Raw genomic sequence first — 120,277 nt, 5'->3', positions numbered from 1 at the left:
CGAGCTCCTGGGCTCTCGCAGGTGGGTTGCTGGCTGCAGCACTGGGATGGCTCCCGGCAGTGGGGTGTCTCTGAAACCAGCGGGGCTGGGCACCGTGGGGAGGCCACACCTGAGCTCCCTGAAGCCAGGCTGGGCGGTGTCGGGAGTGCTCCCCGCTCGTCCTCCCTTTCCGCACCCATCAGACCCAGGCGACCCCTGGGGAGAAGGCCCTGAGTCCCCCTGCAGTCAGCACGGGCAGCACGGGGCAATGGGCAGCTTGCTGTGCCAGGCTGTGGGGCAGCTGGCCCGGGGCGTGACTGCCCAGGGCAGGGGCTGGGGAGGTGCAGTAGGGCTCCAGTGTGGGCCCTGACCCTCCTGGCGCCGTGCTGGGCACAGAGAACAGGCCGCAGAGCACCGGGTGCCCCTCAGTTACGGACGGCAGCGGAGTCAGGGTGGCAGGCCGTGGGAAGCCGACTCCTGCCACAATGGTCCGGTCTGTGCCAACAAAGCCTGGCCACGGCGAGCCCCCCAGGGTCCTCGGCTCCCCCTGGCAAGAAGGGCATGGCCTGGGCCACTCCCACCTTGGCCCTGGGGCTGCAGCTCTTCCCACGTGAAGCTCTCGTCTCCTTGGCATGAGAACCCAGCAGATTCCTTACCCACGGCACAAACCAGCCTGCTCCTGGCCTGAGGGACCTTTGAGTTTCCTCAGAAAAGGGAGCAAAGCCAGGCTCAGAGCAGTCTTAGAGCCACCGCCCCCTAACCACACCTCCCCTGCCCCGCAGCCTGTGCCCTGTCCCCCTCCACATTGTGCCCTCACAGGGGTCTCCACCAAGGGGCTGGGATGGATAGTGAGGGGCTGAGATGCTCGTCAGGCACTGGTAGGATCCGGCTGAGGGTGCAGCATGCAAAGGGGATACCCAGCTCTGTGTACGCAGGGGCTGGCAACCCTGCCACAGGATATGTTCTCGGGCCACCTCGCTCGTTGCCTGGGGACACTTCCCCTCAGCTCCCAGGTTTCAGGGGGATCGCTCAGTCTGTGATGCTGGGGACCCCGGATCCGAGCCCAGGTCTGGGTACCTCACACCCCTCGGCCCCGGATCCAAGCCCAGCTCTGGGCAGCTCACGCCCCTCAGCCCCGGAGCCGAGCCCAGCTCTGGGTACCTCACGCCCCTCGGCCCCGGATCCGAGCCCAGCTCTGGGTACCTCACGCCCCTCGACCCTGGATCCGAGCCCAGCTCTGGGCAGCTCACGCCCCTCGACCCCGGAGCCGAGCCCAGCTCTGGGCAGCTCACGCCCCTCGACCCCGGAGCCGAGCCCAGCTCTGGGCAGCTCACGCCCCTCGACCCTGGATCCGAGCCCAGCTCTGGGCAGCTCACACCCCTCGGCCCCGGAGCCGAGCCCAGCTCTGGGCAGCTCACACCCCTCAGCCCCGGAGCCGAGCCCAGCCTTGGGCACATCACGCACCACGACCCCAGATCTGAGCCCTGCACTGGGCCCTCATCCCTGTGGCTGGTGGCTGCTGTGAAGAAGCCGTCAGTGCTGGGCACTTGACACCTCATGGCTGTAAATGAGACGAGTGCCAAACGGGGCCTGTCAGTGCTAAGGACGTGTCTGGGGGATGTTTGCTCTGGGGTGATTGGCTGGGTCACTGGTGCTGCCCCTGGGCAAACAGCCGGAGCTGCCAGGGACAGGGTGCGGCAACCCCGTCTGAGCGCTCCAGGCCACAGGCCCACGGAAGGTGCAGCAGATGAATGTTACCAGGCCACGAGCTAGGCCAAGGGAGCCGGGTCCCTGCCTGACACCCCGGGAGCCGTTCTCCTCAGACCAGCTCTGACCCCAGGGTTACGACCTGTGGCCTTCAGCTCCGCTCACCCATCCATGGCGTGATCGTCCCTGCACGTGCACGCTCGGTAACCTGCTCACATGCACACCCGTTCACCAACACGCACCCGCAGACACGGGCGTAGGAGTGCACTGCTGGTCGTGAGTCCCATTGCAACGCTGTGCGTGCCGCGGGCCCACGCAATCCCCAGCTGCTGCACAGACTTAGCCCAGCACCAGCGATTGCCGACTCCACCACGAGGAGCCAGTGCCTGGGGACCCCTTGTCTCTCAGGCCGTCAAAGGGCAGAGGGGCACAGTTCCCGCCGGAGCTGCACCGAGTCCTGGGACTCCATCTCCTGGCTCGGGCAGCTGCCTGAGGAGCTCTGAGGCGCATGAACAGGGCTGGGGCTGACTCTCCCTGCAGCCAGGGCTGGGGGCAAGGAGGAGCCCCGAGGGTGCAGCAGGGGGTGAAGCGGTGGGGAGCAGGCCCCACTTTGCACAGCCCCCGGCCAGCCTGGGACCAGCGGGGGAGCAGCGCCCCCTGGTGTGGAGTAGAGGGCTCAGCAACCTGGCACTGGCTCCTGGTCAACACTTCCAGGCTCGGCAGCGTGACTCCGGCAGCCGGGGCACCTAGGTACCAGTAGCCAGATCTCCAGAGGAGCTGGCCCTCTGGGCATCAGGTCTCAGAGCGAGTGCCCAACTTCATGTGTGGGCATTCGGCCCTTCCCCGGCAGGACTCTGGGGAGTCCAGGTGCAGCTGGATCGAAGCTGCAGACCAATGGGGAAAGCCAGGCCAGGCCAGTGGGCTCCTCCCTCGTTGGGGCACGTGGATCCATCCCGACAGCTCCCCTCGGGCTCTGAGCTGCACCGGTCCTAGGCCGGGCGCCTGGACTGGCTGCAGCCGGCTCCCCTGTACGTGCCTGGAAAGGCAGCACCCGCGTGTCGGTCTCGTTCCCTGCGGGAGGGCACGAGAAGCCAGAGCCCAGAGGGAATGGGCTAGAACTGCCCCATGCCGGGGACGTGGCCAGCCCAGGCCTGTGCACTCCATAGTGCCATTCCCCAGAGCCCTAACCCCAGGGAGGGGCAGCAGCAGGATCCCCTGCCCCAGAGTCACAAAGGGGGTGGGGGACAGGGGGATTGGGGGAGGGGCAATGGGAGCTGGGGGTACCTGGGGCATGGGGAAACCAGGTTGCCTCCCACAGCTCCCTCCCCTCCCAGGGGGCTCTGGGCAGGCAGGGGCCCAGCAGGGATCAGGGAGGCACACAGGCCACCTGGTTGCTGCCTGAATCAGGCACTAAAGCATCCCTACAGCCAAGCAGCCTCCTCTCAGGGCGTGGGTACCAGGCTGCACCATGTGAGCATCGATCCAGACCTGAGTCCCAGGAAATACCCCTCCTGCCCCCTCTCCTCATGGTGCCAGGAGAGTGCCAGGCCCCAGCTGCAAAATGGGGAGGCTCAGCTGGACTCCAATGCACGCACTCAGCTCCAGCAGCCTGGGACCCAGGGGACCAGCACCCAGAGCCTGCCGCAAAGTCACAGCCGTGGCAACCAGCCTCTGCCCGGGGTGCTCCGGCCTCCGCCCCACCTCTGCACAATGGCCTGCACGGGTGACGCAGGGCGGGGCAGGACCAGAGCACCCATGCCCCACGGGGCTCAGGTCCCAGAGTGAGCTGGACCCCAGCAGGGGCATTACGCCGAGAGCTCCCACAGAAACCAGCCTCTGCCCCAGAGGGCAAGGCTCTTCTAACTCGCTGGCCTCGCGTTTTGCTACCGCAGAGAGCTGGGACCGTAGGTCAGAGACCAGATTGTCCGAGAGCTGGATCTAGGCAGCAGTTAGAGTGAAGCGAACGCGCACGATGTATTCTGTAGCTTTGGGGCCTTCTGCGTGAGGCCGCGCAGTGCTCGCCTGGCTGGTGAACCACGGCTGGCAGAGCAGCTCCTACCCCAGCCTAGATGCTGGCAGCCCAGCTGCTCCCGCTGGCCAGCCCTCCCTCAGGCAAAGCAAGCCATGGGAGCCTGTTCCTCCCGCCGGCAGCAAGCACGGCCAGGGCGTGGGCTTTTGGAGACTGGCTGCATGTTGACCAGCATGACCTGCAGGACTGAGTTCCTGCCCCACCACGGGGCAGGCGGGTCTGCGGGGCAGGCTGGAGGTCTGTCAGCAAAGCCCAATGCGGGGCCTGCAGGGCAGGGGGAAGAGCAGTCAACAAAGCCCAGTGTGGGGCTGGCGGGCCTGTGGGGCAGGAGGGGATCTGCAGGGCAGGCCCCAGGGCTGTCAGCAAAGCCCAGTGTGGGGCTGGCGGGCCTGTGGGGCAGGAGGGGGTCTGCAGGGCAGGCCCCAGGGCTGTCAGCAAAGCCCAGTGTGGGGCTGGCGGGCCTGTGGGGCAGGAGGGGGTCTGCAGGGCAGGCCCCAGGGCTGTCAGCAAAGCCCAGCGCCAGCTCTGGCTTGGGCCCCTGGAATTCGTCGGCAGCTGCAAGCCAAGGCAGAGCCAGACCAGCAGTCAGCAATTCCCTTTCTCAGTAAGGCCACTGCTAAAATTAGAGCCGCTGCCGGGCAGAGCAGAGAGGAGCCTGCGGGGCTGAGACAGGCACCCAGGCCTCTGGCCTAGCAGCGAAGGAAGCTCTCCCCCTCCCTTGGAGGGGGCACCAGCCAGGGGATACTGAGCATTCAAGCTCTTTCATTCACCTTATTTTCTGCCCTCCCCAACACGGATGCCTCAGCAGAACAAGCTGGGGACAAGCAGGCAGCTGGTGCACCCCAAAGCTACAGCCCTCCTGGAGCGCCCTCCAGCCACAGCTTTGGCACCTGCCTCAATTTCCCTCCTTCAGGGTCCCCAGGAGCTCTACACAGGCTCTCTTGCCTCACTAACACCCTCCGCAGGGCTAATTTATTACAAAACCTGTGTGCAAAATAGCCTGCAACAAGAGTCTCCAACATGGGCCATTTCTCACACCCTGATATATAGTCCCTCGAGGCCTCCCACTCCTGCATCTTCACCAGTCCCTAGGCTCGTCATCTCCTGTCCTACTGCCAGGCCAGCCACCTCACCCTTCCAGCCAGAGTGCAGCCCTGCTCTTCCCAGCAGGACCCCCTAGCCCCTCTGCTGCGATCCCTCGCTCCCTTGGCCATGTCACTGCTCCCAGCCTCCAGCTCCCTGGCTTAGGGACAGCAGCCAGCAACCCCTCCCACAGCTCTCCCGCCTTCCCCCAGGAACCAACTGCAGCTCCCTGCAGTCCCTAGCAGCTCTCACCTGCTGCTCACCCATCCCCAGACAGCCCTGCTCACCTCACTCCCAACTGCCCCTTTTCGAGTCCAACTGGGAGTCATGGGTGGAGGGAGCCTCCAGGCCACACAGGGCTCAGTGCTTGGGGCAGATTCCTGGGAGTGGGAGACAGGTGCATGGGGCTCTCAGCAAACAGGCTGGAGTTTGGCTCGGTCCGAAGGGCCAATAATTGTTTTAAGGGCCATGATCCCCTTGCCCCCTAAAGAGAGACTCATGTTGGAGGGACGGGACTGCCAGCTCTTCCTAGCCCTGGGACTCACACACTATGGGTCCCCAAAGACACCACGCTCCCAGGCAGGGCCGGTGCAAGGATATTTTGCGCCCTAGGTGAAACTTCCACCTTGCGCCCCTCCCCTATATATCAAAATCTACTACATTTCATTCTACCTTTAGAATATCTAATTATTGTTATGAATAAAATGCATGAAATTAGAATGGCGGATACTCCACCATACAACTGACCATATCAACATGACAAATGTCAACAACCTACACAGGCATATTCGTACGATAAACAGATACACTCAGATGCCGAGCAGCCATGCACCATTGGCCCAGAGTGTTCGCGAAATGGTGCAGCAGCGAGCGCCAGAGTCTGAGATCTGAAACAACGCCACAAATATAACTAGCCTCAGTCGACAGCCTCCGAACCCGAGTGAACTCGGCTCGGCGCACGGCCTGTCAGAACGGGGGACGGCCGCGCGACGAGGACAACGACGTCCTGGCCACTTTGTACCCTCGTGAAGCAGTAGGCGTGTGCCCGCCACGCAGAGCTGGCATGGGCTATAGCTGGAACCTACGAGAGAACGACAAGTTAAAATGCAAGTTCAACGATGTTTCTCTTCTCTTTATTCATTCGTTTTCCAGCAATAGTGTAAAAAAAAATTGGGGGGCACCACTTTTTGGTGCCCCCAAATCTTGGCGCCCTAGGCGGCCACCTAGTTGGCCTAGTGGTTACACCGGCCCTGCTCCCAGGAACATTCTGCCCTCCTCCTGCCTTTAACTGTGGCCTGGTTTGTGGCCGCTCGCTCTGGAGAGCTGTCAGAGCCAGGACCGACGCCGGCCCAGCCCCCCATGCGGGCAGGTTGGAACCTTGTGTCACGGAGTGTGGGGGAGTCCAGGCCCTGCACCCCTCTTCCTGGGATTCACTGAGCCTCTCAGCCAGCCAGTAAAACGGAAGGTTTATTGGACAACAGGAACAAAGTCTAAAACAGAGCTTGTGGGTACAACCAGGACCCCTCAGTCAAGTCCTTCTGGGGAGCAGGGAGCTTAGACCCCAGCCCTGGGGTTCCCTGTGTTCCTCCACCCAGCACCAAACTGAAACTAACCCCCCCAGCAGGCTCCCTGCTGCAGCCTCTGTTCACATTCCCAGGTAGAGGTGTTACCTCCCCCGCCCCCTCCCGGCTCGGGTTACAGGCTCTCAGGTCTCCCATCCCCAGTGAAACTCCCCTGCCACATTCCCAGGTCAACACTCCCCCCGCCCCGCTGCGTCACACTTTGGGCTCCAGGACTCTGGGAAGCTGTTGCAGCCGCGTGAGCGAAGCGAGGCTGCCGAGAATGAGCCATTGCTGGGGTGGGCCTCACCCCAGCCATTAGCTGAGGTCTGGGGGCCTAGCAGGAGCCATGTGCAGGGTGCAGAACATGTTGCTGGCACCATGTTACACCTGGGAGCCCCCAGGGTCCGTGACAGGGAACGGTGAAGTCACGGCCCCCACTCATGCCCGCAGAACACGCTGCACAGAGACCGGGTGAGCCAGATCGCTGCACCGACCCGCGGCTGGGAAGGGTCCAGGCGTAGCTCCGGCCTTCAGCAGGCCGGGGTCCTGGCAAGCAGCCGTGTCGCTCACCGGCACCACGCTCCCTTTGGAGGGCTGAGCTCATGTTCCCTCCATAGGGCACCGCTGCTGAGCCCCCCTCACGTCCCAGTGGACGGAAGAGGTAGCTCCAGGCCCACGGCTTGGAGCCTGAAGGGTACCCGGATGCCAGCTCCGCACCAGCCACCGGCTCCGTTCTTAGCTCGACAGGGCTCCAGGCAGCACAGTGCTGGGGAGGGACCGACCCCAAGGACTTTCCAGAGCAACCCCAGCCATGCCGCCACGTGGAACCACTCGGCCCTGGGCAGGTCACCGGGGACTACGAGATAAGCCAGCGAGCGGCTCCCCTTAGAGCTGCTAAGCTGGAGGGGAGCCAAGGGAAGCGCAGGAGGGCGATTTCGGTTCACCCTCGAACAGGACCCAGGCAGGCTGCGGCCTTCAGCTTTTATTCCTTTCTTATTGCTTGAGAAAGCGAAGGCCGGACGCACCCCCTGCTAGAGCCTGGCTCAGGGCGGGCAGGTGTGTGCAAGCTCCCTCTGCACTGCTCTACCGTGCCCCGTCTAGCCCTGCAGCCCCCGCGACGCCAGCCCCAGGCCCGCCCCACTCCCGGCTGAGGCGCAGTTCTGCAGCCCTCATGCAGCGCGAGGATTTAGACTCAAGGGACAGTTTCAATATTAGCAGCAGCGACGACGTTTCCTTTTTCCCTGGGGTCGCTTCCCCCTCACCCTGCCCAGCTGCCTGCCCTGGGTGCAGAGACTAGCCACCTTGACACCCACTTACCCACCATGGCGTGAGAGCAGCTTCCGGGAAGGGAGAAGATGCCCCCCGGAGCCCCTCCTGCCTGCCCTTGCCACTCTGCCCCTGCCCGTTCCCTGGCAGCAAGCAGCACCAACAGCCACAACCCAGCACGTGAGGGCCTGAGTCTGTCCCTGCAGCGGCCTCCCGCCGCCCCCAAGTCCCTGGGTGGGGAGTACGTAGCCAAGCCAGTAGCCACTGCTGGAAGCACCTCGCTGCCTGCCCTTTGTCCCCTGCCTTGATGCTGTTTATTGCTGGCTGCCTGTGTCCTTGGGACGCTCTGTCTGGCAGCAGCTGCTCCCGGACACACTGGCTCTGCACCAGCTCCTCCTGCAGCCAGCTCTGAGGCACCGGAGCCCCATTTTGCAGGGGCAGCTCCCCCGGCTGCCCTGCCCAGCCACGGGGCTGAGGAGCTCTGGGCCGGCCACTGGGGTAACTTCTGGGGAAGCAGGACCCGATGGTCAAGCCTAGAGGGGGAGGGGCTGCCTCCTGGAGACTGGGCCTTAGCTGCCAGTCCCAGCCCCAAACCAGACTGTGTCTGCCCCCATTCGGCCCAAGAACCCTTTTCCTCTCAATGTGCAGAGCCCCCACTCAGGCACCCCTGAGCCTGGACATGCCAGCACGGAGCCCAGCCGGGCTCCCCGAACCCCCCCCAGCACCGCCGGCACAGGGGCCCCAAGCACGTAGCTGTCGGTAGGAAAGCAGCAGCCCTTGGGGAACGGGCTCCTTGGGGGAGGAGACCCCGCTGGGGAAATGAGCGACTTGCTCCCTGAAGATTAGTGACAAAAGGACAGGCCGTGCACCTGGGGTACTGAGCCCAGCTGCAGACCCCTCAATCCCGGGGCTCTGGACCCGGGTGGGGAGAGTCGCTCTCTTTAGGGCTCTGGGCCATGTCCGGATCCTGCACTCAGCTCTGGGCCCCTCCATCCTCGAGATGCTGCAGCCTGGAGAGCGGTCAGGCGAGCTGGGGTGGCCCGAGGTTTGGGGCCCTGTTCCAGCAGACGTGTGAGGCCCTCAGCAGGGGTGGGGGCACAGAGGCAAGGGCAGGGGGCTGAGAGGTAGGACGCCCATTGCCCCTACCCAGGGCTCCTTGCCAGGAAGAGAACCAGAGACAGGAGATGGAAAGAGCTGAGCGGGGCCAGTCTGGGTCGCTATCAGTGGGGCAGGAGCATGGGGCTGGGGAGAGATACAGGCAGGGTGGGCCTGGAGAAGAGACCGGGGGGTGGGGGCTCAGAAGCAGTGGTGGAGGTGTAATGGCGAGGGGGCAGAGGCCCGCCCCATGGTACTGGGGAAGGGTTATGAACAGACTGAAATCACCGGGCAGAGATGGGGTCCTGGTCCCTGTCTCACGGAGATGGGTCTGGGTCTAACTTGGGGAGGGGGATCAGGGTGTGACTGGGGGCTCAGGGTCTACGTCTCCCAGCGGGGCTGGGCCACTCAGCGTCCTGATCTGGGGGAAGTTTCGGGTCTCCCGGCAGGGCAAAGGTAGGTGGGTGGGTGGGTGGGGGCTTGGGGTCCAGGTCTCCGGCGGGGCGGGGAGGGGGGACAGAGAGGGGCTTGGCATCTGGATCTCCCGGAGGGGGGGGCAGAGGGGGGCTCAGGGCTCCCGGCGGGGGGGGGGGCAGAGGTGGACTCGGGGTTCATGTCTCCCGGTGGGGGAAGGCAGAGGGGGTTCGGGTCTCCTGGCGGGGGAAGGAAGAGGGAAGGTCTCGGGACTCCCGGTGGTGGGGGAGGGGCAAAAGGGGGCTCGGGGCTCCCGCGGGAGGCAGAGGGAGGGGCTCGGGGTCCGGGTCTCCCGGCGGGGGGGAAACAGACGGGGGCTTGGGGCTCCCGGCGGGGGGGGAACAGACGGGGGCTCGGGGCTCCCAGGGGGACGGCAGAGGGAGGGGTTCTCGGGGCTCCGAGGGGGGGCGGCAGAGGGAGGGGCTCGGGGCTCCCGGCGGGGAGGAGGCAGAGGGAGGGGTCCGGGGCTCCCGGCGGGGAGGAGGCAGAGGGGGGCTCGGGGCTCCCGGGGGGGGCAGCACAGGGAGGGGTTTTCGGGGCTCCCGGCGGGGGGGCGGCAGAGGGAGGGGCTCTGGGCTCCCGGGGGGGGGGGCAGACGGAGGGCGGCTCTGGGCTCCCGGGGGGGGGGGCGGCAGAGGGAGGGGCTCGGGGCTCCGGCGGGGAGGGGACAGAGGGGGGCTCGGGGCTCCCGGGGGGGGGGCGGCAGACGGAGGGGCGCTTGGGGCTCCCGGGGGGGGGCAGCAGAGGGAGGGGTCCGGGGCTCCCGGCGGGGAGGGGGCAGAGGGGGGCTCGGGGCTCCCGGCGGGGAGGGGACAGAGGGGGGCTCGGGGCTCCCGGGGGGGGGTGGCAGACGGGGGGGGGCTCGGGGCTCCCGGTGGGGAGGGGACAGAGGGGGGCTCGGGGCTCCCGGCGGGGGGGGCGGCAGAGGGAGGGGTCCGGGGCTCCCGGCGGGGGGGCGGCAGAGGGAGGGGTCCGGGGCTCCCGGGGGGAGGGGGGCGCAGCCAGGCCGCAGGGACGCGAGGACCGAGCGGCCGGCCGGGAACAAAGGCAGCACGTGGCGCACGGAGCAGCCGCGCCGGGGTCCCGGGGCCGGGCGGGGGCCGCGCTCCGCCCCGGGGAGGCGCCGGGCCGCGCTGCCCAATGCGCGGAGGCGCCGGGCCGGGCGGGGCCCGCTCACGTGTCCCGGCCGCCCCGAGTCCGCGGCCGGCGCTGCCCGGCTCCGTGTCCCGCGATGGCCCGGTACCTCGGCGCAGCCCCGGCGCTTTGCCGCGCCGCCGCCCCCGGTCTGAGCCTTCGCCCCGCCGCCGCCCTGGCCCCGGCGCTGGGCGCGCACCAGCCGCGCCGCCACTGTGAGTCCGGGGGCCGGGGGGGCCCGGGGCGGGGGGGCCCCCAAAGGGCGGAGGCAGCTGCCGGGCGGGTGCGGGAAGCCGGGCCCCCGCGCGAGCGACTCCCCGCCCCACGGGCCCCCCGGCGCCGCCCGGGCCCCCCGGCTGCTCCCGCCCCGCGGCCGGTGACCTTGGGCCGCCTGGGCCTGGTGCTCTGCCGGGCGCCTGGCCCGTCTGCCCGGCTCTGCCCCGCCGAGCGGCGTCGGGTCCCGGGGGCTGCCCGCCCCGTCCGCCCGGCCTCCCCGGCCGGCCTCGTGGCGCGGGGGAGCTGGGTCTCCGCAGCCCTGCCCTGGGAGCGGCCCCTCTGCTCCGAGCCCCCCAGCCCGGCCCCCAGGCGGGCCCGGGTGGGGGGTCGGGGGCTGCCTGGCGTGCGGGTCGACCCAGGGCCTGCGGGAACGCGGGCCGGGGGGCGGCTCCTGCCCAGGGCCCGGCCAGCCCCGGGGCCCTCCGGCCACGCCGCGTGTCCTGGCGGGGGCAGCGGGCAGCCCGAGCGCGGCTCCCCCGGAGCGTAGCCTGCGGGTGCCGGGGTCCCATCGGCCGTGGCGGCCGGGCCGTGGACATGGGGCGGCAGCAGGTGGGATTCCTGCGGCGTAGCGGGTCTCCGGGCGCGCTGGCTGCGACCTGCTCCCTCCCCGGGAGAGGGCTGGGCGCGGCTCTCGCCCAGGGGCTGCCAGCAGCTGCTTTCCGAGGACGGCTGCAGCTAGCGTGGGAGCTCAGTGGGTCAGGCCGGTGCTGGTGCAGACCTGGGGGAGGGGGCCTGCTCTCCTCGGCCTGAGTCTTGCGGTGCAGCCGGGGAAGGGGAGGCCTCGCTCCAGAGCCAAATGGGTCTAATCCGTCCTGGGAGGTCCCTGGGAGCAGTGCTCTAGGCAGCCCGGCTAGGTCTAGGCTGCAGCGCCGAATGCCTGGGTCCTAGCAGTGTGAGGGGACGCCCATAACCTGCCTTCAGAGCAGGAGACTGTTCTCCGGCCGAGCCCCGGCCTGGGTTCTCGGAGTCCTGGTGTGACTCAGGGCACCGTGCCTGGCTCTCAGGGCTGCTGTCAGGCCTGCAAATCTAGGTTACTGCTGGCACCCAGCCGGCAGCTCTTTGGGAAGTGTTTGCTTTTGTGAAGCCAGTTCTGGGCTGTTCAGCTTGTGGCCGGTCTGAAAGAACCTGCTCCTCTAAGGTCGTTCAAGGGCGTCGGACCCTTCAGCCTGGCCTAGAGCTCTGGATTTCAAGGCGCAGGAGGGGGAAGAAAGGGGCTTCTGAAAGCCCCTTGTCTGGGCGGCTCCTGCTGTGAATCCTGTTTGTCCCCTCTCCCTCCCCTCCAGTCACCGCTCTGGGCTGTGAAATGGAACAGGCCCCTTTGTGCCAGGCTGGCCGTGGGCCCGGAGCTGCCTGGGAAAGTGTTCACCATGCTAATGCCCTTTCAGAGCTGGAAAGGCCAGCCCTGGATCTCTCTCCCTGGCGCCATGTGGGTGCCCGGGCCTGTGTGCATTCCCCTGCTCTGCCCAGCGCGCTGCGTGCTGGAGGCTGGGGATCAGCTGGCGTCTGCTGGGAGTGGAAGGGCTGGTTTCTCGTCCCTGATTCCTGTGAGGAGGCAGGCCAGCCGCTGCTCGAGAGGGGAGAGCAGGGAGCTGGCAGCAGGCCCTGGCCTGGAGTCAGGATGAGAGTCACAGCATGCGTTTAATTCACTTTCCCTTTAGACGGCTCAGCTGCCGCCCTGGATCCCAGCTGCACTTAGAGGGCGTTCGTGTGTCCCTAGGCCACCGCCTAGGCCTGCGGAGCAGCGCTTTGCCCTTGGCCTTTGGTGCCAGCTGGTGGTGGGGAGCAGGCGTGATTCTCCCTGCGAGGGTGTGCCCCACGTGTTCCAGGCGGAGTTTGGGCTGGCTGGGCTCCAGGGGCCTCTGTCCCTGGGTGATACATGCTGCTGGAGGAGCCTGGCAATGGCTTGATGGGATGCCGGGTTCCCTTGGGGCAATTAGAGCTGGATCTGGCCCCTGAGCATGGGGGCTTCTCAGTTCAAGGAGCTTTGGCTACAAGCCAGCGTGTTTGAATCGGGGCGGGGAATTGCTGAGATAAACCCGGACAGGGCTCCCTTGGCTGGAGGCTGGCGCTGCCCACCTCCCACACGGCCACCGCTCAGTCTCCGTGGCTGGGGGCGGCTTGGGCTGGGCAGATGGCTAGGGTCAGTGGCAGCCTCTGCTCCCAGGTGGCAGGTGCTCTGACAAGTCATGATGTTTCTGCCTAGATGCTGACAAACGGATCAAGGTGGCCAAGCCGGTGGTGGAGATGGATGGGGACGAGATGACGCGGATCATCTGGGAGTTCATCAAGGAGAAGGTAGTGTTTGGGGGCAGCAGATGGTCTGCGGGGTGGGAGAGCCCTCCTGCCCCCCGTGGGGCGTAGGACCCAAGTTCTGGGGAGGGGGATAAGACTTGTTTGCCCCCTGATGCTGGGTCCTCTGCAGGCGTGGTGACTGGCCAGGTTTCACACGGGCCAGCAGCTCAGATCCATGCCCCCATCCCTGCCGCCTGTGGGCGAGCTGTCCGCGCCCCTCGCCGCTTCAGCAGCACAAACGTGGCCAGAACGCAGGCTGTGTCTAACCGGCTGGGCCGGTGGGAGCGCCGGGGTTTCTGAAGCTGCCTGGAGAGGATGCAGTCTTGCCTCACGGTCCTGCTGCTGTCCCAGCCAGGAAGCAGGTGTCTGAGAACCACCCCCCTGTGGGCTTTGCAGCTTCCTGCGAGTGCGAGAGCCCGGAAGTGGCCCCAGTCGTGGGGCTGGTTCCAACTGTGCTGCAAGGCTGCGGAGGGGAGCGGCAGCTCCAAGGCGACATCCGTTCTTCCTGCGCTCAGCCCCAGCGCGCCTGCACTGGGTGGGTGTGGCTCCAGGAGCAGCGTTCCCAGCCCCGGGGCAGCTCGGACACAGCCAGCTCTGCTGCCCCACTCCCTGCGCGCCAGTGTGGTCTGGGCGCAGTGCCCCATGGCGGCCCCATGGCGCAGTGCCCCTCACTCTGAGCATGCCCTTTCCCCACCTTGCCCTCCAGCTGATCCTGCCCAACGTCGATGTGCAGCTGAAGTACTTCGACCTGGGCCTGCCGAACCGGGACCAGACAGACGACCAGGTCACCATTGACTCGGCGCTGGCTACCCAGAAGTACAGCGTGGCCGTGAAGTGTGCCACCATCACGCCCGATGAAGCCCGAGTGGAAGGTGCAGAGGGCAGGCTGCCAGGGAGGGGGGTGAGGTTACTCCTGGGACAGGCGCTGCAGTGGCAGGGGACCCTGGGCAGCGAGCCCAGACCTCACTGAGCACAGGAGGAGATGGAGTAAGGCTCAGACTCCATGTGAGCTGGGCTTGGGGGGCTGGGCTGCTCTCTGTGGGGCACTTACCCCCCTCCCCCTTGTCTGCATTCCCTGCTCCTGGCAGCCCCTTGGGTGTGTGAATCTTGCTGTACTCGCTCCTGGGGCCTGTGCAGGGGCAGCTCCAGCCTCTGGGTTCTGGTGCCACCCAGCGCCCCTGGCTGGGGCAGGCATCAGCATCTCTGCTCTGCCTCCTGGCTGGGTCCCAGCACTGACCTCGGCGCAGAGAGATGCCGCGGTTCTAGCAGCCCCTGGGCGTCACGACACCTTCTCCCTGTGCTGCCCTGTGCTGCCCGGCTCCTTGCCACTCAGTGACACGGGGAGGTCAGGGCTCGCTGGCTGGAGCTGGCCCTCCGAGCCGCAGGCGCTCAGGTGTGAAGGGCTGGCCTGCAGGAGCTGAGCTGTGACCCTGGACCGCAAGACCCCCCCCCAGTGTGAGGCGTAGCTCCTGGCTGGCACTGCAGGGGCTGGCATGGGGTTGGGCTGCCAGGGTGCCTAGTGGGGAGGATGCTGTGGAGGGGGTCGTGTGTGGGAGGGGGCTGGGCCCATGGCACGTCTCCCCCCCCGCCCCTTGTTTGTAGAGTTCAAGCTGAAGAAGATGTGGAAGAGCCCTAACGGCACAATCCGAAACATCTTGGGCGGGACCGTCTTCAGGGAGCCCATCGTCTGCAAGAACATTCCCCGCCTGGTCCCGGGCTGGACCAAGCCCATCACCATCGGCAGACACGCCCACGGCGACCAGGTGAGCCTGCCACTGCGGGGCCCTGTGTGGGCCGGGGCGGCTGGACGGCAGCAGGCACCGTGTGCCCATGGCTCAGCAGGGGGCTGGCGTGGGGCCTCTGGGGGTGCTGAAGTGGGGGCTGTTGGCAGCGAGTGCAGGGGCGGACTCGGGGTGGGTGGTTGCCATGGCTGCTGAGCGTAACTTTTTGGCCTGTTTTCAGTACAAGGCCACAGACTTCGTTGTGGACAGGTCCGGCACATTCAAGATGGTGTTCACCCCGAAGGATGGCAGTGCCGTGAAGGAGTGGGAGGTTTACAACTTCCCTGGCGGGGGTGTCGGCATGGGCATGTACAACACGGACGAGGTGAGAGGCAGGCGGGCACAGCCGGGGTGTTCTCCAGTCCTGACGCTGCAGGGCTGGGGGACGGGAGCAAGTGATGCTGGCAGCCCCTCTCGGCATGGGGGTGAGGGTTCCCTGTGGGGCTATGCCCTTCCTGGCTAGCAGGATCTCAGCCCGACTCCCCTTATGGCCTAGCACAGCCCTCCACATGCTGCCCGGGGAGCCAGCCCGTGGCTGCAATGAAGGGTCCCCTGCCCAGCTGCCTCCTGGGCTGGGGAACGGGCAGAGGCTGTAGGCCGAGTGTGGGAGCCAAGCCCTGGCTGGGGGACGGGCTCCTTCTCTCCCTTGGGCGTTGGCAGTTGGACAAGGCCTGAGCCCATCTGGGGCTGCCTGGAACCGGCCAAAGGCAGCTGCCAAGAGACTCAGCTGCCCCCTCCCTGCCCCGCGGCGCCTGCAGCTGGCGCTGAGGGAGTCACCGGCCGGCCCACGCTCCCTTGCAGTCGATCTCCGGCTTCGCGCACAGCTGCTTCCAGTACGCCATCCAGAAGAAGTTGCCCCTGTACATGAGCACCAAGAACACCATCCTCAAGGCCTACGATGGGCGCTTCAAAGACATCTTCCAGGAGATCTTCGACAAGTACGGCCTGACCTGTCCTGAGCCCTCCCTGGGGAGTCCCTGAGCCGCCCCGCTCCCTACAGCGCCCCTGCTGGGGGTCCCCTGGCGCCGCCCCGCTCCCTACAGCGCCCCTGCTGGGGTCCCCTGGCGCCGCCCCGCTCCCTACAGCGCCCCTGCTGGGGAGGGCAGGACCAGCGTACTGTATGGTAGCAGCCCTGCAGGAGGGGCTCTATGCAGGTGGGTCCAGGCTGGAGGCCTGGCCCTGGTGCTATTATGTCCAAGGCCCATGAAGCTGATTATAGCCTGTGTCTAGAAGCAGCCGCCCTTGGGGAGATGCAGAGGGGTTTACTGGGTACCCAGCTCTTCCCATCCTGCCTGAGCCGTGGAGGCTCTCTGGGTGCGCTCCGGGGTGGGGGCAGGGGCTCCCGGTGACCGCGCTCTCGGCTCCCCAGGCACTACAAGACGGAGTTTGACAAGCTGAAGATCTGGTATGAGCACCGGCTCATCGATGACATGGTGGCCCAGGTGCTGAAATCCTCCGGTGGCTTCGTCTGGGCCTGTAAGAACTACGACGGTGATGTCCAGTCGGACATCCTGGCCCAAGGTAACGCTGGGTGGGGGGGCCACCACAGGGCTCAGCCCCGGGGTTGTGGGGGCCGAGGCCCTCCTGCTCGGCCTGGCTGGGGAGGGCAGCCTTGTGCCCGGGGCACCTCCATGCAGGATCTGCCAGTGCTGCCTTGCCCTGCAGGCCAGGGGCTCCCAGGCTGCTCCTCACTGGACTCTGCTTCGCGCTCTAGGGTTCGGTTCCCTGGGCCTGATGACCTCCGTCTTGGTGTGCCCGGATGGAAAGACCATAGAAGCTGAGGCAGCCCATGGCACTGTCACCCGCCACTACCGGGAGCACCAGAAGGTGGGTGTGTATACCCCCCCACCCCTCCCAAGCACTGCACCTGCTCTGTGAGTGCAGCTGGGCCCCTCCCTGCCCGTGCCCAGTCCAGGGGAGGGGCTTGGCAGTGAGCAGAGAGTCTGTGTTCACACTCTGGATGAGGGAGGGGCTGGGGACTGGCCAGCGTGCCCCTCTGGAGCTCTTTCCCTGCCCTGAGCCTGCCAGGTGTGGGGTGGGATCCAGGGTCTCTCCCGGCAGCTCTGGGTGGGCAGGAGAGTGCACCGCTTGCTGCGGGCTGCCCAGAGCCTCGGGGTGCAGGGCTGGGTCAGTGTCTTCCCCATCACTAGGTGTTCTGATGCTCTGCCCTCCTGCAGGGACGACCCACCAGCACTAACCCCATTGCCAGCATCTTTGCCTGGACGCGTGGCCTGGAGCACAGAGGCAAGCTGGACAGTAACCCGGATCTCATGAAGTAAGCATTGCACCGGAGCAGCAGCCAGCACCAGCCCAGGGCCAGTGCTGCAACTCAGTCTCCTGGAGCCCGGAGCCTTCCCTCAGCTGGCAGGGGGCTGACCCCCTCTTTGGGGCTAATGTCGCCGGTGACTGTACCAGGCCATGGGTCGCTTCTGTGGAAGGAGCCTGGCTGGCCACCGTGTCAGGGTAACGCGGCCCCTTGGCCAGCCCCGAGACCAGAGCCAGGCTTCCAGCAACAGCCTGATCGGTGGGCTGTGGGGAGGGAAGTGGGGTGCAGGCTGTGACCTTGCTGTCTCCCCCCAGGTTTGCTCAGACTCTGGAGAAGGTCTGCGTGGAGACGGTGGAGAGTGGAGCTATGACAAAGGACCTCGCAGGCTGCATCCACGGGCTCAGCAAGTGAGTGACTCACGGGGGGGAGCAGGGGGCTGAGCGCTCTGGGGCCTGGCTCCCTGCTCAGGGGGGTGGGGGTGGGGCTCTGCAGAGCTGCCCCCGCTGCCTGGCTCAGACAGGGCCGCGCCCCTTTGCGCTGTTGTCCTCCCACCCGCTCCTCAGGCACCCCTTAGCCGTCCAGCACCCTGGAAAGGCCAGTGCTGCCAGGGGGTGGGTGATACCTTTGTCCCACCTGGCTCTGCAGCATCTGTACCCTGAGCTGTCGGGCTCGTGAGGGTGCTCTTGTGCTGGGAATTGGAACAGGATGGGGTCCCCGTGCCTGGTGTCTCTGGGAGGAGCTGGAGGCTTGACTGTCACACAGCAGATACAGTGGGGTCCCTGCTCGTGCTGCTATGCAGGACAGGTGGCTGCAGGGGCCTGTCCCCACGCCCCCCGTCAGCCAGGCCAGACTCCCCCAGTCCTGCTGCTGGACTCCACAGGGCCCTGCTGCAGCTGGCTCAGGGGCTGCACTTGCTCCCCGCATTGCTGCGAGGCAGGTCCGGCTGCCCGTGCGGGCCAGAGAAGCCAATGAAGGGGCAGCGGGAGAGGCTGCCAGCGCAGTCCCCCCAACCCTCCTCCCTTGTCTTTCAGCGTGAAGCTGAACGAGCACTATGTGAACACCGCGGACTTCCTGGACGCAATCAAGAACAACTTGGACAAAGCCCTGGGCAAGCAGTAGAGGCGAGGGGCTGCTCAGGGGTGGGGTGGGGTGGGGTGGGGGGCGTCCATCCGTCCGTGTGCAGCGGCACCAGGGCCGGGCAGTTTACCTCACTAACAGGCTAGGAGCGAACGCTGCTCTGAGCTCATGGACTGGGCCCAGGAACACTCGGATTCGTTTTTATAACGTGTTTTTTAAAGTATTTCTAGGAGCGTGAGTGCCAGGGGCTTGTGGCCAGGCCTGGCCAGTGCTGCCAGGCGTGTGCTTAATTTATGTAACCTCTGACCTCATGGTGCCAAGTGTAGCTAATAAATCTCTTCACCCTCCTGCTGTCTGCTGCCCAGAAAGGGTTAACAGGTCGCTGGCCAGTTGCAGCTGCTGTGCTCCACCCCCCCCCCCCCCGGTGGCAAACTCCCCTCTCGGTCCCCCTGGACTGTTACCCCATACTGCAGTCACCTCCAGGAAGAGCCCAGCCAAAGCTGCTCTTTGGACAGGTGCAGGGCCAGGCCAGCAGCCAGGGTGGGGCCTGCCCCCCTGGGAAGTCCCACGGCTAAAGGCTGCTGCGTGGAATGACCGGAAACGGCTGTCCCAGCGAGGGAGCTCCAGTGCAGCCCAGAGCTTTGCATGCATGAGCCCAGTGCCTGCGCTGTGCGCCCAACGCAGTGATGGCAGGAGCTGCACCCTGCTGCTGTCCTCCACTCGGGACAGGCATGGGCCAGTCACCCAGTCCTCTCTGGCCTCGGCAATCCCCATCTCTGCCCCCGGGCCCGGCCTGCCTGCGAGGGCTCCGGCGCTGACCTAGAAGAGGCCGGGTAGAGAACGCGGCAGGGAGCAAGTGGCTGCCTCCTGGGCAGTCAGAGATCCTGCTCCACCTTCCCTCTTCCTGGGCTCAGCCGTGCTTCAGCATGCTTGCTGCAGGCACTGTCTGGGAAGGGGGGGTTAAAGGCGGCTTGCAGCCGGAGGGCCTGCACCCTGGTCCCTGCGAGGGATGTGGGCCAGCAATGGCACCTAGGGCTCAACTGCCACCTAGTTTTTGGGCAGCTTTATATGAGAGTCCCTCAGCATTGCTGGGGCAGGGGAAAAGTGACCTCAAAGCTGGAGCTGGCACTGGCTGAGCTCCACCAGTAAGGACTGGCCTGGGCATTCCTCAGCAGCCCAGCTAGCCTGGCTGTGGGCTAGCGCCTGCCCTCCCACCCTTCCCAGGGAGGGGGCGTTGGCACTGAAGGGGAATGGGGTGAGCTGCATGCTCACCTCCCTGCTGAGGCCTGGTCTTTCTGTGCTTGCACAGAGCCAGGGTCACGCTGTCCTGAGCTGGCAGTAGATGGGAAAGTGGCAAAGCCTCTTCCCCTGTGTAAAGCCCTGGAGCCCTTAAAGGAGCAGCTTCCCTGCCTGCAGCCAGCTAGCATAGGGCCTGCCTTGCTTGGGCCGTAAGTCCAGCCTTTGCTGGCTGCCCCAAGCACATGCGGGAGGGCAGCATGGAGGCATGGTCTCTGGGTACCCCCCTGCCCCCCAGGCTTCCCTCTCCAGCCCAGCAGCCACTAGCACACTGGGGTTGTTTATAGACAGGAGGCTGGGGGAGGTTACTGGAACCCTTGGGGCAGACGCTTCACTGCATCCTCTCCCTGCTGTGCTTTGCTTCCCTAAGCTGCTGTTTCCACACAGTTCCAGCCTCTGCCCTCACTCTGGGACTCACTGGATCTTGTGCTTAGGCCAGGGCTGGCTCCCTGGCGGGCTGCTGGGGGATACCCCCCTGGGGCAGGTTCCTGCAGTGATGTTATTCCGGCTGGGCGAGAGAATAAGGGGGTTGTGCTGCAGCCTGGAGTTCCCTATGCTTGTCCGGTAAGAGCCCCTGCCCCAGTGCCTGTCTCACCTGCTGCCCCCTCTGCCTCCTGGCGTGCATGGCCAGGGGGCTGGGCCTCTGCTGTTACACCAGCCCCAGGGCAGAAATCCTCTCCCTAAGCAGCAGACTGGGGAAGTAACAGTGCCTACCCCATCCTCCCTTGGGTTCCCTAGGCCAGTCTTCACGGGCAGCAGGCACACACGGTCACTTTCCTTCAGGGAGTGATGGCAGCTCTGGGCCGCAGCGTGTCCCCGTGCAGGATGCGCTCCCTCCCCCCAGGAACCCAGCAGCTCCAGCTCACACACAAGTTACACAGCGTTACAAAGGAAGGTGTTTTGATTTATCCTTTAACCACTCAGCACATCTGAAAAAAATAAATTACTTTCAAAATACCACCATTTCTCAGGTTTGTACAGGTCTGTTGTCTTTTAAACAATGCCCAGCCCTGAGCCTCCCCCGGGGTCAATAAGAAAATACTCTGTGTACAGGGCTAGCTCCAGCTCAGCTTGGCAGCAGCATCTCTCCCTCCCCCTCCAGGCTGATGCTAGAGCAAGTGGTCCTGGCCCCTGCGTGGGCAAAGGGAGGAGAGCAGGAGAGGCCCCCCCCATGGCTATTTCCTGTGGTGGAGGGTAGCTGCACAGCCAAGAGGGGAGATAAAGTGGGACTAGCTGCAGTCCCCACCACAGCAGACTAGGGAGGAGGTAGAATATAATTAGTGCTCATCAGGTTCTGGACCATGCCTTTCCCTACCTGGGGAAAATATGGTGGCCAGAGAGCATCTCTTCTAGTGCCCCCCAGGGGCTGAGCCCAGGAGCCAGCGCTCCCTCCCAGTGCCGCAGCCTGAGCGCTATGCTCACCCTTAGACCGCAGGCAGGAATGAACACAGATCTCTGCTCTTCCCCCAGGCAAGGGGCAGGGGTGGTGAAAAAGGGGCCCTGAGAGGGGATGACCTAGGTGAGGGGCCTGCGGGCCTGCAGCAGGCCCAGTCTCACTCCACCCTGGATGGCCTGAGGAGTGAGTGGCACAGCACATCACCTCTGCAGGCCTATGGCTGAGGGCTACTACTTCCTGCAGCCCAGCTCCAGCCTGGCAGTGCCAGGGCTCAGAGCCATCCCCGTTTCCTCCTTCACCATGGAGCGCCATGGGGCAGGCCCCGCTGAGCCTGGCTTTTGGTTCTGGATGCTGCAGCAGGGGACAGGAGCTTGTTTTCCCCATGTCACTCCCTGTCTTGACCCCACACGTGGCTGGGCCTAGGCCCCCATCTGTCAGCTACAACATGTTGTAATAGGCCATTTCCTTCATGGCCTGCTCGGTCAGGGCATTCTCGTCCGGGGGGTTGCCTACCCCTGCGTAGTCATAGGCATTCTCCTCATCGTACTCCTCCATTTCCTGCTGGGGGTCTTGCTCCGCCCCGGTCAGTTCCATCATGGGATCTAGGAACAACACGACACGCCGGGTCGGAGGACAGGGCGGCTGGGCAGTCGCATGCATTGCGGCATGCGATGCGGAGTACGGCCCAGCAGCACAGCCGGGGCAGGGCATTTCTGACACCCACCTACCTTGGAGAGCTGGCCCCGAACCCCCAGGGCTGAGTAACGTGTGGCCAGCTGGGGAGCTAGACACCTGTCTCTGATGTTCCCGATAGTGGGGCTTTCTATTAGTAGACAGCCAGGGATGGGGAGGCTATCATAACCTGCCAGGAAAGGGGAATGCAAAGGAGGCAGCCCCTCCCCCAATGCTCTGACCCATTCTGCAAGGCCCCTTCAAGGCCCTGGAGCAGTGGCAATGTAGGGCTGCGCCTGACAGTGCGAGGTGGTTTTCATCAGAACGGCCAGACGGGGTCAGACCAAAGGTCCATCCAGCCCATTATCCTGTCTACTGCCAGTGACCAATGCCAGGTGCCCCAGAGGGAGTGAACCTAACAGGTAAGGACCTAGTGATCTCTCTCCTGCCATCCATCTCCACCCTCTGACAAACAGAGGCTAGGGACACCATTCCTTACCCATCCTGGCTAGTAGCCATTAATGGACTTAACCTCCATGAATTTATCCAGTTCTCTTTTAAACCCCGTTACAGTCCTAGCCTTCACAACCTCCTCAGGCAAGGAGTTCCACAGGTTGACTGTGCGCTGAGTGAAGAACAACTTCCTTTTGTTTGTTTTAAACCTGCTGCCCATGAATTTCATTTGGTGGCCCCTAGTTCTTATATTATGGGAACAAGTAAATAACTTTTCCTTATTCACTTTCTCCACACCACTCATGGTTTTATAGACCTCTATCACATCCCCCCCACTTAGTCTCCTCTTTTCCCAAGCTGAGAAGTCCTAGCCTCTTTAATCTCTCCTCATATGGACCCGTTCCAAACCCTTAATCATTTTAGTTGCCCTTTTCTGAACCTTTTCTAATGCCAGTATATCTTTTTTGAGATGAGGGGACCACATCTGTACACAGTATTCAAAATGTGGGTGTACCATGGATTTATATAAGGGCAAGAAGATATTCTCCGTCTTACTCGCTATCCCTTTTTTAATGATTCCTAACATCCCGTTTGCTTTTTTGACTGCCGCTGCACATTGAGTGGACATCTTCAGAGAACGATCCACGATGACGCCAAGATCTTTCTCCTGATTAGTTGTAGCTAAATTACCCCCCATCATATCATATGTATAGGTGGGGTTATTTTTCCAATGTGCATTACTTTACGTTTATCCACATTAAATTTCATTTGCCATTTTGTTGCCCAGTCACTTAGACTGTGAAGAACTTCAGAAAGAGCTCACAAAACTGCTTTGGTCTTGACTATCTTGAGCAGTTTAGTATCATCTGCAAACTTCGCCACCTCACTGTTTACCCCTTTCTCCAGATCATTTATGAATAAGTTGAATAGGATTGGTCCTAGGACTGACCTTGGGGAACACCACTAGTTACCCCTCTCCATTCTGAAAATTTACCATTTATTCCTACCCTTTGTTCCCTGTTTTTTAACTAATTCTCAATCCATGAAAGGATCTTCCCTCTTATCCCATGACAACTTAAATTATGTAAGAGCCTTTAGTGAGGGACCTTGTCAAAGGCTTTTTGGAAATCTAAGTACACTATGTCCACTGGATCCCCCTTGTCCACATGGTTGTTGACCCCTCAAAGAACTCAAATCGATTAGTAAGACATGATCTCCCGTTACAGAAACCATTGACTTTTGTGTAACAATTGATGTTCTTCTATGTGTCTGACAATTCTATTCTTTACCCTCATTCCCCTGGCCCACGGTGCACTCTGGGGCCCAGGCGTCAGGCTTTGTAACACTGTGCCTGAGTGCCAGGCAGTGCAGGTGTCCAGCTGGCTTGCTTGCCCACCACCACCCTCCCCGTGTGATGGGCTGCCCCATGGCATGCTGCCATCTCTGGCGCTGAGTGATTACAGCATAGACCCAGGCCAGCACCCCTGGTACAATGCACTTATGAGGGCCATGCAGGTGGTTTTTCAATTGCAGTGGCATGGCAGAATCTTAGCCTTCATTAATGGGCGTACAGTGCTAGCTGAGAACCCGTGACCCAGGCAGCGCCATTGGAGGTAGGCTGCAGTCACCTTGAAACAACAGCTCAGAGCTGCAGCCCCTCGTTCCTGCTGGAGGCTAGAGTCTGAACCCTAATGCTGACAATTAAATGTCAACATCGTTAGCTAATTCACTGTGGGGTGCTTGAGCAGAACCAGCCAGCTAAAGCATCTTGTCATCCCTATGGGAGGGAGAGCCAGAGACTGGGAATACAGAATTCCATCCCCTAACAACGTCACCTCAGCCCTGGCCAAAGGGAGAGGAAGGCAGAGATGCACCCTTGATGCTACCAGAAGCTTCAACTGCCCCCAAGCAGCTGCTCGAACCTCCAGCTTCCAATTGACAGCCTCTGTGCTGCAGTGACTTGCAACACACTGAATGTCTGACGTGTGGGGAAGCCCACACATGCATGCTGTGAGGGGGAAGGGGAAGCCTGGGGGCAATGCCGCACAACCCAATGGAGGGCTACCAGGAGCCTGGGTTAGTACAGGACCGGCATGCTCCAAAAGGCCCCTGCAGAGGAGCCGTGGTACAGCCCTCTCCTCAAGCTAGCAGGTCACCAGACAACAGCAGGGTTTGGCCAGATCTCTTTGTGCGTGCCCTGTCAATGCTGGCTTCCCCTCCCCAGGAGACCCAGCGGGCCACCACACCCACCTTGGCTGTCCAGGCTGATGTCCATGACCCCGTGTTTGACCTTCATGTGCCGGCTCAGGTTGCCTTTCAGGTTAAACTTGCTGGAGCAGTAGGGGCATTTGAAGGGTTTGCTCCCGGCATGCAGGTGCATGTGCCCCAGCAGGTTGTACATGCGGTTGAAGGACTTCCCACAAACCTGGGAACAACAGGCCCCCAATTAGGCAAGCCCCACCCCTGTCACTGCACATGGTATCCCCCCTTCCCGCCCCCACTGCCAGCGGGCGGCTGCCTTCGACAGCCAGGCCTGCCTTAAGGGTCTGGGGTTTTCAAACAAGCCCCACAGATCGACTATCCCTGTCCTTTCCACACGGTCTCATCAGTCCACCCCCCAACTCCCCTTCTGGCAGTGGGCTGGTGAGACTGGGGGTGCATTTTAGTGCTCGTGAAAGCGAGGGGCTCAACACAGGTACATGCAGCTCAAACTCCGCGCCCAGCTTTGCCGACAGGCCCCAGTACTGAGCTGCGGCCCCTGCTGTTTCAGCCTTGGCTCTCCAGAGCGGAGAGTGCAAGCCAGGCTGAACTGTTTGGCGCTGCGGATGTGGGGGCACTGGTGACCTTAGTCCAGGCTGGCTGGTGCCCTGCAGAGGTGAAGCATGGGCGTGTCAGCCCCAATGAAGGGGCTGCCCCCAGAAGGGTTTTGGAGGCTGCTAGCAGGGTACCTTGCATTTGAATGGCTTCACTGGCGAGTGCACGATCATATGGGTCTTGAGGGTCTGTTTCTGCACAAAGGTCTTGAAGCAGATGTGACACTGGTACGGACGGACGCTGGTGTGTATGAGCATGTGCCGCTTCATGTTGGCCTGCAGGGTGAACTCACGCCCGCACACCTCACACTTGAATTCCTTCACACCCTGCAAGGGTCACAGAAAAGAATGCCACACAACTTGGCTCTGAATTGGAGCGTGCATATTTAGTGGGGACCAGCTCAAAGGACTGCAGGGGGGGCCTCACCTCCTTGTCCACTGAACGGGAGGCTCCCTGCATGGAGCACACCACCACCTCCTCGGGCCAACACAGACATGTTCAGCGGCATGTCTGTCTCCCCCAGTAACGGGGGGCCCGTGGGGGAAATCTAAGGACTTGCCTCTGCTCCGGAGATAAACTGCTGTACAGGACACCGAGCATATGGAACAAAGCCTCAGTGCAACCAACTTGTCTGCACCACCCTCAAAATCTGTCCTGCTTCCTTCCCTGCCTTCTGCATAAACAGACACAGGGATCCCCCCAAAGCCTACCCACCTTCCCTGCGAGCTGAGCCCAAGGGCTGGAGAGCCTACGTGGGGAATCCTTCTGCCCACGCCCCCCTTTACTCCTGGCTCCCCCCGCAGCGGAGCAAGAAGTGCCTCTGGGCACATTCGGCACCTCCTTTGGCAGGAGAGTAAGAACCATTCCCTTCGGGCCTGGGCTGCAGGTGCCCCAGCTGGCTGGAAGCTCCTGGTCCATTGCAGTGGACATGCATGGCCGGGGGAGAAAGCAGACTGCTCAGCCCTGCCTGAGCCCCATGGGCAGACCCAGCGCCCTCTGGGGAAGGAGCATGGTGAATGAGGGGGCAGACTGGTCTCTAAGACGAACACCAGGAGTGTTGCATTCTGCTTTGCACACTGTCTGAGCTGGGAGAATTGCTCCCCCTAAGAGGCAGAAAACACTCCAGTCTCAGCCTCTGGGCCAAGTTCAGAGTGACAGAGTGGCTGGCCAGCCCCACAGCACCCATATCAGACTGTTCCTGCCCCACAAGCAGGGAAGGCCGACCCAAGAGCCCCCCCAGGAGGGAAGGGCGGTCACACGGGCCCCTGGGAACTCAGACTGGGCATGATGATGTCCTTTTGTCCTACCAACAAATGAGTAATCAGTGCAAACCAACAGCCAGCTCTAATGGCTAGATCCCCGCCTAGGCCCGACCCCCAGTGGGGACAGCGAATGCTCTAAGGAACGGAAATCGTTCCCTCCCCCGGCCCCCGCGCGCTGCTCTCCGGGGCAGGGAACGCCCTTGGGCTCAGCGGCTGCTTGCACCTTGTGCGTGAGCGAGTGCTGCTTGAGGTGGTGGATCTGGCTGAACTCCATGCCGCACTCGGTGCAGACGAAGGGCCGGACGTTCTGGTGCTTCAGCATGTGGTTCTGCAGCTGGCTGCGGTAGGGGAAGGACTTGCTGCACTCCAGGCACTGGTAGAGCGTGGGCCCCTGGTGCGTGGAGAGGTGGCGCTTGAGCTGCGTCAGCGTGGAGAAGTCCAGCCCACACTCCACGCACACGTGGCAGCGCCCGTTCTCGTGCTTCCCCTCGTGGGCCCTCAGCTCGCTGGGGTAGGCGAAGCCCCGGCCACAGAAGTGGCAGCTGTACGGCTTGGTGTCGCTGTGCAGCAGCATGTGCCTCTTCAGGTGGCTGGTCTGCGTGAAGGCTTTGCCGCACACCCCGCACTTGTGCGGCCGCGTGCCCTGGTGCGTCAGGAGGTGCGTCTGCAGGTGGCTCGGCTGCTTGAAGAGCTTGCTGCAGTGCGGGCAGGAGTGGGGCTTGATGCCGTTGTGGCCCAGGATGTGCGTCACCAGGTTGTACTTGGAGGTGTAGGATTTCTCGCACATGCGGCATTGCCAGCGCTTCTGGCGGTCCCCCGCCTCCACCAGGTAGGAGTCGTCGATCTGCACGTTGATGTCCAGCCGGTCCAGCTGGGCCTTTTTGTTGCGTTCTGTGTTGACTCCAGCTGCGTCTGCGTCAAAATCTGCTGGCTCCTGCCACGTAAAGCCCTGCTCGCTCTTCCCCGGCTCTGGCGATTCCGGCACGGGGGCCTCCAGAGATGCAGCGTTCGCCTCGAAGCTGCACTCGCTCCCGAGGGCCTCCGGCCCCGTGCTTGCTGGAGCCCCGCCCATGCTGGCCCCCGCGTAACCGACCTGGATGGGGTCCGGACAGCTGTGCTCGTAACTCCCCAGGCCCTCGTCCTGCTGCACGTGTCTGCGCAGATGCCGCAGGCGCCGGGGCTTCCTGCTGAAAGCACTGAGGTCAATCATCTTCATGGCACTGCTCTGCACGGTCTTCTCACAGCCGGACTCCTCGAGGCTGGGCGGGTGGCTGCTCGGCATCTCCTCCTTGCTGTCGCCAGGGACAGACACTTCGTACACCACCTCCTCGTCCGCACTCGCAGGGTTTTCATATTTGACCTTGGGCACCAGCCTCACCGGGGGCCGCTTCCTCCTCCGGGTATGTTTTTCAAATGGAGTCTCTGCCTCCAGCCCCTCCTCCTCTGGTGCCTCAGCTTCCTTCTCCAGCCTGTAAGCGCTTTCCGGATCCTCTGGTTCCACCGTGGCAGTGTCTGCAAGCTCATTTCCTAGCCCTGGAAAGAAGCCTCCGGGGCTGATGGTTGCGCCAAAGAGCTCGTTCTCGGACACCAAGCCCAAGACAGCGGCCTGTGCCAGGGACAGCACCACCACCGCATCTGTTTGAGTTCCAGAGTCGGTGAAGCGTTCCATCTCACCCCACGGCTAGGCTGTCATCGCTGCAGGAATGAGAGAGAAGGGCTCGTTAGCCTTTGTCAGAGCTGCATCCCACCCCGCAAGCCCAGGCAGGGACCCAGTCTGCTGTCATTGTGAGTGGCAGCACAGAGGTGCTGGCTAGCAGCCACGCCCTGATCACTGCTCCGGGACAACGGCTTCGCTAACAAGCGGAGACCAACATTATCAAGAGTGACCACCGATTCTGGGTGCCCAACTTGGAACACCTGGGCCTGATGTTCAGAGGTGCTGAGCGCTCCACTCCAGATGAAACCCCTGGGAACTGTGGCGCTGAGCCCCTCGGAAAAATCAAACCCCGCATTAAGATGCAGACCCAAGAGGGAGCAGTCCCTGGGACAAGCTGAGTCCTTTGGGTCTCTCTCGCACTCCAGTGCCACCTTTCATTCATGTTCTGTGCCAGCTCAGCCAGATGTAGCTGTCTGAGTGCTGGGTTTCCAGTGGTGGGGTGGGAGAGGAATTCTGAACCAAGCCATCATCTGAGATGCTGTAAAACCTCAGCTTCCCCAAATCCCTGTAAAACCTCCAGGGCAGGTTTCAAGGAAGGGTCAAGAAAGCTAAACGTGTGAACAGTTTGTGAGCTGCCTGAAGTTCCTTTCTCCCACAAGGCAGGGCGAGGGGAACACAACACTGCAAGGGCCGGGGAGCCAAAGGGACTCGGCCCAAACCCTCTTTGGAGGAAGCACTGGGAAGTGCCCCAGTGTACGTGGTGTTCTAGACTGACCAGGCCCAAGCAGAACGTACTAGGGGGATTTTCTGTTTAGGTTCCCCTGCATGTTCCTCCCCTGGGGGCCCGAGGGGCTGGTGAAAAAGGGCAGGCTCAGCCAAGCACTGCGCCGCATTCTCAGGCGGGACACTCCGTACAGGAGCCAAGCCAGCCCAGGATGCTGCTGCCTCTCTTGCTCAGTGGCAGATGAAGTCTCTGCTCTCTAGCTTTTCAGCCTCTCTTTCCTTGCAGCCCACTCCACCTCCAGGCTGGGGGCCTCCCCTTTCCCTTTGGCCTTCATTAACTGCCCCTCTCCCTTGGTCTAGAGTTTCCCCAGCAATGAGTGTGCCTTGTTCTAAGGGAAGTTCACATGTTTATATTTTCTCTGGTTTCCTTCCCCTCGGCTGCACATCCAGGGCCTGTGCTGTCTGCAGATTGATAAACTACTGAACAGAAGACAAAGAGAGGGTCATAGAGCTAATTACAATAACCAGAAGTTCTTCTGAAATTAGTAAAATAAAGACAGGGTACTTCTAAGGGTACGAGTGGCTGAGATACAGCAAGGCAGCACCCAGTGGGTCACAAAGTCACCACGCTTGAAAGGATCCAAACTCACATGGCCCCTGTACTGAAGTGTCTGATCTCTCCCCAAGTAGGTATGCTCCCAGCGCCCCTGCAGGCAGGGCAGGGCTGTGAGCCGCATCATACAGAGGGGACCTCTGAGGCCCAGAGACACTAAGCTCACACAGGGTATCTGTGGCAAGGCCTGGCACTGAACCCAGATCTTCTGAGCCCTTATCCATGCCCTGACCTCCTGACTTCCTGGGAAAAGAACTGGCCCAGGGGCTCTCTGAATCGCCCGGGGAGATTTGTAATGAATCTGGGAACACTGGGCAAGGTCAAATGGCTGCCATGGCTAATGGCAGGCCAGCTGGCCAGCGTCCATTCTGAGCACACTCACGGAAAGGCGGATACGGAGGGCAGTCAAACAATTACATCATGGCAGGATAATTCATGCCAGTCCCCAGGGTTTTACTGGAAAACAGGGTCTCAAACTACCATTTTTGAGGAGGTTACAGTTTGGATGATAAAAGGGGCATTGCTGACATAACGTACATCAGCTTGGTCCCACCCAATAAAAAATTATCTCTAAAAATTTAAATATTGGAGGTTTCTAGTGGGGCCCTGTGAGGATCCGCTCCCAGATCAGCGCCAGTCTGTGTCTTTATCCGAGAGATGGAAGAAATTCTACAGTTACTGCAAGTCAGACCTGCAGAGGACATAAAAATGAGTGAGTGGTAAACGATGACAGGGGCAGGCCAGTTATCCAAGCTGACCTGGACTGCTTGGTAAACGGGGCTCATTTGAGCAAACTGCATTTTAACACAGTCACTCAAATTCATACGTCTCGGCCCAAAGACGAGAGGTCATGCTTACAAGGTGGGAGGCCGTAGCCCGGAATGCAGGGACACCGAGAAGGAGAGAGGAGTAACGGGAGATAACCAAGTGAACACGAGCACTCAAGGCAATGCTGCAGCTAAGAGGGCAAACCCGGTACTTGGATGCTTGAATATGCAGAGGAATATTAAGGAAGAGAAGGAAGATGGTGTTACCTCTGCCTGCAAGTTAGTGAGCCCATCACTAGATACAGGCTCCAGTTCTGGCATTCACACTTGGGGAGGGCTCAGAAGAGAGTGACGAGAACAGTCTGAGGTCTGGAAACCTTCCGTACAGTGAAAAGAAAAGGAGGACTTGTGGCACCTTAGAGACTAACCAATTTATTTGAGCATAAGCTTTCGTGAGCTACAGCTCACTTCATCGGATGCTGTAGCTCACGAAAGCTTATGCTCAAATAAATTGGTTAGTCTCTAAGGTGCCACAAGTCCTCCTTTTCTTTTTGCGAATACAGACTAACACGGCTGCTTCTCTGAAACCTTCCATACAGTGAGAGTGAAGAAACTCAGCCTCGTGTATCCCAGAGAAGGCTAAGAGGTGCCTTGCTCAGGATCTTTAACGCCTATGTAGGGAGGAGATTTCTGATAGCAGAGGGCTCTTTAATCAAGCAGGAAAAGGCAGAACAAAATCCCATGGCTGGGAGCTGAAACTGGACAAACTCAGACTAGAAATAAGGTGCTGCTTTTTAAGCAGTGAGAGGAATTAGCCACTGGAGCCACTTCCCTAAGGACCTGGTGGATTCTCCAGCACAAAGGCTTTAAATCCAGACTGATGCCTTTCTAAAACAGTGCTCTCGCTCAGCCAGGAGCGATGGGCTCAGTGCAGAAGCTATGGCATGAAATTCTGGGTGCGGTGCTATGCAGAAGTCACGAGAGGAGTCTCTTTCCAAAGAGCCCCAGGGAACACAGCAGCATTCTACAAGTACAGTCCTAAGTCTGCCAGAGATACAGCCCAGTCTCAAGTTCACCTTGCTAGAGGCCACAGCCCCGAATGGGACACTGCTTAGGACCCGATCCTGTTCCCACTGCAGCCTAGGAGCAGAAGCAGGTGCATCTCTTTTCCTGCTGGACACTGCTGTTGCTTGTGCTGTTCTGTGACCACTAGAGAGAAGCGTAGAACCCAGCTCCACAGCCAGGGAGGAGGAGGAAGTGTTCGGAGCAGGAGAGAGGCTCACAACTGGACCAACCCACTCAGGATGGGATTTACGCTTTTTAGCTTCAAGTGCATCCATCTTCTTTCATTGCCCCCCCCCCCCCCGACATATTTGTTCCTCTTTTCTTCCCAACGTTTAACTAAAAACCACCACTCAGGAATTCAGCTGCCTTCAAACTAATACAGAAGGTTCAACAGACTGTTTAAAAAGTACATTTTGACTATCCAGGGGACCGCCTGTGTGCTTAGAGGGCCATGGTCCCAGAGCTCTCTCTAAACTAGCTTCCGAGTCGAACATGAAGCACCTCTCCTCCCTGCGTCGGGTCCAGGGCCTGTGCACGTATGGTCAGAACCCACCGAGGACTGAAGCTCCTCAGAGAGCTTTCACGAACCCAGGACCCAAGGTCTGCCATCGGAGACGTACGTGCTCTGCTAGTCTCTGGAGCAGCTGTGAGGCTGGGAAATTTGGACCAAGGCAAGTAAGCTGCAGATGAATGTCACCAGAGACAGCAAAGAGTTTTATGGAAGTTTGACAGCATATGGCACTAGTTATCCAGCACCCTTGCTTTGCTTACATACACTTCATCATCAAAACAGGGACAGGAACCTTCTTCAAGCAGTCAGCCATACACAGCACTTACCAGCTGAAAACACCAAAGGAAGCCGCTAGCTAATACTTTCATGACTGCCATATGCAAGCCCAGGAACCTGGGATAGTGAAATACAGGGACTCTGCTGCAGGGGAAAGATGTGCGGCAGATGAGACACCTTTGGGGGTGTTTGGCTTTGAATTCAGATTCGTTACCATTCTGTAGCAGCATTCCTTAGGGATTCAGGCTGCAAGTGACGGTGACTGAGAAGTAGTTAAAGAGGGAGAATGCCAAACAAAGCAAGGGAGAAAGCGTCAGATCCCAGGGAGAGGAGGAGACAGCTAGAGACAGAAAAGAGCCAGCCAGCAAGGGAGGCCAACCCCGTCAGGTAGGCTGGGAAACAGACATGTCAGACACTCAATCAACCCCCTCTTCCGCTCAGAGCGGTTGTAACCCCCAACCGGCCTGATATATAAAACAGCACGAACACAAGCACCTGCACAGCTCCCCTAAACCTTCCTCATCCGAGTCTTGAGAAACCGGTCCCCTGCCCTACGGCATGCCTGGTTCTTCGAGACGTGTCACCCACATGTGCCCCAGGTTTCCGAGACCAGCATCTTCTTGTGTAGCAGTGTCCCTTGGGCCTCTGCCTGCACCCCAGGTGCCCTCCAGCACCCCATAACTGAAGGTTAAGGGGCCAGGTGGCTGCAACTGCTCCTCAGTAGGATCCAGATTGGCAAGGCCTCTGCAGCAGGGGAAGGAACCCAAGTGGACACATCTCAGCCAACCCATTACCACAGGGCAAGTAACTGGTCTTTGAGTGATTGTCCATACATATCCCACCTCTGGCGACTCACATGCAGGGACCCATTTCCTGCAGGGGGTGCTCGGCATCTGCTGGACTAATGACTGTGGAGGCAGTGCAGCCAAAGCGGCTGTCAGATTTGGAGCCCCCTCCCAAGGAAGATGGGGCCTGGCATGCGGGAAGCCACAAATAAGCCTCTTGAGGCTCCTGGCTATGGTTAGGTGGCAGGAGACTGCAGCCTTCCACCCGAGGTGGGTGAGCGGAGTCTGGTGCGCTCTGAGAGGCAAGCGGGTAGCTGAGGATTGCAGTGAGTGGGGCTTCAGAAAGGGGAGAAGCCATTTCTCCACAGCTCAGCTACAGAACCTCTTCCACTGCGTGGCAAAGGTGAGCTTACTGGAGTCCTTCCTGCTCTGAGCTGGAAACAGGGTCTGGGTGTAGGGCCAGGCCTTTTGCCTCAGGCTGCAAGAGTCTGCCTGGCAGGAGGCCCTGTGGACTGGTTCACGAGGTTGAAGTACCAAAACTGCCTGGGCCATGCTGTGGCTGCCAGAATCACCAGGGACGGGTCTGGTTTGATCTTCCCATGGAGTCTCGGTACCGGGGGAACAGCGGGGCGGGCGTATATGCACCTCAGGCCCCATGGAATGAGAAAGGGGTCTGATGGAGAGCAGGACCGACTGCCCTGACAGAGCAGAACCTGCGCCACTCCTCAGTCAGGTGGGATGTGCCGCAGGGTTACAGCGGGGTGTCCTGGAGAACGGATCCTAGCGTGACGTGGTGGTGCTGGCTAAGGTGGTCTGCTAGGGAGTTCTGCAGACTGAGGACGTGAAGAGCTACTCCCGAGCCTTGGTGATTGCTGCACCAGTGGTGAGTCGCCTCCTGACAATGGTGGAACGGGAGCCCCCCGTGCAGGTTGCTATAGCACATCATAGTGTTGGCAGTGAGTTCTTGTCCTGTGGCACACTGAAGAACTGGCAGAATGCCTACACATGCCAGCCGAAGGGCCCTCAGTCCTGGAACACTCCTGTGGGGTTTGCTTCCTGGAGAGGCCTGAGCTCCTTGCCTTCCAATGTGTGCAGCCATGCCCGCCTGGCACTTGGCAAACACCCCGGGGTCATGGAGAGGCCGAGGGGAAGCACTCTGTATTGGCAGAGAGACTTTCCCACGAAAAATCTGAGGGGTGCATCACAATATGGAAGTATGCACCCTGTAAGTCGAGAGCTTGGATCCAGTCCTGAGGATCCAGCCTAGGAATTACAGATGTCAGTTGCACCTTCCTGAAGCCGAATTGACAAACTTGTTGTGTTGAAGATGCAGGATGGGGCACCCCCCACTCTTCTTTTGAGCCAAGAAGCTGTGAGAGTAGAACCCCCAGCCCAGGAACTCTATGGGCACTTCTTCCACTGCTGCAAGTTGCAGTAGGGAGTCCACTGCCTTCCTGAACAGGATCTCATGAGATGGTTCCCAAGGGGGAAGGGAGGCACTGGAACTCGGAAAAGCAACGCTTCTCTGTGCTCTCCAGAACCCATCAAGTTGTCACCTACCACCCCACAGTGTATCAAAGAATTACCACCCATACTCAATGGGGACCCCACTCAAAGAAATCTTTCTTGAATCCCCTCTTCTGGCCTTCAAACAACTCCCCCAAAACTCTCCAAGCTCATCATCAGAAGCCAGCTCCCCACAGACCAGGACTCACCAACTCAAAGCAGTACCAGACCCTGCCAGAACAGATGCAAAACCTGCAGACACAGCTCCACTGCTGATGATCAGCACCACCGCTGATGATCAGCACCACCCACGACACACCTTTCGAGATCCCTGGTCCTACACATGCCCATCACAACACAGGGTGTATCCCATCTAGGGCACTAAATGCCACAGGAACAAATGTGTGGGTGAAATCAGACAACACAATGCTCTTCAATGAGCTCTCACTGAAAAAATGACAAAAGAAACCCTCTCACCTGTGGGTGAACACTTTTCACAAAGCAGTCACTGTCTCACTTGTCTGTCCTCACTCTCAAAGGAAACCTGCACCAACACCTGGCAAAATATGAGCCAGGGAGCTTAAATTCATAACTTTGCTAGACACTAAAAATCATGGACTGAACTGAACCACTGGATTTATGGCTTATGTTATAACAATCTATAACCCAACTAATTGTCTCCCCCTGCCACCCTGCAGCTTTCTCCCCCTCCCCCCCATGACTGGAGGGGTGTTAACAGGCCATTTCACCTAGAATGGCTCCTTGAAATGTGTTAACTACTTATGCTAAAAGAAAAGGAGTACTTGTGGCACCTTAGAGACTAACCAATTTATTTGAGCATAAGCTTTCGTGAGCTACAGCTCACTTTATCGGAGTGAAGTAGCTCACGAAAGCTTATGCTCAAATAAATTGGTTAGTCTGTAAGGTGCCACAAGTACTCCTTTTCTTTTTGCGAATACAGACTAACACGGCTGTTACTCTGAAACCTGTACTTATGCTAAACAATCTGTTCCTCCTTTTATTTAGCTGGGACATTGAGTACCTTTCTCAGACCTGAGGAAGAGTGCTGTGTAGCCTGAAAGCTTGTCTCTCTCACTAACAGGAGTTGGTCCAATAACAGATATTACCTCCTCCCTAGTCTCTCTAGTTTCATGCAGCTGCGGACTAGGAGACGCTGCTGCAGGTGTGTGGAGGGGCGTCTTCCGAGGTGGGACAGCACAACAGCACCCCGGCATTCGCTGCACCTGTTAGAATTGGCACGTGCTTCTAAGCATGTAGCCAACCTGTCCGAAGTATTAGGTATTTTCTAAGCAAGGAAACCGTGCCCAACAGAAGGGGGTGCTGTTCCACCAAGCTAGACCCGGACACAAGAATACAAGCAAATCCTCAGTGTAGTGCCATCCCAAAGCCGTGCAGAAGGAAGGATGTGATCGTCCCCCACAAGCAATAGTTAGTCACAGGATCCATTCTGGAGCCATACCAGCATTGGCAGGGAAGATCAAGGAAACAAACTCCTGAGGGAGAGGTGCAGGGAATGGGATGCATGGGGGGGTGGGGGGCTCCCACTGGGGTACAAATCAGGAGAGGGACTTTAAACAACCAAACCATTTTGTTTAAGCTGGGGAGAGGTTCTAGCCAAACTGAGCCAGACTCGAGAGTGGCTGGGAGCTACAGAGGCAGGTCCAAGGTCTGTCCCAGCCCAGGGCAGGAAGCCCAAAAAGCAGCACCGCCAGTAGGGCCAGCACGGCTCTGGCGTGCAGCAGCAATGCAAAACCCACTTCCTTCCAACACATTCAGCTCACGCAGTGTGAGCCCACCCACTTGTTTCTAAGAACCAGGGAGGCCGAGCTGAACCTCACTCCAGCGCGGAGACAGCTTGGTTAACATTTGGGGAAATGCCTGACCCCTTACCAAGTTCTGCCGCTCCGACTCAGACAGCCTCGTCGGCCTGTGCCCTGATTTACAGACAGGATCTTCTCTCCTCACAGTGCACCACAGCAACAGGGCCACATCTGGAGGGAGCAGCCTTTGGATGCACCCTAGCACGTGCACATCTGCAGCTCAGGGTCCCTGCAAAAGGTTAAACAGAGCTTCAAACATACCTGGTCAGTCTCTAGACTAAGGCTGGCTACTGCGCTCTCCAGAGGACAGCTGGGCACTTCTACACATCAGTCAGAATTCCTCCAGAGCTCCTGTTCCTCTAGGATGTGTGAGAGGAAAGAATGAAATGCAGAGCTGGCGAGCTAGAGGACACAAAGCAAGCCCAGAGCAAGGATTCACCAAGCCTCCTTTACTCTACTAGTGCTTCTACCAAAGGCAATATGTGACCAGAGCTAGGTCAGCCTTTCCTCATGTTCAGTGTTTGGTGAGGAGGGAACGTCTTACACAGATGTAGCTGCCTGGGAAGAATTTAAAGTCTTACCCTGGGGTGGGGGAGGGTGGCCAGTGCAGAGAAAAGAAAGCCAGACAAAAACAGAGAGAAAGAAAGAAAGAAGAGACAGAGAAGGAGGGGCAGGGAGAGAGTGGAGACAGAGAAACAAAGAGAGGAGAGGGAGGATGGGAGAGAGGAGAGAGAAAGAGAGAAAAGGGGGATGGGGAGCGATGGAAGGAGGAAGGAGAGAGATGGGGGAGGGGGAAGGCAGACAGTGAGGAGAGAAGGAATGAGAAGCAAGCAGCTGGAAAGCAGGGACTGTGGTGTATGCAGTACGTTACTGTCCCCCAAGGCTTCTTGGCCAGGGTCTGCTCTGACTGGCCCTGGGTTAAATCCAGAGTAATGCCTCTAAAAAGTGAAGGAAGTTCCTGCAGACCCACAAGGCAAAATCCGGCCTCTAGGCCCCAGGGAGTGAAGGATGCCCATTCTCTGACCCACCAGTGCCCACTCCCGCCCCCAGCACTAGCTGTTCATAGGACTCCAGACTAGGTCACATCAGCAAGATCCCTCCAGCTGGACAGAGCAAAGCTTAACGTCTATTTTAACCATCCCCAATGTCTCCTAGCAGACGGCTTGGACACTGCAGCTACCATGGGGTCACAGCCCTTGGGCCTGGCACAACGGTGATGCTACCAGCTCCAGATCTCAGGGCATCGAAGTGCTGGTGGCTCCCAGAGACAGCATGGCCTGGGCCCTACAGCACCTGGGCCAGTTCAGCTGCTGCTCCAGAGCACAGAGAATCAGGGCACCGAGCGATGCCGACACAGGGAAAGTCAACTGGAGATTGCCAGAAATCCACCTTTCCTTCCCCACTCCCACGCTTTCTTCACCAGCTCTGCAAGCCCCACCCATCTGACCACTTAGGCAGCTGAACTTCATGGTTCATGTTACTCGTGGACCCCCAAGGAAACCTTCTCGCTCCCCACATCACAGCCAATTGCCCTGCCGTTCAAGGAGGGCCAAACACACTTGGAAGCCACCAGTCCTTCTTTCTCTCTATTCAGCCAAAGGAATCAAAGGCAGCAAGACACCTGCTTCCCATGAGAGTGCGTGACCCCCTCAGCACCGACTGACACTTGCCAGGCAAGGGAGAGAAAGACCAGGAACTGAACACAGGTCCCCAGCACAATGGCGTCACCTTTTAGGCCACCCAGCTACTTCAGGACTGATCTCTGTATTGTAGATACTCCATCTTCTCCTGTCCGGGTGGCGTTTCCAAAGCCATGATCCTTAAAGTTTGGAAACGACTGCATATCAAACATCAGATCATCATTGTCACATGTGCCATTTCCTTGGTTCTAGCTCAGCTTGATGCTTCACGCAGCAGATTACACCCTTATGCCCCACAGACACATCGGCCATCAAGTAAAAACCACCACCCCAACCCATGCCTCCTGCCATTCTTGCTAAGAGGCGACAGAATCCAGCTCCCCTCCTCCCACCCATTAATCTATTTGTCAATCATCACAGAACTCCCTCCCAGCATGCACCACGGGAGGCAGGGTCTCCAGACATCTTTGCCAGAAGTTGAGAGCAGAGACTGGGATTGCAGTGACAAGAAGTCCAAAACCGAGGCATTTCCTGGGAGGAAAAGAATCTAGATAACTGGCCTTAAAAAGCTAGTCTATATAATTCTCAATGAAAGTGATGGGGCTAAAAGCAGGCACTAGGTTCCCCTTTGCAGGGCCTGAGACCAGCAGCGGTGGGGAGCCAGAGTTCTCTTCCCTGGACTTTGCAAGAAGGAATTTGAAATGATTTTGAGAGGGGAAAACCAATTCCCTGTGATAATCTGGTCTTATTGTCTGGAGTACAATTGAAATCCTGATCCGAGGTGTAGTAGACCAACCCACCTCCTCACTACACGAGCGTCTCCAGCCTTGGCCGGGATCAACACGAACGGAGGAATCAGGCCCTTTCCAATGCACACAAGGGAGAGATTCCTGCCAACCTGGTGATGATCATGGACACGCTTTTCCCAGCAGCACCTTTAAACTGACTCCAGCCATTACACTCTATTCAGCGTCCCATTGCTCCTGGTGCCACTGAGAGAATGCTAGCGTGCATAGGAAGGGTTATGCAAAGCGACACATTCAGAACTGGGACTGCCCTAGAGAATAGAGGGCAGGGAACAATCCTGCACCATTCTCCAGGGCTGGGGGAAGAAGGAGGGAGTATGAACTAGAGGGGACCCAGCAGGTTCTCTCTCTCTCCAGTCCTATGGGAGCGATCCTTTCCCTCTGTGGCTGTAGGGGCTCAGAGGCACTGAGACAGCTCAAAGACAGGAGGAGGAGAGCGAATGACATACGCACCCGTGCTTCTGATAACAGGACAAATGACTAACAAAACCCTTCAGCACAGAACAATTTGGGATTCCTACCTCCTGACACTGTCAGGACATGGCTCCCCAGGACGTGCAGAACTGACTCAAAACCCTTGCTTGTGTATGCATAAATCAGTCCTTTGGACTTTTCTATGACACCCATCTAAGCCCCCACCCGCAAGGTGACAGGTGAAGGAGCAGAGCAAGACAACTCCAGTGTTAGCCACTCGGACAAGGGAAGCAACCTGCAGAGAGGTTTTCTACGCACACTTCCGAAGGAGAAATGGAGAATCAGACAAACGGCGTGGTTTCACTTCCTCACTTTTAGTTTCCTTTTTGTGCAACCTTCTCGACTGTGCCCCAGACGGAAGCCTGGGAATGGCTCTTTTCAGCAAACTGACCGTTCATCTTATGTGGTGGCAGAGTGCTGGGTCAGTACAGCAGCCTTTCAGCTGCAGAGACTGGACTTCAAACCTTCCTTAGCACCAAGTACAAATGTGGTTAGTGCTACAGTCACAGCACAAAGCTGCTAAAACAAGCCTACTCAGAAATGGCCCCCAATTGAAGCAGTAGAGATTTCAGGCCAGGCTCTGAGAGGACCACTGACAGAGCCAGGTGGGAGCTCAGCTCTGAACTGCACGAATGCTGGTCAGAACAGGGGAGTATCAGCTGGGATTCTGCACCGCACTGTGTCTTGCCTAGCGCTTCCATGGATTAAGCCGAGCTCTAGCCAGTGAGGTCAGTCTGTTTAAAAAGGAAACTAATGAGTCCTAAAAGGGATCTCTACTTAGAAAGCCCCAAACTGAGCTCTTTATGTTGTTCTCCCCCCGGCACCTTTCCTCAACCCCCTTCTATTCAGGGCTTGAATCTCAGCTTCATCAATTCCTGGTCTCTCCAGCCCACACATCCAGGCTGTGCCTGAGCCATGCTGCTCTCTCCAAGACCTGGCCTTTCCTTGCGATCCACACAAATGAAACTCTGGTCTAGGCCCTCATCAGCTTGCATCCTATGCCAACCTTCTCCTCTGGCCTGGACACAGGGGTCGAGCTCCCCCTTGCACCCATTCAGAATGCTGCTGCAAAAAATCATCTTCCTGCCTTGTTGCTGCAGGCATGTTGCACCCCCATCCCCACCACTCGCTGGTAACCCCCTCCTCTCCACCCCTCCCCCTGCCTTCAGCTGACCTTCCTTCTCCCCATCACTGGTACAGCACAGGGATGAAATTTGCTCCAATACGAACCTTTGTGGCAGTGCAGCTCCCAGTCTGCTCTTCCATCAGTTCAGATACAGTAGTTCTTCCGCTATGCCACACATACGGATCCTCGTATGGATCTTTTATGGTGCTACACCAAAAACTTTAAACATTCACATGCTTCCCCGGTCTTCCTGGTCATCAGCCACTTACTTATCGAGAGACTTCCCCATTCCACTCTGGGTAACGTTTCTTGTATCAGAGGAGCAGCCGCGTTAGTCTGTATCCGCAAAAAGAAAAGGAGGACTTGTGGCACCTTAGAGTGGCATGCATCCCATGAAGTGAGCTGTAGCTCGCAAAAGCTTATGCTCAAATAAATTTGTTAGAGTACTTGTTGCACCTTAGAGAGTGTTTCTTGTATCGTATTCCCTACAGCTGAAGCTACACTTACATGTCTGGAAGGTGCCTGCATCTTCTCTAGAATCCAGGAGTGTGCGTTTCACTGTCCTCTCATCAGGATCTCCTTGGTTTCCAAAGAGTTTCTGAATGTACTGGCTGAAGGCACTCTCTTTCTTTGTCTGCTCCTTCGCAATCCTGGGGCAGACGCTATTGGGGCCTGCAGAGGTTCTCATTTCCGGTTCTTGTGTGGCTATTTACTTGGGTCTTTCTTCTCCCTCTTCTGGGAAATAGCCTGTGCCCGGAGTTGTGACATCTCTTCCCTGCTCTTCTTTGTAAAGACTGATTGCTAAAAATTAAATGTTTCCTCAATGTGCCTCTTGTGTTTAAAATGCCCCTTCTCAGCCATCTCCTTAAATATCTCCTTTCTGATCTCCTGTTCACTACACCTTTGCATGGTTTCTTATGTAGATTTTTTTTGGTTCCCATTTTATTTTTAATCACTCCGTTTACCAGTTCTCACCTGTTCCTGGAATCTGATGTCTCCATTTCTTTCCTGTACTTTTTTTATTATTACACACACACACAAACACACACGTACACGCCTCTTTATAACCTCAGGTGTATGCCTTGCTAGAAGCCAGCACACACATTCTGTGCTGGAGAGAGATTCGTTTATCTCTGGACACTTCCCATTTCCCCTCCCCCTCCATTGTTCTGACAGTTTCACCTAGCCCTTCCTCTCAACTGAAATCCTGTCCCACCCAGCTTGCAGTCCCAGGCAACTGCTCTGCCAGCCCCAGGTTGGCAGTTAAATCACTTGTGTTCCAGAGCAGCCTTAGTCAACCCAGTGAAAGTTTGGAGCTGATGGTCCTACAAAAGTCCACCACTGGCTTTGGATCCCCGAGTTTCAGAAGCGTCGAGCTCCCACCATTACAGCTGAAGTCAATGGCAGCACCTATGGGAAAAAGCCCTTGAGGATCTCAAGGTGAGCACCCCAAAAATGAAGGCATTAAAGGGAGTGGCTACTTTTTGAAAAATTTGACCCAACTCTGTCTGTGGTATAGAGAGGTTTGGCCTGAACCTTACTGCATTTGATCAGTGGGATTGGGTAAAGGAAGGATATGTGTAAGAAATTCTTCCTTATCAAGTTTATAAATCAAGGCTCATCTGCCTGATTGCATCATCTAATGCGCCTACTCTTCGTTGGTCTCTCAGTGTTACTCAACAGGTCATTGTTTCCCTTTTCCTTAAACGGATTCCGCCTGGATATAGCAGCCTGTGAGAAGAAAAGGAGTACTTGTGGCACCTTAGAGACTAACCAATTTATTTGAGCATAAGCTTTCGTAAGCTACAACTCACTTCATCGGATGCATCCAATGAAGTGAGCTGTAGCTCACGAAAGCTTATACTCAAATAAATTGGTTAGTCTCTAAGGTGCCACAAGTCCTCCTTTTCTTTTTGCGAATACAGACTAACACGGCTGCTACTCTGAAACCAGCCTGTGAGAGTCCACACGGTTGAGCTGCTCTCTCCTTTACGCTCTGCATTGGCCAGGACACCCTTTGGGGGATGGTTAATCTAAATATTGCAATACCATTAAGTTACACATGTGCATCTGATTAAGTGGGTTCTAGCCCACGAAAGCTTATGCCTAAATAAATTGCTTAGTCTCTAAGGTGCCACAAGGACTCCACATGTGCTTAAGTACTTAGGTAAATTGGGGCCAGAATGAATGCTTTGCCTAGGATGTCTATCTTGTTTCAGAATCTTCCTATAAATCAGCCCAAATAAAACTCTAGCAGGGATACGGAGACTGTTGGAATGTAGATGGAATACGAAGATGGAGCGAGTGTGGCTACTTAAAACAGAGCAATGAAGCCGCATGGACTAGCTGTTCCCGACATTATACAGGCCTACCAAGCCAACCAATTCAAAGCAATGGGGTGCTCTCGAACGTGGGGGCTTGTCCTCACCAGACGCACTACCGTGGCGCTGCTGCATTGATGCCACTGCGCCGACGCGCGACGTTGAGGGAAGAGCACTCTCCCGTCGACGCAATGACTCCACCACCACCAGAGGCGCAAGCGACGTTGGCGGGAGAGTGTCTCCCACCCACAGCGCAACGCAGACACCGCTCTAAGTCGACGCAACTTCCGTCGCTCAGGAGGGGTGGGTTTTTTCACACCCCAAGTGACAGAGTTACATCGACTTTAGCAACAGGGGAGACAAGCCCTGGATCTTCACTGAGCAAGAAGGTGGTGATAATGCGAGGACAGCAGTTTTTACTGCAAGATGCCTTCCAGAAACGGGTACCCACCCTCTGGCAAAAGCTCTTCTCTGCCTTAGGGACAGAACAAGAGAGAATCCTTTTCCCTGACCAGTGATCCCTACCCATTGTAAATAAATCAGACTGTGACCTACACTAGGAGCTGGTGTTTTAAAGAATGGAGAAGGAAGGGAATTTGTATAGTTGGCTAGCTGCTTATCAAATAATTTGTGTTTTTTTTTAAAAGAAATCAGAACCAAAATTTAATTGGCCCAGCGTCTCCAAATTAGGCATTATGTATTAACTTTTTCGGTAACTGTTTTGTAGAGAAAGTTAACATTAATAAAATCAGTTGCTTCTGGATAAGGAAACAACAAAACTAACTTCAGCCTTTGGCAAAATTTCCTGACAAGGGAATAGCTGGACGACATTATGATAAAAAGAAAAGGAGTACTTGTGGCACCTTAGAGACTAACCAATTTATTTGAGCATGAGCTTTCATGAGCTACATGCATCGGATGAAGTGAGCTGTAGCTCACGAAAGCTTATGCTCAAATAAATTGGTTAGTTTCTAAGGTGCCACAAGTCCTCCTTTTCTTTTTGCGAATACAGACTAATGCGGCTGCTCCTCTGAAACCTGTCATTATGATAAAAGGATCTGGAAGGTGAGTTACCAACCACAACTGCAGTATGAAGGGGACACCAGATACTGCTCCAGTGGCACCTTACACAGCAAGATTAAAAATATACACAGGTTGGGTAGGGATAGATGTTGGGGAAAGAGGTGATTCTATGTCCGCATGGTGGTCACGCTCAGCTGGTAAATACTGCGATGTAAACCAGACCATGAATGATCTTTTGGCAATTCTGGCGGGGATCCCTAGCAGAAATGGTTACACGCCAAAGAGCGAATAGCTGGTCTTTTCATAGTCACTAGACTATTCATAACCTCACCCTGCAAAAGAAAACGCTTATCCAAAACTAGAGGAATGGTTCCAAGAAATACGGAAGGCAGAAAATGGACAAATAGATACTTGGTTAGCTTCCCCTGCCCCCTCCCCCGACAATGCACTTACGTGCAAAAAAGGGTGCATTTGACAGGTTTTTTAATGTTAATAAGTTTACTCATTAACAGACCAAAGCAAGCCCACTGAAGACCTAATTGTCTAGGCTTTTTTGTTTTGTTTTGTTTTTAAATGTGCAGAAACAATTCCTGGTGATTTCAGGAGGTTCATCCTCTAATACCCTGCCCACAGAACAACGTAACGATCAGCAAAGCACAATGTTTCTCTAAACAAAACAAAAAAAGTGAAAAGCTCAGTTTTGAAACCATAACTATTGCATTTCAAATGTGTGTATGGGAATGATTTGTAAGCCTGCTTTTGCATCCTACACAGATAGTTTTTAAAAAAAATTGTTCTTGTTCACTTTCCTATTTATCTAAGGGCACAAGTTCACACCAGGTCCTCAAACTCAAGGATAGATGGTTCCTTCTGCCCTGTGTTTTGATAATTCGGATTTTCCTTTACTGCTTGTATGTGTTTTTCATAAATCTTCTTAGATAGCAGACCTGATTAGGCAATGAGTTCTGATAAATCTGTATTCTTTATTTATTTATGGCAGGCATCACCACAGTATTCCAACTTCTTTTTCTTAGTGTGTGAGCAAGTGCTCAGTGTTGGGAAGATGTGCTGTATCTGTAGTTTTTGAGCTATGCCGGATTCTGTCCGGAGGCAGTAATTCTAGCGAGTGGGAGAGGTGAGACAGCAGGGGAGCAGCTTGCTTTCTGCCTTCGTCTCCAATTCTTAAAGCAGAGTTGTTCTCAGGGACCTGGGCATTGGTACTAGATGAAGATTCCTGAAAGAAGAAATTATCCTGCGTGCTGCTTAGCAATCTCTGTCCCAGAACTGGTGTATGTCTACAATTAAAACATGCCCAGACTCTGCCCAACCACTGATTTTCAACTGGGAATCTGACCTGCAAACCCCAGACACACACTACTGCTCAGCGGCAGGGCAATGTTGGTGTCAAAACAGGATTCTGGTGTGGGAATAAGGAGCAACAGAACGAGCAATTTCAAGCCAAAACGACTTCATTGCTCCAGATCAGGGCAAAGCCCATCAGTGAGGCACAAGGGAGGGACGGGGAGGGAGAAAGCTTTTATTGCCCCTCCAGTCTCATGGCTTGCGCACACACTCAGTGGAAAGTTGCATTCCAACCTAGGGGCTGCAGCAGTGTCTCTGGGCATGCTGACACTGCCAAGAGAAACCTACAGTGCTGACTCGCAGACTGATTTGGGCTTGCGGGGCTAGGGCGGAGGGCTAAAACATGCAGGCATCCTACTTGGGCATAACCTGGGGAGGGTCTCAGAGCCTGGGCTCCAGCCCAAGTGGAAATATCTACATGGCTATTTTTATCCCTGCAGCCCAAGCCCTGTGAGCCCATGTCAATTGATCTAGGCTCTAAGACTTGGTGCCACGGGTTTCTCCCTGCAGTGTAGACATACCCCAGGAAGCTAGATCATTTGCTTTAGCTTGCCCGTTACCATAAAATAAAATTGCACATGTGGCAGTCTGGCTAGCTCACAGATTCCTACAGTGGAGAGACCACAGCTTAGACAGATAGCAAAGACGCAAAATTCCCTTGCCACAGCTGTACTGTAACCAGTCGTCTGGTTCCATCTCTACTAGATTCTTCATCTTCCCCTGCCCCAGTAACAAAACCTTCACTTCTAAGGAAAAGATTCACGTTCAGCTCAATTTTATTGTTTATAAGCTGAAACGTGCCTGCAGACAATCATCTGGAAAAGACACACACGGCACCTCCCTATCACCCCGAATTCTGAGCTCTCTTCCTTTCACGCTCCTGTGCTTTACCGAATCTGGCCCCAATGTAGCATCCAGTTTCCAAAGAAAGCCTTCTTGGACCGGATGTTTCAGCCGATGGAAATTCAGCTTGTGAGGGGTCAGTGTATGAGGGGTAGCAGAAGCCAAAGTAATTTCCCTCCAAGGGAATGGAGTAGTGATCCAAAATACTTTTGTGGCATCCCAGGGAAAAATATTCAAGTTTCTTTTTGCTAGTTGACCCAGAACTTCCCCCTCATTTCCCTTTACTGTTCAGAATTCACTCACCCTCCTTTACCAAACATTCATTGTCTTTAAATCTTTTGTTCCCCCACCCCCAGTATCTTCCATCCTTGTCTCCTCTCTATTTCTCTCTTGCTCTCTCATTCTTTCTGTTTCCCTAGCAACACCTATCTCAGCTCTGTGGATCTGTTCCGTCTCACTCTCTTATCTTTCTTTTTTCTCTTTCATCTATCTCCTAATCTCCTCCTCTATTCCAAACCTTTCTGTCCTTTGCTTGCTTTCTCTCTCGCTTTTCATCTCTTCCAATGTCCCCTCTCTGTCTCTGGGTTACAATTATCTGAACCTCACTTAAAAACCCCCTCCAGAAAACACAGAAACCAACTTCATTAGCCACTGTGCTACCAATTCAGCTCCAACCTTTCTTGCAGGCCATCTGCACTGTCCAGACCCCCTACAGACGTCAGGATCTGATTGGTCTTAACCCCAAACATGCACCCTGCCTGCCTAAAGTACAGACATCCATCCTCAGGTTCGCAGGCATGCCCTCTATTCCCACACCCTCAAGGAAGCAAAGGGGAAAAGAGAATTTCCAGTTCACTTATTGCTACTACGAGAAGTCCAGGATCCAATAAACGGGTATAAATATCTAAACGAGTCATTTATTGCTCCATATCCTTCTAGTCTAGATACATGGTAAAGCGCCTTCACTTTGCCTTACTTTCACCACATAAAGCAGGCTTGCAAACACACCCCTACTTTACCAGACCCTCCCTCACAGAAAAAAAAAAAAAACAAACTCTTCCTCCCCTGGCCCCCCTTGTTAATCTCAACCTCATGCACATGCAGTACAGGCAGCTAATCAGCAAGCCCCCGCCCTGGACCACGCTGCCAGGTGGGGGTTCTATTCCAAAGCGTGCGTGGGTCCCAAGCCATTCCTGAATTTCCATTTGCATCTAAAGCAATCCAAACCCAGGAAAAACAAAGTTGGGGCAGGGGGGAGAAACGGGACGGACACAAATGCCGTATGAAAACAAATACAGAACTCAGAGTAACAGCCGTGTTAGTCTGTATCCGCAAAAAGAAAAGGAGTCATTGTGGCACCTTAGAGACTAACACATTTATTTGAGCATAAGCTTTTGTGAGCTACAGGCCATTTCATCGGATGCATGATGAAAGCTTATGCTCAAATAAATTTGTTAGTCTCTACGTCCTCCTTTTCTTTCTTCATGAAGCGGAGAAGCTGTGAGAGGGGCTGGGTCTGACTCAGCACTGCATAATCACTCTCAGTTGGCCAACATTGTCTAAGCCAGGGGTGGGCAAACTTTTTGGCCTGAGGGCCACATCTGGATATGGAAATTGTATGGTGGGCCACGAACGCTCACAAAATTAACAATTCAGAGATATTCAAATAAAGATACATTTTAGTGGAAATAAACATTAAACCTTACTTACGATTATAAAATATACCATCATAACAAAGTATTACAATAATTAAACCAAACTTACCTCCTTTCCACGCCCTCTTTGATTAATGTGAGCAGTGTAGCTGGCACTCCCTGGCCAGCTACTCAAAAATGGAAAATTAACCCTACTGAAACAGCAGAGTCACCGAAGCCAACAAGTTGCAGGCTCGAGGCTCTTATGGCATGTTCGGGCTGTGCAGCTGCAGGAACACGGGTGCCCTCACACAGGTCCCACCTGAACGTGCGGGAGCGTCAGGCAGGCAGAGCGGGGCAAGCCCCTGACCCCGCTCCCGGGGGGGCCGGATTAAGAAGTCTGAGGGGTCGGATGCGGCCCGTAGTTTGCCCACCCTAAGCTGCGCAGCAGCCACGCCATTAGAACAGTTCATTACCACATGCGTCATCCGCAGCAGGTGAAACGGCTCCACCCCGTGCTGTTGTGCAAAGATGGCGCCAACTCAAACCCTGCCCCAGCCAATGCTCTGCCTCCGCCCAGGGCTGCCCCAGCCTCCTCTCATCCGCACGTGGGGGACAGCCCACCCAAATACTACAAGATTTCTTCAAAGGCTTCCCTACTTATCAACCACATGGACGGGACCGGTATGCTGGGAACTGGCACGTTACTATGGGGCACCACGCTGATCCTCCCGGCTCAACCCAACAGATTCCTCCCTCAGTTCAGCTTTTCCTCTTTTCTCCCACCCACAGGAACTTGGGATCCCAAAAGCAATCACCACGGAAACACCAACCTTTGCTCATGGTTATTGTTCTGAAGAACACCCTCGCTTGGCAACCCCTGGCAGAGCGTTTGGGAACCGTCACGTGCCTCGTTGCGGGCTTGCTTGACGACTCTGGGTAGTTCTGCTGCTTGGTGGAAACAAATCCGCTCCTTAACCTTCTCCAGCCTGAATCGGCCACTGTCAGCCTTCCTCCCACCCCAGTTCTGCTGCAAGTGAAAACTGCAACTACCAGGAGCTTTCACCTAATCTGGACAACGGCAGGTAAGATACAGGATGAGGTTTGTGCCTAGCTCATGCACAGACTAGGTCGTGCACTGTCCTGTTGGCTAAACAGAACCCGTACTCTGGACCTACTGTTACTTCAAGCCCTGCTTACAGCAAAAGCATCAACAGCTGGGAAGTGAGCTCTCTCCACCCGGGAGCGTGTGATGAGCACTGTACCGCACCACTGACCACTGCTCAGGAACTGCACTGCAGGGATGAAAGTCAAGAGATGGCAATGGAGATGGTCTTGAGATTTAAAAAACTTAGTCAATATTGATGGTGTTCTGCCAGAACGCATCTAATGAAGTGTTACTAAATGGTGACCGACTTGTCCCAGGTACTCAAGTCTCTTACTTTTAAATCTAGAGGGACAAGGTGGGTGAGGTTGTATCTTTTATGGGACCAACGTCTATTGGGGAGAGGGAGAGAGAGAGAGAGAGACACACACAAGCTTCTGAGCCACACAGAGCTCTCCTTCAGGTGTCTCTAACATCCTGGGACCACCACGGCTACAGCAACGCTGTCTATTTAAATCTAGGGCGTTCCGCTGCTGCCCTTCCGACGTGCATGATGCCCCTTGCTCCGTGTTACCCGCTAGACCATGGTCACCCAACCAAGCTGTGGCAATCCCCTCATTCTAAAGCCTAGTGTCTGTCAGACCAAACAGTCTGTGCCTTTCCAGATCAGATGGACTGTGTTAGAGGGGGAAGAGCTAGTAAGCGGAGGTGGGTGGGGATGGGGAGTCAGTTGCTCCTCTTTTGAGCCCAGTCTTAACACCAAACACCACATTTCAAATGGAGCAGGGAGCAAGGCAGAGCCCCTATAAATCTATAGGCCAAAGCATTTCCATGGAGTTCTCAACATTTGTAAACAATTTGGGGACAGACTTTGTTTATTTTTATTTTGAGAGAGGGAGGGAGGATAAAACTATCCCAGGACTGACCAAGCCAGCACTACTGTCTTAGTACGTTCACTTTAAAAGACCCCTAATACAAATCTCTCCCTTGAAAAACAATTTTTGCTTTTAAGTGAAATAAGCAGGGAAAGAAAGACTTTCAAGTTCCTCTTTACTGAAACGACTTCTCTTCTACTCACTCCCTTTCCTCTCTGAAAATAGAAGAGCTATTCAAAAAAGCTGCAAAAAGAAAAAAGGAACTGAATAGAGGAAGGAGGAGAGAAAGAATGGAGCCCCAAGGGGGTGGAGAAAAACAGAATGAAAAGACAGCAAAAGTAAAGAAAAGAGATGAAAAATAAAGGAAGGGGAAAGACAGACAGAGAAGCTTTGAAAAGAAAGAATGCTTCAAGCCTGAATACAGTGTGCATGAAAAAGGAACGCTTGAAAAGAAACAGCCACATGAAATGACCTCTCATTCACAGCCTGTGCCAATCACAACTACAATGCAAATCCTTTCTTCTTTTTTACATTCTCTCTTTTTCCAGTGGGGGCAGAGGAAAAGGGAAGAAAGGAGAGTTAATTCTCAACATACCAGAAAATAAATCTGGTTGTTTCTATTGCAGCAAAAGAAACACTGAGCCACTTTTAAAAATACCCCTGAGTAAAATTACACAAGCAGATATGTAAGGAAACAAATGCAATGCTGTACACATATGAGAGGATTTCTTTAATAAGGATTCTCTCTCAGTTATGCAAAGCTTCCCTCAAATTAAAAGCACGGTGCTTTTCCTAGTAAAATACTGGAACAAATATTCAAAGAAAAAAAATCTGTAAACAACTTGAGAGTAACACAGCCATGAGAAATGCTCAGCCCTGGGAGTGGAGGAAGAGCAAGCTTGGCCAGAAAATATGATGGATGCTTTTGACAGAGCTACGAAGTCAGAGATCTGATCCTGAGACATGGTCTGTCAGGATCAGTTCCCATGTATGAAGGGAACGTCGTAGAGGGAATAGAGCTGGACTTTGGTACAGCACTGATACAATAGCTGGACTTTTCTTTGCAAAAATTTCTTCCAAAGGGCTTGTGGATAAGCACTACCACAGCAGCTCCTGGCTGGTGGCCTGGAGACAGAAAGCAATGCGAAATGGGAACCAAATGAACTGAAGGAAGGTGTCCACTGTGGCCCTGCATCAGCCAGTGTTATGTCCCACTTTACTCCCAGGCCATCATTGAAGACATTAAATAAACAAAACATTCCATCTCCAGTGCCCAAGAGTGAGGGGTGCACGAACTCTAGCGAGGAGAGAGAAGTAATTAAAAAAAAGGACACAGAGGTTGTCTACACTAGGAACTTATGTCACCAGAACTACATGGCTCAGAGGTATGGAAAATCCACACCCCTGAGCGACGACCTAGCTGCTGGTGTACACGGGAGGGCTTCTCCCATCCACACGGCCACAACCTCTTGGGAGAAGCTCTCCCATCAGTGTAGCTAGCTCCTCACTAAGTGCTACGGGGTGCCGCGGCAGCACTGTCACTGTAAGTCAGAGGTGTGGAAAGGAAAGAGTCAAACAAGATTCAACTTGGAAAAATATAGTTAATATGCCTAGAGAAAAATCATCCAAAACACAGATCCCAACCAGAGGGACGGATCTGGAAAGAAGCAACAGGCAAAGATCTACACAGGTGCGACAACAGACAGCAAATTAGATATGAATTCACAATGTAATATGGCAGCTTTGGTCAGCATATGAAGAAACAGCCTCATGGAGTACAGAGGGGATAAGTCCATTCTACAGGGTACTGATGTGACCAAGCCTACAGTGGTGCAGTCACTTCTGGACACCTCAGTCCCAGAAGGAGACGAATCAATTGGAGGACTCAGAACAACAAGAATGACTGGGGGCTAAAGGCATCAATTTACAAATAGAGATCTAAGCAACTACCTCTGTATACCATGGCTAAGCAATAACGAAGGGGAAACGGAAGAGTCTCCAGCCATCGGTAGCGTGCACAGATCAAGCAAGGAGAGGAACGATTTGCAGTGGTTGGAGAGAGTCTCATTAAGAGTGATGGGATGAAATGGTGGAGTGAAGTGCTACTTCTTCACTCAGACTGCTGCATCCATGATCTCTGCTGCTGCTTCTGCCTCTGCTGTCTCGTGGTGATGGGCTCACCTCCAAATGCACAGCTTCACAACTGGACAGCTTAGTTCCCCTTGCCCGCCAGTTCTGTCTCTCGCCCTGAACGGAGTGCATTCAGCAGGGAAAGCCAGCATGCTGATCAGTTAATGGCAGTATGTAATGTGGTTTGCCACCAGCCAGCTAAAGGCCAGGAGGAAGGTGATAGCCAAGGACTGCACCTGGGTTAGCGGATCGAGTTCCGTCTTCCATGTGCTGAACAATGGCTGGCCAGGAAGCGCTCCCCCCACACCTCGCAGTATTAACACTTCTGCTGCTGTGAAGGAAACAGAAAAGCCCACGGTGACCCTGGGACTGACCTCAGTTAGCAGCTGAGGCAGAGCCTCAGACACAGCTGTTCTCAGCGCCACGCAAAATCGGTTTGTGCCTTGTGAATAGCTGGTCCTAGAGAGTTTCAAATATTGCATCACAAGAACCTAAAAGGGCAGAAAGTGATATGCTGGTATAGAGCGCACACACCAGCCTTTGGGCCGCAGCTTGGCAAGAGATTACCGATGAGCTGTTCTGAATTTGGTATTCTCTGTCCTTTGCGTTACACCTTTGGAAGTAACCTTAACCGTAGTTACCCTGTCCTTTGGGAAGGAGCCAGATCACGGCTCCTCGGAGCTGCCTCGTGAAGCCACCACACCAGGAGGGTCATCGTTTTTTCTCTCCCCTCACTCGACTCCACAGATAAAGTACTCTTCAACGGGATTCACAAGTCAGACAACACAGGGAGACAGATGGCTATCGAGGGACCTGCTCTGGCGCAGTGCAACAGGGGAGAGGCAGTGCCATCTAGTGAACAGGGCACTACAAGAGGGGGTTTCTCTCTGGCTCTGCCACCAGCCTATGAAGCGGCCTTGAGCTAGTCATGTCCCCGTCTGTTCTCCCTTTGGGAGTTTGGCCTAGTGAGACTGTAAACTCTCTGGGGCGGGGACTGTTTTTTTTACTACGCTTGTACAGCACCTAGCGCATTGAGGCCGCTCGGTGCTACCCTACGAGTGGAGTGCTTTTCATTTTAACAAGTTAATTAATAGTCCACTGGAGAATCTGTTCCATCCCAAACTTCTAAGAGCTTCAGAAATCAACCACTCTTCATACTCAGGAGCAACAAACCCATTTGCTGACGTTGCTAACTCTGTGGGAGACTCCAGTAGAGGCCCCGCAGAGATGAATCACAGCCCGCAGAGCTGGAGTGGGTGGGGTTGGACCAAACGGGATTGTGGCTGCAACCTCGCATGCCATGTCGCAACACCGCCCAGATTTGGAGCGGGTGGGTGTAGGAACTCCTGAGTCCGGAGCTCAGGCTACTAGTGGGGGGGACGGCCTGAGGGGGAAGAACAGGGTTAGCCCCTGTGAATGGAGATCACCAAGGAGAGAGAGGGGCTCATGTTCTGGTTCACCAATTCATTTCCAGTTCAAAAGCTGTAATACTTAGGAGACAGCAACCACCAGTCCCTTGTACTGGTAACTTCCAATGAGTAACTCAAAGACAGCAAAAAGCAAGAGGCTTCTGGGCTTGAAATAAAATTATTTTGGAGTGGTCATGATAAGAGCATAAGAACGGCCATGCTGTGTGATGCCAATGGTCCATCTAGCCCAGGATTCTCTCTCTCACAGCAGCCAGCATCAGATGCTTTGCAGGGAACGAACAGAACAGGGCAATTTATCAAGTGATTCATCCATTGTTGTCTAGTCCCATCATCTGGTAGTCAGAAGGTTAGGGACACCCAGAGCATGGTGTTGCATCCCTGACCATCCTGGCTAATAGCCATTGGTGGACCTATCTTCTATGAACTTCTCTAAATTCTTTTTTGAACCCCGTTATATTTTTGGCCTTCACAAAATCCCCTGGCAACGAGTTCCACAAGTTGACTGTGTGTTGTGTTTGTTTTAGAGCTGCTGCTTATCAGTTTCATTGGGTGACCCCTGGTTCTTGTGTTATGTGAAAAGTCTTCTGAAAAATCCTTTATTGGTGGAAGTGTGTTGAAAACAAACCCTAACCAACAGAGAGAAGATACTGTTTCAGTTCCCCAGCGAGCTAGCACACCACTGTATGGCAAAAAAGGGGAATCCAGTGGATATAGTGTATTTAGATTTTCAGAAAGCCTTTGACAAGGTCCCTCACCAAAGGCTCTTAAGCAAAGCAGGCAGTCATGGGATAAGAGGGAAGGTTCTCTCATGGATTGGTAACTGGTTAAAAGATAGGAAACAAAGGGTAGGAATAAATGGTCCATTTTCAGAATGGAGAGAGGTAAATACTAGTGTCCCTCAGGGGTCTGTTCTGGGACCAGTCCTATTCAACATATCGATAAATGATCTGGAAAAAGGGGTAAACAGCGAGGTAGCAAAATTTGCAGATGATACAAAACTACTCAAGATAGTTAAGTCCCAGGCAGACTGCAAAGAGCTACAAAAGACTCTCAAAATTGGGTGACTGGGCAATAGAATGGCAGATGAAATTCAATGTTGATAAATGCAAAGTAATGCACATTGGAAAACATAATCCCAACGATACATATGAAATGATGGGGTCTAAATTGGCTGTTACCACTCAAGAAAGATCTTGGAGTCAGTGTGGATAGTTCTCTGAAAACATCCACTCAATGTGTGGCGGCAGTCAAAAAAGCTAACAACGTTGGGAGTCATTAAGAAAGGGATCGATAAGACAGAAAATATATTGCTTCTATATAAATCCATGGTACGCCCTTGAATACTGTGTGCAGATGTGGACGTCCCATCTCAAAAAAAGATTTGTTGGAATTGGAAAAGGTTCAGAAAAGGGCAACAAAATGATTAGGGGTGTGGAACGGCTGCCGTATGAGGAGAGATTAATAAGTCTGACTTTTGAGCTTGGAAGAGAGACGACTAAGGGGGGGATATGACAGAGGTCTATAAAGTCAGGACTGGTGTGGAGAAAGTAAACAACGAAGTGTTATTTACTCCTTCTCATAACACAAGAACTAGGGGTCACCAAATGGAATTAACAGGCAGCAAGTTTAAAACAAGAGGAAATATTTCTTCACACAGCGCACAGCCAACCTGTGGAACTCCTCCTTGCCAGAAGATGTTGTGAAGGCCAAGACAGGGCTCAAAAAAGAACTAGATAAATTCATGGAGGATATGTCCAACAATGGCTATTAGCCAGGATAGGCAGGGATGGGGCCCCTAGCCTCTGTTTGCCAGAAGCTGGGAATAAGCAACAAGGGATGGATCACTTGATTATTCCCTGTTCTGTTCACTCCCTCTGCGGCACCTGGCATTGGCCACTGTCGGAAGACAGGGATACTGGGCTAGATGGATCTTTGGTCTGACCCAGTCTAGCTGTTCTGATATTCTTATGCTTTATAGCCTAGAACCTACAGTCCTAATGCAGTCCAAACTCTGATTGCCTGCAGAGGGAATTTTGACTGCACAGAGACTGCAAGATTAGGCCCAATTTACATCAGCATGAAAGAACTAAGGGAGGCCTTATGCCAAAGGAAAGAACAGAGATGTTCCATGCTCCCGTGGCTCTTCCAGAGATGCTTGCAAACAGACTCCTCACAGAGCAGCTCCCTTTATAAGCTCAGAGACTCATATTGGTAATAGGCAGGAGATTTCTACCTTCTGCATTTAAGACCAAACCACATGTCATTATGCATACAAATGCCCAGAGATGCAGTAAGCCAGGATTTGGCCTTCCGTAAAGGCAAACATGCCAATGACAGTACAGTCTCCCGAAGAATCCACCAGCCCATGGGAGCAGGAGGCAGCCAAGAAGCACGCAATCGCACTTCTCAACTCAGTCTAAATTGTCCCCAGGCACAAGGAGGACGAGCTAGAGAGGGATCGCCAAAGAGATAATCAGACGTACTGAGTTCAGATTACGAACAGGAACATTTAAACTGACCATCTTCCTGGTGGGGAGAGCAAATAGATTATGGGGAATGAATAATCTGAATAATTCTCTCCTACCACTGCTTCAAACCAACTTGAAACTTACTGGCCCTATCTGCTCCCCTAGACGAATATTTCGTGGAATCAAGTGGCTCAGTGAGCCACCAGCTAGAATCTTTGAAGGCTTACATTTAGCTGCAGTCCACAGGTAATTCATAATACCTGGAAGGCCCTAGAGTTCGCTGTGGGAATACTCCTTTGGTATTGACAATAACAGCATTAATACGGTCGAGTTTGTTAGAAGTTCAGGTGGTTTTGACAACTACATCCTTCAGCAACTCCGTTGTCATTCCATGTTATTGTATCACTGGTGTAAAGTCTAATCCAATGTTACACCAAATATTTGCAGAGTTCAAGGGTTTTGTTGCAAGTTATTATAATAAGTCCCACTACAATAAAGGGATCGTCTTCAGAAAAACAGCAAGCAGGAAATGCACCTGTTAAAATGAAATAAGCAAATGTCCTTTCTGTGACAATAAAGAGTCCAGAGAATAAAACTCGGACAAAAGCTAGGTCTGTCACAGGAGGAATCCTGAAAACGACAAAAGAAAAGGGCTCTAGTTTCCTAATTTAATAGCTGTCTGTAGTGGAGTGAAACCCTCAGAACTTCCACTCCACTAAGCGCCCCACGGTTCCCATGTGTACAAGAGAGGCACAGATGAAGCAGTCAAAGGGAGTGGTGCATTCATAGCCCATGTGTGCGGCAGAACGAAGAGGCCTTCCACCAGCCTGCACAGGCCAGCACAGAGCGGGTCAGGGAGGCCACTGGGTCCTTTCATACACCGATCCATAATCATCTCCGTCTTTGACTCGTGGGGCATCTGAACAGAATACTGTGCCAACTGTCCTGGATGCAATTTATAACCTATTTTTGTCGTTCGAATCTTGAGACATCAAACCAACCTGTAGAATACAACTGCTTTGCTCCTCAAGGGATGTGAAGTATCAATCCACCACCACCAAGCACATTCTGAAAACACTTCTAGAGAAAGGATGTTGGTTTGTACAATGGAAAATCCAATGGCTGGCTTAGGTTCATGGGGATCAGCTCCCAGGGTGGGAAATTTTTATTATTATTTAAATTGTTACAAATATATTATAACACATTACAAATATTTTAAGGTTTCTCTTGTCTGTATATGTGCTTACACATAAACGCTGGGGATACTAAGTATGAGCAATTCTTGGTATCTTCTGAACGTAGAGGAACAGCGTGACCCTTGTGTGTACAATTACTGTGACTGTGTGCACAGGTTTTAAAATGTCAATCTCTGCCTCTCTCTCTGGCATTGAAGGAGGCCTTATAAATACACAGAATATCCAACTGCAGAAATCATTTGCTTGTGCGTGCACCTTGCTGATAATCATGAAATAAAACCATTCATAAATCAAACTCCTCTGGTCTTCAGCAGATGAGCTCCAAAATGATCTTACTGGGGTTCTGTAAAACATGCTGAATGAGCGAAGAATACAACTGGGAAAGACAAGAATGAGTCCAACCCTCCTCGTTTAATTCTGTGACCCAAGAGGTTCCTTTCAATTCTACCATCTACGATTCTGTCTTCTCCAAAGGAATTTCTCTCGAGTGCCACAAGAGCCTATGAATTCAGAGCCCAGTTCTGCTTCTCTTACACCGAGTAGCAGTTCCATGACTTTTAAGGTTAGTGTCTACTCACACGGTAAAGTGCAACTCACAAATACAGGTCTTAAATAATAAAAGCCTGGCCAAGGAGAAAACATTGTTGACTCTCTAAACTGAAGGACAGCAGGACAAGTGAGGCAGGCACTAGTCAATCCGTTCCTGACAATAACCGTTACCCATTTCAGGTCAAGTGGTTTGCATTGCACCACAATACATTAGTATTCATCTTTTAAAATTAATCCTTTTCAAGTAAGAAAGCTCAAAAGTGGAAAGGCTTCTATCAGGGATCATAGGAAGAGTTCAATAATCTTTGCTTCTTCATATTCCATCTGGAAACTATAAACACCTACCCACAATCCATCATCATTCAAATTACAATCAGCACTTCCAAGAAAGGCAACTACTTAGCTAGAACCCGTCCTGGAAATCTGCACAGCACGTTGGTGTTTTCCTAAAAAGATCCTTGAGGCAGTCTGGGAAGAACAAGAGAAAAACCCTTCCCCACTATAGAGGGGACAGGTGTCTGACTGCTTGCTCTTTCAGCCCTGCTATGCTGAACTAGTGTGCCCAACTTTCTATTCTGAATAATTCCAGACTATTAAAGCTTACGTTGTGGACATGTCTGTATTAAAAAATGGGACAGCTACAATAGAGGCTTAATGGAATTGTGCTGGAAAGATGGGGGAAAGGAAACTAGAGAGAGAAAGTGTCAAAGTGACAGCAAGTTAGAGAAGAGCTAGCATCCATCTAGAAAGAGAGTAACAGAGAATTAAATTTTAAACAAAGACCTCCCCAAGGGAAAACATCCAAATGCCCTCCTGCAGCTTGTTCCTTTTATTTCCAGTGCTGTTAGCTGCAAGCTCACAGAAACCGAAACGTTCTTAATCTCAAGAGTTAGAAAAAAAAATCCACAGAGCAGCTGGTATGTTGGCTCTCTGCAGGGGATACTGCTCCCCCAGAATTTCCAGCACCACCACCATTTCACCACTGAATGGCCAGGGAATAAGCCCAGGCTTTTGACTCATGTCTTCCTGGATGAATAGGGTGCTGGGCCACTGGTCACTAGATGGGATGTTAGGAGAAACAAAGGAAGGAAAACAAAGGGAGGGCTTGGGGGAAATTATATATATATATATATATATATATATATATATAAAAATAAAGGAAAAGAGAGGGGAGAGACAGTCTATTGAAATGAAGGAAAATATAGACAAGCAGTAAATGTCAGTCAGTGGAAAGGAAAAATGGCAAAGGAGGAAACTGTCTGGAGCCTTGGAGCACATACATACAAACATTTGCTACCAAGAAACAGGAAAGATAAATGTAGAACAAGCAAGCATTTATCGTTCTGTAATTCTATCACTCCTTCCTCCCTCTTTCTCGGTCACTCACTAGATCACCTATGAATATGAACTGCAGGTGGACTTCAAGCCTGCCTGGTTTCTGGATGCCATAGGCTGGGCCTTGATATTTATCCAAACTTGGAGACACCACGATTTTGGTGCATGAAAATTACCCATAAAAACAAAGCAGACGATTGTGCTGGCCTTGGTTTAGGAGAGGAACTGCAACACTTCTCTAAGAGAGGATGTTTAAGATTTCAAATAGTTAACTAACAATGTGCCTTAAGACTTAAAACAACCCAAGTTTTTAATTTTTAAACAAGACATTTATTAATGTACCCATCAAGACCCAAGGTCAGAATTCTTGGTTTCCCTGAAAAGACGGTATCGGAAGCTGCTGGGTCAGGTGGATCGCGGACCAGCAGCAAGCTGGGTTTGGGGGTGCCCAGTTGCCTGGAAAGAGAAGAGCTTCAGCCTCGAGGAGCGGGGATAAAGCTCCTGAAAGGGAGCCCGCTCCCAGGCCCAACCATATTTTAAAAAAGGCCAGGAGCCACAATCAAAACATGGGGCCAGATTTTGTCCTACCCCCTTTATGCTACCCAGGGGCCAAAGGAGTGGAAACCTTCCCATCCTCTGTGTGAGGGAGTCCCCATTGGGCACAGAGCCACAAAAGGTGGCTTACATGCCTTCCTGCCCACAGCGCTTGGTGCAGAGCCCAAATCTGGGACGAATGGACAGAGCAGACTGCACAACGGCTCTCTCCATGGAGTGCGCGGTCACTTTGGAGACCACAGCCAGCTGTCACAAGTCAGAGCACCCCCAGCCTACACTCATGGCTGCAGCAGAGAATCAGGGCACCAGACTAGCTGTTGTTTCTCAGCATTGCTCCTTCTGGGTGACTGGGTGGGAGAGAGAAGCCACCCTTCTAGGTTCCTCTCCTGCTTTCCTGAGAGCTCCAACAACCCTGCCATGCAGCAAGTTCTCCTGGGGAACCACTAAGCAGATGCGCAAGGAAGAGGCAACTGTTGCTCAGAGAACTATCAGTTCTCACCAACTAGCTGCTCCTGAGGCTGCAGGGGAAGTGATCCTATTAGGATCCAGGTTCCGCCTGCCCACTGCTAAAGGGCTCCCCCCCCCCCCCCCCAGCCTAAGGGGAGGATCCACAGGACCTGGAAGCCAAGTGATTCCGGGGGACAACTAATGAAATAACAAGGACAGGAGTGCAGTCAAAGGGTCAAACGAAGGGAACCTGACGGGGACACCGAGCAGAGAACCCTGGACAGTGCCCACTGCTCCTCAAAGGCATCAAGGGAGCCAATGGACGCCGCCCAGAGGAACTCCACCCATCTGTGTGAACGGATGGAGGATCGGAAGTAGGCCCCACAGTCATAGGAGGCCCTGTCGGCCAACCTCCTCTCCCTGGTTTTATAGATGCAGGGGAAGTGATGGGAGGCAGCTGGACTCATTCAAACACTTGGTTTAAAAATTACAGGGTTTGGCTCGGAAAACACTTCAATTAATAATCAGATTTGTATTTTCTTCTCCATATTGTCACCCGCAAGGGGCAGAGGTTGGACATCACTGATATAAAGAAAGGGGAGGTCAGTGTTGTCATCAACTGGTGCATGAGACACAGGTTGGTCAGATTGTGGTCAGATTGTGATAGGCTTTAAAAACAAAAAAGTTTCTGCTTAGCTTTGCGTGATGCTAAAGGTGAACATCAGATAAGCTAAATCCAACCTTCACTTGCACGGCTATCCCTCAGAAGCCATTATCGTCCAGCAATGAGAGACAACTTCTATACTTACCAGATCACTGACCTTCGGCTAATGGCGGATTCATTTTTTGTTTACCAAGCCAAAGAGAGTCATGCATATATATATAGCAAATCCATTGAAAGGTCTCAGGAAATTTTCACTGGGGTGTGAGAATCAAAAACCTTTTCCTATGCATGTATGTTAACCAGTCTGTATAACGAAGAGCTTATCATGGGAGGGAGTTAATACAGTTTAGGGAAAAAATTAAAAAGGTCTAAAAGCAAAATTCAGAATGTCATTTTTTTAAATGGCCAAACATAAAAGAATTGTGATGAAGATGACAAGTTTATTTTGGTGATACATTTTATAAACAAAATTACTGCCTAGAATGACTTTTTACAACCAAGTCATAAATTTCTGAAAGCAGGAGTCTTAATGGATAACACGGAAACCCTTAACCAAAAGCAGCAAGAACCACGGTAAGGAAAACAGCAACACACCATGAGAACAAGTGGAACACCAGAGGAAGAATCTTTGAAATGTGTAGATCTCTGGCACAGACACATTGTGTAGATCTAGTCAGAAAAACCTCAGAGGCACGGAGGCCTGACTCAGGGAGCATCAAGAAGACATGAAGAAAAGAAAAAGGATTTATTCAACTTTATCACTGTATGAAAACCATGTAATGACCTAACTTGCATTAAGAGACTTTGTTGTGTAACTGTTGAAGAGAACACTGACAAAAATAATACAAACCAAACTTATGTGCATCTGTTTGAGTTCTCTCCCCTGAAGAGGTCAGATTAGACGGCAGCTAGAGTCCGAAAATGGTCATATGCCATACATTTCCAAACTACAATAGGGGGTTTATTCTGATTCTTTAATATATTAAAGTACAAGTTCTCTCTCTCAAACAAATACCAAATAAATTCTCTAACACACACCAACGTCTACCAGAAAACACAAGTGATCTGTACAAGAGAGCAGATAGCTTTGTAATGGTTTTAGACATAAAATTCTTCCCTAGACCCTACAAATTACAGCCAGGTATCAATTATGTCTGGCCAGCATGCCAAGCTACCTTCACAGTCTCTTCCAGCACCAGCGTGAATTAAACTCTGCTCAATAAAGTAGAAAATCTGGCTCTGTCATGCAGATTTCTAAGTATAAAATCAATGAGCATGTACAAACATAGCTGCCTACCACCCCGCTTTGATAAATAAGTTCTTCCCCAAACCATCTCCTAATTAGAAGAAATTCACATGGAAAGAGTCTTGTCTTCAGGCTCTGGAGAAGATTCCAGACCCATAAAGTGCAAAGAACCTTTGACCCTGAAGCTTCTCTCCCCATACGACAGAGAGGCAGCGGTACACAGGCTCCAGCTGGCTCCCTCTCTCAGGCAGGACAGCGCTGGGGCCAGGTCCCTACAAACTAACGCTTTTCCCAACTCACGTTAAGAGTTAGATTCAAACTGACGGAAAACAAGGTTGCCATGAAACTCCAGTTCCAGCCCAGCCCTTTGTCCCTGGCTATCAGCATCATCTGCATACAGTGCCATAGATGTTCAAGGATTGGCAGGAGCCAAGATCAGAATTTGCCATTATGTTCCAGGTTCACTTTGACACATGGACCCACACGGGGGGTGTGTGTGCGTTCGTTAACAGTGAACGGGCACCAGTTTAAGGATGGAGTTTTATTTTTTAACTGTAATATGTAAAAGGAAAACCACCACCCCTGGAAGCATGTGACCCCACCAAACAGACCCCAACGGCACATCTGGCAGGGTAACTCTGTATTAAGGGCCCCAAGAACTTCCGTAATTTAAAGAAAAAAAACAAGGGAGCAGCAGGTACTGTCAGGCCCAGTTACATTTCTAGAGTCCTAGGGCACATTTGGGTCACTAATAACCAGCTTCATGCCTCTCCTAATCCCAGTGTGACTTTCAGGGCCAGCAGCCACTTTCCTTCTGAAATACCTTGGGAAAACAGGTGGCTCAGACGCCCTCCTCTTCTGGTTTCAAACCAAGCTTTTAACTGTTCTCTCCAGGCCATTTCTGGTGGAGGCTTTACATCTTCTCCATGGCCATCTACCCAAAGATGTCACAAGATCCAGTCCTTTACCCACTTTTCATCATCAGGGATCCTGCTTTATTAGCTTCAAACTTACACATCATTTACATGTGAGCAACACACAATACTACGCTTCCCTCAGATGACAGAAAGATCCAAGAATGCCCTCTCTACCTGCCTTGACTGCCAGCACCTGGGCATGACTGGAATTCCTACAGCCAAATGCATCCAAGACTGAAGTCCTTATGTCTGACTTCACAATCATTTTTCTGAATTCACACCTGAAGTCCCCTACATCACAATAGAAGTGTTCACTATCTTTGACCCAAACTTTCATTTTCCTTCCATATTTCCTTTGTCGAAAGGTGCTTATCACCAGCATTGGGAGACACTGCCAGGATTTGTCATTGTCTCTCCCTGTTGAAATCTGTATTAAATTTTCCACCATGACTTCTGCAGTTCCATTTTTAAACTGCGTTCCTATATTGCTACTCAACTTCAGGGGCCTGCAACGTTGTGGGCAGAGCAATCTCTTGCTACAGGAAGTGGGATCAGCATTCGTTGGCTACCCATCAATTTCCAAACGGATTTGGAGATGGTATGATTTCCAAGAAGCTCCAAGGAGCTGACGACTTCTGACCTCATACCCATCTATTCCCTGTTCAGTCAACTCCTCCATTGTTGGTTTCTTCTCCATCAGCTCCTTCAACACATTTAAAGAAGGGCCTGTGCTTTTCACTTGTCCGGTATCTGGAACTCTCCCACTGAGACAGTGAATAACTTCCCCTTCTACCCCTGCTAATTTAAGTAATCATTATGTAAAGGGTAACTGTCGCAGGTGTTAAGTTATCATCATGAGAGGTGCAGACCAATTCCGTGTGTGAGTGTGAGTCCCCTAGAGGACAGCCATGAAAATAAGATGCAGAACCACAAGTACAAACAGTCACCGATTTGTTTGACAAACAATGCTGGAGGGTCTGCACTTTTGCTAAGTCTGTAGCTCTCAACCTTCAACCTACAAACACCCCTTTTTCCTAATGTGGCTCCCGCAGAATTCCCCTCCCAGCTAGCTGGGATCTAGCTGCCACTTCCATTCAGCAAGATGGGAAGGGCAGAGTGGCTGTGGCCCTGACACCCATTCATAGACATTCAGGCCAGAAGGGACCATTAGGTAGTCTAGCCTGACCTCCTGTACAACAGAGGCCATTACAGTCACCCAGTTACCCCTGCACGGAGCTCAATCACTTGTGTTTGACTAAAGCGTAGCTTCCAGAAAGAGACAGTCTGCAGATCTTCAGATCAAGAGAGGGAGAAGCCACCACTTCCCTTGGTGGTTTGTTCCCATGCTCAGTCACCCTCAAGCTTAAAATCTGTGCCTGGTTTTAATGTAGCTTTGTCCCAGCTATTGAACCCTGTTCTGCCTTTTCCCACTTGGCAAAGGAGCACGTCCGTGCCCAGCATTTACTCCCAGGAAAGGTACTTATACCCTAATCCAGTTACCTCTCACTCTTCTTTTTGGATGAACTGAACAGATGGAGCTCGTTAAGTTTCTCACTGAAAGGCATTTCTTCCAACACTTGAATCATTTTTCTGGCTCCTCTCTGCACCCCTCCAATTTTTCCCCAACATCCTTTAGAAATGTGGACACCAGAGCTGGATGCAGTGTTCCAGGGTTGGTCTCATCAGTTCCATCTACAGAGGTAATCACCACCTCCCTTCTCCCGTTGCTCGTCTACTCTGTCCCCTAAAACCTTTCTGGAGTATCTGCTCTCCAGGATACGGGCCCCCATCCTGTAGGTATGGCTGGCATTCTGTGTTCCTGGAGGACAACTTTGCGTCTGGCTTTAACACACATTTTGTTTGAATGGGCCCAGCTTATCAAGCGAGCCACTCTCTAGGACTGCCTTGTCCTCATTATTTACCACGCTGTCATTCTATGCATCATCCACAAATTTTTTTAGCAGTGATTTTATATTTACTTTCAGATCATTGATGAAAACATTGATCATCATCAGGCTTAGTACCGACTCCTTTGCAACCTCTCTAGAAACACCCCCATGATGGCTCCCCATTGGCAACTACCTTTTAAAAACTCTGACTGATTGATGTCAATCTATTTAACAGATGCATGACTGATATCGCATGCTAATTTTGTAATCAGAACATATTGAGGTACAAAGTCAAACACCTTACAAAAGTCTAAATATGTTACTTCTATGTAGTTACCTTTCTCTGATTGAGACTCTCTGCCCTAAGTAATGGGCCACTGCAGATCACATATCTGCTTTTGCTTGTCACAATCCCTTTCCTACAGTAAACATGCTTATTCTAGGTTTTTGGAGCTGCCCAGGTTTCCTTTTAAATGTAAGCTCCCCCTGCAAACCCAGGAACACCTTTTAGCTCAAAGAGCTCTCCACAGCAAATCCAGAATGGCAGAGTTTCATAGAAAGATAGGAATTACCAGACTAGATCAGACCTGAGGTCCACCTAGTTCAGTATCCTGTCCCAGAGCATCTAGAACCAGATGCTTCAAAGGACAGTGCAAGAACCCTGCAGCAGACAGACGTCTGTGGGATAATCTGCCTGCCCGCTGACACCCCCATTCCCCTCAAAAAAGGTCTCATCCTGATCTGTAATAGTTAGAGATGGTCATTAAACCTTATGCATCGAGACTTAAGACAAACATTTCGGAAGGGACAGGAGTTATGACAAGTCTGGATATTCATTTCAATGTTCAATCACCTTTAAGTTCTTGGCCTCAATGACTTCCTATGGCAGTTAGTTCCACAATCACACACCGTGTGAAAAAGTATTTTCTTTTATCGGTTGCGAATTTCCCACTTTTAATTTCATTGACTGTTCCCTTCTTCTTTACAATCTGTCTTAATGAGAGCTTTCCCCAGGCCTCTGATCATTCTAGTTGCTCTTCTCTGAAGCCCCTCTACTTCTGCAATATCCTATTTTAGATGGAGCGACCAACACAGCACAGAGTATCCAGATGAAACTGGATATATATATAAAGGCATTATGATATTTTTAGTATTATTTGCTATTCCATTTCCTATGCACTCCAACATTGTGTTAGTCTTTTGACTACAATTGCAAATTACACAGAAGTTTTTATTGAGCTGTCCACAATGACATCCAGGTCACTGTCTTAGGTTGATACAGTTAATTTAGGAACTTATAAGGTGAAGAAAAGTTAAACTTTCTCTCCAATGTGCATTATTTCTCATTTATCAAAATTAAATTTCATTTGCAATCATGTTGCCCATCTAGCTTGTATAGGTCTCACTCTAGTTCCTCACAATCCTCTCTAGTCCTAACTAACCTTAACTTTGTGTAACCTATAAATTCTGTCACCTCACTGCACCCCACCTTTCCAGATAATTAATAAACATATTAAATGCAGGACCTAACACAGAACCTTACAGACTCCTCTCTTAACCTTTGGCCACGATGAAAACTGACCATTTAATCCTACTTGTTGCTTTCTGTCTCCTAGCCATTTTTTGATCCCTGACAACTTTGCCTCTTCCCACACAAGACTACTGAAGTTGTCATCGTGGGGTGTCTTCTCAGAGGCCCTTTGGAAATCTAAATATATTATGTTAACTGGTTCTCCTTCATCCACTACTTTCTTGACATGTTCAAAGAATTCTAAGAGATTAGTGAGACACTATTTTCCTTTGTGGAATACATGCTGGTTAGACCCTATCAGATCATGATCTTCCAGGTGTTTTGTTATTCACTGTCAATTAACCCAATTTGCCAGGTGCAGATGTAAGGCTTATAGGCCTATAATTCCCTGGATTTCTCCTACAGCCTTTTTAAATTGTGGGTGCAATACTTGCTACCTTCCAATTCTCTGGAACAGTGGCTGTTTCTAAATTAAAGATTGAATAATTTTGTTGGTAGCTACTTCTACTACTTCCTAGTTATGTTCCTTCAGAACCCATGGATGGACCATCTGGGCCTGGTGACTTATCGCATTTTAAATTATCAGTTTGCTCCAGCACTAGTATTTCAGTCACCTCAATCTCTCAGAGCACTTCATCTTTGTAACCAGGAAACAGTTTTTCAAGAACCCAGGTGAACTTCCTGTGTGCTCTTTTCTTTCCCTACAATTGAGAACATTTCAGACACTGTCCCTCTACTGTAGCCTCTCTACAGTAAGACCAGAGGTGGCCTGAAAAGAGGGGAGGGAGGGCAGGTTGTGTGGATTATGGTCAGTGGAGGGAAAGGGGAGCTTCTTTACAATGTTCACAGAGGTTGAGGACGCCTGACACTTAAAAAAAAAAGAAAAGAAAAATTGTCGTTCCCCCCCCCCGCTGTTTTTTTCCCCTCCAGCGGACATGGAGGTTTTCTCCTCTCTTTGGCCTGGGGGACACTATAGAAAAGTTGAGAAATCAAAGGATTATGTTGCCACAAGTGCTAGGGAAGTGAAACCTGAACAGTTAAGGAGGAAATGGATTTTTAGTTAGAATTTTTTTAAAACTTTGTTTTTTAACACTTATTTTAAACTCAGCTTATTCTGACTGACACTGGTGGCAGCAAAGTTCTCTTTATTGAAGATTCAACACTACTCCCGGACTTAAAGGCTGAGAAACCTCAAACTCCAATGCTCTTGGTCTCCAAGCTAACTGCCGTCAAAATCAGGGAAGACAAGAATATGACACCTTTAAAATAAGCTTCTCTTCGGGGAAAAAGCATATCTAAAAATAGGAGAAACTGAATCAGGCCAACTTATTACAGTCTAACCACTATTGTGCCCATCACAATCAGTTTGGGGAAGGGGAGAGCACAGAGTGCAGCCAATTAGGGTTAAAGGGAGGGAATGTGGCAGACCAGAATAAGAAAGAAAAGGTAAAAGCTCTGTAAGTGCCACTTGGAATACACCGTCTGTCCCCAAATCCATAGCTGGAGATGAAGGGAACACCCTTGATGTGCCCCCTAGGTTGGAATGCTGCACAGCAGCCAGGCCCTTGGGCCTCTGCCTCAAACAAGACAAATAAAAGACCCACTAGCAGCTACATAAAAGTTGTATCCAAAAGAGACCCAAACTAGAACTTTTAGAAAGTTTATTTATATTGCAGTAGAACTTACAGGCCAAGTAGGTCAGGCCCCCATTATGCTAGATGTGACAGATATGGCAATTTCCCTGCAATATCCTTGAAAAAAAAAAAAAAAAAAAAAGTTTAACCATCTTTGGAATTCACTGTATTAAATGCAAAGGTTCTGTATTATTGTGAGCCCTGGGAAACGTTATGAACTTCAAAGGACTATATTGAACAATGGGCCAGACAACGGGCTTTTGAACAAACAGTGTCAGGTGGTTTGCCTGGGAAATCCCAATGGGGAGATGATTGCAAATTTCTCACCTCTGATTATGCAAAAAACCCCAGTCTTTTGAAGCTACGCCCTGAGGAAGGAATCACTGTCTGCTGATTTCCTGTTCCTGGAACCCAAAAATCAAAGGCCCAAACTGCATAAAGGAAAGATTAACCAATGCATGGGCATGCTTGTTCTCAAAGAATGCTATTCTGAGCTTGTAATCACAGAAAACCCTCCTGGTGAGGTTTGAAGGACTGACTCCTACCAGAGCCTCTGATGGGGTTGGCGAGATATCTGGTAAGCTTATTAGCATGCGTGTAGACCCCTTTATTGTTTTAATGTTTTCTCTGTAATGTTTTCACCGCACTTGCTCAGAAATAGCTGTGTTGTAACTCAGGCCAGGTCTACATTACAAACCATTATCAGGATAACTATATCGCTTGGGGTGTAAAAAAACTACACCCTGAGCGACAGTTATACCCGGCTGTGTCGATGGAAGAGCTTCTCCTGTTGACATAGCTGCCGCCTTGCAGGGAAGTGAGTTAACTGTACCGATCGGAGAAGCTCTCCCGTCAGCATAGTAGCATCTTCACTAAAGCGCTCCCACAGCACTGCTGCAGCACTGTGTGTCAAGACAAACCCTTAAGTTGAGCAATTACCTTGTTCATAGCCTTCGAAGAGTGAGCAAAGTGCAGGCGCTGGCCTGCTTAGGCAGCCTGGCTTGCTGGGAATAACAGTGTAGTAGGGAACTGTGCACCCTGGGGAAAATCATGTCAGGAGGGAGAGACACAGGATCTCCGCCCAAGAGAGGGGACAGCTGGGGAGCCAGAAGCCTAGAAGTGGGGGCCCTTACTGGACTGCAGAGGAGGAATACAGGTGCAACTGCCCTGAGTGGTGACATCACGCATTGAACAAATGTGTAGAAAATGACAGTCTCTCTCTGAAATAGCATCCAGTCTAAAAGCCAAGACATAACAGGTGGACCAGCGAAAGAACTGGGTTGGGGAGTGGGAAGAGGCAGACAGGGTAGCAAGAACAGTAGAGTAAGTGCAATTCCTAGTCAGAGTAATAATGGCAACTCACCCACCTACACTAGCCTATTCTTTTTATTATGGTCCCAATTGGCAAGGGACTGAAGCATGTGCCTAACTTTAAGCAGATGATTAGTTCAATTGAAGTTAACAGGACTGTGTTACAGTTAGGCATGTGTTAAAGTACCTTTTTGAATTAGGGCCTAAGTCTCAATATAAAATTAAGAGGAAAAAACAATCACATTGATCAACATATGGAATGTTTGTCTCACTTAGCAGCAAACGTCCTGAAATAATCACTGTGGCTCATGCACAAATAGCCCATTGCCTATTCCTTAGCACAGTGCTGAGGACTCTCTCATTCATCCTGTCTCTGAGGGGTATTTACTAAACTGGTTTACAAATTACAATCCCTTTATACTTTTTAGTCTAATAAAATTAAAACTACATCATAACGATTAAACAGAACATAAACAAGGCGAAAAGCTGTCCTATTTGGTGAAGAAACAATTTAACTTGCATACAGTTTGTAATAATACTTAAGTTATCTATTTTTCTTTAACCTTGTATATGGAAAGAATGTGTTATCTGTATTTATGGAGCCAATCAGTCTAGCATATTCATAAAATGGGAACCATGTTGCAAGATGGCCACATGTATTTAGCCAGCAGTTGGGGAGTTTTTCCATTGGAAGGGTATTCCTCACTTTTTTTTGTTTAAATCATTTCTCTAGAATGGAGATAGGGGCACGTCCATTTCTTTGCCAGAAGGATTTTCATTGCCACAATCAGGTGCAAATACAGCTCCATACATTGTCTGATCAAAAGAATTTGAGGAAAGACTCCAATAGGAATGTTTCACGAGTCAAGGGGAAAGACTAAAATCACAATTAAAAATTGTCCCTTCGTTTGCTGCCAAAATAGGGTTACTTTGAACAGGTCCCCAGGAAATGGTAAAACAAGCTCCTATCCACAACCTTTTCAGAAAAAAGAAAAGGAGTACTTGTGACACCTTAGAGACTAACCAATTTATTGGAGCACAAGCTTTCGTGAGTTACAGCCGATGAAAATAAATAAATAAATTGGTTAGTCTCTAAGGTGCCACAAGTACTCCTTTTCTTTTTGCGAATACAGACTAACACGGCTGTTACTCTGAAACCTTTTCAGAGTTCATCTGGGGATATTCGATTTCTTAGGTCTCCAACTAGCCTAGAACACAGTTTTTAAATGGTTATGCCTAATCCACATTGGCCAGACAAACCACATTTAAACAGAGTCCACCAGAACCATTGTATAATGGTGTTTAAAACGGATTCTGGTAAAACAGTTTAATCCTTAGCGTGAGGCCTTGGAGCAAAGAAACTTAATTCATTTATGCCACAGACAACTTGTCCATTCTGACTGAAGCCTAGAGACTAACCAACCTTCTCTACTTTGTGTTTCCAGGTTTTTTATATTTTAAGGGGAGTTTTAACCTCCCAGAGCTGCACCTTCTGCCTTGACCACCCCTCCCCTCTTGCAACACAATGGGTTTAAATAAAGTCTATTAATTATTATATTCTGTAGAGTGATTACAGCTGATTGTAAGAAAGGAAAGCTCCTCACCATGTGCAATACTTTCCAAAGGAAAGTCACAAAACAAGTTGGTTACCAGTCAGATCAGAGGTCTCATGAACAAAGCCTTTGTGGAACTGTAGGGAGATTTTTTTCCTGACATTTTTCCAGAAAGCAGGTGAGATCTGTTTGCAATATAAGAGGTGTAGATAAAAGAGGGCAGGCAAGAATGGGTCCTAAACCTCAAATATTTGCATTAGATGAACACGACCTATTGAACCAGGCTCTTCCCATCTCTAACTCCCATGATCGTAGGTACTTTTATAGAACATAGGCGAGTGATGAGATGGTTTTCCCTCCTCTCCGCCGAGTCTAACCCTTAGCCCAGAACGGCCCTGCCGGCGAGTACCAGGTGCTCCACAAACCACGGGACACGCTGCGGAGGAGGGAGGCCCAAGAGCAAGTCTGGGGGCAGCCCGAGGCAGGGCGCAGCCCGAGCACACGGGGCTGTGCCATCGGGGGGCTTCACTCCCTGCCAAGCGGCAGCCAGGGCAGGGGAAGAGCCGAGCCAGGTCCGCAGGGGGCACGGGCGGGCCAGCGGCACTCGGGGCTCCGGCGCGGCCCCTCTCTCAGCGAGACCCGGCGAAGCCTGCGCGCCGCCCCGGGGGCTTCTCGGCGGGAGCGGGGCCGGCGCCGTGGGGCGGAGTTTCCAGGCAGGGCAGCCCGGGCCCCGTCCTCCGCCCAGCCGAGCAGGGGCCGGGTCGCTCCCGCGGAGAGTCTCCGCCGGGGCCAGGCCGGGCGCCGGTGGAGGGTCCCGGCAGCCACCGCCCGGCCCCCGTCCCAGGCAGCCGGTCCCCGCCGCGGGCAGCGGCCCCGAGACCGGAGCCCTCCGCGCCCCACGGCGCCGCCCCGCCCCGCAGCGGCCCGGCCGCGGGCTCAACAGGTCCGGCCCCGGCGCGGGGAAGTTGGCGGGCTGGGGGGGGCGGCCCCACGTGCCCCCCCGCTGCCGCCGCCGCCATCTCGCCCGCCGGGAGCGGCCCGTCCGAGCGCCCGCGACATGTCGGCGGCCCCGCGCCCCCCCGCCGGGACTCACCCGGGCTGGCGACGCGGGTCCCTGCTCCGGCCGCCCCGGCCCGCTGGCGGCCGCTCCCGGCAGCAGGAAGCGGGGAGCGGGGCTGACGGGAAGGGATGCAAAGCAGCCGCCGCCGCTCCTCGGCTCCGCTCCCTTTTGTCTCGGCGCCGCCGCCCCGCCCGCTCCGGCCTCTGCCCGCCGCCCAGGGCTCCCGGGCCGGTCCGCCAGGCGAGCCCCGGGGCTCGCCCCGCCCGCCCCTCGGCCCTCCCGGCTCGCGGGCGGGGGCGGTTTCGTTTCCGACCCAAGTCACGCCCCCCGGGGCCATGCGGACCGGCCGCTCGGGACGGGGCCGGGGGCTCCCGTGCGGAGGTCGCTGGCCCGGGCCCGCCTGCAGCGAGCCCGCGGCGGGGCGGGGAGAGGCGCGAGGCCGCCCGGGCGGTCGGTCCGCCCCGGAGGCCGCGCCCGGAGCCCCTGCGCCAGGCGTGTCCGGCCGCTCGCCCGGGCCCTGCGCTCCCGCCGGCCGCCGCGGCCCGGGGCGGCTGAACTGCCCGCCTGCGGCTGAGCGGGGCCGCTGGGCAGCGGAGAGCTCCGCGGGCCGGGGCCGCGGGCGCTCGGGGCCCCCTTCCCGCCGGGGCACGGGCCTGCCGGGCGCCTCCGCGCCGCGGGCTCCCGAAAGCCGGCGCCTCGCCCGCGCAGCGGCTGGCCCCGCATGCCGCCAGGCTGAAGGCCCCCCGCCTTTTGCTGATCCCTTCGTTCTGGGCCACCTTTTCTCCTCTTTATCCTCTGTCAGGGGCAGTACAATAACTGGAAATCAGCTGTGGCTGGGAGCCAGGCAGACTTCACGGGCCTGGAGGATTACTGGTGCTGTGGGGATGACAGGTAGGCATCTCACAGACCCCACCCACAGGTGCTGGAACTAGGGGTGCAGGGGGTGCTGCTGCTGCCCCCCCCCCAGCTTGAAGTGGTTTCCACTGTACAGAGAGTTTACAGTTTGGTCCAGTGGCTCTCAGCACCCCTACTGTACAAACTGTTCCAGCCCCCCTGATCCTACCACTCCAGGGATATCCTCTGTGGTGCCCCTCTCTTCAGCTGTGGGAATAATAACCATGGCAGAGCAAAAGACCTGAGGCTATCTACAGGACCACCTACTCCCTGCTTGCCTGTTAATAATATACACCAGACTCTAGCCCAGTATTGCAGTCACTGTGATTTATTGTCTTGGGTGATTTGACAGCCATGCAGATGATGATTCCTCTGGGTTGTCTTAAAATCTCATGGTTCCAATGATCATTATCAGACAAGCTTCGCACAACTCACAATTGGGAAGTCATATTTGGGGTTTTATTTTTGGCCTGTGATTGGGAGTGCATCTCTGTGTGTGAAGATTACACCTTTATCATGCTCTTATTTTGTATTGAGACATTGCCTAGAGCTCCCAATCAGGGCCCAGGGCCCTACTGTCCTTGGCACTGTACACATGTAATATAAAAATAGTCCCAGCCCCAAAGAGCTTATAATTTCCAGATTCATCAATTCCAAGCCAGAAGGGACCATTGCGATCATCTCTAGTCTGACCTCCCCTATAACACGGGACATAGAACTTCCCCCAAATAATTCCTAGAACAGATCTTTTAGGAAAAAAACTATCCAATCTTGATTTCAAAATTGTCAGTGATGGAGAATCCACCATGACAGTTGGAATATTATTCCAATGATTAATTACTCCCACTGTTTTTACCCCTTATATCCAGTCTGAGTTTATGTAGCTTCAACTTCCAGCCATTGGATCCTGTGAGACCTTTGTCTCTTATGCCTGGTCTACACTTTTTTTTGGGGGGGGGGCGGGGGAGAATCAGTTTAAGTTACGCAAATTCAGCTACATGAATAGCGTAGCTGAAGTCGACGTACTCAGACCTACTAACTGCGGTGTCCACTGCGGTGAGTCGACTGCTGCCGCCCCCTCGTCGACTCTGCCTTTGCCTCTCGCGGCGGTGGAGTACAGGAGTTGACGGGAGAGCTCTCAGGGGTCGATTTATCACATCTAGACTAGATGCGATAAATTGACCCCCGCTGGATCGATTGCTGCGCGCCGATCCAGCAGGTAGATTGACATACCATTAGACTGAAATATTGTACTTATCTAGACTATAATCAAGTGACCCCTTAACATTCTCTTTGTTAAGATAATTAGATTGAGCTCCTTGAGTCTATCACAATAAGGCATATTTTCTAATCTTTTAATCAGTCTTGTGACTCTTCTGTGAACCCTCTCTTAATTTATCTCCACCTTTGAACTGTGAACACCAGAAATGGGCATAGTATTCCAGCAGGGGTTGCACAAGTGCCAAACAGAGGTAAAATAACCTCTTTGCTCCTACTCAAGCTTCCCTTATTTATACATCTAAACAAGAGTCACATTAGTCCTTTTGGCCACAGCATCACAGTGGGAGCTTGTATTCAGCTGATTGTCCACTAGGAGCCCAAAATCTTTTTCAGAGTCACTGCTTCCCAAGATAGAGTTCCCAGTCCTGTAAGTATGGCTTACATTTGTTGTTCCTATTTATATTTAGCCATATTAAAACACATATTGGTTGCTTGTGCCCAGTTTAATAAGCATTCCAGATTGCTCTTTATCACTGACCTGTCCTCTTCATTATTTATCACTCCCCCAATTTTTGTGTCGTCTGCAACCTTTATCAGTGATTATTTTATATTTTCTTCTAGATCACTGATAAAAATATTACACAATGTAGGGCAAGAAACAATTCCTGCGGAACCCTACTAGAAACCCACTGGTTCAATGATGACTGACTGTTCATTTACATTTTGAGACCTATCAGTTAGCCAGCTTTTAATCCATTTAATCGGTGCCATGCTAATTTTATATCATTCTAGGTTTTAAACAAAATATCATGTGGTTACAAGTCAAACGATTTACAGAAATGTGTTACATCAACATTATTACCTTTATCAACCAAATTTGTAATTTCATCTAAAAGAGCTGCCAAGTTAGTTTGACAGGATCTTTTTCCATAAAACCATGTTGATTGGCTTTTACTATGCTACCCTCCTTTTTATTCTTAATTAATACATTCCCATATCAGCTGCTCCATTATCTTGCCCAGGATTGATGTCAGATTGACAGGCCTATAATTACTCAGGTCATCCCACTTACCTTTTTCAAATATTGGTGCAACATTAGCTTTCTTCCAGTCTTTTGGAACTTCCAAGACTTATTGAAAATCAACATTAATCATCCAGCAAGCTCCTCAGCCAGCTCTTTTAAAACTCTTGGCTACAAGTTATTCAGATCTGCAGATTTAAAAATGTCTTATTTTAGTAGCTGTTGTTTAACCACCATCTGAGACACTAGTGGAATGGAAAGAGTATTATCACAAAATATGACTACCTTATATGTTTTTTCCCAAATACATAACAGAAATATTTCTTGAACACTTCTGCCCTTTCTTCATTATTACTGATAGTTGTACCATTTCCATCTAGTAATGGACAAGTACCATTGTCAGGATTCTTTTTGTTCCTAATATACTTAAAAACTCCTTGTTGTCCTTAACTCTGTTGGCCATTGATTTCTCCTTGTTTTCCCTTACTTCCCTTATTAATTTTCTACAATAAATCTTTATCTTGTGCAAACTAACGTCAAAGTTTACCTTTCCCCCCATTAACCGGGATTTTCCCAACTTTGGAAATCAATGGACTTGCTTGGGTTCCAGAGTTTCCTGAATGAGTGTGGTGCCTATGGAATATTACTGATGACCCCATAAAGGCTGAGAGCTCATAGAACAGAAGCTGGAATGGAAGGAGGATCAAAATTCAGAGTGGTGGAACTAGAGTAAGTGGAGGCTTAGCAATTAGGTGTAGTGACTGGAAGGTCAAAATTCCCAGATGAGGGAGGAGGGTCAGATCTCACAACTTGGTAATGGGAGTGGTTGGTAGTTCAGAGCAGCTGCAGAACGTGTTGTCTCAAAACTACTTCAAGGAAAACAGAGACTCTCAGCTTCCTGGATGTGAAGAAAGAGAAGGATGAGGTCTGCTTTTAATGGAAAAAGGTATAAGTAGAGACAGTAGGGATTTGGCTGTATGGATGTTTAAAAATAGTGGATCTTAGTGGAAGCAAGTACAGTGGGCAAACTAATTGCAGTCACCAGCTTATTTAATGAACGTATCCTTTTTTCCTGTCTATGGACTGACTTGGATTTTAACATATTTTTGTTATTTACAATTATTTGAAAAATTGCTTCTGGAAACATATTTCAACCTGACGAAGTCATTATGAAGGCATTATGCAAGGTAGCCTATTTCCCCTTGTTTTTTCCTACCCCCCCCCCCCCGACCTTCTGGTTAAACTTGGATTTATGCTGGAAATGGCCCACCTTGATTATCATACACATTTTAAGGAGAGTGGTCAGTTTGGATGAGCTATTGCCAGCAGGAGAGTGAGTTTGGGGGGGAGGGGGTGAGAAAACCTGGATCTGTGCTGGAAATGGCCCACCTTGATTATCATGCACATTGTAGGGAGAGTGGTCACTTTGGATGAGCTGTTACCAGCAGGAGAGTGCGTTTGTGTGTGTATGGGGGTGGGGGGTGAGAAAACCTGGATCTGTGCTGGAAATGGCCCACCTTGATTATCATGCACATTGTAGGGAGAGTGGTCACTTTGGATAAGCTATTACCAGCAGGAGAGTGAGTTTGTGTGTGTGTGTTTTTTTGAGGGGGGGGGGTGAGAAAACCTGTATTTGTGCTGGAAATGGCCCACCTTGATTTTCATACACATTGTGAGGAGAGTGGTCACTTTGGATAAGCTATTACCAGCAGGAGAGTAAAAAGAAAAGGAGTACTTGTGGCACCTTAGAGACTAACCAATTTATTTGAGCATGAGCTTTCGTGAGCTACAGCTCACTTCATCGGATGCATTCATTGTCTCTAAGGTGCCACAAGTACTCCTTTTCTTTTTGCGAATACAGACTAACACAGCTGTTACTCTGAAACCAGCAGGAGAGTGAGTTTGTGTGTGTGGTTTTTGGAGGGGGGTGGGGGGGTGAGAAAACCTGGATTTGTGCTGGAAATGGCCCACCTTATTATCGTACACATTGTAAAGAGAGTGGTCACTTTGGATGGGCTATTACCAGCAGGAGAGTGAGTATGTGTGTGGGGGGGCGGAGGGTGAGAAAACCTGGATTTGTGCTGGAAATGGCCCAATTTGATGATCACTTTAGATAAGCTATTACCAGCAGGAGAGTGGGGTGGGAGGAGGTATTGTTTCATGGTCTCTGTGTATATAATGTCTTCTGCAGTTTCCACAGTATGCATCCGATGAAGTGAGCTGTAGCTCACGAAAGCTCATGCTCAAATAAATTGGTTAATCTCTAAGGTGCCACAAGTCCTCCTTTTCATATTTCAGCCTGTAGATGGCTGTGAGTATTGCTTCAAATAGCTACTATACATTTTGTGGGTTGGTCAGTTAAAAAACATGGCTCTCTGACTGGCTTCTTCCAAAACTCACAAAGAGCTTTCAAGGTGACCACCAAACAAACTCAGCATGAATATCCATTCATGCAAGCATGTTTCCACTAGTGTTTGTCACTTTCTCGTGAGTTTGCTTGTACAAATGTTTGCAAAATGCATCACAAATGCCATGAATGTAAGTTTGCAGTTTTTATTTAGACAATCAAAATTTTGTGTGTGCAGAATTCACTCATCTCCCAAAATAAGGCTTTCCACTTTAAAATAGGAAATGGAGCGGGACCTATAACAGAGCTTAAGGAACACCTAGAGTGTCAAGAGAAGGCTAGAAAAGGTTAGCATGATGAAAGAGGCAGAAGCACTTTTTGTGAAGTAAAATGACAATAAGGATCTGTTTCACAGGGAGTACACTGTATTTAACAAATAAATAACAAAGGTTAAGTGTAGGAACGTTACAGAGGTTTGGTACTTCAATATGTATTCTGTCTAAATAATGAATGGTCTAGACAAGGTAAATGGGGTGTTCTTGTTTATCGAATAGATAAGTGTAAGGCAACCACTAATTGCCTGGGGGTAGGAAGAAACTTCTACAGGTAGGTTAATCCATTGCTCTCCTCTGAAGTGTCTGATACTGCCTACCGTGGACTAGATGAAACACTGGCCTGACCCAAAACAGCAAATGCTCATAAGAGGAGGTTAACAGGGTCAGCAGGGGTGGCTCTGAAGCACCCTGCCCCCGTTTCCCCTTCTACTCAGGGCCTCATAAAAACGCCACACAGCCCAAAAGACCCCTGCTGGGTTCTGCTTTATCTGAGTCCAAATAAACTCAAAAATGGTCTCTTCTTCCAATACTCCTGCTGGCCCCCACCCCTCTTCCCTATGGTCCATCCATCACCAAGTGTGCAAGCTGGGCACAACTATTCAGGCTTTACTCCCCCTCACCCACTCCTTGAGTCAGGAACCCGCAGGCCTCCCCCCCAAATGTAGGTTCGCTCCAATCTTTCTCCTGAAATCAGGAGCCCCCAGCCCTGCTTCCTGGAGCTGAGTTCACTTCAAACTGTCCCTTTATTCCTTGCAGCTCCCCAGGGGCCTGTCCTGCCTGGCACCCCCAACCCCCCTTGGGAAGCGTTAAGCTCCCAGCCCCATGGTTCCATCCCACCCAGCTATCCCAAGGCTGGTCTGAGCTAATCACATGACCTCATTCACTATTACCCACCTGCGGTGGTTGGCGGATCTTGTTATTTCCCTGAAAGGGGTCAGCCAGCTTGTGGCAGTGGCTCAACACTGTAGAGCTAAAAGTGAGGCTGATGCAGAGACCCTCAGCTCTCTCCTAGGCCCGCCTGCACTGACACCCTCCCTCCACAGAGACCCTCAGCTCCCTCCCAGATCCCCCTGTCCGCACCAACACCCACCCTCCACAGAGACCCTCAGCTCCCTCCCAGATCCCCCTGTCCACACCGACACCCTCCCTCCACAGAGACCCTCAGCTCCCCCCAGATCCCCCTGCCCACACCAACACCCACCCTCCACAGAGACCCTCAGCTCCCTCCCAGATCCCCCTGGCCGCACCGACACCCACCCTCCACAGAGACCCTCAGCTCCCTCACAAATCCCCCCGTCCGCACTGACACCCGCCCTCCACAGAGACCCTCAGCTCCCTCCCAGATCCCCCTGTCCGCACCAACACCCACCCTCCACAGAGACCCTCAGCTCCCCCCAGATCCCCCTGTCCGCACCAACACCCTCCCTCCACAGAGACCCTCAGCTCCCCCCAGATCCCCCTGTCCGCACCAACACCCTCCCTCCACAGAGACCCTCAGCTCCCCCCAGATCCCCCTGTCCACACCGACACCCACCCTCCACAGAGACCCTCAGCTCCCTCCAGATCCCCCTGTCCGCACCAACACCCTCCACAGAGACCCTCAGCTCTCTCCCAGATCCCCCTGGCCGCACCGACACCCACCCTCCACAGAGACCCTCAGCTCCCTCCCAGATCCCCCTGTCCGCACCAACACCCACCCTCCACAGAGACCCTCAGCTCCCTCCAGATCCCCCTGTCCCCACCGACACCCTCCACAGAGACCCTCAGCTCCCTCCAGATCCCCCTGTCCACACCAACACCCACCCTCCACAGAGACCCTCAGCTCCCTCCCAGATCCCCCTGCCCACACCGACACCCTCCACAGAGACCCTCAGCTCCCCCACAAATCCCCCTGTCCACACCGACACCCTCCCTCCACAGAGACCCTCAGCTCCCTCCCAGATCCCCCTGTCCCCACCGACACCCTCCACAGAGACCCTCAGCTCCCCCCAGATCCCCCTGTCCACACCGACACTCACCGTCCACAGAGACCCTCAGCTCCCCCACAAATCCCCCTGTCCACACCGACACCCTCCCTCCACAGAGATCCTCAGCTCCCCCCAGATCCCCCTATCCCCACCGACACCCTCCACAGAGACCCTCAGCTCCCCCCAGATCCCCCTGTCCACACCGACACTCACCGTCCACAGAGACCCTCAGCTCCCCCCAGATCCCCCTATCCCCACCGACACCCTCCACAGAGACCCTCAGCTCCCTCCCAGATCCCCCTGGCCGCACCGACACCCACCCTCCACAGAGACCCTCAGCTCCCTCCCAGATCCCCCTGTCCGCACCAACACCCACCCTCCACAGAGACCCTCAGCTCCCCCCAGATCCCCCTGCCCACACCAACACCCACCCTCCACAGAGACCCTCAGCTCCCTCCCAGATCCCCCTGCCCACACCAACACCCACCCTCCACAGAGACCCTCAGCTCCCCCACAAATCCCCCTGTCCACACCGACACCCTCCACAGAGACCCTCAGCTCCCCCCACCCACACCGACACCCTCCCTCCACAGAGACCCTCAGCTCCCCCCAGATCCCCCTGCCCACACCGACACCCTCCCTCCACAGAGACCCTCAGCTCCCTCCCAGATCCCCATGTCCGCACCGACACCCTCCACAGAGACCCTCAGCTCTCTCCTAGGCCCGCCTGCACTGACACCCACCCTCCACATAGACCCTCAGCTCCCCCCACCCACACCAACACCCACCCTCCACAGAGACCCTCAGCTCCCCCCAGATCCCCCTGCCCGCACCGACACCCAGCCTCCACAGAGACCCTCAGCTCCCCCCAGATCCCCCCGTCCGCACCGACACCCACCCTCCACAGAGACCCTCAGCTCCCCCCAGATCCCCCCCGTCCACACCGACACCCTCCCTCCACAGAGACCCTCAGCTCCCTCCCAGATCCCCCTGGCCGCACCGACACCCACCCGCCAGAGAGACCCTAGCTCCCCCACAAATCCCCCCGTCCACATCGACACCCTCCCTCCACAGAGACCCTCAGCTCCCTCCCAGATCCCCCGTCCACACCGACACCCACCCTCCACAAAGACCCTCAGCTCCCCCCAGATCCCCCCGTCCCCACCAACACCCACCCTCCACAGAGACCCTCAGCTCCCTCCCAGATCCCCCTGGCCGCACCGACACCCACCCGCCAGAGAGACCCTCAGCTCCCCCCAGATCCCCCTGTCCACACCGACACCCTCCACAGAGACCCCCAGATCCCCCTGTCCACACCGACACCCTCCACAGAGACCCTCAGCTCCCCCCAGATCCCCCTGTCCACACCGACACTCACCCTCCACAGAGATCTCAGCTCCCCCCACCCACACCGACACCCACCCTCCACAGAGACCCTCAGCTCCCCCCAGATCCCCCTGCCCGCACCGACACCCAGCCTCCACAGAGACCCTCAGCTCCCTCCCAGATCCCCCTGTCCGCACCGACACCCACCCTCCACAGAGACCCTCAGCTCCCCCCAGATCCCCCTGTCCGCACCAACACCCACCCTCCACAGAGACCCTCAGCTCCCCCCAGATCCCCCGTCCACACCGACACCCACCCTCCACAAAGACCCTCAGATCCCCCCGTCCCCACCAACACCCACCCTCCACAGAGACCCTCAGCTCCCTCCCAGATCCCCCTGGCCGCACCGACACCCACCCGCCAGAGAGACCCTCAGCTCCCCCCAGATCCCCCTGTCCACACCGACACCCTCCACAGAGACCCTCAGCTCCCCCCAGATCCCCCTGTCCACACCGACACTCACCCTCCACAGAGATCTCAGCTCCCCCCACCCACACCGACACCCACCCTCCACAGAGACCCTCAGCTCCCTCCCAGATCCCCCTGTCCACACTGACACCCACCCGCCAGAGAGACCCTCAGCTTCTCACACCAAAACCTCCTCCGCTCCCTCAGCCACCCTCCTCTTCCAGCCATTTTCTCCCGGCTCCTCCCCCACCCCTGCCCAGCTGCCCTCCTGCCCGCTCCGTAGGGATCGGGGCTGGCGGGCGTTCCCCCAGTGCCAAGGAGGGCAGCAGGGCAGGCGCTGCAGGAAGTACCGCCCTGGGGACCCAGTCTGACAGCCCCCTGCAGCCCTGCCCTATTTAACCACAGACGTTTGGCCTGACCCCGACTCGTTGAACCCGGCTCTAGGGATCTAGGGATCCCTCCATCCCTGACGTGGGTCCCTGAGGTGTGGACCCAGCCCCGGCCCCTCACCCCCAGCAGCCTGAATCAGCCAGGCCGCGCCCGTGGGGATCGCTCTGCCAGTTGCTGTGTCTACTGAGACCCCCCCCCCGACCCGGCCTGGGTCAATCGATGGCCTGACAAAGCCCTGCCCTCTGCCCCCAGAAGAGGGGGGATTATTCCTGAGTAGCCCATGTGGCCCCAGGGGCTCTGATCAGCCAGTCAGTCTCCCCCAGCCACACGCAGCCCACCAGTGCCCCGGAGCTGCTCAGAACAGCCAGCCCCCCACCATGGCCCCTCACCCCCTCCTGATGGCTCCCATGGCCCCAGGAAGGGACTGCCCCATCCCTCTGACCCCCTGGCCTCCCTCCCCCATCCCAGTGGCCCCCACCCCACAGGAGGGGACTCCTTGGCTCCCTTTTTCTCTCTCTCCCATTGGGTTGGTGTGACCCACACTGCAGACGTCTCAGGAGAGCCCCCACTTCTCTCTAGGCTTTGGTTTGTGGAGCCTGTCGGCCCGCGGCTGCCCTCCATGTCTCATGGCCCGATTCGCGTTCTCTCCCTGGCACTCTTCCTATCTCTAACCATGCAGTGGCTCTGATCTCAGTCATTTCTATCTTCCTTCCCCCGCCCAGTACAATCACTCCACAGCTTCTTCCTCCCACACACTTGCATTATAACGGGAGTCTTCTCTCTCTCCACTCTGACTCAGTGTTTGCTCTTCAACCCCCTGTACTAGTGAACTTTTCTGAGGCTGTGACAGACGTATTAACAATTTGCACCCTTATTCAGCAGTCCGTCCCTGTTTAGCAACGCACTTAAGCATACGCTTGACTTTAGTCACATGCTTAAGTCCCGCTGACTTCAGTGACTTACGCTGGGGGTATTCCCTTGTGAGGAGTCTGCCGGGTTTGTGACCCCTGTATGCCCGCAAAGGGGCATACAAGTGCTGCCATGGAGGCAAGGATCAAGGCCCTAGGGTTGACGCAGCTTCCATTGAAGTTGATGGGAGTTTTGCTATTGACTTTAATGGGAATAAAATTGGGTTCTTAATTTTCATTTTTCAGAGAACTGTGTTGGGTGTGTTTCAATTCAACTTTTACAGGCTCCTGCTTGCAAATTGTCCCAGCCTTTGGAAGTTTTTGTCCCAGCTGTTTTTGAAACTTTTGGGAGGGGGGAAAAAACTTAAACTATTGGAAAAGCGTGTTCCTCGCTATCCGACATCTCACACTTTATGTGTTGTCTCTTTGTTGAGATTGAGCATGAAAAGTTTCAACCCTTAAAGGAGAACTTTGTAGAAAGTTATGAACATGTGAAATTAGAGTTATAAACGAAAGGCCTGCCATACCCTTAACAATAGCAGCTCTTGCTATTGCAAAGCCTTATAGTAATCGTTGTAAAGCTTTAGAAAAGGTTAATTGTTCCTGGGTTTTACCTTGCACGATTTGACACAAGCCTGCTCCCTGGCCCCTTCTTTGTCTTTTTACACACACACACACCTGTAGGGAGGCTTGGAATTCCATGCAACTGCCTGCCCCAATACTCCTTTCTGCTGAGACCTTGTCCAGACTGAGGATCTACCCTGATTCCAGCTATCAGTGACCAGCAACTCATGTAGCCAGGTCTGAATTAAGGCAATCCGGGACCCTAGGCACACCATAGCATGATGCCCCGGTGAGTCCGACCCCATGGCCCCACTTCGACACCATCACACTCCTCCCCTCTTGGAGTGGTGGTGTGTGACATTATTGACATAATCTGGGACCATATAGATCATTGTTGCAACCAAGGTCCTGTAGGGCACCAAATCTTGTTTAAAGGGAGTCAGATAAGGTGTCTAAGACAAGGTTATGGTTTGCTGGTTATGGTTATGCTGTCTATCTGTGTGTATCATTTTTGTAGTTAAAGTTATGAATATTGGCTCTATACTGTCTGTATTTCAAACTTGTGCTATGCTTCTGGGTGACACCCCAGACAAGTTGGCTTCAGCACTGCCTAGCCTGCTGAATGGCTCATTAAGGACCATCAGCTACACAACTGACCCACTGAGAGAAGGCAGACATGCCTGGGGACTCAGCCAGGTATGCAGGGACCTGCCTATGGACAGAACTCTGAGGTTTTTCCAGGCCATGTGATGGACAGCTTGTCTCTGGGACAAAGAAAGCAGAGACCACATGGCAAGAGACTACACAAAGCTGCTGCAGCTCCTCCATCTGGTCTTCAATCCTGCTTCCTACCTCTGGAGGGACTTTGCTACAAACGGAAGCTCTAAACAAAGGACTGAAGGACCCACCCCAGCTGTGGATGTTCTCCAGAGACTTGATTTGAACCTGCAGCTTATTCCATCACTGCTACAAGCCTGAACCAAGAACTTTGCCATCACTGTATGTCATTGATTCCATTTCACGAATCCTAGCTCTCGTCTCTATCTTTTTCCTTTTATGAATAAACCTTTAGATTTTAGATTCTAAATGATTGGCAACAGTGTGATTTGTGGGTAAGATCTGATTTGTATATTGACCTGGGTCTGGGGCTTGGTCCTTTGGGATTGAGAGAACCTCTTTTATTTTACTGGGGTATTGGTTTTCATAACCATTTGTCCCCATAACGAGTGGCACTGGTGGGGATACTGGGAAACTGGAGTGTCTAAGGGAATTGCTTGTGTGACTGGTGGTTAGCCAGTGGGGTAAAACCAAAGTCCTCTCTGTCTGGCTGGTTTGATTTGCCTTGGTGTGCATAGAAACTCCAGCCTTGGGCTGTAACTGCCCTGCTTGAAGCAATTTGTCCTGAATTGGCACTCTCAGTTGGGTCCCGCCAGGACCAGCATCGTTACATGATGTAAGGGGCCCTCCATCCCTTCCAGAGAGGCAGAAGTAGCAGCATGAAATCCCCTTTTACCCACTTCCAAGAATGGCATCAGGACCCCCTGCCCTTTTCAGAAGCACCCTTTTCTTCCAGAGAGGCAGGGATGAAAGCAGGGGACCCTCAGTACTTACCCCAGCACCTGGGATGTATCTGCTACAGTGGGTGCGACAAGCCCACTGCACTTTTCTTTTGCTACCCCCAAAGCCGTCTACTACCCCCAAAGCCGTTGGCAGGCATCCCCAGTGTAGTGGGCTGTGGAGTTAACACCCCATTGAGAGATGGGATAGTTCCCCATTGAGAGATGGGATACAGCAATTGTATCAGGCTATCTGCAGACTCAGGCAGATGGCACTGCATCAGTTACACTTGCTTCATGCTTTCAGGTTTTTTTGTTTTTTTGTTTTTTTCCCCCAACCACGAGGCCTAGACATGTCTTTTAATGGAAGCTGAGATTGCAATGTAATCACCTGACTCCAGGAGCCAGGGCCATAGGCATAGGCATGGAATGCCTTTACTGTCATCTGGCCCTGGGTGTAGAATCCCCAGTGCAGGCAGGCAAAGCCACAATTTGCACCAGTGGACACCAGTGTCAAGCAGGAGAAAATAGCAGAGTTCCTTGTCTCCCCCAGGGTCTTGCTGGTTCCTGGCCACCAACGACTGGGATGGAAGCAAACCCCAGAGTGGACAAGACCTGGTATTTCCAAGGCATGGCTGTTTACTGACCTTGGTAAAACGTTCTGCCAGCTCCCCACTCCTGGGAGCGAGAGTTCTGCCCAGATGTCTCGTCCAGCTTCCTGTTTCGTAGGTATAGGCTGTGAGCCTGAGTCATGAGGTTCTGCATCAGCTTGGGGAGCTTTGTGTGTACGCCCCCGCCCCCCGCCCTTGTTTGCATGGCCGTGAGCCTCCCAGGGGAGGGTTCCCAACATTTTCCCAGTAGTGGGGAGCACATGTAAAAGAGGGTCTTATGGACACTTTCCTCTCTTCATGACCCCGCCCCAGCACCCTGGCTGTGGCCTGCGAGATGCAGGCTGTCAGGTGAGATGAAAAGTCTGTGAGCAGCAGGGCTGCCCTGGCAGAGTCACTCTGGAAAAGCACAGAAGCAGCTTTAGCTTCACAGTGCAGTTAGACTGTGTCCTTTCTGACAAACGTTACCTTCCCCTGTTGGGCATTCCCCTTCCCGTCACTCCAGGAGCAGAGCCAGCACCAGAGCCCCCTCCTAAAAAGCACGTAAGCATTCGTTGAAATCAATGGGTAACTCACCTGCCTAGAGTTACATGTGTTCTTTGGTTTCAGAGTAGCAGCCGTGTTAGTCTGTATCGGCAAAAAGAACGAGGAGTACTTGTGGCACCTTAGAGACTAACGAATTTATTTGAGCATAAGCATCAGATGCAACTGATGAAGTGGGCTTTAGCCCACGAAAGCTTATGCTCAAATAAATTTGTTAGTCTCTAAGGTGCCACGAGTCCTCCTGTTCTTTATGTGTTCTTTGTAGGATCACGACCATGTGATCAGCCAGCACTTGGCAGACCTCCAGCAAATGCTCCCCTGACAGCAGCTTGGGAACTGCTGCTGGAAAGACTTTCATCACCTCTCTTGTTATGTGTCTTCTGCAGCCAATATTTGCAGCCTTTGCCTCCTAGCCCTTTATCCTGCCTTGATGCCCTTCCCATTTCCTCAGTGCTTGTACTGTATCGCTTGCTAGGATGATTTTGGCTGACTTATACTGGAAGCTGAGACCCCATCTTGCTGGGTCCTGGCCCAGCTTGTGCTCAGACACTGAGAACTGGAGTGAGATGTTGTTCTGGATGGTGCAAACCCCCCCGGGGCATTTTCATCTCTGCTGTAACTCTATGAACTTCCCTGGAGTTACATAAGGGGTGAATTTCACCCACTGGATATTTGCCAAGCTATGCAAGCCTTGCCATCACAGGTGCAGAACTTGCCATGGTCACTGCTACTGGCACCTGGGTCCTGGAGATGGTCTGGAGCAGGGTCATTTGGGTTTTTGAAATGCAGGACGTTCACACACACTTCCAAATTGTTGAGGATTTACTTCCATGACCCTGCTAGTTACATATTGATGTTGTTATGACACTATGCCCCATATTCTTCAGAGAGAGATTGTTATGATATGAATATGGCATAACTAAGATATGTTTTATGCAAGATGGATCATGTGAAGTATCATTGGAAAGGTTATGATGTACTGACTATGATTATCCTATTTGTATGCATGTATCATTTTTGTATCTGAAGTTGGGAATATTGTCTATGTACATATTTCGACTGTGTTTACAGCTGGGGAATGCTATAAATGCTGGAGGAGGCTCGAGGGCCTGGCTCAGCAGGACAGCGTAAGGGAGCCCAGGCTGGTGGAACGGACTGGCTCAGTGGTACTCCAGTACATCAGGTGGCACCCTGGAGTTGGGGGGTAACCTGTCACAGTTGTACAGATGGCAGTGACCCTACAGAATTTGCTTCTGACCCATGCTATGTATCTATGACAGACATTTGTCCTGATTGTTTCCTCAAAAACGTTCCCCCCCCCCACTACATTTTTTTTTTTTTTTGCATCTTAGACTTATCTTGTCCTCCCTGGAGGGCCACAGAGTCAGAATAGGAGCTTTCTCAGCCTCAGTAGAAGAGGAGGGGCAGGAGAATGCTGAATTTTTTAAAAGAATTTGTCTTGACAAGGACGAAAGTTTTTTTGGAATGGTAAATAATGACAAGGACAGGGCAGTCATGCCAGGCAATATGGATCACTTGATTAGCTGAACCCATTCAAACATACCGCATTTTCATATAGCCAGATATGAGGTCAGACATCTAGGAATAAGAAATGCAGGCCATGCCCCTTAGAGGGGCCTTGTAGGGGGGCGCACACTGGGCCCCTCTGCTTTCGGCCCCTCTTGACCTCTCCAATCACTCAGGAACGCCTCAGCTTGATGCCACACCAGTGTTCTTTATTTACTGTTATTTTCTCACCACCACTTTCCACCTACATACAGGTTTCGCAGCTAAATTTGCTAAGTGCAGGCCTGGCCAGCAACAGACCAGAAGTTCTCCCACCTCTCACGGGAGGGACACCCACCTTCACCTTCCTTTTCCTCTGGCTTTCTCCCACCCTTTATAGCCCTGGCTAATGAAGCTGGCAGGTGCTGCCCATTACCAGGCAGACCCAGGGCTATCCAACCAGCCCCAGTCCATTCCCCTTGATTGGGGCTGGAGTGGCAGGGGCTGATTAAGTGCTTCTCACTCAGCACCCTCTCACAGGACTGTCACCTGGAAAGCAGTGACCCTGAGAAGGATTTAGGCCTCTTGGGCTATGTCTACCCTAGAGACCTTATAGCAGCACACCTGTACCATTGCAGCCCCGCTGTTGTATGGCCTCCTGTGTAGCTGCTCTGTGCCAGCGGCAGAGAGCTCTCCCATCGACATAATGAAACCGCCCCCAGCGAGCAGCAGTAGCTGTGTCTTCAGGAGAGTGTCCCCCACGGACATAGCGCTGTCCACACTGGTGAAACTTATGTTGGTCAAGGGGTGTTTTTTTCACACCCCGACCAGCAAATTTTACTAATAAAAGTGCTAGTGCGAACATAGCCTTAGTGGACACATCCTGACCCTGAGCCCTCATTGCGATACCACGGGGAAAAGGGCTAATGGGGTCCTTGGAGGGACACAGAGGGGAGCAGTGAGTAGGAGCAGGGAGGTAATTTTACCTCTATACACAGCACTGGTGAGACTGATGCTGGAACACTGCATCCAGCTCTGGCGTCCACATGTTAAAGGGGGGAGGCGCAGAGAAGAGCCAGAAAGGTGATTTGAGGGCTGGAGAAAGTGCCTGACAGTGAGTGACTTGAAGAGCTTGATCTGTTTAGTTTCTCAAAATGATTGGGAGACAACTGGATTTGGGTCTAAGCAGCACCCGGTGTTTCTCCTAGGGAATGGATGGGCTCTTGAATCCAGGGAAGAAGGTAATAAACACCAATGGGTGGAAGCTAAAGCCAGACAAATTCAAAGGAGAGATTAGGCACAAATTTGTAAGAGTGAAGGTGATGAAAAGCTGGAACAAACTACCACGAGAAGTGGTGGATTCCCAACACCAGAGGCCTTTCTGGAAGATGCTTTAGCCAAACAAGTTACTGGGCTTGCTATAAGTAGGGCCCAGTAAATTCACCATCCAATTTGGTTAATTTCATGACCAGAGGGTTTCAAAATTGGTCCATTTCAGATGTTTACATGGGAAGTTTCAGGGTGTTATAACCATGGGGGTCCCGACCCAGAAGGGAATCGTGGGGGCTGGGGTTGGGGGGGATCGGAAGCTGTTGTAGAGGGGTTGTGGGATTGCCACCCTCATTTCTGTGAGGCCTTCAGAGCTGGGCACTGAAGGCAGCAGCCATGGAGCTTCCTGCAGCTGGAGGAGGCTGCCGGAGGTGGAGGTGAGTCTGATCTCCCCACTGCTGCTGGGAGCACCCCAGCCAGGGGCTCCTTGCTGCTAGTCCCAGCCAGCTGGGGAGGGACAGGACTTGCATTTCCCCTGCATGGCCCCTCTACGGGGGAGATCAGACCCACCTGGGGGTACCTCCCCCAGCTGCAGGAAGCTCCGCAGCTGGGCAGCAGCCCCAGAGCTTCCTGCAGCAGCAGGAGGTTCCTGGAGGTGGGTCTGATCTCCCTCATGCTGCTGGGAGCGCCCCAGCTGGGGGCTCCTCGCTGCTAGCCCCAGCCAGTGTCCAGGGGCCTCAGCCAATTTGGGGGCCCCTGGGAAAATGGGAGCCCCAGGCCCAGCTCCAGGGCTGCGGCAGCGCAGAAGTGAGGGTGGTACGCTCTGCGCTGCCTCTGGAGGCGGGCCTGATCTCGCCACCGAGAGCCCCCTGGGGCGCGGAGATCGGATGCCACGGGGAGGGGCTTATTTCACGGTCTGTGACACGTGTTTCACGGCTGTGAAATTGGCAGGGCCCTAAATCTAAGGGTAAGTGGTGCTATTCTGTGGCCTGTGATCTACAGGCCACCCAACTAGATAATCGAATGGTCTCTTCTGGCCTTACAATCTTTAAAAGCCTTGTATCTTTGAGAAGATCAAAGTGGTTAAACAATCTGGCTGATTCATCCCGTCCCCCCCGGGCACAGTCGGGCTGAGCCGTTCCTCCCCCCTCCCCCGGGGCACATTCAAGGCTGAGCCCCCGGGCACAGTCTGGCTGAGCTGTTCCTCCCCCCACTCTCCCTGGGCACAGTCAAGGCTGAGCCCACGCCCCCGCCCCCCCCCGGGCACAGTCTGGCTGAGCCGTTCCACCCCCCCTTTCCCCCGGTCACAGTTAAGTCTAAGGCCCCCCCCCGGGCACAGTCGGGCTGAGCCGTCCCTCCCCACCCCCGGGCACAGTCGGGCTGAGCCGTCCCTCCCCACCCCCGGGCACAGTCGGGCTGAGCCGTCCCTCCCCACCCCGGGCACAGTCGGGCTGAGCCGTCCCTCCCTCTCAGCTCTCTTTGGTCTCTTGGGACGGTATCGTGGTTTCCATTTCACTCCCCTTTCATCTGACCAAAATGGAGGTACCAACATCACCTTCCCGGCCCTTATGTCAGACCGTGACCCCCTCCCTCGGCTCTCCCATCCCCTTGTAAGGGTTAAACACGGCGTCCTTGTCTTCAGGGCTCTGCACAGCCTCATCCTCACTGGCATGGTGGTAATAACACTGCTGGAGCCTCTAGTGCTCATGGCCAGAGCTGCCCTGGTGTTAGCAGCCCTCGGACATTGGTACAGGAAATGCCCAGTGCAGACCAGATCCGAGCGAGCGGAGGGATGTCACAAGGAGCAGAGCTGCAGTTCAGCTGAGCCACCTGGGTCTGCAGAGAGAAGCCACCTCCAGCGAGCCCCTGAGCCGTATCGATTACTGCAAAAGTGAGAGCGTTACTGCAAAATCCCGCTTGTCCTGCTGGAAACAGGAGGGGGCTGGGGGCGCCCTGCTGGCCTCTTTCAGGCCTGCGCCTTTTACTCGGATCACAAAAGCGTCTTGTTTGGGTTGTGAAATGTGATTTCGAATGGGGATTGCTGTTCCCAGGCCGATGAGCTCGCTGGGCTAGCCTGCACAAGGTGGTCCCGGACTGGCCTTGGCTGGGCCTTTGCAGTGTAATTTCTTTGGGGCGGGGACCCGTCATTTGTCTGGTTCTATTCACTCCCTTTGCAGCCAGCACTGTACAATTTGGCCAGTCTCTATGTAACAGTAACTAAGGAAGGCCTAGTTGCTCAGGGTGATTAGTGTACAATATGCTGAAATTGAAACAAGCCAGCGACTCAGCACCTGCAAGTCACTGAGCACTCGTCCCATGTCTTGTGAATGCTCCTGTTGTTTCCAAGTTCTGCTTGAAACCCAGCACTGTGGCCTGTGCCTCGAGCTGGCTATGGGCTTTCGTGAACGTCCAACAGCTGGATTCGGTTCCCAGGAGAGGCCTAGCTGGGGAGGCCGGAGGGCAATTCTGCAAACATCTCCTCTGATGAGCGCACATTGTAACCTCACAGCACCAGCTGAGCCCTGGGGGAACCTCGCACAAGAGATGCCCAGAATGAGCTGTTCTGTGTTAGCAGAATCCCAGTCTCCATGGCCAATGGGCCCCACCCCCACACAGGGGCCTGCCCAGCCCACCAGCCATTTATTCCTGGAATGGCTTTGACAGCGGGGGATGGGTGGGCTTAGCGGGGGGGGGTCGGGGGGGAGAGCCCCTGCAGGGTCTGCTGGCTCCTATTCATTCTGAACGCACCCTGCGGGAAGCAGGGATAGGCTGGTGGCGTGCGGCCTTGCAGAGGTGAAGAGACCAAGGCACAGAATGACCTCGGCACCGTGTCACCACACTGCGGCAGCAGGCTTGTGTCACGACGACTCGTCGGAATGATGCCAACGTTGCACCATAATCACCTGTGAGTCTGGCAGGCTGCTTCCCAGCTACAGACACACGCAGCACATATCTGCCCTAACTGCTGAGGGGTTGTGTGTGTGTGGCGGGGGCGGGGGGGGCAGTGTTTCTCCTCTCCGTCCTCTGGCTGCTTTGTCTGTTTCTTCCCAGTTGCAGGAGAGTTGGGGAAGGATGCACCTGGGCCATATCCTCAGCACTCCCCCCCGCAGCCTCCCAGGAGGTCAGGCAATGAGAGGACCTCCCAGCACATCTGCAGACAACACAAAGGCCACGTGTAGCTCTGCAGCCTCCGGCTGTGTGTTTCAGTGACACAGAGAACCGAGACATGATGGAGCGTCCCCTGGCTGGAAGGGGAATTCCCCTCTCTTCATCCTGCATGGGCCTGACCATACCCTCCTTCAGACCCCTCAGAGGGTCTAACTACTTTAAACCCTAGCAGCTCTTCATATAGACTGTCAGGGCCATGGGGCTAGCTCAGTGCTGAAGAGACCTCTGGGGCTGCGTCAGAGTCACGCTATCAGCTGGGCCCAGCGCTCAAGTTCACCGCCTTTCTAAACTTCCTGCCCGCCGCAGCCCTGCGGGCCACTGCACTGCCTCGCCAATTACCGCCCTCCAAGCCGCTGGACAGAGAAGACATGTCTTTTTGTTAATTCAACATATTTATTTTTGCAAGATGATCACTGGAGCAGTCTGGTAGCTGGGCCTTTCCATAGCAAAGCTCACCCCACTGTGCAGCTGCTGAACTAACTGTTCAACCTGCCGGCTGCCCCCGGGCCATTCCCGTCATGCCCTCCGCTGGCCCTCGTTCTGTCCCTGACCCTCACTCCTGATCAGCAGCACCTCCCGCTGCTCTAGTGCTGGGGCTTTGCTGAGCCTAGCAGGGTCATTGCATCAACTTTGATGCTGTTTTAATGACACACCAGAGAAATATCCAGCAGTGCTGCCGGAGTTTCTGGAGCTCAGTCAGCGGGTGCTTGGCCCCTTTAAGAGATAATGGATCCAGCCCCACCTATGCCGTGCACAGCTCTGCTCCCCAGGGGGGACAGTTATTGCAGTAGCATTGCAAATCAGTCCAGTAGACCTCGTGACAAAAGAGAAACCTCCAGCGAGCCAAGGGGGGTGGGGAATGAGCAGCCTGCCTGCCTGCAGACGGGGGGGTCTGGGGGGTAGGGAGGATTAAAAAGGACCACCTTGAAGAAGCTGAGGGCTGCAGCTTGTCCGGTTACCAACACAAACCCTAGAAGCAAATTATCAGAGCCAGGCCCAAAGGAGGGTCTAGGACTCCTGGCTCCAGGGGGAGGAAGGGTTGGACCCGACCGTCTAATGTCCCATTGCCATGCCGTAAGGGACTCAGTCAGTGAGAGCCCTGGCAGCAGAATCTCACCTCACAGCATTCTGGCCTGGCAGTGACTCCGTAAAGAGCCAGACAAGGAGGTGCACAGGGCAGTACATCTGTAGGCCATGCGACCCTCTATGTGGGGGCCATGTTCTGCCTTGCCAGAGACATGGCTTAGTGACCACCCCTAGTTCCTCTGATCTTAATTTCATTTTGGACCAAAGCCAGCTTTGAACCCAGGCCGTTAAAGAGAAAAGGCTGGTGCCTAGCCACACAGCAGTCCTGTGTGTGGGCCCCAAGCGCGGCCCAGCATGTGGGTGCCGAGCTATTCAAGAGGTCCGGCCTTGGGGGAAGATGGCTACCCCTTTGGGACTGTCAGAAGTGCTGAGGCCCCAGCTGCTTGCCCAGGTGCCGGGGTGGGACTAATCCAGCAGGAGCAGCTGAAGGGCTGAATTTCCAGATCTCCTGCACTGCCCACACTCAGTTTTGCAAATTTGTGCAAATTCTGGAGCAGCAGCCCTGTGTGCTTGCTCCCTGCTGTGAAACTGCATGGCCCTTGCGGAATTCCCCTCCCCACACAGCCGGCCCCTCACAATGGGTAACAAGGGGCAGCACCCATGGCAGCCATGTTTTGCTTTGTGTATGGAGTTGGATGGCTATGCTAATGACAATGTGACAGCTCCCCTCAGAGCCCGTACCCACAGATCAATAGGACCTAGGGAATAGGCAGTGTTTCTTCATCGTGCTGCGGGGTTTGCCTATGATGCCCCCAGGAAAGGAGATCCCAGAGGGATCCCCTTGAATCCTGGCTCAGCCCCCAGATCTGCCCCCACCTACCATCCCACCCACCCTGCTCAGTTCAGTTCAATGACTTTAATGGCAGGACAAACTCTACCTCTGAGGCCATAGCATAAGAAATGACAGACTCCTCCACTTTGCCAAGAGGGTCCCCCATGGTTTGGGGGCTGATCCGTGTTCGTCAGCAGGTGGCTCCCTTGTGCGGGGCCGGCTCTGCATCACTCCTGCTCAGGCCCAGCCTTGGCCCTGCTCGCTGGGGTGTCTCTCGTGGCCCTGCTACGTTAGGGGAATGGCTCCCTCGTGTTGGCGATGCTGCACAGAAAGTGGCTCCGTCTCCCCACTGGCTGGCTGGCTGCAGAGTCACCCCTGGGGTCGGACTGGGCTCTGGGCCTCCCACTCCTCACCCCAGCCTGGGGTCAATGGGTTTGCTGATCTAACTTAGTTTTTCACACAGCGCACAGTCAACCTGGGGAAGTCTTTGCCAGAGGATGTTGTGAAGGCCAAGACTATAACAGGGTTCAAAAAAGAACTAGATAAATTAATGGAGGACAGGTCCATCAATGGCTATTAGCCAGCATGGGCAGGGATGGTGTTAGCCAGAAGCTGGGAATGGGCGACAGGGGATGGATCACCTGGCGATGACCTGTTCTGTTCCTTCCCTCTGGGGCCCCTGGCGCTGGCCACTGTCGGCAGACAGGACACTGGGCTGGATGGACCTTTGGTCTGACCCAGTCTGGCCGTTCTCATGTTCTTAGCTCTGCTCAGCGCCCAAACCCCTGCCCCAACCTGACCTCCCCCTCCACTCCACACCCAGCTCAGCCCCAGCCCCAGATCCTCCCCCCAAACCCACCCCTACTCCACATCCTCCCCCCGGCCAGCCCCCCAAACCTGCCCCTGCCCCACATCCTCCCCCCAAACCCACCCCTACTCCACATCCTCCCCCATCCAGCCCCCCAAACCTGCCCCTGCCCCACATCCTCCCACTGTCCCGCCCCCCCAAACCTGCCCCTGCCCCACATCCTCCCACTGTCCCGCCCCCCAAGCCCACCCCTACTATCCTCCTCCTACCCAGCCCCCCAAACCTGCCCCAGCCCCACATCCTCCCCCCAAACCCACCCCTACTCCACATCCTCCCCCCAAATCCACCCCCCCAGGCCTGCCCCTGCCCCACATCCTTCCCCCAAACCTACCCCTGCTCCACATCCTCCCACTGTCCCGCCCCCCAAACCTGCCCCAGCCCCACATCCTCCCCCCAAACCCACCCCTACTCCACATCCTCCCCCCAAATCCACCCCTACTCCACATCCTCCCCCGTCCAGCCCCCCAAGCCTGCCCCTGCCCCACATCCTTCCCCCAAACCTACCCCTGCTCCACATCCTCCCACTGTCCCGCCCCCCAAACCTGCCCCAGCCCCACATCCTCCCCCCAAACCCACCCCTACTCCACATCCTCCCCCCAAATCCACCCCTACTCCACATCCTCCCCCGTCCAGCCCCCCAAGCCTGCCCCTGCCCCACATCCTTCCCCCAAACCTACCCCTGCTCCACATCCTCCCACTGTCCCGCCCCCCAAACCTGCCCCAGCCCCACATCCTCCCCCCAAACCCACCCCTACTCCACTTCCTCCCCCCAAATCCACCCCTACTCCACATCCTCCCCCGTCCAGCCCCCCAAACCTGCCCCTGCCCCACATCCTCCCACTGTCCCGCCCCCCCAAACCTGACCCTGCCCCACATCCTCCCACTGTCCCGCCCCCCAAGCCCACCCCTGCTATCCTCCTCCTACCCAGTCCCCCAAACCTGCCCCTGACCCACATCCTCCCCCCAAAACCCACCCACTGGATTGAGCCCCGCCCCGCCCCTCCTGTCGTCTCTCCCTCGACAGCCCCGCCCGCAGAGACTCCTGTTGCAGCCCCGCCCCCATGGGGACTCTCCCTCGATCGCCCCTCCCGCGCTAAGCCCCGCCCCTAGAAACTCCTGTTCCAGCCCCGCCCATGTCCAGTACTAGCCCCGCCCCCATGGGGACTCTCCCTCGATAGCCCCTCCCACGCTAAGCCCCGCCCCTAGAAACTCCTGTTCCAGCCCCGCCCCGACGCTCATGTAGCCCCGCCCATGCCCAGCGCTCGGCCGCGTCTTCTGAGGCCCCGCCCATGGCCCGGCCTCTCCCGCACTAGCCCCGCCCATGGCACGAGGCCCCGCCCATCGCCGAGCCGGAGCCGCCGCCATGAGCCGCCCGTGGGAGGAGCGGGGCCTGCGCGCCCGGCCGGTGCACTGCGAGCGGCTGCCCGGGCGCTGGGACCCGCCCGCCCTGCAGGGGTACGGAGCCCCCGCGCCGCCTCGGGCCGGGGCGCCACGGGCGCCGGGGGCGGGGCTGCTGCGCGTGCGCGCAAGGGCGGGCGGGCTGCGCGGGGCGGGGCTCGCTGCGCGTGCGCGCAACGGCGGGCGGGCTGCGCGGGGCGGGGCTCGCTGCGCGTGCGCGCAACGGCGGGCGGGCTGCGCGGGGCGGGGCTCGCTGCGCGTGCGCGCAAGGGCGGGCGGTGGGCGGGCTGCGCGGGGCGGGGCTCGCTGCGCGTGCGCGCAAGGGCGGGCGGGCTGCGCGGGGCGGGGCTCGCTGCGCGTGTGCGCAAGGGCGGGCGGTGGGAGGGCTGCGCGGGGTCCCCATGACACCCCCCCCGCACCTCCCAGAGCCCGGCGCGGGCCCCGCCCGTTCCGCGCCCCGGGGGCCGGGGCTGTTGGGGAGACACGGGGCAAGGTCCCTGCTGCTGGGCAGCCCCGCAGGCTGGGAATCGGCAGCCGCTGCCCGCCGGGCTCCGGGGCTGGCGCTGAGCGGTGCGGGCCGGCGGGGGTTGGAACAGGGTTGTGCCGCGAGGACTGGGGTGGAAACGGCTCGCTGGAAAATCCTCTTGATTTGTCCCATCCTAGGTAGAGCAGGACCAAGGCAGCCCTTCCTGGGATGAAATGAAATGCTCTGTAACCTGCGGAACTCACTGCTGCAGGGTGGCTGTTGAGGCAAATGCTCTGTGGAGCTTTGTAAGGCTGAGAGGGATCTTTAAGTTTTATTTCTAAGACTAAGAACAGCATCTGTAGTGACAGCGAGTGGGATAAAAGCCACAGGCACTCTCAGTCCTTATCCAGCGTCAAGGCTTGAGTTGACCAGCTGCTGAGTTCAGGAGAAATATCTGTCCTGCAGATGGGGCGGTTTTGTTTTTATCTGAGGCACCTGGCTCTGGCCACTGCCTGAGCGGGGGACATGGGACTGGATGGCTGTCCTGGTGGCACGCACTGTGTCTGATTGTTCCCTTCCCCTCCCGTCTGCAGTGGGAACGGTGTGATTCTGGAGGGAGAGCTTCTTGATGTCTCTCGTCACCTCATCTTGGATATTAATGGCAGGAAGGTGAGCAAGGTGCCTTGTCCCGGGCTTCCCTTGGGGAGGAAGAGGCGCACAATGGGTTCCGGGGTGGGAGGAGTCAGAGATAAACGACCATAATCTGTCTAGAGCTTGGTACAGAGAGGGCAGCAACAGCAGACTTCCCCCAAGCAGGGCACAGAGGGGGCACGCGAGCCAGTCGTGGGAGGGCCTCCCGCTAACGACGATACTTCACACTGGCATTTTTCTCCATATTTCTCAAAGCGCTTCCCACAGATGTGTTAGGATCTTTATAGCCATTTCACAGCTGGGGAAGTTGAGGCACAGCGATGGGCATTGACTCTCCTGTGGCCACGCAGGGAGTCGCTGGCAGATCTCCTGGGCTGTATCCACTGGGCCGTATCCACTGTATGTGATAGTGCTGCTGGCCATGCAGTGCATAGGTGTCTGTCTGTCCCTCTTTCTGCGCATCTCCTGCTTTTACTGATGCCTGCCCTCAGGTACTAGGGTTAGGGTTCCTGCTTCAGATGTTTGGCAGTCCAGCGGAGCACCTGGTGCAGAGTGGGAAGGTGCTTTTCTTGCTGATGCAGGTGCCCGTCTTGGGCGGGGTGGGTGGGGTGCCTCCTCAGAGAGGGGCTGGCACCGCGCTGTCTTCCAGAGCATTGTGCTGACTGCCTCCCTTGAATAGACGCTCCCTGGGAATGGCCTATCCCAGGGTGGACTTGTGCTGCAGTGAGCAGGTCCCAGCTGCTGTGTGGGGCTCTGGAGGCTGGGCCCTGGGGGTGTCGGTTTCTGCAGCTGACCTGCAGCCTGGAGTGTGGCTGGGTAGCAGCGGCTTTGCCGGTCTGTGTCCTGTTACTGTTTGTAAGCACTGGTGCTGTCCCAGGTTCACCCCCTTGCAGCAGGTGGGGTAGGGAATGCCATTGCTCCGGCTGTCACCTCCCTGTGACTGGCTGGCAGTCTGCCGGTTGTGGGCTGGAGCGGGGGGGCAGGGAGCTGGTGACCTGCTGTCTGGCTGTGAGCATCTCCGGTTCCTCCCTGCCGCAGGAGCGATACTGCGTGCTGTATGTCAGGCCTGGCCAGGTCCATCGCCGCAAGTTTGATGCCAAGGGAAATGAGAGAGAGCCAAATTTCAGCGACGCCAGGAAGGTGAACACCGGCTTCCTCATGTCCTCCTTCAGTAGGTACTGGGAGGAGGCCTCCTGCGGCTCCGTCCTGCCCTGCTCTCCCCAGCAGTAGCGCAGAATCCATCCTGGGCACGTTCAGCTCAGCCGCAGGAGGCTGGCTCCACCTTTCCATTCTCTCACCCCGGGGGAGGGGGAAGGCTTGTACCTGGGGTCGGGGACTTGTGCTCAATCTCCTGCCCAGTGGTTGCCATCTTGCCCATGCCCCCTGCTGGTTTCCCCTCAACTGGAAGTGGAGGCCAGCGTTCACCTTTGAACTGGGCTGGGGGGAGGGCGTGCGGCTCTCTTTAGCCCCTTGGAGGCGTGAAATACCACTGGCTTTGAGTCCTGTCCGACCCTGATCTCTCCCATTGGGGAAAGTCCTTTACTCATCGTGGGCTGTAGAGCCAGGCTGGAGGGCTCTGTGTTACAGATGTCTTGGCACTTTAAGGCACACGTGAACCCGGGAGCTTGGTGTCAGGATCCTCGGGACCAGTGACCAGAATCAGAGCCCACTCCCTCCTCCCCCAGTCCGGGACTCCTGGGCATCCCGTGCACAGCTCCCCTGCTGGGATCCATCCCTTCTCCTGCGCTGAGAGGAGCTCAGTCTCCGAGTGCTGGGCATTTCACGGACGCTGGGCATTTCACGGACGCTGGCATTTGCTTTGCATGTGGCAGAAGTGGAAGCCAAAGGCGAGACAGACAGGCTGTCCCCCGAGGAGCTGAAGGGGCTGGTGAATAAGCCGGAGCTGCTGAGTGTGACAGAGCCCCACACCCCCAGCCAGGCTGTGGCCTTCTGGCTGCTGGAGATGGAGATGGAGAAGATGGAGCTGGAGCTGGGGACAGAGATCCGTCTGAAAACCCAGGGTGACAGCCCCTTCATATGTGAGTGACCCCCTCCTCCCAGGCTGGGCTCTTTGTGCACCTGCTCCCCATAGTGGCACTGGGTCATTGCTCTTGGCTTTGGGGCACCATCCTCCAGCTGCCTCCTGCCTGTTAGTTACTGGTATTGACAGGGATTGAGGCTCTGTGGCCCTGTGCGTGGTGTTGGGCTTGTCGCCCTTTGGGCGTTCTGAGGCCTTAACCCAGATCCCCAGGGAGCTGGAGCAGGTGTAGCGGCACCAGCACGTGTCCTAGGCGTTCCCCAGCTTACCCAGGAACGAGGATTTCTGCTGCTCCTGCCTTGCTGTTTCTTCTCTGCCGGCTTCACCCAGAGACAGCGCAATCAACTTCCACATGCCAGCTGGGAAACTGCTTCCTCCAGCACCCCCTGCCCCCTCACCCCTGCTTCTGCTCCATGTAGCTCCTTTCTCCCTTTCAGTCTCTCTAGCCAAGCTGCATGCAGGGACAGTGACCAAGTGTAACTTTGTTGGCGATGGACAGGCTGGGGCTTCCTGGACAGACAACATCATGGCTAAGAGACCTCAAGGAGGGCCAGTCCCCGAGCCCAGGGGGCAAGGGGACGGCGCAGAGGAGGATGAATGGGTAGGTGGAAATACTTTCTCCCGTTCCTGTTGAAGTGGGGAAGCAGGATCACAGGGCGGGATTAATCATCTGGAAAGTTCCTCTCTGAGCAAGGTCCAGCTGCTCAGGTTGGAGAGGCTGGGATTGCAGTCTTGGGGGTTGACTCCTCTATGGCCAAGTACCAGCATGGTGGGCTGTCCTAGAGCAGCATGCCTTGCCGTGCCCTGGAGAGGAGAGAGGAGAGAGGGGTGGGCAGCTCTCCTGAGAGCACAGATCTGCTAGGGCCGTATTGAATACACCAGCTCATCTTAGAGGCCGCTGTTCAGTTGTCTGAGTGGGAGATCTCAGTGTGAAAGGCTCCATCCCCTGGGAGACAGCCAGTCCCCTTGCCTGCAGGAGCTGTGTATTCTGTCCCTGTCCCAGGCTGCCTGACTCAGGCTCCCTCCTCCAGGGCACGCGCACGTGCTGGCAGTGCCCATCCTCTGCAGTCTGCTCTGGGGACAGACAGCAGGATGTACCAGCTGTCCCTGAGCTCCCTCCGTCCCGTGCAGAAAAGATAGCGAGCCGTGGGGCTGTGCTGGCCCTAGTCCCTGCAGCAGTGCTTCAACAGCTGCTGCTTGGATTGCAAGAAGTGGGGACCAGTGGCCAGGCTGGGTCAGAGCATTGGGCCACTTGGCCCAGTGTCCTGTCTCTGACAGTGGCCCGTACAAGGTGCGTCAGGGGGAGTGAACAGAACAGGCCAGTAGTGATCCAATCCTGTCATCTACTCCCAGCTTCTGGCAGTCCGAGGCCTATGGACACGCAGAGCATGGGGCTGCATCTCAGACCATCTTGACATGTGCACACCTGCATTCTGGGAGATGGCTTCTGTCCTTTACAGCCAATGCTGTGCTTATTCCTGTACAAAGCGGGACTGCCCCTGCTCCAAGGAGCCCCTGTCTCGATTCCTGACTCGTACTTTGTTGTGTTTGCGGCTTTTCCACATCTGTTTCTTCAGCCTGTTATCCCATGCTGCTTCTTGGACGCTCCAGATCCGTGGCTGCACAGCTTCCTCCTCTCGTCTGTGATGAGGCCAGCAGTGGGCGCTGCGCCACCAGCCAAACCCACACTGCTCTTGCCTTTCTCTCCTCCCTTGGCTCGCTGAGCCCATCCCTCAGTGGCCTCCCCTCTCCTGGAGACCCAGCATAGCTCCTGGGTTCTGAGCCCAGCTAGGATTGTCTTTCGCACTGACTGGCTCTGTTGGCTTTTCCCTTAGGATGACTGAGAGCCGAGGGACCTTCTCCACTGAGGCAGCAGCCGCTCTGTACAGTAACTGTTCTGTTCTCCTTGCTTTTGACTCCATGGCACCAGGGAGGGTGCAGCGCCTGGATGGGGGGATTCTCACCCCGGGTTGTTCAGGATGCAGTTTGCACTGGGCCAGCCCTGAGAAAGAGGTCTTCATGCCCAGCTGGCCTTTGTATGTTTTGCAGTGTTTGTCCACAGAGGCCTTTGGGGTCCGTACGGCTCTGCCCTGAGTTCCAAGAGTCCCTCTCTCTCCTCCCCACCTGTGTCCTGCTTTGGGCGGAGGCTGTGGCCCAAGTGACCAAGCTTATGCTTCCCTTTGAAATGGATGGAATGGTCAGCACAGGGCAGCTTGGGCTTTTCCTGACTGCTGTGAGCCATCTGGGGCAGGGTGAAGGTTGGCACTGCCCCTCTGCTTATTGCACCCTGCCCAGTCGCTGCCCCTGAGAAATCCCACTTGGTACGTGTAGATAATGCCTGTCTGCCCAGCCAGTCCCTCTCCCTTGGCCATGGAGTCCTGCTCCTTATGGGACACTAACCCGTGTATCTCGCTGATTGGAAATGTCCCAAGCTGTCTGCACGAGCCATACTCTAACATCCTGCCTGTGCATTTATGTGCAGTGTTTTTTTTAATTAATAAATCTCTCAAATCTACACCAGAAGCATGTGACTGATGTTTTCAAAGCCTCCCCAGCCCTCTGCCAAGGGAGAACTGGCTCTTGTATCTTTTCCAAATACGGGCCTCTTAGTTTTGTCTGTAACCTAAAAAAGAAGAAACTTTCAGGGGCAAGTAATACAAACATCTCTGTCTGGCTGGGAAGAGGAGGGTGGTTCTGTGGGGAACTTCCTTACCTGCTGGCTTAAAAGGAACTGCCCCTTAATTCCGTACCCTGTGTGTGGGTAGAAAGGGCACATTTTGTTACACGGCCCACCTGGGCTGCCTGCTTTCCGGCAGAGATCTCTCACTGATGAGCTAGAGATCTACTGTAAATTAAAAAGAAGCAGGTGGTCTGCCACACAAGGCTGCCTCGCCCAAGGTGTGAACAGGGAAGAGGGGAGAAAGCATCTCCTAGACCCAGCAGGCCCTTCTGGGCAAGTGCCTCGGGCTGATTTCCCACTTGTGGGCTCTCTCTAGCTATGATTGCTGCTGCGGGGCAGCCGCCCACCTCAGAAATAAGGGATGGGAGTGCTGAGAGATGACGGGGTGTCTCCACTTTTCCCAGGACTGAGTACTGCTGCATTTCAGCACCACCCCATGGCCCTGGGCCTGAGTCTGTTCCATGCAGAGTGATCATATCCACGTCTGCTTGCCTGCCAGCTGCCCCTGTAGCCCGGGCCAGTCCTGCCCCAGCAGTGCCATGGGGTACAGTGAGGCGGTGTGTGGGAGTGGCACTCACCCAAGGTTAGGCCTGTTTCCTCCCTAAGGAGTGTGAAACTCCTTCCAGCTCCTGGCTCAGCCAGGGTGTGTCCTCCCCGATGGCAGGGCCCGGATCTCAGCACCCCTGGGTGGTGTCCACTGGCCCTGGCTGCTCACTGTGTGTGTCCCCTGATGGCTGGGCCTGGCCACGCGGCTGCCAGGGGGTGGTAAAAGGGGCAGTTTGCCCCTGGCCCCCCAAGCAAGAGGTGCTGCATGGAGCGGGGACAGGACCCAGGAGCCCTGCTGCGCGGTGAGTCTGAGTCTGCCCTGTCTGTGTTCCCGTTACTCGGAGGCTGTGCAGTGCTGTGTTGGGCAGGCAGTGGATGAGGATGGAAATGGTGTAGAAGGAAATTGCCACATGGCCTTGCTGAAGCAAGAGCTCTGTTCCAGAGGAAGGCTGTTGGGCTGTGACTAACTGGCCTGGGGATGGGATGGCTCAGCAATCGGCAGTTATTGCATGGCCATGGTGTGACCGCTGGGAGGGATCGGTGCCAGCCTGGTGTCCCAGTCCTGCTCCGTTCGGAGGACACTCAGCACCTTCCCTGGTCGTGCTTTGGCTCTCTGTGCCCATCTGTGCTGCTGCAGAGGGCATGGGTCCCCCCAGCAAGCACTAGCGGCTCTTGCTCTAAAGGAAGCTGCCAGGGCAGCTGCTCCCAGCCCTTGGTTTTCTGCCCAAGGCTCCAGGAAGGGCCCCTCAGGCTCCATGGCACCAGCTCGGCTGCGCAGTTTGGGGCGTTAGCTCCGGATGTGGGAGCCAGCGCCGGCTCTGCAGCCCCTGTCTGGTCCTCATGGCTCTTTGTGCAGGCTCTTGGCAGCGCTTGGCCCAGCGACCGTGCCGCTCACTGGTGCCTCAGGCCCAGGGCGCTCTCCTCAGCTGTGGCTGGCCAGGCTTCCTAGTGAGCGACGGCCTGGTCCCTGCCCCAGGTCTGGCCCTTCCAGGCCAGGCTCCGCAGTGGGCCCCGCTTCGCGATGTCCTGGAGGAAGAGCCCTGTGCCTGCTCCGTGGAGGGGCTCGGCCTGGGGTGCCTGTGGTCCGAGCCACGCTGCTCTCCGGGAGGGCCCTCTGCCACATGGCCCAGCGCCGCAGGGCTGCCCCGGGACTCGCCCCATCCCAGGTCAGCGTGGGGCTTTCCCAGGACACAGGCCTCCCCTGGGAGCTGGCTCCCCCTGGTGGTGCCCCAGAGACCTGCAGGGCCCAGCACAGCGCCGCTCTGTCTGGTTTAGCCGGGTTCACCTGCTTTGCCAGAGGCAGCCGAGGCCCTGCCCGTGCAGGACAGGAGCGTGGGGTGGGGTGGGGTGGAAGGGGGTGAGAGGAGCAGAGCAGCGGGGAGGAGAAATGAACAGGGAGGGGGTAACACGTCAAACAGGACAAAAGCCTCCTTGCACTGCAGAAGCCCTGGTTGCCTCCCAGCGTGACTTGGCTCTGGCAGGCCCTGCTGCTGGTGTCTTGGGTCGCCCAGGGCAGGGGCCATGGGGCGGCGAAGGGGAGGGACGTGTCTGTCCTACTCCCCTGCACTGGATCGCTGCGGCAATCAGCAACTTCCTCACTTACCAAAACATGATTCTGTAGGGGTCCGCTGACTCCTTGGGATGCCCTGAGCAGCAGTGAGAGGCCTGGCTTTTCCCTAAGCTGCCCAGCTAGTATAGCCCCCAGGCCGTCGCTGTGCACGTGGGGCCCGGCTGGTACCGGTGCCCCAGCCGTCTCCATGTGCGTGGGACCCGGCTGGTACTGGCGCCCCGGCTGTCTCAGTGTGCGTGAGGTGTGAGGGGGCGAGAGTGCTGGCTCGGGGTGTGGGCTTTGGGGTGGGGCCAGGGATGAGGGGTTTGGGCTCAGGGCTGGGACAGGGACTTGGGGTATGGGAGAGGGTTTGGGGTGCAGGCCCCCCACGGTGCTCACCTCAGGCACCTTGCGGGAAGCAGCGACTTGTCCAAGCGGCTCCTAGGAGCAGGGGCGGCCAGGGAGGCTCCATGCGTTGCCCCCGAGTGCTGGTTCTGCCCCCACAGTTCCCATTGGCTGAGGTTCCCAGCCAGTGGGAACTGCGGGGGCAGAACCAGCTCGGGAGCAGCGCACGGAGCCTCCCTGGCCGCCCCTGTGCTTAGGAGCTGCAGGGCCAAGTCGCTGCTTCCTGGAGCGGCCCAGGTTAGCAGGGGTCACACCACCCCTTCAGCTATCTCAGCAGCTATCTCAGCAAAGCCGTGCCCTGATAGCTGGTCGGGTTTCTTCACCTCCACTGCGTATCTGCCACAGGCACTGGCAGTGATGTTTATCTTTGTCAACCTTTGACAGCCCCATAAAGCAATATAGCGATCAAATGAAACAACCAGCTGGGTTCAGAGAAGTGAATGGAGGGTCATAAACCTTTATCTTGCCGGGTGAAGGTGGCTGCTGCTGAGACACCAGGGCAGCCTGGCACATGGGCTGGGGCATGACGAAGGGGAAGTTGTTGCCACGGTTACGTTTAGTAAGTCACGGACAGGTTGCGGGTAATAAACAATAATTCACGGACGCAACAGCTGTGCTGCCGGGGCTGGGGGGTTGACCACCCAAACCCTGCCGCCCCGGGGTGGGGGTGGGGTTTGACAATCCGAGCCCTGGTGCCGCGGCAGGGCCGACAGCCCGAGTTGCCCTGCTGTCCGCAGGGCGAGGGGAGGAAGCTGACAGCCCGAGCCCTGCCGCCCGGGGCTGAAGTCGTGGCCTCCGTGACCGACTCGTAGCCTTTCCCAGGCCCTGGATGCGGCGTGAACTCGGCTGATGGACTGCCGCCTTGGCTGGCGCTGGCCGCTGTCTGGCTGCGGGTTGCTGGCACAAAGCAGCACCCAGCGCCGGCACGGCTCCCTTCCCAATGCAGAGGGTGGAGGAGACACTGGATTTACACCCAGCAAGGGGGACCCCACCCATGGCACAAGGGAGGTTAAAAGCCCTTTACAAGGAGCAGAAATTATCCAAAAAGCTGCCTACGCCCCTCTCCTCCCCCACCAGTGCTTGGGGATTCTGCTTGACTGCGCCCTGTTGGAGCCCGCGGCTCCCCAGGGCCTGTGAACGGTGGTGCACCCTGCAAGGCTCAGCCCCTAGCATGCCCCTTGGCTCGCTGTGACTGGGCTACTGGTGACCCCTGCCCAGGTCTGGCCGAGCCACAGCTAACCTGGCAGCTGGGCTGCACAGGACCCACAGGTGCTCTGGCGTGGCTGGTGGAAAGGAAGCCCCAGGCCAGGCTGGTGGATTATTGGCGGGAGGTGGTCTGGTCAAGGGCCCCATGTCTCAGTCCGTGGAACTCCGACAAGCACATAGATAACTGGGATCAGTCCGGCTCAGCTGTGGGTTAGTGGTGTTAAAGCAGGTATGAGAGCGATAAGGACGTGTTTGGGGTTCAGACTACGGATCGCTGGTGAGTGGCTGCAGCTCATTTCTAGCAGCTGGCTGCCATGTCATAAGGGAATATTTGAGCGGGTGCATAGTGAGCCCCTGCAACTGTGTAAATCACCAGACAGGAGAGACTAACCAGGGCGAAGGGCTGACCCCCAACCGCAGGTCTCGCATCCTGCCCAGCAGGGATGGGCCATTGACACCAGGACTGTTGTGGGACGATAAAGAGGACAAAGGATTTTGTTGTTTTCCTTCCCCAAGATGGGTCATGCAAGTGGATTCCTCCCGTCAGCTGAGTTCACAGCTCGGAGTACATGGCTGGAAGGGACTAAAACCCCTAACAAGAAGGAACTGGACGCTGGGGCTAATGTTTTCTAAGCATACACAAGGGATCCCCTGCTGCTTAGCCTGGGTTAGCTCTAAAGCAGCGTCTCTCAACATTGTTGATACCAGGGACCGGCTTGCTGCCTTCCTAAACTGTATCAGGGAGGTCTCAGGGATCAGTGCTGGTCCACAGACCGATCATTGAGAAACACTGCCCTAAAGCAGTGCTACTCAAAGTGGTGGTCCGCGGGCCGGTGCCAGTCCGCAAGCCATTGGCTGCCGGTCTGCGAGCACATTGGGAAAAAATTGCTGGTCCCCCACATCAGAGAGCTTGAGAAGCACTGGCCTAAAGCCCAGCTAGAAACTGCTGATTATAGAAGCTTCTATTGCCTTTTGAAACTTAAGATAACTCATTTGTGTGTTTACTTGCTTTAACCTTGAAAATAATGTTTGTTTCCTTTCCTGTTAATAAATCTGTAGATAGTTTATCATAGGATGGGCTACACGCGGGTGTCTTTGGAATGCGATCTAAAGTGCAATTGACATGGGGTGAGTGACTAGCCCCGATGAATGTTGCATCCAATGAAGTGAGCTGTAGCTCACGAAAGCTTATGCTCAAATAAATTGGTTAGTCGCTAAGGTGCCACAAGTACTCCTTTTCTTTTTGCGAATACAGACTAACACGGCTGTTACTCTGAAACCTGAATGATGATGTTATTCTTGGAAGGGCCCATCTACCACGCAGGCAGGCTCCCCTGGGTGGTGAGGTGGATCACCGCACCTAAGGGGACTGTCCATGGCTCCATGTTCAGTCTGTCACAGCGCCTGAGGGGTTCACACTAGATAATGGGTTGGTGCAGTCTGGTACAGAACTCCCCACCAGTCTGGGGTTTGTGCCCTGGTTCTTACCAGCCTGCCCTGAGCCTGGCACTCATGCTCCAGGGCTGGCAGGGGCTAAGTGGCCTCGTTAGGGACGTTCATGGCTCTAGGGGTTGGCCGGAGGTATATTTCAGCAATGGGCGGTGGTGGCCTTTGCGAGGCGGCCCCCCCCCGCAGGCAGAGGAGGGTGCGCCCCCCAGCACAAGGCCGCAGCATTTCTCTCCAGTGGATGGGCGGCTGTGGCGGTTTTGGGCAGCACAAGAGGGCTGCGTGCCCCTGGCTGGGGGCTGCTCGGTCCTAGGTGGCTTGGCTGGAGTCAGCGATCTGAGCTGGCAGCTCTGGCACCAGCCGCGCTGGGGTCAGGTACACGCTGCCAGTGGGGTGGGGGTGGGGACAGACCCGTTTGTTTCCTTGTGCCCTTCTGGCACATGCTGGTGTTGGTGAGATCCGGCCCCTCCTGGCCAGCCTAGCCATATGCCTGCCCTGCAGCACTCAGGAGGCCTGGCCAGTCCATCCGTTCCTGGGCGGGGCTGGGAGCCAGCTCTGCGCTGCCCTGGGGGCATGCAGTGGCATTGACATGGGGCGGGCAGGAGCGCTCCATTGCCTAGGGAGGTTTCCCTCTTTAGTCAAAACCAGCATGACCCAGCCTGGAGCCCAGTGAGCCACCGCAGCTCTCCCCTGCTGGCTGCCTGGACCCCAGGTGCTACTCTGCAGGCATGTGACATGGTGCGATGAAGCGGGACTGTTCTTAACGTTTCCTCTGAATAGTGTGGGGGGTGCCTCACTTTCCCCTATGAGGTTCTTAAGTATCTAGGGGGTGGGATAAGGGTGTATGATCGTTGCAGAGCCCTAGAGGGCAGGTGTGTGCAGGGGTCTGGACACAGAGAATGGCCGACACCCTGTTTCCTGGCAACTTCCACGGGGTGCAGTATATCCCACCTCTGACACCAGTTGTCATGGAGTCCCCGGGCGATGCTCTGGAACTGCTCCCTACGAAGCCAGTCAGGACTCTGGGGAAGTCTCCTTTCTGGGAGCAGCCTGTCTGCAGTACACACAGCTCACCTGGCTCCACCTTCCTGGGTCTGAGCTCGGAGCATTCAGCCTCCTCTGCCCCTCCGTGCGCTTCTCACAGCGAGTCTGCCCAGGCGGGGTCCTGGGGAAGCCAGAGGGTCCTGCCTCCCAACTCCGCAGTCAGACGTGACTCTCAGCCAGCCAGGAAAACAGAAGGTTTATTAGATGACAGGAACATGGTCTAAAACAGAGCTTGTAGGTGAAGAGAACAGGACCTCTCAACTGGGTCCCTTTTGGGGGGCAGTGAGCCAGACAACCCCCTCTGCACTTCACTCCATGTCCCCAGCCAGCCCCAAACTGAAACTCTCTCCAGCCCCTCCTCCTCTGGCCTGTGTCCCTTTCCCGGGCCAGGAGGTCACCTGATTCCTTTGTTCTCCAACCCTTTAGGTCTCACCTTGCAGGGGGGAAGGGCCAGGCCATCAGTTGCCAGGAAACAGGGTGTTGGCCATTCTCTGTGTCTAGACCCCTGCACACACCTGCCCTCTAGGGCTCTGCAACGATCATACACCCTTATCCCACCACCTAGATACTTAAGAACCTCATCGGGGAAACTGAGGCACACCCATAATATTCAGAGGAAACATTAAGAACAATCCCTCTTTGTCACAAGAGGCTCCAGCCAAAATACCCCCAGTTTCCCAGCCTAAGACCCTTGAGCTGTACACTCCTGCCCTGGTCAAAAGCTTGACCAATGTGTGAGTTATTACTCAGTCCGCCACGTCTACAAAGGAAAGTGGACGGGCACCAACTCTTGTTCATGAGCAGAGATCTGTCCCCCAAGCACTTCTCTTGAACTGCACTGCGTTAGGTAAAATACAAAACAGATTTATTAACTACAGAAAGACAGATTTCAAGTGATAGCAAACCGTTCAAAAACGGTTACCTACAAAATAAACAATATCGCAATCTAAGTCTGATAGACTAGATAGGATTTGAATCAAGCAGTGTCTGACCCTGTTATGTAGTATAAACAGTCCCCCAAGCATCCATACACAGGCAGGTTTCTTTCTTCCCTGCCTGGGACCCCTGTTCAGTCTTTGTTCCTCTGGTGTTTTCAGGTGTTCTCCTGTGTGGGGAGCCAGGCCCAGTCATGATGTCTCTTCGCCATTTTTATCTTCTTCCCACTTGCTGGGAAGCTCTTTTGCTGTGACCTGGGTCAAACCGTTCCCATCGTGTAGTGCTATCTCAGAGAGGTTTCTATTGTACACAGGTGCTGGGGTAATCCTGGTGCCTGTGTGCATTTCCTCCATGAGCCATTAGGATTGTTTGGCCGTTTTATTGTCGTACCTGACAGGCTGCGTGTGGGTGTTCCCACCCTCACAACAGGTTTCAGTAGCACACACAGAGCCCAACGTCGTAACTTCACATGCAACGGAAGCACACACAACTCAGCGGGGTATTAATGTTCAACAGATTAAGACATTTAGAATGACACCTCACAAGGCATACTTTGTACAGAACACATCATCATCATATCACCATGGTGAATATGGGGTGCAGAGTGTCTCTTTGGGGCACACTCCACTCTATTGCCACCTGCCTGGTGGAGATCAGGCGGAGCAGTACCTGCGAGGACGCAGAGGCTCTGACGTGGGTAGGCTTAAGGCCTCTGTAAGATAGCGGCAGGCGGTGTGAAGTCCAGGGTCTAGCGTCTTTGCGTGAGGGGCTTGTGCCCACACCGCACGGGCGTATTCAGCAGAGAAGTAGCACAGTGCCAGTGCGGTTGATCGCAGAGTGGACATTGATGTCACCAGCTTGCTGAGAACGTTGTTTAATCTGCCAGCTTGGCTTTAGTCTTCTCAGTGTGCAGTCGAGAGTAACACCGCGGAATGCGGGATTCATGGAATGAGGATGTTTCGTCCCAAGCCAGCTGATGTTGAGTTTGTGTTTGGCCTCTCAGCGTCTGAGATGGAATGTGGTTGCCTGCGTCTTTGTTGGGTTTGCGTGCAGTTGGCTGGCTGCATAGTACTTGTCTAGGGTGTTAAGTGCAGGCACCAGGGTAATACGCCAAACTCCTTGTGCTGTGTAGACGCAGAGATCGTCTGCGTAGATAAAGCATCTTGTTCCCGGGCAGGTTGGCTGGTTGTTTGTGTAGCTATTGAATAACATAGGTGCTAAAACATTACTTTGTGGGAGGCCATTCTTTGTTCCAGCTCCATTTGCCACAAAAGTTCATGAAGAAGCTTCTGTTCTCCAGGATGGTCTGTATTAGCTTCAGGAAGTGGTGGTTCTTCGTTACCAGTAGTGCCTTGTCGAGGAGCCCCCGATGACAGATGACAGGACAAGGAGTAATGGTCTCAAGTTGCAGTGGGGGAGATTTAGGTTGGATATTAGGAAAAACTTTTTCACTAGGAGGGTGGTGAAACCCTGGAATGGGTTACCTAGGGAGGTGGTGGAATCTCCTTCCTTTGAGGTTTTTAAGGTCAGGCTTGACAAAGCCCTGGCTGGGATGATTTAGTTGGGGATTGGTCCTGCTTTGAGCAGGGGGTTGGACTAGATGACCTCCTGAGGTCCCTTCCAACCCTGATATTCTATGATTCTATGACCGACTGCACCATAGGCAGCTAAGAGATCAACAGAGACTGCTCCTGGCCATATCCGTCCCCTTTCATCCCCAGCTTGGGGCTGGTGGGTCCAATTCAGAATCTGTGCAGTGCGCGACTGACCTGGCCTGTAACAGGGTTGGAGGCAGCAGAGACAAGGTCACAGTGTGTTGTTTTTGCTTATTTCAGGAGAGGGAAATGGAGCAAAGGAGAGAGGGAAATGAGTCAGCAGGGAACGTTGTCCAAAGTGACGAAGCAGCCGTTTGCCCAGAGCACGCGTGAACTGCTGCAGGGCAGACCGGAGAGGAAGTGCTCATGGCGCAAGATACATCACACGCAGAGCAGCCAAACCCCTTGGGAAGAGGTGCAGGTGTGGGGAGTGCAGGCCCGGGTGCAACATCCCCAAAGACGGGGAGCTAGCCAGGCACAGGCTTCAGCAAAGCAGCTATTCAGCTGGTGCTGGCCAGGTTGGAGCTGGCAGAAGTGGGGAAGGTCTGAGAAAACCAGAGGTACGGGCAGTCTACGAGGGTGCTAGCCTGCAGAGGGAAGGAGCGGGGCTCGCGGCGCCCAGTGAAGTGCCCATGTGGCTGGGGAGGGTTTCCCCACGTGGGCGCGGGCAGAGCATCCTCCCACTGCAAGCAGGTGGGAGTGATTTGCCCCAGACCCCGAGAAGAGTCACCCGGGGCCACTGGGCTTGGGAAGGGGCTGCCCTGGGAATGGCCTCCCAGTGGGAAGCTGGGCCAGATCCCACTCCCATCAGTGGGGGTGCTAGAACACGGGCAACGCTGTGCAATGGGCTCTAATTCTGCATGTGCCTTGGAGCGCCCCATGGTACTGGGTCCCGAGCTGTGGGTCTGTGTTTGGGGCAGGGCCTAGAGCGGAGCCAGGGGCCTGAGCCCCACCTTCCCTGGCTCCCCATTCCCATGCCCACCAGCTGGTGCTGCTCTGCGGGAGAGCCCGAGGAGATGGCGGGGGCTGGGCCTGGGGCAGGGCAGGTGGCGCTGGACTCCCCCCAGCTCTTTGCTGTCTCTCCGTGTCCCATACCCCCTACACAGCACGCACAGTTCAGTGACGCTGGGTCAGCTGCTCTGAAGGCAGCATATGGGCAGCACGATGCCCGTGTCCAGCTCTCCCCGCACTGCCCGCTCCCAGAGTGAGGTGTGTGTGTGTGTGTGTGGGGGGTGTGTGTGTGTGTGTGCAGCTTGGCCTTCACTTACCAGAGCAGCGGGCTGGGCAGGAGCTGGGTGTCACAGAGTGTGGGGGAGTCTGGGCCCTGCACCCCTCTTCCTGGGATTCACTGTGACTCTCAGCCAGCCAGTAAAACAGAAGGTTTATTGGACAACAGGAACACAGTCCAAAACAGAGCTTGTGGGTACACCCAGGACCCCTCAGACAACTCCTTCTGGGGGAGCAGGGAGCTTAGACCCCAGCCCTGGGGTTCCCTGCGTTCCTCCACCCAGCCCCAAACTGAAACCAACCCCCCCACCCCACCCCCAGCAGGCTCCCTCCTGCAGCCTTTGTCCAGTTTCCTGGGCAGAGGTGTTACCTCCCCCTCCCACTCCTGGCTCAGGTTACAGGCTCTCAGGTCTCCCATTGAAACTCCCCTGCCACATTCCCAGGTCAACACTCCCCCGTCCCTGCTGCGTCACATCGTCACATCTCTCCCCCCTTCGAGACTGAACTGGGCGGGGTCACTGTGACCAGTGACCTGGGGAAGTTCGGGGCCCCCTCTCCGGGACAGCGCATCCGCTATCAGGTTGGCCCTTCCCTTCACGTTGACCACGTCCATGTCGTAATCCTGCAGGAGCAGGCTCCACCTCAGGAGCTTGGCGTTGGCTCCTTTCATCTGGTGCAGCCAGGTCAGGGGAGAGCGGTCAGTGTAGACGGTGAAGTGTCGCCCGAAGAGACAGGGCTCTAGTTTTTTGAGGGCCCGCACCATGGCCAGGCACTCCTTCTCGATGGCCGCGTAGTGTTGCTCCCGGGGTAGCAACTTCTTGCTCAGGTACACGATGGGGTGGCTCTCCCCCTTTCCATCCTCCTGCATTAACACCGCCCTCAGTCCCGTGTCTGACGCGTCGGTGAACACCACAAAGGGCTTGTCAAAGTCTGGGTTTGCCAGAACTGGGCCACTGACCAGAGCCTCCTTCAGCACCCGGAAAGCTTCCTGGCACTGCTCGGGTTGTCTGGCTTCCCCTTCTTGTCTGGCTTCCCCTTGTCTGGCTTCCCCTTCTTGCATAGCTCAGTGATGGGGGTGGCGATGGCGCTAAAGTGGGGCACAAATCTTCGGTAGTATCCTGCCATCCCAATAAAGGCTTGGACCTGCTTTTTGGTGTGGGGAGCGGGCCAGTCTCTGATCACCTCCACCTTGGCCGGTTCCGGCTTTAGGCGGCCGCTCCCCACCCGATGGCCCAGGTAAGATACTTCAGCCATCCCCACCTTGCACTTCTCCGCTTTGACAGTCAGCCCAGCCCCCGGGAGTCGGTCCAGCACTTGTCTAACCTGGGACACATGGTCCTCCCAGGTCTGGCTAAAGACACAGATGTCGTCAATATACGCCACGGCAAAACTCTCCATCCCCCTCAGGAGCTGGTCCACCAGGCGCTGGAAGGTGGCCGGCGCTCCTTGAGGCCGAAAGGCAGGGTCAGGAACTCATAGAGCCCCAGTGGAGTGATAAAGGCCGATTTCAGCCGGGCATCTGCATCCAGCGGCACTTGCCAGTAGCCCTTTGTAAGGTCCATGGTGGTAAGGTACCGAGCTCCTCCCAGCTTGTCTAGGAGCTCGTCCGGCCTGGGCATTGGGTAGGCATCCAATACAGTGATGGCACTGAGCTTCCAATAGTCCACACAGAACCGGACTGACCCGTCCTTTTCGGGGACCAGCACCACCGGCGAGGCCCAAGGGCTGGCCGATGGCTGGATCACCCCCAAAGCCAGCATGTCCCGGACCTCTCTTTCCAGGTCCTGAGCAGTTTTCCCTGTGACTCGGAATGGGGAGCATCTTATGGGCGGGTGCGACCCTGTCTGCACCCGGTGGACAGTCAGATTAGTGCGTCCAGGCTGGTTGGAAAACAGCTGTCGGTACGGATGCAGCACCCCCCTGACCTCAGCTTGCTGGGCAGGGGTTAGCTGATCCGAGAGGGGAATTGTTTCCAGGGGGGAACCAGCTCTGGTCCCAGGGAATAGATCTACTAAAGGGTCATCTCCCTGCTCCTCCCACTGTCCACACACGGCCAACACCACATTCCCCCTGGCATAATATGGCTTCATCATATTCACATGGTACACCCGGCGGTGGTGCGCCCGGTTCGACAGCTCCACCACATAGTTTACCTCATTGAGCTGCTTGACAACCTTGAACGGGCCCTCCCAGGCGGCCTGTAGTTTGTTCTTTCTCACGGGGATGAGAACCATCACCTGATCCCCGGTGGCGTAGGCCTGGGCCCGCGCCGTGCGGTCGTACCAGACCTTCTGCTTCCTCTGGGCTCTGGCCAGATTCTCCCTGGCCAGGCCCATGAGTTCAGCCAGTCTCTCTCGGAAGATCAGGACATACTCCACCACTGACTCTCCATCGGGAGTGGCCTTCCCCTCCCACTCGTCTCTCATCAGGTCCAGGGGGCCCCTCACCCTCCTTCCATATAACAGTTCAAAAGGCGAAAATCCGGTAGACTCCGGGGGCACCTCCCTGTACGCGAACAGCAGGTGAGGTAAGTACTTGTCCCAATCCTGCGGGTGCTGGTTCATAAAGGTTTTCAGCATCATCTTTAGCGTCCCGTTAAACCTCTCCACCAGCCCATTGGACTGGGGGTGATACGCTGAGGCGCAGTCGTGCCGGACCCCACATTTCTCCCACAAGCACTGGAGCAGGGCCGACATGAAGTTGGAGCCTTGGTCTGTCAAGATTTCCTTGGGGAACCCCACTTGGCTGAAAATGGTCAGGAGCGCATCTGCCACGGTGTCTGCTTCAATGGAAGCTAAGGGCACTGCCTCGGGGTAGCGGGTGGCGAAATCTACCACCACCAGAATGTATTTCTTCCCCGACCGGGTCGTCTTGCTGAGAGGCCCCACGATGTCCATGGCCACCTTCTGGAAAGGCTCCTCTATGATGGGCAAAGGTCTCAAAGCCGATTTCCCCTTGTCCCGGGCCTTCCCCATCCTCTGACAGGGGTCAGAGGATCGGCAATACTGCCGGACGGTGGTAAAGACCCCGGGCCAGTAAAAGTTCTGTAGCAACCTCTGCCGGGTGCGCCGGATTCCCTGGTGCCCTGTGAGGGGGATGTCATGGGCCAGGGACAGGAGCTTGCGGCGGTACTTCTGGGGGACCCCCAGCTGCCTCCTGATCCCACAGGACTCCACTTCCCCTGGGGGAGCCCATTCTCGGTACAGGAACCCCCTCCTCCCACAGGAACCTCTCCTGGCAGCCTCTCCTCATGGTCCGTCCCACACTGAGGTTGGCCAGGTCCCTGAGCTTCTGCAAGGAGGGATCTTTCCTCAACTCGGCCCGGAACTCAGCGGCTGGGGAAGGGATGGGGCCCAGTTCCCCCTCGGTGGCCAGGTCTGAGGCCTCCGCCTCTCTGAGCCGTGCCCCTCGGCGCTCCCTCCCCACCAAGGTAGGGTCCTGCGCCTCTGGTGTGGCACCCTCCCCAAGGTCAGGGTGCAGTGCCCCTCGCCGGCTCTGGCTACGGGTCACAACCAGGGCAGTCTGGGGGTTGGTTGGCCAGTCCTCTAGGTCTCCCCCCCATCAAAACCTCAGTGGGCAAATGGTGGTGTACCCCCACATCCTTGGGGCCCTCCTTGGCCCCCCATTTCAGGTGTACCCTTGCCACGGGCACCTTGAATGGGGTCCCGCCCACCCCCGTCAGGGTCAGGTAGGTGTCGGGCACCACCAGATCTGGGGCCACCACCTCGGGCTGGGCCAGCGTCACCTCTGCGCCCGTATCCCAGTATCCATGGACCTTCCTCCCATCCACCTCCAGGGGAAAAAGGCACTTGCTCCGGAGGGACAGCCCCGCGCCCACCCTGTAAACCGAGAACCCTGAGTCCGGAGCATCCGGCCCTCTGGCGGGGCTGGCCGGGGGTACTCTTCCCTCCGGAGCAGGTGGTAAGCTGGCAGCCCCCCTTGCTGGGTCATCTGCCCCTCGTCCAGCTGGGTCCCTACCCAGTTAACCCTGGGTAGGTTGGGTCTGCTCAGTCTGTCCCTGAGCCTGGGGCACTGGGTCCGTACGTGGCCTCTCTGGCCACAGTGATAGCAGCTCAGGTCACGTTGGTCCCCTCGAGCGGGTCGGAGGGGCCCGACGCCAGGCGTTCCCCTTTGGAGGGGGTTCTCCACATTTCCCCACTGGGAGGCCCCATGATGACTCTCTCTCTGCATCGGGGGGGGGCCTGTTCTTTTGGGACTCCTCCCTGCTACCCCCTGACCGACTGTTCACAAACTCGTCGGCCAGCTGCCCTGCGTGCTGGGGGTTCGCGAGCTTTTTGTCCACCAGCCACAGCCTCAGGTCGGAAGGGCACTGTTCATACAGTTGCTCCAGTACGATTAGGTCAAGCAGGTCCTCTTTAGCTTGGGCCCCCGCTGTCCACTTGCGGGCATATCCCTGCATCCGGTTGGCCAGTTGTAGGTAGGTGACCTCAGGCGTTTTACGCTGACCCCGGAACCTTCTCCGGTACATCTCGGGGGTCAGCCCAAACTCACGGAGCAGGGCCTGTTTGAACAGTTCATAGTCCCCTGCCTCCGCCCCTGACATCCGGCTGTACACCTCCACGGCTTTGGGGTCCAGTAAGGGGGTGAGGAACTGGAGCCTGTCTGCAGGGTCAACCCTGTGCATCTCGCAGGCATTCTCAAAGGCCGTCAGGAAGCTATCGATGTCCTCCCCCTCCTTCCGCTGGGCCAGGAAGCACTTATCAAAGCTCCTTGCAGTCTTGGGTCCCCCCTCACTCACCGCAGCCGGGGCCCCACTGCTCCTCAGCCTGGCCAGCTCCAGTTCATGCTGATGTTGTTTCTCCTTCTCCTCCTGCTCATGCTGACGCTGCTTTTCATGATCCTCCAGCTCCCTCATTTTCATCTCCCTCTCCCATTCCAGCCGCCTCCGCTCCAGGGATGGGGAGCTCCGCCAGGAGGATCCCCTGCTGGCTGCCGGGGTCAGGGTGCCCTCGGTATTCGCTGGGCTTCCCCCAACCCCTCCCCCAGGCCTAGGTAGGAAGGGTCTCGGGATGTCCTGGGCAGCAGTCTGACCCCTCCCAGCCTGGTCAGGCCCCAGGGCCCACGCTGGGTCCGCTGGGCGGCTTCCCTCAGGGGCAGGGATCGGGTCATCCAAGCGATCCCTCTCCTCCAGCTGGGCAATCAGCTGTTCCTTGGTGGACCTCCCGATGCGCAGCCCCCTCTGCCTGTACAGCTCCACCAGGTCGCTCTTAAGGCGTTTCGCGTACATCTCCCTGCTGGCCACTCGCAGGCCGGGCAGCTTTCCACGGTTTCCAGGGAGAACCTCTGGTGTGCCAGCCCTTCTTGGAGGTCACAACCTCTTTGCCAGGGTCGAGCTGCAGACTCCTCCGCCCCTGGGACCGCTCGCTGCAATCCCCCGGGGGACCCTGTTACTGTGAAAGTCCTCTCTGGTCACACACTCCCAGGGGTTAACCGCCCCCTGAAACCATCTCTCTCTGAAGCTTCAGCACACCTGGTCTCCGTCAATCCCCCTTCGTTTTACTGTTCCCCAGTCACTTACTGCAGGAAGCGCCATTCACGGGGTGCAGTACATCCCAACGCTGCCACCAGTTGTCACGGAGTGTGGGGGAGTCCAGGCCCTGCACCCCTCTTCCTGGGATTCACTGTGACTCTCAGCCACCCAGTAAAACAGAAGGTTTATTGGACAACAGGAACACAGTCCAAAACAGAGCTTGTGGGTACAACCAGGACCCCTCAGTCAAGTCCTTCTGGGGAGCAGGGAGCTTAGACCCCAGCCCTGGGGTTCCCTGCGTTCCTCCACCCAGCACCAAACTGAAACTAAACCCCCCCAGAGGCTCCTTCCTGCAGCCTTTGTCCAGTTTCCTGGGCAGAGGTGTTACCTCCCCCTCCCGGCTCAGGTGACAGGCTCTCAGGTCTCCCATCCCCAGTCAAACTCCCCTGCCCCATTCCCAGGTCAACGCTCCCCCCTCCCTGCTGCCTCACACTGGGCAGATCCTGTCCGGGCAGGGCGACGGAGGTGGTAGCGTCCAGGATGCTGGGCAGGGGCCAGGGACTTTCCAACCAGCTCTGCTGAGGAGCCTGGGGCTTGCTGCCATCGGTGGCTCAGGATTGGGAGGCAGGTGCGTGGGCAGCATGGGGCAGAGGCGGCGGAGGTGAGGGCGTTGGCGAGGGTCACATCCACATCAGATTTCTCGCTCTCCCGTCTGCTCCATTCCCCTGGGCCTGGGCGCCCCGATGCCGCGGCAGCTCCAGCACATGGCAGGCTTGAAGTGCAGCTGAGCCCCCATTTCCAGCCTTCTGGCTCCAGCCCCGTGGAGGGGGAGCAGGTCTCTGTCCCCAGTGAGGTCCCCACGACCGGGTACTGCCTCTCCTTGGCGGCAGGAGCTGGAATGGACATGTGCTGGCAGGGCCCCCTGGTCCCTCCCCCAGGCAGGGCCCAGCTCCTCTCCCGGCTCTGCCTCTGTTTCCCTCAGGCAGGGAAGAGATGACTCTGTTTGGAAGGAATTTTCCTGCGGTTTCCTCTGCTGCCTTCCCCACACTTCCCACCCAGGCTTAACCCTTCCAGCGCTGGCCAGGAGCCACTCGAGCGCTGCAGGGGCTGGGCCGGGAAGGGCCATGGTGCACACCAAGCCCTTGTGCTGCGCGGGGCAGGGAACTGCCCCTGGCCCCGGGGCTGGCAGGGAGCTCGGCCAGGGCCACGCTGCCCCCTGCAGTGAAGCAGCCCAGCTGAAAGCAGAGGAAGGGCTTGCGGGGCACTTGGCACCAGCCACAGGGTGTCCCCATGTGCTCCCTGCCCCTTGCGGCAGAGAGCAGCGCCCGGCCTAGCCCCATGGAGCTGCACACACCTGCACATGTGGGAAATGGGAGGCGTGTGCGTGTACACAGGACGTGTGGGCAGGGCCAGCTAGGGGGTGCAGGCAGCTGCGTACAGGCCTGTGTCGACATGGGCAAAGGCGGGGGAGGGATGCGAGTGGTGGGGGGATACAGAGGCAGCACAGCTGCACTGGGTGGGTTGCTGGCCCGGCGCCCTTGGCTCTTTCCCATTCACATGACCGGCTCTTCCTTCCTCTGGGCTCAGCTCCCCCCTCTGGGCTGTCTCCGAGAGCCCGGCTGTGCGGCTGGGCGCGGGCTGTGAGTTGGGGGAGCCCAAGTTGGCAGAGCGTCCCCACCCGTCTCCTCCTGGTGCCCCGCTTACAGCAGCGGGCTCTTGTGCTCCCTGGCCCTGGGCCTGGGGCTGCAGTGCAAAGGGGGACGCAAGGGGGTTGCTGACATATCAGCAGGCTCCTCCCTGGGGCAGCAGCTTGCCCAGGCTGGGCCTTTGGGCTGTCCGCTGCCTGGCGATGGCTGCAGGGTGGAAGTCAGTGAGCCAGGGCACTGCCAGCTGGGTGCTCCGTGCCAGGGCAGGCAAGCCGGATCCCACGCCGCCCTCCTCTCCACGGGCTGCCAGCGCAGGCTGCCGGGGCAGGGAGGCCCTCGGTGGAGGGTGGTTTACTAACCACTGGGGTCCCAGCCCTGCTCTGTGCAGACGGCTCAGGCTTCTCCTGGTCCCCGTCAGGGGACTCTCCTGCCTGCTCTTGGCCAGACCCCATGCTGCAGCCCGTCTCCAGCAGAGAAAAATCATTGTGCACCTTAGCGAGCTGTGTGTTAACCCCTCGGCACCCAGGCTATGCCCAGCGAGCAGCAGGTGGTGCCCCCACACACTGCCCCACACAGCCGCCAGGTCCCTGCAGTGGGCAGGCCCCGAAAGGCAGCGAGGCTGGGCAGGCCATGGGAGTGACGGCTCTGCCCTGGGGCACTCTCTGGATGGCACAAGGTGCCTGGCTGAACGATGCCTTTCTCCAGTCCCCCTTGTCCCAGAGCGTGAGCCTGGGTGCGGGGTCCCCCACTGTCCCACGTGGCCAGGGCAGGCATAATGGGCCACGAGCCAGCAGCTCCCACCATGGGCCGAGGAGGGGCTGCGCTGAAGGGAAGATCAGAACCACCCACTCGAAGCCACTCCTCACAGCCAGCTTTGGGCCCAGCTCCCTCCAGCCCCTGCTCTGCGAGGAGAAGCCAACGCACTGGGCTGCCTTTGCTGCCAGCTGCCTGTGCCCAGCAGCCAGAGCCCCTGGGTGGGGGTGGGCTGGGCAGCGTGAGCCCCACGGCAGGGCTGGTTCCCAGCCGGGGCTCCGGCCGGTGGCAGCTCTTTGGGGATGCAGGAGGGGCTCAGGCCAGTTTCTGGGAGCATAAGCCAGGCCCCCATGCTGCCCGCTCTGCTCCCAGGGGTGCAGGGAGGGGCAAGGCAGTTGGCCAGGTCCCTGGGCAGGGGAGAGTGAGGATTCAGGGGAATTCACCAGCTCATCCAGGGCCGGGCTGATCTCCATCCTCAAGTCGGGATGGCTAGAAGCTGTGCTCGAGGCAGCTGGGAGCAGGCCAGGGCAGTCCCTGGCTGTGCTCTGCCTGGCTTGGACTCTAGAAGGGTGTGGGGCCATGGGGCTGAGCAGGGCCCAAGCACAGAGCCATGCTGCACAGGGGCTGCCCTGGGAGCCGAGACCCAGAGACCTGCCCTGGGGCCCAAGGAGACCCCTCTTGGGCTGGCTTCTGCGGCCTGACCCTCACGCTTCCCAGGAACTCCACTCCCATCCTGGCTCAGCACGGAGGGGTCGTTACTGTACAAACGACAGGGGAGCAGCTCAGGCTCCAGCACAGGGCTGGTGTCACGGGGCGCGCTCACCCCGCGGCACCTCCTGTTGGTCGCCTCAGGGAATTAGCATCCAGCCTCCGGAGCGCCTCCTTCAGGCCAACGTCTCGCCCCTCATGGACCCCGGTGCCGTGGTCTTGGGTGCTGCCCCCTGGCAGTACCCCCACTGTTCTGGGTCTCCCCCTCCCAGGGGAACCCCCACCCACTATCCCCACCTCGCCTCAGTCTTCGGCTACTGCCAGTCACCGACTAGCCCCGCTCCCTGGGGCAGACTGCAGGATAAGCCCCTCATCACAGGCGAGGGGGTTTGGACATGCTGCCCCTGCAACCCCCGTACCTAATAAGCCGTCCTGGGCCCGAACTCCCTTGGCCTTCCCCAGCCCTGCTCCCAATCTGGGCACTTTCTCAGCCCTTGCAGCCAGGTCACTGTCTCTCCAAGCTAGAGAGAGACTCTACTGAAACTTCTGGCTCAAAGCCTTTCTAGAGCCAGCTGGGCCCTGATTGGGGCATGGCCCCCAACTGCCGCCACTTCCCCCCATCAGCCGGGTGCTCCCTTCCCCTGCCCCAGCCGGGCTTTTCCAGCCCCTTCAGGGTTGGAGCGGGTGCTCACCCTGCTGCAGGTGGGTACCGGGCTTAGCACCCAGCCAGCATTACTCAGCAAGCTCTGCCCTTATCACGGCCCATTGCATGGGTGAGCGCACCTTGGCGCTGGCATGGGTCCGCTGCAGTCCCCAGGCCCTGCCTAGGGGGCTGCGGCCACGCACTGCCCTGGCACGACGTACTCTGCACCTCAGCCGTGCATTCCCCAGCT

The 120,277-nt window shown here is 55.4% G+C and overlaps 3 protein-coding genes across 15 annotated transcripts; 2 read left to right on the top strand and 1 right to left on the bottom strand.

Annotated features, from left to right (window-relative positions):
* Positions 1-10,353: 10,353 nt before the first annotated feature.
* On the top strand, positions 10,354-18,368 carry IDH2 (isocitrate dehydrogenase (NADP(+)) 2). 2 transcript variants are annotated; one of them, XM_037910250.2, is made up of 11 exons: positions 10,354-10,544; positions 12,809-12,900; positions 13,604-13,769; positions 14,500-14,660; positions 14,860-15,003; positions 15,480-15,616; positions 16,048-16,199; positions 16,393-16,505; positions 16,856-16,953; positions 17,259-17,351; positions 17,976-18,368. In XM_037910250.2, exons 1-11 carry the CDS (start codon positions 10,427-10,429, stop codon positions 18,061-18,063), a joined length of 1,362 nt encoding a protein of 453 aa, XP_037766178.1. In that variant the 5' UTR covers positions 10,354-10,426; the 3' UTR covers positions 18,064-18,368. The 2 variants fall into 2 exon arrangements, with proteins under 2 accessions (XP_037766178.1, XP_043379382.1); XM_043523447.1 differs by lacking the exon at positions 10,354-10,544 and adding an exon at positions 12,267-12,411.
* Positions 18,369-20,212: 1,844 nt separating this feature from the next.
* Positions 20,213-71,061, bottom strand: ZNF710 (zinc finger protein 710). 8 transcript variants are annotated; one of them, XM_043523446.1, is made up of 8 exons: positions 70,816-71,061; positions 39,809-40,040; positions 35,729-35,887; positions 34,295-34,373; positions 26,138-27,609; positions 24,787-24,978; positions 24,089-24,263; positions 20,213-21,315 (listed from the first exon to the last, which is right to left on the bottom strand). In XM_043523446.1, the coding sequence occupies exons 5-8, from the start codon at positions 27,581-27,583 to the stop codon at positions 21,152-21,154; spliced, it is 1,977 nt and encodes a 658-aa protein (XP_043379381.1). In that variant the 5' UTR covers positions 27,584-27,609; positions 34,295-34,373; positions 35,729-35,887; positions 39,809-40,040; positions 70,816-71,061; the 3' UTR covers positions 20,213-21,151. The 8 variants fall into 8 exon arrangements, with proteins under 8 accessions (XP_043379381.1, XP_043379378.1, XP_043379380.1 ...); XM_043523443.1 differs by lacking the exons at positions 34,295-34,373; positions 35,729-35,887; positions 39,809-40,040 and adding exons at positions 35,920-36,017; positions 69,774-69,907; XM_043523445.1 differs by lacking the exons at positions 34,295-34,373; positions 35,729-35,887 and adding an exon at positions 35,920-36,017.
* A 23,859-nt stretch (positions 71,062-94,920) lies between these two features.
* On the top strand, positions 94,921-100,667 carry ARPIN (actin related protein 2/3 complex inhibitor). 5 transcript variants are annotated; one of them, XM_037910715.2, is made up of 7 exons: positions 94,926-95,054; positions 95,661-95,768; positions 96,057-96,132; positions 97,153-97,285; positions 97,947-98,153; positions 98,590-98,753; positions 99,506-99,981. In XM_037910715.2, exons 2-7 carry the CDS (start codon positions 95,752-95,754, stop codon positions 99,797-99,799), a joined length of 891 nt encoding a protein of 296 aa, XP_037766643.1. In that variant the 5' UTR covers positions 94,926-95,054; positions 95,661-95,751; the 3' UTR covers positions 99,800-99,981. The 5 variants fall into 5 exon arrangements, with proteins under 5 accessions (XP_037766644.1, XP_037766641.1, XP_037766643.1 ...); XM_037910716.2 differs by lacking the exons at positions 95,661-95,768; positions 99,506-99,981 and adding an exon at positions 99,988-100,667 and having other exon boundaries at positions 94,921-95,054; XM_037910713.2 differs by lacking the exon at positions 95,661-95,768 and having other exon boundaries at positions 94,921-95,054.
* The last annotated feature ends 19,610 nt before the right edge of the window (positions 100,668-120,277 follow it).

Source organism: Chelonia mydas, chromosome 10 (assembly GCF_015237465.2).
Source record: "Chelonia mydas isolate rCheMyd1 chromosome 10, rCheMyd1.pri.v2, whole genome shotgun sequence".
NCBI lineage: Eukaryota > Metazoa > Chordata > Testudines > Cheloniidae > Chelonia > Chelonia mydas.
Note: the sequence above shows the minus strand (reverse complement) of the source record. Positions and strands in the feature narration are given on the sequence as shown.

Excerpts from the sequence above, each read along its gene's own strand:
- IDH2 (XM_037910250.2), top strand. The coding sequence starts at position 10,427 with ATGGCCCGGTACCTCGGCGCAGCCCCGGCGCTTTGCCGCGCCGCCGCC. Across the intron at positions 10,545-12,808 it reads GCACCAGCCGCGCCGCCACT|ATGCTGACAAACGGATCAAG; the intron begins GTGAGTCCGGGG and ends GTTTCTGCCTAG. Across the intron at positions 13,770-14,499 it reads CGATGAAGCCCGAGTGGAAG|AGTTCAAGCTGAAGAAGATG; the intron begins GTGCAGAGGGCA and ends CCTTGTTTGTAG.
- ZNF710 (XM_043523443.1), bottom strand. The coding sequence starts at position 27,583 with ATGGAACGCTTCACCGACTCTGGAACTCAAACAGATGCGGTGGTGGTG. Across the intron at positions 24,979-26,137 it reads AGCACTCGCTCACGCACAAG|GGTGTGAAGGAATTCAAGTG; the intron begins GTGCAAGCAGCC and ends TGACCCTTGCAG. Across the intron at positions 21,316-24,088 it reads CATCAGCCTGGACAGCCAAG|ATCCCATGATGGAACTGACC; the intron begins GTGGGTGTGGTG and ends TGTTGTTCCTAG.
- ARPIN (XM_037910713.2), top strand. The coding sequence starts at position 94,921 with ATGGCACGAGGCCCCGCCCATCGCCGAGCCGGAGCCGCCGCCATGAGC. Across the intron at positions 96,133-97,152 it reads TGGATATTAATGGCAGGAAG|GAGCGATACTGCGTGCTGTA; the intron begins GTGAGCAAGGTG and ends TCCCTGCCGCAG. Across the intron at positions 97,286-97,946 it reads CTTCCTCATGTCCTCCTTCA|AAGTGGAAGCCAAAGGCGAG; the intron begins GTAGGTACTGGG and ends TGCATGTGGCAG.